Source organism: Neofelis nebulosa, chromosome 13 (assembly GCF_028018385.1).
Source record: "Neofelis nebulosa isolate mNeoNeb1 chromosome 13, mNeoNeb1.pri, whole genome shotgun sequence".
NCBI classification, from domain to species: Eukaryota; Metazoa; Chordata; class Mammalia; order Carnivora; family Felidae; genus Neofelis; species Neofelis nebulosa.
In genome coordinates this window covers 35,382,067-35,518,716 of record NC_080794.1, presented here as the reverse complement: position 1 = coordinate 35,518,716, position 136,650 = coordinate 35,382,067, and the positions used below count along the sequence as shown (strand labels likewise).

Below are 136,650 nucleotides of genomic sequence, written 5' to 3'. Positions count from 1 at the left end.
TCTTTTTGCGGTTCAACAGAAAATGATGCTTCGTCTGTAGTATATCCTCCCTGGGTTATCGGATTCTCCATCGGTCCATTGTCTTTGAAAGATACGTAAATTCTGTCGTGTCTGATGGTGATAGTCCACCGTAATTTGCAATTCATCGCCACTTTCTTTACTTCATATAAATTCGTGCTCTTTTGACTTTTCTGCTGGGCTGGTTAAAACACGGTTGGTTTCCTCATCGCATGAGTCAAAATCCTTAACATGCATTCATTTTTATATCTGTATGCGAATCATGATTTTACCTTTAAAAAAATTTTTTTATGTCTTTACTTATTTTTGAGACAGAGAGAGGCAGAGCATGCGCAGGGGAGGGGCAGAGAGAGAGGGAGACACAGACTCTGAAGCAGGCTCCAGGCTCTGAGCTGTCAGCACAGAGCCCGATGCGGGGCTCGAGCTAACAGACTGTGAGATCGTGACCTGAGCCGAAGTCGGACGCTTCACCGACTGAGCCACCCAGGCGCCCCGATTTTATCTTTTTCTGAGTATTATCTTTTAACACAAAATTCTTCTGCAGCCTGATGGCTTGTGAAGAAATTCAGCTACACTCCTCTTTCCCGTCTAAGAGTTGGTTATGCAGACCGGGTCTCTGGAGATTTTTTGACTGGAACTTTTAAACAGCAGTATTTTCAAACAAAACACAGCTGAAACTTTTTCTTTTCTTCATTTCTTTTTTTTTTTTTTTTAATTTTTTTTTTCAACGTTTTTTATTTATTTTTGGGACAGAGAGAGACAGAGCATGAACGGGGGAGGGGCAGAGAGAGAGGGAGACACAGAATCGGAAACAGGCTCCAGGCTCCGAGCCATCAGCCCAGATGCCTGACGCGGGGCTTGAACTCACGGACCGGGAGATCGTGACCTGGCTGAAGTCGGACGCTTAACCGACTGCGCCACCCAGGCGCCCCTCTTTTCTTCATTTCTGATGCACTGTTGGGTTTATTAATTTGACAGCACAGGACTATGTATCTAAAGTACTTCCCTGTTTTACCAGTTTTGCTGCAAGGAGTTAAGAGAAGTTGATGGGCGGCTGGGGAGGACAGTGAGAAAGAAAATGTCAAGGAACAGAAAACGGAAGTGATGTTTTTATATGCTTCATTGCAGTGCTACCATCATGGAGCAGGAAGGGCTCCTGGTTGCATCTAACAACAGACCCAGATCTGGAACCCGTATTTTGCAGGTCTGCGCTGCTCTTTGGAAAACATGGAAGAGAGGTAGAAGCTTGTATGTTTAGAAGCTCCCCACCCAGCCCCGCAAACTGTATAACGCAAGAACTGTATTTCTGACGCCCTAATCTGAAGACGGAGGCCCCTAGATTACTGAGAAGTGAATGCAGAAATTCCCCTCCACTTGCCCTCCATGTGGGTTTCCTTGAACAGCAGGGAGAGGGAGGGACCACAGCTCCGGAGAAGGGCCTCCGTGGTCCCCTTATCCTTAGCTGGTTTTCTCAAGAGCTGGTGGGACTACGGTGTCAGGTGACTTCAGGAGAGTCATAAACATTCTCAGCCTCTCTTGTAGAAGATGGGCAAGGTGCAGATGATCTCACAGGCTTGTTTCTATTCTGATATGCTAAGAAGGCAAGGTCAAGCCTTTTTGGTGTGTTGAAGAGGGAAGGAACCTGCTATCTATCAAGGCTTTTTTTTTTTTTTTTTTTATTCCTTAGCTTCATTTTGGTCTTTCAGAAAGGATAAGAAGGCACGTCTCAGCCCAATGGGGTGACTACAGGCGTTCCATGGCTCCACAGTGGAGGTTGCCTGAGCCATTCCTTGGGACTCCTGCCCACTTTGGTTGGCTTGTCAATTCCAGGCCATTTGATTATATTTCTGCCTTGGTCCAAATTTTCTTCGTGGGTTGTTAGACACGGGTGAAGAAATTCGGGGCAGATCAAGAAGATATTCAAAGCTTGAGTATTTCATTAAAAATTGTTGAAAATGATTTCTTCCCCAAATGCTCTTAAAGCTAATAAAATAATTATGGTTATTAATCATGGGTCTTTAGAAGTATCAACAGTAAAAGTTAACTTCACACTCCATTTCTTTTTGGTTTTGTCCCAAAATAGAATTCATGCAAAATAAAATATGAAACAGAAGTTTCCCTTATATGAAATGTTAAGCATCTGACTCTTGATTTCAGCTCAGGTCATGATCTCATGGCCGTGAGATCAAGCTCCGTGTTGGGCTCTGCACTGACAGGATTTAGCCTGCTTGGGATTCTCTGTCTCCCTTTCTCTCTGCCCCTCCTCCATTCATGCTCTCTCTCTCTCTCTCTCTCTCTCAAAAAAAAAAAAAATCTCTCTATATACATATATAAAAGAAATTTCCCTTATATAAAATGTTCATACTCCAACCAATTGACATAACGAAAATTAAGACTTCGTTATTTCCGCGTGCATCTTTTGAATTTTAAAACACCTGGGGCAGCTGCTTTTATTTGTAGTTGAATCTCCATTCTTTTTTAAAAAAAATTTTTTTTTAACGTTTATTTATTTTTGAGACAGAAAGAGAGCATGAACGGCGGAGGGTCAGAGAGAGGGAGACACAGAATCCGAAACAGGCTCCAGGCTCTGAGCTGTCAGCACAGAGCCCGACGCGGGGCTCGAACTCACAGATCGCGAGATCGTGACCCGAGCCGAAGTCGGCCACCCAACCGACTGAGCCACCCAGGTGCCCCTGAATCTCCATTCTTAAGTGATCTAGTCAGTCTCACATCTGTTAACAAGAGTCAGAACTAAAACCCACTCTCCTGACCTTTAATCTTTTCCTTTTTATACTGCACTATCTTACTTTCGTTAGTTAGGAATGAGGGCTCCCTTTAATCATGAAACCCCTTTTTCCTTCTGAAAGATATTAAAATAAAGGTATATCATTCCTAAAAAAAATAATAAAAAATAAAAAACCAAGATGTAGATGATTTGTAATTTATTACTTAGATCAACTTCCATTTTAGAAAAAAAAACAGAAATAAAATATATAATTTATATTTACATTTGTACAGTGGAAAGTATTTACACCATAGATATTAAGTACAAAATCGCATAGAAAATTCTAGGATGACACAGACAGAAAGGACCACAGTTTCCACAGGGAATTTTCTGGCTATGTTTTTCCTTAACAAATGGAAGCATTAGGCTAACAGTTGCCTAACCATTTTGCTAATTTAGCCAGTTACTGTCTCGCTTTTCTAGCTTGGTGGCCTCTCCTAAACAGGCTTTTTTTCAGTGTAATTAATAACTGAGTTTCCACACTGCTTTTTGGGGTTTCATCCTTAGGATACCTGTTCTGTCATCGTGGATCAAGACACTGGCCCTCGTGGGGTCCCCAGGGGGCAGAGCCTTCCCCTTAAAATGGCAGTTGTACTCATTTGCTAAAGTTCTCCCCATGTGGGAGTAGCAAAGCTACATTTCAAGGAATAGTCAGATTTTTTTCAGTTATGTCTTCTACAGGATATTTGCGTTGCAAAGAATACCCATCCTCGTATCGTATAGGGCCGAGGATTAGAAGGGGCTGTCATTTAGTGCGCTGGTGACAGAACTGAGGCTGGAACCGGGATCTTCTGACCCCCACGCAGCGCCCCTACTCTGGTCTCACTGCCTGGGATGGAGTTAGCTTAGCATCCCAGATTTTATTCTATCGAATGGGAGGCCAGAATTTTCAAAGAGATGTGGGTATGGGTTAGCTGGGGGCCCTGCCCTCTATTTCAAAGACACTTGAAAAGGCACTTGCCAAAAGCCATCTACTCATAGGTCCTTAGGCAAACCCCAACCGCCTGGGCTGTCCTCCCTCTGGTTCACTTTTAGCTTGGACATTGCTGAAATGGAGAAAAGAGCCCACCGGAGGGAGGCGGGAAGCTCTTTTTGACCTGGTATGTTCAGGCATTGGAAAACTGAATCGTGGCCAATTAAAAATCAAAGTCAGAGACTGGAAGGACAGAAAAATCCAGCAAAGAAACAAGTTTTGTTGAAATAGCACCTGCTAATGGGAAGAAAACCACATAGGTGGCATTTAAAAGGACCAATCTTTTAACGTCAGTATCTATCTACCAAAGGCTTGCTCACTGCTTAAGCAAAGTGCTTTCCTATGTCTACTTATACAAATAACTAACATGCTTCCAAACGATCAAAGGTGCCTGGAAAAATAAATTGAGTGCACCAGAAAATAGATCCAAATTTATGAATGATAATAGAATAATAGTGACACTGATCACAATAATAAGAGACAGTTCTTAAAACACCAAGATATGACATATAAGAAGTTAGCAACAGCACAACATATATAAAATGGGCATCGAAAAATGGAAACATTTCTGAAATTATCTGCAGGCTAGGAAAAGCAAGAAAAATTCTGTTCCATTATCGAGGTCATCATAGAAATAAAACAATGTGCATTTAAACATTGCACACCAAATGTACCAAATAACAAGAAAAAAAAAGCTTCAATAAAGTAAAAGTGGGGCACCTGGCCGGCTCAGTTGGAAGAGCTTGTGACTCTTGATTTGGGATCATGAGGTCGAGCCCACGTGGTTGTAGAGATTACTTTAATAAATGAAACTTAAAAAAAAAAAAAGTGAAAGTAACAAATGCATAAAGTCCAGTTGCTTCAATAAAACGATCTGCCTGGGATTACAGAGGAAGGTTGCAGTGTCCAGTTGGGTAAAAAGAGGTTGCTGGGAATAAAAGAATCGGGCACCTTTGCCCCTAATATGGTTTTGCAGGTAAATGGCATTTTTACTGAATCACTGAAATATATTATGAAAAATCTCATAATATATACTTTTCATTATAAGAAGCTCTCAGACTTATGGAGTGTTTAAAATTCTTTGGAACCCTTTTTTAGATCATTGATGGGAGAGGCCACAGTGCTCAGAGAGTGGAGTCTGGGATGACAGTCCAGTTGCTGGAGAAAAGCTGTGGTCTGAGGGGCAGGGGTTCTGTCCAGAAGGAGTCCCTTTGATCAGTAGGGAGAGGCCGAGGTTGCGGCCAAGGCTGTCACGCTCTTGGGTCACCGCCGTCCAGTGGAACGCCTTTCTGAGGCTCCTCGTAGGAGTCCAAGAATCCCCAGGTCTCCGGGCGCCCCAGAAAGGCTTCATCTTCCCACGGCCAGCAGCCTGGGGTGGACACGTGGAAAGCTGTGAGCGTGGCCCTTCAGAACCACAGTCATTGTGAGGGACGTGGTGTGACCACCTCAGGACTTGGTGAGGGGCACTCATACGAGTGGCTGTTTCACAAAAGAAAACCTTAACTGGAGAAACCACACTTCCTTCAGGGGCCCCTTCTGAGAGGGGCACCCTCCCCTTACGGTTAGTGTTTGGACGGGGGAACTGGAGTCTGCACCCCAACACAGAACTAGTCCACTCCTCTGAGTCTGTGTGTCAGGTTGATGGCATATTTCGTGGCCAGGCGGTAGAGTGGAACGTTACTCCGTCCTGCCTCTGTCCCTGCTGGTGAGCTTTGTATGGTTCTTGGTCTAGTAGCCCAACCATATTCCCAGGGCCACCTCTTTCTCCCTCATATACCTGCGGGGATGCCTTCCAGAAACACACACAACACGGGAGCTAATTTTCTCTTAAAGACAGGTATTATAAACCCTTTTGGCCACATGGCAGCTACAGAGCCCCTCAGAGATATATGCGGATCGTTCTAGAGCACACACGCGGAACTCTAGTGGCCACGGTGATGGGAACCCTGCAGACCTCTGCTCATTCATGGGAAATACTGAGGGTCTTTCACGGAGGTCTTGGATGGCCAGGGAACTGGCTGGCTTTTTTGGCTAAGTTATGGAACAGAGCTGGCTTTTAAGAAAAAGGTTAGTTCCTCTATTTTTGGCCACAAATACCTGGCACTGGGTTTCTCTGAACATCTCATCACGTATCAGAAACCTCATCCCGGATCCCCGCAATCCACGCATGGGAGCAATCCGAGTGAGTTCCCAAAGGCAAAGGAAGGAAACCAGCACAGGGAATTTTAGCCCCTCTTTGTTCAGGCAGCTTTGCATCCAGGTTTGCTGGAGAGGAAGCAGTTATCAGCTCAGACCGCAACCAGAACACCTCTTCAAATCAGAAGAAAATAGACACTGATGTGGTTAAAAAGCAAAGCAAACCAAGCAAATCCCTGACAGGTATAAAGACAAATGCATCTGACCTGTCGAAATCAAAAAAGCTATGGAACTATAGAATCACAACATATTACACCTAGCACCACCCGTTCGTTTTCAGGATAGGGAAGCTGAAACTCTTTGCTCTGTGGCCCGCTGCCTTCCCCTGGAGACACGGAACGCACAGGTCTGTACTAACAAGTTCACTGTGACGTATTGAACTTAAAACCAATAGGAAACCCTGGAGATTTGCTTATGACCCTGAAACAAAACAAAACAAAAAAACCCAAGAAATCAAAGCAGTTTTTCACCAGGAGGTCCTAATAACAATGTTTTTATGAGAATAAACACCAAAAATGAAAGAAATAGAAAGCGTGTATTTCCCTACTCATCAGGAACATAATAGGATAAACGGTACCCCTGTCAAAGGCTATCGCGATGAAAGGCACCAGGCGTGTTTGGTAGGCAAACAAAATTGTCACGTAAGTTGACTAGATGGCAAATCTTTCTCCCACTTCACACAGGACTTCCTTGTGTGAAGGTGAGCTAGAATGGCAGGGAGCTCTGGGGGACAGAGGATGGGAATGGAGACAGAAAGGGATGGGGACAGGGACACAGGAGGGAACCAAGTGGTCTGAGGGCGAGGGGCCCTTGGGGGAGGGTCAGAGATTAGTAAGGGGTTTGGTAACCATTTGGGAAAGTGCCACAAATGTCAAAAAGGTAGAAACCTCTCAGCTTCTCACCATCTGCTTTACATGGTGAGGAAGAGCCAGCCCCGGGCACTGTATGGAGGTAAAAACGGGGCCCCTCGGAAATCAGGGACTGACCTGCAGCCCAGGAAAGGTCCTGCATGTTGAAAAATGACCTCTTTTTGGTAAACGGCACTAAGGCGTGAAAGGGATTCCTGCAGGGGTCACAGGACAGCTGTGCACGTTGTTGGGGACACTCAGGATGAGGAGAGTGGGTGAGGGGTTGGCTCACTCCAGGAGGCTTAGCACCAAGGTGCCTTCACAGGAGGCGCTTTTGACCCAAAGGAGAGCTCAGGGGAAATAACTTTTTAAAAGTCATAGGAAAAATACCGTTAGTAAAAAAGAAGACATCTCGCTTTAACATCAAAACAGAAATGATAGAAAAACTTCAATCGTTAGCAAACTATATACAGGTAAATGTTTTCTTCCATATAAAAGACCCACTGCCTGCAGTATAGACAGGTCCTTACCAAAAATAATTACAAGAAAAAAAGTAATTAATTGGAGCTTTTATCATCTAGGGATTACTCTTGGAAACTCCACCCTCCCTCCCCACTGCCTAATGTATACAGTGGTCAGATAAGCTGTGACCTTCATTATGCAATTCTGAAACTTACATTCTGACCTGCTTTGAAAAAATGCATTAAAGCTCAATTAAACGCACTGAAGGTTCCTGCAACAGAGCTTTATCTAGTGAATTACTGAGGTAACGATTGTTAAACTTAAGACGACAGGTTGACAGCCTGGGGGAGCCTCGCCCACAGCGTCTAAGAGGGCACGGGTGGGATTCCAAGGAGGGTGGGAGCCTGCTGGGGGGTGGGAGCCAGCCCAGCACCAAGGAAACATCTTCTGCTGGGGTCAATAAAAAGGAGAATCCTCATTCCTCAACCAGGAATATGGGTAACTGGAATTTTAAAGCAAGATTTAAAAAAATGCTGATTTTTCCCTGCTAGGGAAAAGAAAAATAAAACGCTAGGAGTATTTATGGGATTTAGTTTTAAAAAGCAACTTCCCAGGGGGCAGTCCACAACCATCAGCCTGTCCCCCCACCACCGGCCACCCAACGTTTCTGCTTCTCTGTCATTCAGCACACTTAGCATTTGTCCTCCAGGCCCCCTGTGTGGGCGCAAGAGGGCCTGCTTTGAACTTGATTTGCCAGAAATTTTAATGCATCTTTTCCAAGCGACTCCATTTAGTTGAGGTTTGACAATGAAAAGCAAGGTTTTTTTTTTTTTGTTTGTTTGTTTTTTTGTTTTTTTCCTGGACGGTGAACACGAACCACTGCATTGTCTAACCTTACATAGCGCTTTTCTGTGTTCCAAGTCCTTTCCCTGGACGGTCCTCCGTTGCCGGTGAGGCGGGCGGAGCCCATCCCCGGTCAGGGATGAGGGAACGGGAGCGCGGCGGGCTTGCCCATGGTGGCCCCGGGGGGCAAGTGGCAGTCAGGGCCAGCATGCGCACCTCCCTCCCTGGGCCAGGGCGCTGTCCCACTGGCTGTGGGACTTGCAGGCCTGTTTATTTTGGCGGACGTTTGCAATAAAACATTTGGTCTTTGGAATGAGTGGAGTGCAAGAAAAATGTCTCTTGGCGGGCAGTTTCACTGTATTTCTTACAGAGAAGAGAGGCCGGGACTGGCAGTTTCCTCTCTTAAAAGGTGGCCGTGATGGATCTGTCTTCCTCCACCGTTTATTGGCTCAGAGTGGGAGGTGCGGAAGACCATTTGTCTGTATACAAATGTCCAGGATCCTGTGAGTCATCGAAAGTCCTCAAACCCATTCATTTGTGTGTCACGTCATATAGGGATGCTTTTTTATTTCTCCCATGCCCCCATGCGGAGGGCAGGGGGGTTGGGTGGCTGGTTCACCCGGCTGTAAAAACCCAGCAGATCTTACTGAGCCCCATGTCATGTGTGGATCACCATCTGGGTCTATTAGCTGTGACTTTTGCCATATTCAATTATACACATGGGTCCTTGACCCCCAAGGGGTCCGGGATGGACTCAAGCTGTCTGTCTGCAGCCCCTGGATGTTGGATGTGCTCGTCCGACTCAGGTAAAGAGGCCGCTGTTCCTACTTACGATAAGCATCCAAAAGGGGAGAACGTGGAGTTATCAGTTATCAGTGAGGGTCAGGACTGGATCGACACCTTTGTGGGTCAGGCACTGTGAGTGGGAAAAGTAATAAACTCGTTGTAATGCATTTGCTTTGGCTTGCAGGGCTGAGAAAAGATGTTATGGAGTTAAGGTCAGAATGTGTGCCCTGGGTGATCCAGTCTTTCCCTCCTGAAAGTGCCTTGGGGAGGAATTTCTCGGAGCTGTCGGTTTATTCAAGAAGGTCCTTGTTTGCCTTTGAATACCCACCGCCCTTTGTTTCTGCCTTTCTCTGGCCTACCTGCCTTTCAGATGTGGACCTCATTTCCGTTCTGATCTTATCTTCCACCAGAGGTGAGTGGAGGTGAGAACAGGGGCAGTATCTTTGTGCTGTACACAATGTCCACCTGGTCCCAACACTTTAGGCCTTGGTACAAGGTCGTGGCTCTAAGGAAAAAGGAGATGCTGAATCCTTGCCAGTGGTCGCCCTGGAGGGGCCGGGGGACGACTCATGAATTGGGTCCTAGTGTGACCCCACCTCCTGGTTGGCCAGGTTGACATCTGTCGTCACGGCACACGGTTATCAACGGTGCCTTCCTTTACTTGCAACAAGTCCTCGATGGGACAAGAGAATATCGCCATCCTATTCACAGAAGAAGCAGGTGGCAAAGTGGTCTGCATAGGGTGACCGAGGGAGAAGGAAGGCAGTGGGTGGGTAGTTACCAAGCTCTGTCCCTTCAACAAGTCCGCGAAAGGAAGAGGGCTTATTCCAGATCCTCTTGAAAATATGTCGATTGCTGCCTCTCTCCATCATTTCAGCTAGTGCCGGCTGGAGCCTCTCAGGACACCGGACTACATGTGCGAGGCCCTTGGCTCTGAGGGTCAGCCTAGGCGTCCAACCTCATTGCCCAGTCTTCTCTCCTCTATGACATCATCGCTCTTTCCTCTTGAAGACAAATGCTCTCTGGTTTTCCAGCTTGGTACACTCATCAGCCGATGACATTTGAGAGAACCCAGGAAGTAAAAGGGTTAACAGCGACGCACCAAAGGAAGTCAAAGGAAACATGTTGAGAAGGAGCTAGGAAGGTGACAGGTCTCCGGCCCCAGCTTCCCGGGGAGGTCTTCCGGAGGTGGGACAATGACAATGCTGGCGGGAGAGGCTGCTCAGAGAGCTTCAATTGTCCAATAGAAAGGGGCATCCAGGAGCCCTTAAAGGTATAGCAGCACAGCAGCAGATGGTCCCAGCTGTGGCTGTAGCTGAAATCCCGGCAGAGAGCTGGAGACACAGGCATGCCGAGCCTTCACTCTTCCGGTTGAGCTCTGGCCCTCAGGAAGGGCAGACGGCCCGTAGTCACCTGTGGTCACCCTCTGATCAACCCTCAAGCCAGGCCCCTGGGAAGGGTCTGGCCTGAGACTCTCCGTCTTCTCCCTCCTCCAGGGCAAGGTGCTTTCCCCAAGGCTCTGGGCTGGCTGGCTTCACTTCTTGGCCACCAACCATGGACTCTGGCCCTTGAGGAGGCATAGAGAAGGGGAAGGTTGAGGAGGAGCCCCACCAGTGGTCGGCACGTGGGGATACCTCTCCGGACCAGGGGAATCCCACAGACCTGGCCGACCCAGGCAGACTCACGGCGTGGGCCCCCCTTCCTACCTGCTTTCGTCTGTAGAAATCTCATTTGCCCTCCCTTGACTAGAGAAGCAAGTATGGCCCGGGATTATGCTCAATGGAAGATTGTGCCTGGGATGGCGGGCAAGGCAAGGGAAGGAGTGCTCGTCTGCGGGGCCAGCTCCTCCCTCTGTCCTCTGTCCTCCCTCCCTGGCAAACTCTGTCCTCCCTTCATTCTGGCCACACTGGCTGCCACAGGGTCCTCTGGCTGTGCCCTCATTTAGCACTTAGCACATACGTCTTTGCATTGCTGGGCACCCCTGTTAAATCCTGGAGGGCAGGCTGTGTCTCACAGTCCATAGGAGCCCTGGCCTTCCTGCCCCACTGCTTGCACATAGTAGGTGCTTCACCAAGTAGACTGTTAACTCGGCAGGTCATGGATGTTTATGAACCTTGGCCATGGGAGGGAGGCATTGAGCTAGGTCTCTAGGTGCCTAATGCATTAGACAGTCCCTCCCCTCTAAGAGTTCACTGTCTGGGTTGGAAGACTGACTTTTCCTCCTCCAATAGAAGGCGGAGGAAGAAAAAGACACAGAGTTCTGGGTTGTTCCAAGGAGGGAGACTCACCTAACTTAGGAACCCAGAAACGTCTTCCCAGGGCCCTGGTGGTGAGAGCTGAATTTTGAAAGGTGAGAAAGGACAGCGTTCCCGGCAGAGGACCCGGCGTGGGCAAGGGTGTGGAGAAGAAGCGGAGAATGTGTGTGGGCCGTGTAAGCAGACCCTTGCCGGGGAAGGCCCTGCAGTGCTGAGGCTTGTCCCCAGTCCTGCTCACCTCCGTCTATCCTGTTCTTGGACAGAGGCTTGGGTGTTGCTCAGGGGCAGGCTTTTCTAGGGACCAGGGGGTTATTCTGTGTGTGCAATCCCGCCTTAGCGAATGAAACCTGGCTCTCCTTCCCTGCGCGCCCCCCCCCCCCGCCAGCAGTGAGCAGCAGGCAGCCTCGAGGAAACACCACCTCAAAACTCTGCTCCTTGAAGAACCGAGCAGCCAGCCCCTGCCTGGTCCTGGTCCTTCCTTCTTTCCCTGCCTCCCTCTTTGTGTGCATCCTCTTTTCTGGCTCGCTCACTGGCAGCCCACCCTTCTCTTTTCAGTGGCGTGGAGCTTAGGTGCTCGACTCTCAGGGTGTCTTAAAGCGAGTCCAGGCACAGGGCCGGGGGCGGGGGGGCAGGGGTGGTGTAAGGTCAGGAGTGCAGAGAGCCAGATATGGGGAGAGGCAAGGCGAACCTTACCACGGCAGCACTGCGTCCTTGAGCCTTTGTGGGGCTTTGGGGATCCTCCCTGTGTGCCAGGTAGTTAAACCCCTATCGCTTTGTCTCTGATGAATTTAGCGGGATAGATACCGATGAGAGGAAGCGCCTCTGCGGCCATCCCTGCCCTCCGAGAGCCGACCCCGCTCACCTATCCCACCAGCACAGGGCTGCTTGGGGTCCTCTGCTTAGGGTTATGGAGCACACACATGCAGCACACAGTTTTGCAACGCCAACTCCATGCAAACTACTGTCACAGCCAGATGGCTCTAGGCGGAGGGGGCAGGGAATGCTCCAGTGTCCGGTCCACCCAGGAGCCGACCGGTCAGTGGAATCAGTGGGTTTCAGGGTTGTCAGAGGTCACCTAAGTCAACTCCCTTATTTGACACTCAGGGAAACAGAGAGCAGGAGTAACGTGCCCCACGCCACATAGTTGACAACGGAGAAAGGACCGGAAGCCGAGCCTTCTGACTTGCTGGCCAGCGACCTCCCTGGTCAGGGGCTAACCCCAACTCTCCCCGTGTCCTTGGCGCTCCATTCTGCCGGATGAGGTCAGGGGAAGGGAGGCCGGCCCTCGGCCTGGCAGGGTGGAAGCACAGGGGGAGGCTGAGAAGGGGTGAGGTGTGGAGGGAGTCGTTTCTTCCTTAGCGAGGTGGAGGGCTTCCTTTGGCCCACGTGACTGCAGAGGCACAAGTCACTGACCTTGGTGAGAGCGATTATGTGGGCCTAGACCACCCTGTTCCACTGTCAACCACGGGGGGCACCGGTTCAGCCTTCTGGTAAGCCTCCAGGTAGGCAGGGGCGTGAGCCCCAGAAGGCAACAGGTCTCAAGACCCAGCACTTAGTTCCTAGAAAACATTTGCCAGAAGGACTGTAATGGGCTCCGTGGGGCCGGGCTTGGGTGCGCCACTCACTTCCTGGGCAGGCACGTCTCAGCAGGAGGAGCTGCACGTCCCAGGGACGGAGTGAGTGTCTTTAACCTCTGTGAACCCTCTCTGGTCACCGGCCCCCGGCACTGCCCTCCCGCAATGCTCCCGCATCTCGTGAACCTGCTCTGCTGGTGTCGGTCCTGATCTATTCTGCAGACCGCTCGACCATCGGTTTCCCTGCTTCTGACGTCCCCGCACCCCGTGTGACACAGAGATGAGTTGAGTCAAGGTCCCAGGGGGCCCCAGGTGTGCAGCTCGAGGCCCTGCAGGGAGGAGGTCCTGGCTGAGGATACACGAGGCACCGAAGCACGTGAGGGTCAAACCTCAGTGGACGGCCACTCACCCGGGAGGGCAGGGTGGTCCCCGGCCGGTTGTTTCTTTTTGTCTCCGACCACCGGGCAGCTTGAAATGAAATGTGTGGAGGACCTTCCCCTGCCCATCCAGGGCTCTCTTGCCAACTTATTTCTCCTTGACGCTGACTTTTAAACTTGCCCTAACACATATTTCTAGGCTATTCTCTACGTTCTTGTGGAGGGGATCCCTGTGGTATTAACGGGGGGTGTAATAAGGAAGTGAACACCAGGACGGACATAAAGTTCGAGGGTTTTCTCTGGGGACAGTTACCCCGAGTACTCAGCTCACACAGAAGCTCAGGTTCTGGAGCCTTCCAGTTAATGTTTGACTCTAGCCTGAGGCCATCAGTGGGTTCGGACTGCTCCAACGAGAGCCTGAAAGGGAGTGGGTCTACAGGAACCAGGTTATACTGATTCCTCAGGACCTCAGTCCGGCCAGGGCGGGAGGAAGTAAAAGGAGCGGGTGAGGAGGCCACTCTCTCCGGGAGTGGAGGATGTGGGCAGGGCAGCGTTCTGACTTTCAGGGCCCGTAGTCCCTTTTATGGCCACAATTACATTTTATGACTGCTCTGGCAGAAAGATGAATATAACCCTGGCTGGATTCATTATTAGACATTCTTTTTCCCCCCCCTGAATTTAAAAGAAATGAAAAGGCAAATATTTTCTTAGCTCCTGAAAGTTCCGTGGGGCCGGGCTCGCGGCATTGTGCGTGAAGAAGGCGGCCCTGGCTGGGGCTGATAACATCCCGGACTCAGGATCACTCGGGAAGGGCCACATCCTGGAAGTCTCCCGCCACAGGAATAACGACAGTGCCAGCTGGCGGCGTGGGCCTGGGGCCCGCCTGCTTCTGCTCCGTGGGGAGGGGACAGGCGACCGGTCAGTGACCATGGAGGTCAGCTCCAGGCCTACTTTTCAGTAGCTTCGTTTGCTTTTCAAACGAAGAAGCTGAGATGCAGAGAAGGAAGCGGATTCCCAAAACACATGAGTGGCCGTCTAGAGTAAGAATGTTGACATGGTTGGTCCCCTGGGTTGGGGCAGCCGGTGGTCCCCTTACCACAATGTGGCAAGGGTCCCACGAACGTGAAGCCCCCTAGCGTAGTGTTCGTGTGACTGTGTCTAGAGCAGCGTGTTATTTTCAAGCCCCGAGGAAGCACCAATGTATGTTGTAAAACATCGAACAGTAAACCTGTGTGCCACACGTAGGGGGTACTTAAGGCAGGTTTCCTGAGACCTCTCCTAAGCCGTGTGCTGTGAACAGAACTCTGTAACCCTCTGTTTACTAACAAATAAAAACACAACTTCGGATTGCCAGTCTGGCCCAGATTTGTGAGTGTCTTCTGAATGTTCTTTGTCGGAGTGCAGTGGCCACGAGGCAAGCTTTCCAGCTGCTAGTGGTGCGTGGGCCTTGCAAATCTGTGTCAAACGAAAGGCCACCAACAGCAGTAGCTGTGACTAGTGACTGTCACTCAAAAGGAAGAAAAACACAAAATCATCAAAAATAAAAACAAAAAACAACAACAAAAAAACCCCACCAAGAAACCAAAAGCAGTAACAAATAGCCCTTTGGAGCCCTGGGGATCCTAGAGGGTTTCAGCACAAGTGAATCTGAGATGTTCACATGGCTCTAGAACGAACTTGGGATATCTTACAATAGACGTTGCTTCCGAGTCCCCTCCCTCCCTCTGTTGGACCTCACAGTTTCATACAGTTGCTGTCTACTTCTGAGGACCCCTGCTTCGGAACTTGCTGCTCTCACAAGAAAGAATGTATTTAATTTAATGATTGATCAGGATCAGGAATTGCCACGTTTAACTTTTTTTAATAATGAAAATCCGTAAGAGCTTAAAATATTCTTGGCAAAAACACCACCGATGTCCACATCCCCGTGAGTTCACACGTAAGCTAGCCAGCGCCTTAGTGTTGGCCGGCCCCCTTCGGCACCAGAACACAATAATTTATTAAGCTTCAATACTTAATAAGTGTGCACAAATATCATGCAAACATATGCCCGTACTCACAAACAAAAAGTGTATTAGAGTCATAGACGTATACAAAACATCTTGTAAACAAAAGGAAAGAGGTTGGCATTTTCTGTACAAAATATGCAAGGTTTTCCTTTTCTTTCTTTTTTTTTTAATAATAATCTGTAAGATGCATCATACTTCCGGCATTTTCAAAAAGTGAAAACTGTATAAAAATAAATACTCTATGTACAAACACACACACAGGCCAATCCCAGGTTAGAGGCATCACTGCAAAACAAAAACACACAAAACAACGTAGAGTTAGTGTCAGTGGGTCTGCGGGCATCTACTTCCCTGGTGGGGAAGGAGTGTGCACTCTGGAGGGCTGAGGGGGCAGCTCTGGAACAGGGCCCCGCGGCCCCCTGGGCGGAAGACCCCCGAGCTGTCTGCACCCCGAAGGAAGGCAGAGGCAGGGAACCACTTTCGCCTTCCTGTCACCCCCTTCCTGGCCACTAGAGGGCACCTGCTCTCTATGTGGCCTTTGGGGGCTTGGCAGTTGATGAATTACCGCATCGTCCGGGACTGAATTTCTGGTGTGGACCAACAGACGGGAGGCTTTCTAGTTACTTCCCCAAGACACTGTAGCTCTGGACAGTGGCTGTTCTCCCCCTGCCAACCTCAACCACTGCCATCTCCTAACCATCAGCGGCAACCTTGAAGAAGGAAATCTTGGAAACACGTCATTTGACACGTCTCTTCCCTCTGCCGGTGGAGTTTTAACTAGGTCTCAAGGGACACACCAAAGGGACGAGCCATGGCTAGAGAGACGGATTCTCGGGGGGGCATCTCCCTTGAAGCTGAGCTTTTCCCTTCTCTGCTCAGGGATGCTTTGGGTACGTGTACTTCACCTTGGGCCTGGCGTCTTGGTGGTTTCACTACCTTTAACTCAATCCCGTGAGCTAAGGAGATTCCGGGCATTTAGCACAGAGGAACCCTTCATCTCATTGTTAAGCGGGCCACTACTGTCCCTGAGACAGGGCTGGGTTAGCTACGCACAAACTCTTGGATAGGTTGGGTTCTCCAGCCCTTTTATTTTATTTTTAATTTATTAAAAAAAAAATTTTTTTTAACGTTTATTAATTTTTGAGACAGAGAGAGACAGAGCATGAACGGGGGAGGGGCAGAGAGAGAGGGAGACACAGAATTGGAAGCAGGCTCCAGGCTCTGAGCCATCAGCCCAGAGCCCGACGCGGGGCTCGAACTCATGGACCGCGAGATCGTGACCCGGGCTGAAGTCGGACGCTTAACCGACTGAGCCACCCAGGCGCCCCTCTCCAGCCCTCTTAGAAGGATAAACCAACACCTGGAGACCGCGTAGTGAGGGCTGTGAGAAGTCTCGGTGGGAGCCAGGTGGAGGGTGGCTGCGGAGGGAGGGTGGGCAGCATCGCGGCCGCCACCTCTGCCGAGGACCCGGGTGGGCTTCCGGATTAGTGACCTGATGGCTGTCATCAAGTCAGCACAGAGGAGCCCTGTGCTTTGGGGGCCCGGACTGAGCGGGGTGATTGGGTTCAGGAGCACAGCCCTGTGGTGTTAGACGGTGTTAATGATGCCAACGCCAAGGCTAGCGTGAGCAAATGAAAGCTCATTGCTGATGGGAATTCTGGGAGCTCAGGAGACGCTGGGCAGCAGGTCCCCCGTGTGCCAGCAGGAAGCTCTGGCAGCTTAAGTTCAAGGGGAAGGGTAGAGCCGGTCAGTCTCTATGAGGAGGTACAGAAGCTAAGTGAGTTTATAGTTTAAGCAACTTAGATTCCCGACATCTGTATAAATGTCATCACGTGACTTACCTGACCTCGCGTGAACGCTGCGAGAATAGCTGCCGATAACTAATTTTGAAACACGGTCTAGGGGCGCCTGGGTGGCTCAGTCGGTTAAGCATCCAACTTTTGATTTCAGCTCAGCTCACAAAGATCCCAGGGTTGTGGGATCACCCTGAGTGTGGAGACCCTCTCTCTGTCCCTTTCCCTGTTCATGCCCTCCCTTTCTCTTTGTCTCTCTCTCTAAAACAAAACAAAACAAAACAAAACAAAACAAAACAAAAACAAAAGCCCAAAACAAAAAACCCCAAGGTCTAGTAGTCCTTGGAGGAAAGGTGCTGTAGAAATTAACCACACGAAGCATGAAGAGATTGGCTGTGGGGCTACACGGACCCACCGTACGCTGGGGTCCTCGGATGCCGCAGAAAACATTTTTGAAGGTCCTCTAAGTGCGTGCAGTGAATGGGATGTTTAATGGGCACCCTGCCTTTGGGATCATTCCCTTCTCGACCCATGCCTTGTGGCCTCATCTGCAGGAATGCCCAGCGTGGAAAGTGTGCGTGCATGATGTCACTTGAGAATGGAGCCCCAAGGACCCCTGTGTCCCCCGAGGCACCGCAAACCACCGGGCGGCCTTACCTTGTTCCAACAGCCCTGGACTGGTAAGCCATCTTCGCCCTGCGGGGAGGAAGGAAGGCAGGTGGCTCAGACTCTGGGACAGCCCGGCGAGCAGGCAGGACAGGGGAGCAAGGGCCACAAACACTGTGGCAGCCCGCCTCTTGTCTATCCCTCTCCTCTGCTTCAGGGCAGAGCCTCCAAAATGGGTGGGAGGCAAGCCGGACTTCCCACTGACTAGGGTCACACGCAGTCACCATGCAAGGCCAAGGGGGAGGCTGCCCTAGCCTGTGGGGTCAGCGAGCAGCGGTGACCTGAGTGTCCTGTTAGGAACAGCCCTCGGCCACGCAGGTCTCTGCTCTGGCTGTACTGAATGCTAGGTGCTCACAGCTCAGTCATTCAGCGCCTGGAGGCCTGTTTCGTCCTCTGTGAAACCTGGGGAAGGTGCGGTTGTATGAGGTGATCACTAAGGTGTCCCCAGCTCTCCTATGATCTTAGTTTCCTCCCTTCCTGAGCAGCAGGAGGAAGAGATCTAGGCGGTTCCCATCCGATAATCAATAAGGAGGAGGGCAGGGTGCAAAGAGGCAAGCAACCTCATGGGAATCGCAGCATGGTCTCGAGGTGCCTTCAGCAGGGCGACGCTGTCCTCGGGCTCAGCCTCACCCATTACTGGGAATTTTGGGCCGGGGGCGGAGATGAAGTGGAGGATGGGGATCAACCGTGCCCCGTCTGTCCCCTTTGCCGGTGGCACCCACAGAGCACCTGTAGCCCCAGGACGTCCTGAGGCTTCTCCGGCCCTGATGTCCTGGCCCCCTCTGGCATACCCTGGGGGAATCTGGAAACTGTGAGACAAGGTGGGAGTGTGAGGCTGAACCGGGGCCTAGATCTGGTCTAGAATTGCAGCCCAGATCCTAGAATTCCACGCTCCAGGGCACAGAAGGATGGACACAGGGTTTCAGATGACTGGAGCAAGCGGTTAGCCCAGAGGTGGTTGAACGGGAGCCCTCTGTGCCGCAGATCGATTTCATCCACCACGACAGGTGCCTAAACCTCTGGCCTGGCAGGTAACAGGCAGCCGGCCCGCCGCGGAGGGCAGAAGAAGCCTAGTTATCTCAAACTGAGATAGCTCCCCCTGCCCCCATGTCCACAACGACACAGGGCAGGGGACGGGAAAAGAGCCACGACGAGAAACAAGAAAGGGAAGATATGTACACTTCCCCAGCGAGATTCATAGACAAAGGACACATGGGTATGGGATGTTATTGCAGAAAATGCCGGTTTGCATTAAGGACCAAATAAAGATGACTTTCATTGTTCCCTCTGGGTCAGGGAGGGTCTGCAGGGGGAGGTGGTGCATTCCAGGGCTTCATGGGACACCTGCCCCCTTCCCCAGCCCGCCGTGGTGCAACACTTCACATGGACCCTGGAAGGGAGAGGAGCCTCCGCGGGGCCACGGCGGCATTCCCATTGGCACGTGATGGTGGCAGGGCGACAGAGGAGAGTGGGGCAGGCGGAGGGAGTGTGTGAGAGAGGAGCAGGGTGGCGCGGGCCAGCGGAACTCAAGGTACTCAGGCCACGGAAGGCACGTGGCCGAGAGGAGACCTGGCCGGTGATTAGTGGAGGTGCTCTGGGGGGACCGGGGGTCCTATGGCTGCGTGCTCGGGGGTCATCAGGCCAGGCGGTGGGGAGGTGGGGGCAGTGAGCAGGGGCTTCAGCAGGGGGGTGGGGGGAACGGGGAGCATGCTACCCTGCAGTCTTCTTTTGTTGTCTACACTGGTCCTAAAAAGTCCCTTCACGGGGCTCCGTGGTCACCTCTCAGGGGCACACAGCGTATTTTCCTACAACTTTTTCTCTTCTCTTCAGAGATAATTCTCGTGTGACCCCGGGGTGAGACGTGGGACCTGGAGCCCTCATCTCTTACTTGTATGAAAATAGCTCCGCGCACTCTAGACCTCCTGGGGAAGTTTAGGAGAGCGGGAACCTCCTAAGCCAATTGCCTTGGAGTGAGGTGCCGTCCATTTCTCCCCTTGCAGTGCGGTGAGAGGGTGGCTATGGGGCTAGAACGTCCCTGCCCGAGAGACCCTGAGCCAGGTGTGAGCAGCACTGTGGCCACTCGGCCAGCACATGCGTGGGGAGGGTTCCTAAGATTCTCCCTGTCTCCCCTCTTCTCTTCCTCAACTACATTCTTGACCTTTCCATTCTCTTCCAGACTTGCCGGTGGTAGGTCATCTGCAGATGAAAGGGAGGGGAGCCAAGGGAGGGTTTTGTAGTGTTTCCCCAGGTTGAAGCAAAAAAGATGAATCGTTTAGTATCTAAAATCCTGACCTTGGACCATCCTTTAGTTCTGGTGGCAGCACCGGGGTAGCGACCCCAGAGCCAGCCTGGAAGAACGGGCAGAGTGGCCCCCTCTTCTAACTCAGTTCTAGAACTTCTCAGTCTACCCACGTTTATGAGCGTGCCCGTCTGTCCCCGGCCACATCACAACATGGCGGAGTGGGAAGGGGTGTGGGACTGGCTCAGGCATCTCATTCAAACGTTCCGCCTGGGGCTCAGCTGATGCTTGCTGAACCAACCGCAGTGTGTGAAGGAAGAGAAGTCACAGTTGCCAAGAACCTGTCCAGAGGATCTCACCTTCCTGACTTTCTGGGGGCAGGTTTGGCTAGAAGCCCCTAGGAAGGGAGGGTCAGATGCGGGATGGCTCACATTAAGGGGATGCGCTTTTGCAGCAGTGGGAGGAAGAAGCCAAGAAAACTTCTGGCAAGCTTTGCGTGCTCCAGGGGGCATGCTTGGAGGCCCTGAGGACCAGCCAGGGCAGGGTGACCCTTAGCGTCTACAGAGAGAAGGGGCAGGAAGTGGAGACTGAGTGGATGGGGCAGGAGGCGTGAGGAGGGCGGCTGGAGAGGCATGCGGGCAAGAACCACACACGTGGGGAAGCCTGAGTGGGCCATGCAGGCGAGGGAGGGTGATGCCATACCAATGGGCACGGGGCATCCAGTCCGTCCAGCCCTGGTAACCCCGGCTCCCCTTTCTCTCCTTTAAAACCTCGGTGTCCCTGTTCACAAAACCAACCACGATGATTATTTAGGTTGAGGCCGGCCAGCTCCGACTGTGGAGTGGAGAGGCCCAAGTCTTACCCCAGCCAGGATGCAGGGCCTTGAGGCATCTACGAGCAGGGCCCAAATCCCCGTTGATCCTCCTGTCCCAAATTCAACCTCTGCGCTCTCTTTGGCTGCCACGAGAGCTGAGCCGTGGCACATGTACAACCAGCCCCCTCCCCACTTAAAGACTCAATTGGAAACAGCGCAGATGAACTTCAAAGGTAGCGTAACATCGTTTTCAGAGCCTTCCAATGGATTGTGAAGGCACTTGAGAAGCCCGGCTGATGTGCCACAAATCGTTCCTCAGAAGCCTGTTTGGGGGTGCTTCCCTACTGGTTTTAGCTGGATGGCTAGTGGGCATCGGGAGGCTGTATATTAAGAGCCCCCTTTTTCCGGCCTTGTTCTACCCAGTCTGGGGTATAGATGGCCCCCGGGGGACATGAACCCGGGCGGTCTCCTGCATCCTGACAGAGGATCCCAAAACAGCTTGAACTGCTGGCCACAGAGGTGGCCGTGAAACGAAGAAGGCAAATGAGGGGCTCACAAATGCTACACCGGCTTCCAAAGCCATGCTGGAGCTCGCGGCCAAGGCCTGCTCCCCAAATCCCTTTCCTCCGGAGCGGGTTCTCATTTGCACACGTCCATTGTTCTACAGCTTTGAAGGAAAGGGATTCAGCCAGAATGACTGCAGCTGTGGTTTGAAGGCAAAGCCAACAGCAGGCAGAGTTTCCCCGGCCGAGTGAGCAGATATTTGCCTTCTTGGTTTCACACTTGGCAAACCTCAAGGAACACACCAGAACAATGCAAGTGATAAATGAAGACATACCAACGGGCAGGGGGCGTCTAATCCAGGCGCTCCTTGGTCTCCCTTATCCCCTTTAGGCCCTCTAGAGCCTTTCTTCCCCCTCTCCCCCTGTAAATAATGGTTTAGTCCGAGAGAAAAAAATAACATCAAAACTTTAGGATCATTCCCGTGTTAAGTTTAGAAACAGAAAAAGAAAAAAAGAAAAATCAAAGAGGGAAAATACCGTCTCTTAATTAGGATCTTCTTCCCAGTAGGATTTGAGGCCAGCGCCCATCCTCACTCCTCTAGAAACTGGAGACTTTGGTTCAGGCAGGTGGGCAGGGGGCAGGGGAGGAAACTGAGGCCCGGGGACAGGGAGCAGTGGGGCTCAAAGCTGGAAGTGGAGGGAAGTGTCGATGGAATCTATCTGTGGCCAGCGTTGCTAGCACCGAGCCCAGAGCGGTCTGTGATGAACAGAGGACCCACTTCCTTCTCTTCGAGGGTCCATTTTTAAAAGGCTTTGACATGGCAACTTTTGTCCCAGTTGGTTTTCATCCCTTTGATATTCTATTAGGAGGCAAGATGATTTTATCTAGAACCCTGGGATATGTGTGCGTGTTTGTGTGCGTGTGTGTGCACATGCGTGTGTGTGAGCGTGTGAAGATGTGCTTGGGCATGCATGTACAAGTGTGTGCGTGTACGATTGTGTGCTTGCACATGAGTGTACAAGCGTCCATGTGTACGTGTGTGTCCGGGGCTCATGGTGGCTCCTGGTTCTCAGTGAGGTCCTCTCATTGTACGTGCGTCTCTGGCCCGTCCTGGTCCGGATCATAGGCAGCTATTTGTATATTGACAGGTTGGTTCAAGGAGCTCATTTGTTTCTGCAAAACTTCCCTAAGCATCCTCTTTCTAAATCGAACCCCACTTTGTATGCGTCAGGATCACTCTCCATTTAAAAAGGGGCAATGGGGAGTTTTTTAATGAATTTGAGTTTGGATTTTCACATGTTGGGTTTCCTTACAAAGGGGCCGAGTGTGCCCGTGGGGAGCCTTCTTGGGAACCGGTCTCCTCAGCCGCAGAAGGCCGATGGCGAAATGCCTGGGGGCTTCCACTGTGCTCCCCGAGGTGGACAAGACCTCGAAGGCGGGCAGCGCGGGATCAGAGCAAAGGCTTGGAGCCAGAGCGCTTTCTGCCTATTACTAGCAACGTGTCTTGGGGAAGTTACTCAACCTCTCTGAGCCTGTAGAACGTGGATAATATGACCTGCTTCAAAACTTTGGTGTGATGACTTTGTGCACGGTAAGTGCTCAATACTGACACATGGCACGTGCTCAGCTGGTGAGAGTTGCCGCACAATGATGCCAATGATGATTGTTACTTCTTGTTGGCCAGTATTGGAGCCGAGGCTCCGGACACGATCCTGTCACGTCTACTGTGTTCCTGCAGTGGAAGGCTGCAAGGTTCCTCGGAGGGAGGCAAAGGACGAGAATAGTTTTTATGTTTCCCCGAATCTTTGGAAAGTCCGCCCATTTCTTGATTCCAGGGGTTCCCTGTGATGGCCAGTGCACTGGTCTGAGTGGGTTTTCTGAAGTGCAAATCCTCACTTGGAAAATGCTGTGTTTAGGAGGGAACGTGTATATGCGCGTTAGGTGTGACTGTGTTGGCCCTGAGCTCTGCCCACCAGTGAGAACGTGATGGCGTGAACTGTCCCCGAGCAGTGGACAAGCAAAACCACCGGCTGCTTGGATGGGAAGCCCACGGTCAACTTTCTCAGCAATGTGGTCCCTTATTCACCTTGGGTCCGGTCAGTGTAAAAGTAAACACAGCTTCCCATGTTCAGAGGGTGGGCAAAGCTCCTGAGGGGTTGGCGGGGGTGGGGTTCCAGGGCCCTGATGATTCGCCTCTGGGCAACAGAGGGTCGGCGGTGGTCCTGACTTTCCAGGTGGGCAGCTTGCACCACGGGGCGCCATGTTCTAAGGGCCCAGGAAATGGCTTTACAGCGGACGCCCTCTGGAGACAGTAGAGTACTAGCTTTACCTACATTTTCCCTGCCTCCCACCCCCAAAGAGTGACAAAAAGAGGCCCTGGCAAAGAGGGGGTTCTAGGTGGGGAAAGGGCAAGTTAAAGTCGAGGAGCAGAGGCTTCTGTAAAATATAGGGATGCATGAACTGACCTTAGAAGAAATAAATTGCAGCTGGGAGAGTGGAAAGAAAAGGATGAGGGGTATGGGGTTATGGTAATGGGGTGAACGTGTTGGGCAGGGGGAGAGATATCGAAGGAGTGAAGGAAGGAAGTGTCCAGCCCAGGCCAAAAGAGATAATGGAGGAAGGAGAGGGAAGGAGGCAAGGGGACCTGGGGGAGCAGGCCGCTCGCATGCACAAGCACATGCACACCCAGACGGCGTGTCTCGCAGTGACCGCAGCCTCCCCGCGTGCACGCAGACCTTCCGGCTGGCTGGCTGGCAGGCAGTCCCACCGCGGCACCCAATTTTCCTGACGCCAGATTGCCGAATTCGTGCCACCCTTTATCTTGTGACCGCCTTTTTCATCCTGAACGCGGCTCCTGGGCCCAATGCACGAGGCCGCTAAGGGCCGAGAAGAGTACCGTCTCTTGCGACAAGGACAGAACATTCTTTCCATTGCCCGGTGTGTCCCCCTTAGGAAAGTGCCTGTTTGGGGCCCTGGGCCTTGCCGGCTACCGCAAGGACCTTCTTCCTTCCACGAACAGGAAAGAGGCTCCAAGGCCGTTGCCTGGTGGGACACAGGCAAGCCTAGGTTTAAGATGGCGCCTTGGTTCACCGTAAGACAGAGCAACAGGCTTGCGCTGCAGCGACCGGGGGGCCTCTCGGAGGCCCAGGCATGACGTGTGGCGAAGTCTGAGAGCTACCTCAGGTAGCCACCCTCTCCTACCGGGTGGGGGCGGGGCTTGGACCACCTGCAGCTTCACCTTCATGAGCAACAGTGGGGCTTCTAACTAGAATGTCATCTAAGCCCCTCTGGGCTTTTCCCTTGACCAAAGTGTCAATACGCTGAGCTTCAAGCCTAAGGGAAAAAAACTGTCCATGGCAAAGCATTGACTGTGCTTGGAACTTCCTTTGTTTTGAAGGCTTTATCACCAAGCCCTTACATCTCTCCCCAGAGGTCCATTAGGGCCTGGGGTAGACAGAGGTCTGTCTGAGGAGGTGAGATGTAGGGGGAGCTCTTCCAGCACATTCTGGCATCCCGAGAGTCAGATCTCTTGAATAGAGGACACAAGCTGTTCCTTGATTCAGAGACCTGCTCTTCGGAATAAGTCAGTTGTCCCGTACGGTATGCTTGAAAGTGGGCTTGTGCAACTTGACCGTTTGCCGGACTTGACTTTTACTAAGTGGCATATTGCTAATTTATGGGTGGGGCAGGGGAAAGTGTGTAAAACTTTTAGCTAGGAAGGAGTCGTGGAGAAGAAATATTCTCCCGTGGATTCCTGGGACCTCACTGGCGCATTCAGCAACCCCAGTCCCTTACATCAGCACCTCCAGTCTCCTGCCACCCCTCCAGCTGGGCATCTTTCTGCCTGTCTCCACGTCTTCTAGGGCAACATGGTCACTGCCACCGGGGACTGGCTTTGCAGCCTCCAAATGGCTCACTGCCTCAAGCCAACTGGAAAAGTCTTAAGAAATAGTTCAAAAAGTATTAATTGAGTATGACAAAGACAACCAGAGCACTGTAGAAATAAATTAGAAAGGGAATTAGTGTGCCAGCTAAGAGGTGGAATGATCAATTTTTTTGGTGGTCACAGTCAGGAAGGTGGGCTTCCCAGCCTGCCTGAACAGCCAGCACATTTCTGGAAGTAGGTCTGTTTCTTCCGGTGGTTTCTAGACTTGGTTTTCCGTGGACAGTTTAGTAGGGGCCCCTCTGCCTGCTTCCTCTTACTTATAGAGGCCACAGAACAAATTGAGTTGCTTTTGACCTGCTGCCAGAAAGGACAATTTAGGGATAGAAGGAGTTCAGTAAATACACCTTAAGTTGAAATGACAGGATATAAGATATAAGCAAGATATAAGCATACAGATTCTGGCACTTTCTAGCCATGAACACGCTTATCAGTGCTCGAAGATCAGCCAGAAGACCAGGGGTTGAAAGCTATCTGCTGTGCCTCTGTCTGCGTGAGCTCAGTATATTTTGTCGTGATTCTGGCCTGTTCTCCATCTGTTCCCCCACTCATTCTTGTCTACCTCTAAGACCCTTGGATATTATGACCCACTAGAAGATGCACTTGGGCCTCTAAGAGCTGTGTGCCACACTCCGAGAACCACTGGGAGGAAGCAGCAGATGAGACGTTCTATGAAGGGACCCGGTGGTCATCTCTCGGTCGGGTGTAGTTGAATGGTCCCTGCTGGGCCCAGAGGCGTCTTGTGTCATCCACCGTGTACCACCATATGGCCATGGGTGCTGTGGACATTCAATAATTGTGTCCTGCTGATGACGGCAGAAACCAAAGGGACAGCAGAGGACCTCGGGAGGTGCAATTCATTTCATGGTCCTGCTGACTTTTTCCAAGAGAAATAATGGCCGTGATGATTTTTTAAAGGGTTGGCTGCTTACAACAGCTGTCTGCTTGCGCTTGGAACTGGAATTTATTTCTTTCTCACCAGTGGCCTGGGATGCCTGGCGAAACTAAGTTTCAGAAAATACCATTTAGGGGTCCATTATCAGGGCACCCTAGGGAGAGCTGGGCACGTGACTCCCGTTGCTGGATGGCAATGCTAATCTGATGGCCACCCTGGGATTCAGTCTCCCCTTGTCTTGTGGAAAAATCCATGCTTCTATTTCAGGATTAGGCCTCAGGCTGCCTGCGTGCTACACAGTGAGCCCCTCACTATAAAGCCTTTTAATTCAGGATGATTTGCCAGGAAAAACTGTATCTGCCAATGGTGGGTCAGGAATCCCCAATTGATCATTCCACCACATCATGAAGACATTAGTAAGCAGAGCCAGAGTGCAAAGGCTCAGACTCACCCGGTTTCCTTTGTCCCCGGGTGGTCCATGTAAACCCTGTAATAAATCGCACAAATGAAGACACGTTAATGAGAAAAGGCAGGATGGCCATCCCGTCCTTCCTTCCAGGATCATAAAGGTCTTCACTGATGTCTGATTCATCAGAGACAGGCTTAATTATCCCCATTTTACAGAAGGGGGACAAAGGGGCTTGACCTAGAGACAAATAATGAGTTATGGGCAAAGCCAAGAACAGGGTCCTGGTTTTCTCTCGCTGCAGCCGAGGCCCGGGCCGGTGGCTCTATTCTTCTAGCTCACTTGTGCTAATGAGTGCCAGGTGCTGAGGACACGGCCTGGACACAGAGAGCTCTCCTGGCAGAAGAGGTGTTTGCATGGCTCTCCCGCCAGGCTCTTGCTAGATAAATGACCCCAAAGCTGCTCATACCCTCTTTTCAAGGTACAGGCTGTTCTCCATTGTCTTTAGCTAGGGGAACGGCACAAGGCAAGGACCAGCCAGGGTTAGCCCGAGCAAAGCTGCCTGGGCATGGAACTGGTGAACAGATGTACCACCTCCCACCTTCCAGTGGGTGGGAAACAAAGGTCCTGGCTCTCTTGGGCGACCCACTTTTATAACAACCCAACGGGAAAATCTGCCGTAATTGGGAAGGCTGTCTCTTGGGAGAGCCGCCCCTCTCATGAAACCTCTCCCTCTGGCATTACTATGATGCGGATTTGATTCTGCCCCTCCTCGACGGCAGGGGCCGCTGACACATTCGTCTGTGAGGCCCCCACTGCACGGAACACAGAGGCTTGCAGCGGGAGGGGCTCGTACGTGTTTGCCTCATGCCTGAGGACCTGAGGCCCAACAGGGGCCACGCGTCCCAAGCACTGCCTCGAGCAGTGCCCAGCAGGGAAGTTCCACGGCCAGTTGGCTGTTGGCAGCCTCCTCTGTCACAGAAATCAGCGTTCTGGCTTAGCTCTGGATGTCTGCTCCGGACTCTGGGTTTTCTGTTGTGACGATGGCTCTGTTGTGGGTAGGGATAGGCGGAGAGAAACTTCCCGTCCCGCGACACTTACAGGAAGCCCAGCCGCTCCTGATGGTCCTGTCATCCCAAGGTCTCCTTTGCTGCCCTGAAACAGGAGAGAGAAACCCATGAGCCCTCCCTGACGGGGCAACAACCTTCCATCAACCGTTTTTTGTTTTTGTGTGAAACCCAGGAAACCTCTCCAGTCCCCTCAAAGAGCTGTCACTGCAAAGCAAGGGCTGAGCGGAGGGCTTGACTGGTGTGGACTGTGCCTCAGCACCTCCCTCCTTCCAGCAGAGCCCATCCCCCGAGGCCCTCTGGAAAAACCGGACACTGTCCTGAAGGTAGTTGCTGGCCCTCAAGCAGAAGCTGGGGAGGGGAACAAGGAGCAGGACATGAGCATGGAGAGCGAAGGTGGGGAAGAGGCAAAGAGCTTTGATTTCTTCTTTGAAGCCACAACTGTCCCCTCTGAGAGCAGCCATCCTGGTTCCCAAAGTGGCTGTGATCTCAGGGAAGCCTGTGACCTAGGGAGGAGGTCTAGTGTCCCAGCGGCTCTCCGGTGACCTGCCCCTCGCGGGCCTGGTTGGGGAAGAGCTGATGGACGGGACGGGCAGCCCTCCTCATCCCGAGCCGAGCCCCCCACCGGCACCGCACATGCCCACTCCCCGGGCTGCGGCTGGGAGACGTGACTGTGGGAGCTGGCCTAACGCCCGTCCTCCTGACTGCCAGGATTTTCTTATGCCACCTGGCACTCCGTTCTATGTTGTCTTCCTCAATCATACAGGGTTTAGGTGTGTCTGGTCCCAGCAGCACCGGGGACCTTGCCAGACTGAGCCTGTGACTAATGCCAGGTGACTAGGAGCCCAGCACGGGAAGCTGTCCGTCTGTCCACTCACAGCTATAAAGTGAGCAACCCAGGCCGGCCGGCTCCCCCACGGGCTGCTGTGAGGGTCACTGGGAGAGGACAAGGAGGTCCCTGCTGCTCCAGGAGGAATGGGTGGGGGCTAAGGACCCGCGGCTGAGCCCGGGCCCGGGGCGCTGGCCCCCTCCTGGTGTTCACACTCACTGCCCCTGGTGTGCAGACCACCCCCCTGTGTGTGTGCAGGGTTCCCGAGCACTCACCCTCTCGCCCTTTGGTCCCGCTGGGCCTGGAACTCCGACTGGTCCTGGAGTACCCTGGGGAGGCGAAAGAAGGCAGACGTGAGGGGGCCGGTGCCAGGGGGAGCCCCGGGAGCCCCGCCCGGCGCTGGAGATGAGCAAGGTCCAGAGGCCCATTTTCAGGGTTGGCGAGGCCAGGCTCGTTCAGGGCAGTCATTCGACTGGGGCGGGTTCCTGTTTGGGTGGGGGGCCTCGGGGAGAGAGGCGTCCCCCTGCCTCAGAGCCAGATTTGAGGGGGGAAACCCTTTCGCTTCACCACCAAGCTTGCCAAGGCTGAAAACGGTAGAACTGTTGCTTAGTTTGCTCCCTGAAGCGCTTGGGAGGGGTGGGTGCCATCCCCGGGGTGGGGGCGCGGGCTGGCACCTGCTTGCCGTCGCAGCTCCACATGCAGCGGGAGGTGCTTCATGCCACAGAGACCGATGCAGACGCACATACAGAGGCAGGCGCGGGAGGGTCGTTCAGCCACCGCTTAGCCCACCCGCCCCACCGCCCCGGCCTCCCGCCTCGGCCGGGCCTCTGCACCCGCTCCCAGGCCCCGCGGGGCAGGCTGCACCGGACAGTGAAGCAGTGTGCCTCGGACGGGTGCCAGCGCTGGCCTGGCCGGGAGATGTGTCCTGCTGGCTCCCGAATCGGGGCTGCCGGGGGGTGGGGGCGGGGCTGGCTGTGACACAATTATCTTCGCCAGTTTCCACCCGGACTGGACGAAGTGTGCATCTCAGAGCTTTCCTGTTGCTCGGCCTCGGTGTCTAGATTTCCTGCTCAGACAAGGACTTGAGGACGAGGGGCTGGCCTGTGGGGGGCTTTCTGGGGCACGAGCCAGTGGGGGAAACGCTGACTGACCTCACGCGGAAAAGAAAAAGAGCGCTAAGACGTTCTCCGTGCCCCCTTTGCAACTAGGGGGGGAGGACTGGACAGGTGGCACAAGAGCGCGTCAAAAATGAAGGAGGCCCGATCAGGCTCAGAACGGCACTCCGGAGTCCCTGGCCTGCTTCAAGTGAAGCCTCTCAGGCCTTTCAACTCTGCGATATCGGAGACGTTTCTTGGGCTCTCTGAGGGTCCATTTTCCTCCCTGTGAAATGGGGATGATGATACGAGTATCTGCTTTTGAGGCCCCTGCTCATTAAAACAGTTGAATGTATGTCACGCATTCGGCACCAATAAATGTCAGTATTGGCTGGGCAGGGTTATTTGCCCCATAAAACTTTTCCTTTAAGGTTGTGATATTGATTTAATGAGGTAAAATAAAACCTGGGGCCCAAAGGGGACAGCATCTCTGAATTTGCACTGCTCCCCCGTCCGTCCAGGAAGAACGGAGCGCGTTGTGAGGACAGTTTTGTTTTCTCTGATTCCAGCCACAGATCATCCCCCTCGCCTGACGGGCCACCTGGGGAAGGTGAGCTGGGCGTGAGGAGGATGAAAAGGGAGGGACTGGGGAGGAGCGAAGCCGGAATGATGCCTGGATAAGAGGTCTAGTCTCCGTATGGGAGCAGGTATAGTGTCGCCCCCATAACCGCATGGTGGAGAGGGGCTCTGGAAGGGCCGTGGTCTCGGCTGAGCCACGTCACCGCCTCTGCTTGGCGAGGACACGTGCACTAGGACGAGGCTCTGCGGCTCCTTCTCGAAGCTCTGGGCTCCCACTGCACCAGCTGTGAGGTCCACCTCCAGGGCCCCGAGAAGGCCCACTGTTGCCTTTGTGCTTTTGACATCGGCCTGTACCCCAAGTGGACATCCTGCACCTCCACAAATGAAAGCCTGCAAACCCGCTTTCCCCTGAGGGCCATTCCAGCCAGCTCATTAGAACCTCGACTTCTAGGCAGACCATGCAGCCGTGGCCTCACAAGTGTCCCGCAAAGGCAGGGCGGGGACTCCCTGGCTGGAAGGGGCCGGGCGTACCCACAGCTCTGGTGACGGCTCCCGGGCAGGGAAATTCAGCCTCCTGGCCCTCGGTGGTCAGTGATCCCTATACCCTGGGAAGGTGACAGGCTTCAGTGGGAAAGCCACTTCCCTAAAGACCTCCCGGGGTGCTCTGGGAGGGGCCTGGCAGGTGGAGAGGAGAGGAGAGACTCTTTTTCTGATGCTTCAGCTGTTGGTCACGAGAAGAAGGGCCAGGCGCTTTCTAGTCATGAGTAGTGATGCCTGTTTTCTGGAATCAGAAAAGAATGAAGAGGGGACCCGAATGTTCCTGACTTGCTCTGCATAAGGCCCCCGTTGAATCGCGGGGCCGCTGCGGCACCACAGGAAGTGGCTATAACATGCCTGCCGAACACTGAGCTGGGACCGTCCCATGTGATCCTAGATGCTACACCTGTCCTCACCCCAGTACACTCCGCAGGGGCTGCACAGGACTAGGAAGCCCTTGTGGGCAGAAAGGAGATGGACAGAGCTCACAGCATGAAGACAACACGGCATGACAGGCACATACAGACACTGTTGTGTTTGGTGGGCGTGAGTCAGGGTCCCGACCCCTGGGGCTGGGCTCCCAGGCCGTACTCGGCCCTCCGCGAGAAACAGAGTCTATGCCGCTGGAGCAGACTTCCACCCCGTGCCCGGCAGTCAGGAAATTCAGATTTGAGGACCCTGGGTTCACACGATGGCCGGGGGAATTCAGATGAAGGCCATCTGTCTTTGGCCAAGAGACCCGAATAAGCGTTTCTGAACTGAGTGCAGACGGTACCTTTCTGGTGTTGGTGGTGGGATGAGGCATGACTCACGGGGAAAACGAGGCCACAGCGGGACAGGGACAGACGAGAGGGGTCACAGGCCGGGGGTGGGGTGGGGTGGGATGACGGGTGACGGAGAAGCGACACTCACCGGTGGCCCAGGCCTGCCGTCCAAACCTGAAGCTCCCTGGACGAAGGGAACAGTTTGACCAAGAAAAGGGGAGGGGAGGAACGGGAGGGAGAAAAAGGGACCGGGGAGGGAAGAGGTGAGTGAAGCAGTGACTCTGGACAGACACAAATGCTGGCAATCAAACAAAACGGGAGAAATAGGCTTGGGAGGACAGGTAATGGTATTCACACGGAAACCAACGAAAACGGACACTGGGTGCAGTGGGGCCGACCGCTGAGCAGGCCGGTGGAGATCCGTGCAGATGGCCGTTCTGATCCTCAGTGCCCCCTGCTTCCCTCTCGCCTGTTATCCCCTCTCAGAAACCCCTCTCCCAGGGGCTTCCAGTGCCCGGAGAAAGGGACGCAGAAAGAGAATTCGTGGGAAGGTGTCTGGAACCAGAGGTAGTGCATCCCTTCCCCAGGACCAGTCTCACTGCAGAGGGACAAGCCTGTGTGGACGGTGGGTTGTCTTCCCAGCGTCTTTTGCACAGCAGCTGAGACCGGGCCATGCTGGGGAACCCTGAGGAAATCAGTACTGAGTTGGGAACCTGGGGGAGAAGCCAGCCTGCTTCTGTTCCAGCGTTGGGGCTTGGATGTCAGTGCTAACGATGCCTGATCTTTCTCTGGCTGGCACTGCAGTTTGCAAAACTCAGCACGAACTCGATCCTTTCGTGTTGTCCCAAACAAGGGCCCTTTTATAGAAGAAGGCTTTGGGGGCAGCTGACTGCGACAAAGGTCTAAGGCCACATACGCCCTGGAGTAAACTGGCTGGCGGGTGGGATGCTATTAAGACCACTTGCAATGCAGCATCCAGTGATATACGAGGGGGGAATAGGCTGGGAAGCTGCCCCTGAGACCCACCTAGAAAAACCAGGGGGGAATTTGTCTAATGACTCCAATGTGACAAACCACAGAGAAGGCAGTGGAGACACTCTGGCCCCGTAAGGACTGAGTTCTTAAAAACTGCTTCCAGCAGTTCAGAAATGAGCCTAGGCCAGGGTGCCTGGGTGGCTCAGTTGGTTAAGTGTCCGACTTCCGCTCAGGTCATGATCTCGTGGTCCATGAGTTCGAGCCCCGGGTAGAGCTCTGGGGTGACAGCTCAGAGCCTGGAGCCCGCTTCAGATTCTGTGTCTTCCTCTCTCTCTGCCCCTCCCCCCACTTGTGCCCTGGCTCTCTCTCTCCCTCAAAAATAAATAAACATTTAAAACATTAAAAAAAAAAAAAAAGAAAAAGAAATGCGCCTAGGCCTCAGGATTATACGGTGGGGCGATGCCCCCTGGCAAGGAAGGGCAGGGGAAAGGGCGCTGGGTAGTAGGGTCCTCCGGGGACTTCCTTCTCAGTATTAGAATCACAAAAGTTCCAGGATGATCTTGACTCACAGCCTAGAAAGCTGTGGTTCTCAACCCCACTGCCACATGAGAATTTCCTGGGGGAACATGTCAAATAATACAGATGCTTGGGTCCCACCCCACCCCAACTCAACCAGAGTCTCCAAGAATGAGGCTGGGAGTAATGGCATGTTTGGAAAGCTCCAGGCAACTCCAGTGTGTAGCCAGCCCTGAGAACCACTTCTGTAGGGCAAACAGGAGGAACTGAATAGGATGTCCTAGAGAAGCAGACTCCTACCATACAGCATACAATATTGCGGTGAAGCCAAAAATCAGAGCTTTCACTAAATATCCACACACTTTGTCTATGCAGCATTAATGCTGAGCTATCTTGAGAGATCTGGAGCAGTGGACACAGACCGGAGGTTTTCAGGGCATATGTGGGCCACTGACATATTTTGCACAATCTGCAGAGTTGCAAGGAATTTTGACTTCACGTTAGAAAATGGGGAGATGTCATGTAAAATGCCAGATGTCCAGCTTCCTTTGAAAAATGAGACTATCCAGAATACTGGACCCTCATTCCCCCAAGACAACAGTCAGCTGAACTGAGGAGGGACGGCTTTCCTTAAGAAGGGACCCATGGTCTCCAATGGGCCACAGTCCCCACGCCTCCCTATTGTCTCTCCGAAGTCCCCGTCTGTTGCCAGCTGTGAATATGCTTGCTCTGTTGTTTTCCTAAGCTAGCAAAAGTATTTCCCTGTGCCCGTTTCGCTATTGAAAGTTGACAGGTTGAAGGTAGACTGGCACTTTGTCTTTCCTCTGGCACTTTCTTTGTTTATGTGACCTGTTCAGTCTCTGTGCCGTTTGCATTTCAACCCCTGGCTCCAGTCCTCAGTGTTCACTAGGGTGTTGGGGCCATGAAGGCGGACAAGGAGAGATCTGTGGTTGAGCGGGGGCAGGAAGGCTCTTTAACAGTAAGGAGCATTTAACCATGCCGGACATAGCCTGAGACACAGGAAAATGTCTGTTCAAGTCATCAGTTTTCTTTCAGGTACATCAGCTCCTTAAATGGTCCTACATTTGATGTGCTAATGAGGGTGGAATCATACCTTTTGCTTTTGCTGTTTGGTTGCTGTGATTATATTAACCAGACCTTCGAGCCCTGCCAAGCTGGGGTAATTGGGTTTCTCTTTGTTGGAGAACAAAGCTGTTCTTTACGGCTTCCCAGGGTGGGAACTGGCCTTGTGCCTGGGACGGAGGAAGCCCCAGTGGCTGGAATGAGCCCCTTTTCGAGGCTGAGGCCTCAGTGAAGGAGCAGCCTCTGGCGTGGCCTGACCACTGACTTCACATATGCCATCAAGTGACCCTCTTTCTTCTCTGGGGCCATCAGTAAAATGAGGAGATGGACCTCGAATGACCATGCTAGCTCTAGAAAACCAAGCCACGAAGAGTGCCAGCCCCTCTGGGGTGTGAGGGAGGATGAAGCCCAGGGCTCCAGGGAGGGCGAGGCAGTGACAAGGCCATGAGCCCCCTGGAGTTTGGGACAAAAGATTCGCCCAGGCCGGGCCCCACGTCTGGAAACGTAGATGCCTCCCAAGCGACCCTTCGCCCTGACCTGGGATCTGATCTCAGGGCAGGCTGAGACAAGAGATCTGAAAGGCCTTAGCCTGCTGGGACCAGAGAATCTGCCTCTGTACAGGCTTTTCTGCCGTGGCCAGTGCTTAAGAGCAGAGAGCGGGGGCTCTGCTCGGGTCTCAGTAGGAAAATAAGAGAGAGACGAAGACGTTTCACTGTCTCCTTGCCCCCAGGTCCTTCACGCTGGGGTCCCAGGAAGGCAGAGCTTTACTGCCTCTGAATCAGGCACATGTAGGCCAGGGGCTGTTCTCAGGCCACTTGTGGCTCTCCAGCTGGGTGCTCCTTGGGGGGGGGGGGTGTGTGTCATATGTAGCTCTCTATTCCCCCCACACCCAGGCCAGGACCTGGCCCAGAGGGAGCCCTTGGTAAGGGAATTAGAGGCTATGACCTCGCCCGGGGTAGGAAAGCAAAACCACGCGGAGTTCGGGGATGCTCAGAGCTTGAGAACCTGCAGCAGTGTTCTCCTGGGGTCCCGTATACCACCCGGCCTCCTCAGGACCACCCAGCTGGGCTCTTCACGGTGCTGCTGGCTCTGAGATACTTACGGGTAATCCCAGCGGCCCTCGGTCTCCTTTCTCTCCCTGGACACCCTTCTCTCCTTTTGCTCCATCCAGTCCCGCTTCCCCCTGAAGGAAAGGGAGGGGGGTAAGATCACAGATGGGCACGTCTCAGCCACCTCAGTCTTGCGTTCTGGGATCCTGGAGGGTGGGGTCGGTTGGGGAGATGAGGGCAGGTAGAGGACGAAGGAGGGAGGCGGTGGAGGTGGCTGGCCCAGGGATGGCAGGCTGGAGACTCCAGGAGTCCTTGAATTCCTAGCCTGACTCTCCCTCAGTTCGAGTCCTCAGTATGCCTGTGGTGACTGGGAGGTCGCCCTAAGAAAAGGGGGTGGAATGGACACAAGCCCACAGGGCAATTCCAGGTGGGGCTTGGGCCTAAGTGACCACTTGTATAGCAGCAAAAGTGGGGCCCTCCAGACACTGGCAGGTGCCTGAAATGCCAGCATGGGAACCCCGAAGCTTGCAAACTAACTGGGACAAGAAATTGCCCAACAGTCCCCTGAAGTATACTGGGGCAGGAAGTAAGGGCCAGTAGGCCATCAGCGCCCAGCCCCTCTTACCCAGTTGGAATGCTTTTGAGTGGGGAGCCTGGGAGACCGCCAGGCTAGAGACCAGTGGGTTTGGACCCGGGGAGGGGGCCCACACTACACCCCTCTCTTTCTCCCACCCAAACTTCAGGGCGAGTGAAGGATCTGGGGTGGGTCACACGGAAAAGGATTTCATCGTCTGCTAAGAATCTAACCTGTCACTCACTGGGTGGATTAATGGATGGGAAAATTCTAAATCCAAAGCCTGCCCAGTGTCAATGATGGATGTGAAAAGGACTGTAGGACTTCATTCTGTCCGGATTGTAGCCACTGGCTAGAGGGTCACACGATTCCATTTAGGGAGGGGGTCAGCTGGGCCACCTGTCTCTGAAGGACTTTCTTTCTTTGCGGCCCTCACCCCTCGCCCCTTCCCCTGCTCCTGCACTTGTCACATGACCTCTTCTTACCTTTGGTCCAGGAACACCTTGGAGTCCCTGCATTTGGAAGCAAAACAGGGGTGTCTCAGAACTGCATTTCTGGTTAAGTCAAAAATACCTTGTCCACAAGTTGGACCACAAAAGAGCAAGGGCCTAGGGTCCCTGCCCAGGGGAAGCAGAGGGGATGCTAAGGGGGTTTGTGCTTGGGCCTCCCTGGGGCGGGGTCTGATCCAGGCTCCCCAGCCAGGGACTGACAGAGAGTCTCTCTGTAACCCCCACAGCTGACCTAGAGTCTCACGAAGGGAAGATTTGGAAGGAACACAGCAAAAGTGGAATAAATTAACATATGCAAAGTGTTTGGAGCAGTGTTTGGCACATAATAAGTCTCAAAAAATGTTGGCTACTCTCATCATTACTACTCCTACTTCTGCCAGTGACAATGGGTGACACAGTGCCCTGGGGACTGTGAACCCCACAGAGGAAGGACCAGCATCTGTTGGTTGAGGATGCTTGGGGACCTTATAAAGGTCTCATCTTATCACCTGTAACCATGGAAAGGCCGATCCACTGGGGCTGGTCTTAAATCACTGTCTCTATTAATCTAGTTCATTTTGCTGGCCAGATAGTAGAAAGAGGAAACAGGAGAGCAGACGCTTGATGGCCAAGGGCAGAGCTTAGTGACAGAGGGACTCCTGCAGGGCCGTGGGACCAGACCCCAGGGCTGCCCGGCCACTCAACTGTTTTTGGGAAACCCGGCAACACCCAGGTTCCTTGGTGTCACTGAGGTGGTGCCTGTTTAGCAAGGGAAGGAAAAGGAGTAGGGAGGGGTTTGTGGTTGAGAAAATCCCACCCTGGGAGGAGGCCGTGACAGTGACCTGAGGCCTCTGAGGTTGACCCCAGTGACTGCTGCGGCGAGGGGATGTCAGGGGCCCGGTAGAGTGGACTGAAACACTGACAAGCCCTCCAGACTTACCGGAGGTCCGGGAGGCCCCTCTGGCCCTGGGGGCCCAGGAACCTAGAATCCAAAGGGAGATGGTTAGCCCACCGCCTGTTACGCTCCAAGTGGCCTCTCCTTCTGACATGGCTCAGGGTCCAGCTGGGGACTGACTGCAAAGCCAGAGGAAGACAGAACTGCCCAGCATGTAGTCTCCCAAAAGAAGGCTTAGAACAGGGCAGAAACTCACAGCAATTGATTAACCTGTACAATATTAAAAAAAAAAAACCAACAAACAAAAACCCAAACATTGCCAGGAAATGCTGTCGAAACGTCTAGACTTCCAGATTTTCTTGAAAAAAAAAAAAAAAAGAGAGAAAGAAAGAAAAAAAAAAACACATCTGGCAGCACTAAGACTCTTGTTCATGCCTGGCAACAATTGCCTAGAGCTGAATAAGAGGTTTCCCCTCTGGGGCATGAGATCTTCCGACGACCCCAGTCCCCACCACCCCCTATTGTCTTTGACCTCGACCTTTACCTTCATTTGTTGCATGCCTGGTCCTTGCAGGCATTTGAATTTGAGATCTTCGGCTTCAAGGAGCAGAGACTGGTTATGTGGAATGGGGGGGGACGCTGAGCAGTTTTGGAAAAATGTCCCTCAAGTCTCCTCGGGTCTGTAACAGAGACCGCTGGTCTCTGCTTCCCTTGAAGACACAGTGAAGTAGAACAGATTCACACTGGGCAGGGAAGGGGGAGTGACCCAGGGGGTCTCTCTCTCTCTGTGGAGGATGCTGTTCATTGCAGATTCTGTTTCTGATCAGGATGGACATCCATTTGCCCACAGTCAGTCACCCAGGAGGCAAGGGGAAGTCCTGCCTGCTCCTTTCTGAGCTGCTCACCCCATTTCAACTTTGAAGCTCTTCTCGCCTTCCCAGGGTTAGAATCCCACGGAGTGTGGCCGGGGTGTGACCTCTCTGCCAGGCCATCAGAGAGGAGCTCCCTACACCGGGCAGAACTGGTACCTCTAATGTCTCTTGGATCTGTGGACTTCTCGGCTCAACCTCTGGAAACTTGATTTTCTTTTGTGAAAAAGTTTACTGCCTTTTTTCTTATTATAAATAAGTAGTTCATGTATCCTGATTGTGGTCGAAGCTACCCAAACCTATGTATTGAATAAAATTCACGAACTATACAGACGTCGATTTTACCGTATGATAATTTGGAAAATAAAATAATTAATAACAGACCCATTAAAATATTTTGTAAATTACAAGGGATTGAAAGAATGAAAAAGAATAAACATCTGAATACTAATATTTTGCTTTATTTCCTTCCATGCTTTTTTGATGTGGCGTAAAATGTATTTGAATACGTCCGTACTTGATGATTATCATTAATTATATATATATGATTATATATATATGATACATACACATGATATATATATATATTTATGATGATTATCATAAATATATATATATATATATAATTTGATTCTCTGCTGGTTTTTCATTTAAATAGAAAAAATTTTTCTATTTTTTGAGTACGGTTCCCCACAAGTGTCCTTTTCATGGCGACTGCACGGCACGGAATGAGTTCCTCCCCAGCTGGGGCTCGGAACAGTGCTTGGCACAAACATTCTCAAACATGGGGACCCTTATTACCAGTAGTATTATCAACCATAAGTTATTGAATCATTTCCTTCTTGTTAGAAATGTAGCCTGTTTCCAATTTGTACTTTAAATACTTCTGGAAGGAACATTTCTATGTGTGGTGCTTTTCCCGCATTTCGGAGCATTCCGTTAGGAGACCATGCATGTCCACCTCGGTAACCATATCATATCATCAGGTTTGTCTCCCTAAGTGAGGCTGGGCCTTGGTGACACTGAAGGTGACCAGGGGCAGGGGACCTCTCTGGGGGCTGGGAAGCCTTGGTGGTCTCTTCCTTGGCTCTGTCTGGGTGGCCTTGGCCCACCCACCAAACGTCCTCTCCCTCACATACCACTGAGCTCTGCTGCTTTCCTGGCTCTTTCCCTGAGCCTACAAATAGGCCGGAATCCCTCTCATCTTGTGAGAACCTGACTTCCATCCTGAGTTCCTCTCCACTGTTGTGTCCTCCTCCCTTCACCAGACATCTCTCAGAGAATAACGCGTCTCTCTGGAAAGCCCGGCTTCTGGAGCTTCGAGGCAAACTCCTACAAAGTCTTCAAGACCCTGCTCAAATGGCCCATCTTCTAGGATGCTCACCTAACTCCTTGAGCTGCTAACCATTGTATGCTTGCTGCTGGGACTGTTGGCTGCATAGAGACGGCTCTGTTTCTTTTCCTACCTCCAGACTCTAGCACCGGGAACGAAGCATGGCGGGTGCTCTGTGAACACCAAGGGGGAGACTGTGAACCGGGGCTCTGAGGCCGAGCCTCTATGTTCAGTGAATGTTCAGCTTCTTCCTCGGTCCCTGTGTCGGGCAGTTGTGGGTTTCTTTCTAGAGCACAGGAACCCTGGAGGGGCTGTGGTGTGATGAGACCCCTGTCACCCCCCCCACCCCCACCCCCGTGACACAGAAGGTAGGGCAGGTACAACCTACCTCCACTCCTGGGTCTCCCTTCTCCCCGGGCTCTCCTTTCTCCCCCTGTGGGCACAAAACACCACGGTGTGGATGCCGGCCCTCAGGGAAGGCTGGCACAGGAATACCCTCAAATGTGTGACAAACCAACCAGCACTAGACTAGGCCTAGGTGTGACCGGGGGACATCTTGGAGGCTGAGGAGGCAGTCAGCCTGATGGATGATGCCCCGGCAAGGGCCCTGAGATCGCGGTCTTCAAGACTCTGCGGTCCCATGGGGCGCCTGGGTGGCTCAGTCAGTCGAGCGTCGGACTTGGACTCAGGTCACAATCTCACGGTCTGTGGGTTCGAGCCCCACGTTGGGATTCTCTGCCCCTCCCCTGCTCATGCTCTGTCCCTCAAAAATAAACATCAAGAAAAAAAAAAAGACTCTGTGGTTCTATCCCATGGGAGGAGAGGCCAATACTGTGCGTGGATCCTGCCGTGCACAGACCCTACAGTGACCGGAAACCTGTTTCTAACCAACAGAATATGGCACCTGGCAAAGGTGATGGGATGTCCCTCCTGTGGTTATGTTACAAGTTCACGGTACAAACTATAACATACACATGTTAAGGTTATGTTAGAAATATGTTACACACACACACACACACACACAGCTCTGTTGGAAGCAGGCACTGAGAGACTCCTGCCGGCCCTGATCTTGAAGAAGCAAGCTGCTCTAATGTGAACTGTCTGTCACGGGGAACAGCCCGCACTGGCAGCCTGGAGTAGCTGAGGGACGCGGCCCTACTATGGCAAGGCACATGGTCCTACTATGGCATGGATCATGCCAACAGCAGCGAGCTTGGATGAGGACCTGGGTGAGAACAGAGACCAATAGCCTGACCGCAGCCTCGTGAGGCCCCGGGCAGAAGACCCGGTGGCCTAAACGCCTGACCCACAGACACTCTGAGGTCACAGGTGCGTGCTGTCTTAAGCGGCTGAACTTGTGATTTGCAAGGCAGCTGCAGAAATGAATACGGCTCTGGGAACAGAGCAAGGGCCCGTGGTGGGAGGGCGACGAGGAAGCTCCCACACCACATCCAGGAGCAGGTCCCCTGCTCCACACTGGAGGGGACATGTCAGGAGGCCGTGAGCTGTCCCCCTGTCCCATCTGGGTGGGGCAGCCCCAGTTAGTGGCTCCCGAGGGACTCCTGCGCTGGGTCAGAGGTGGGGCGGGTTGACCTCTGAGGTTCTTTATACTTCTAAGAGGAGAATTCTGAGTCTAAGATTCTAGCGCCTTTGAACCAGGCTGGTGCCTGAAGGCAGGGGCCGCCGTGCAGTGAGCGGAAGAAGTGGGAACCACTGTTCACCCTCCAGTCAGTACCCTGCACGGAGTAGCTGCTCATCAAGAGAACACGCCCGCCCCCCACTGAGGCCAGCCAGGCGGGCAGGGGTTAATGCAGCATCGTTATAGCGCCGGGCATCCGCTGGGCTGGTGACCACAGCGAGGGCACCCCTGCTCGCATGCCCTCGTCCACAGCCGCCTGCTGACAACCTTGATACCCTGCCCTCTCGCCTTACTGTAAATCCCGGGAGCCCGATCGGGCCAGGCAATCCTGTTGTTCCGGGTCTCCCTTGGCCACCTGGTTCTCCTTTCTCCCCAGTTGGGCCGTCTAGACCCTACAGATCGACAAAGATTTCTGTTAGTCAAGAGCAAGGTCATCAAGTGGGCCTCTGCGACCAACTGTGGCATGCACACATGGCTCCCTTGCTCCAAGGGCAGGTGTCTAGGATGGTGCCCATTTCACAGATAAAAACCACTGAGGCCCAGAGAAGACTCCCAGGTCAAGTCGGCAGCCTGGCTGGACTGGGTACGGTCCTTTCTTTGTACCTGCAGCCTCTCCGGGGTATCAGGCTTCCGCATACTTTCCAAAGAGGCACATTTACACCTACGACTTCATCGCCTTCCCAACAACCCAGTGAAGGGTCCAGGGGAAGCATTCTTATCCCCATTTTAGAGATGACAGAACAGGTTCTGCAAGGCTCAGCAACTTTCCCGAGGAGATGACAGAACAGGACCAGTTCTCCTGAGATAGGAAACTGGCCTTCATAAAAGAAAAGGGGGGGGGGGGGCTTGAAGGGAAACCCAGCTGAGTCTCCTGCCCCCACTTCCTGGCTGCAGGTCTCCGGCCCAGGCCGCGGTGGGGACCCTGAGAAAGCCATGCTGGGGTGGCACACTGTGCAGGCATACACGCGTCACAGGGTAGGGTCCCGGCCGGCCCAGCACTCACCGGTGGGCCTGCTTGCCCCGTCTCCCCTTTCTCCCCCTTTTCTCCCGGGCTCCCCACGTGTCCGTCTTCACCCTTCATTCCTGTGGGCCCAGCCTTTCCTGGGGGGCCTTGGGGACCGGGAGGGCCCATGTCGCCTGGTTTGCCTCGAGGTCCCTTTAGAAAATATCAGCAATACTTATTTATATACACTAATGGAGAAAAGAGAGAGAGAGAGAGAGAGAACAGGAAAGAACGGGAGGTCCAAAGGATGTGGCTCTTCAGTGCTTGACTGGCCCAGGCGAAGAGCCTGTCCACTTTCCCTGGGAATTCTAGAAACTTCCAGCCCAGCCCAGCCGGGTCTTCCTGGCTCCTCTGGGGCCGGCAGTGTGGGGCTCAGGCTTGCGTAGGGTTGGCCCCCACCTCCCCTACTCTCTTCCCCACAAGGCTCACACCTGGGCTTCTTCCAGAGCCTTCTGTCCCCCCTCCCGGTCCCCCTGCCAGCCCAGGTCAAGGTCCATCTTCGGAGGCTTGTCTGGGAGAGTCTGTTCTTACCTTTTCCCCATCGTGTCCTGGAGGGCCTGGAAGTCCAATCTCCCCCTGTGGCCAGGACAACTAAAGGTCACTCTCAGAGCAGAGATGAATGATAACTGTCATTTATGGGGCGCTTCTATGTGCCAGGGTCCCCCGGAGCTATGTACTTGCACTGCCTCCATTTCCAGGTGAGGACCCCAGGGCAGAGGTATGTGCCCAAGGCCTGCGGTCTGTGCAGAGTGGAGCTAGGTCCGAGTCCGGGCCTCCTGGCCCCACAGGCCACATTTTGGCCACAACCTTGCGTGCTGCCACTGAGGGCCCTGGGTACTCCCTGGGGGGCTGTTGTCTCCCAGTGCCCCCCAACCCAGCCCTCCTGTCCCGCCTGCCCCAGGGGGAGCTCCCTGTATCTTCACGTCAACCCAAGCCTCTTCTTTAGGTCAGGGAGGGAGATAAAGGAGGCCTGGTCTCTGTCTTTGAGGCCAGTAAACAACGAGCCACGTCTCCAAGGCAAAATGAGGCTATGAGGGGAGCAGAGAGGAAAGGGCAGTGAATTCTGCCTGGTAGATCAGGGGAGACTTCAAGGAGGAGGTGGCCTTTGAGTTGGGCTCACACTATGAGGAGTGGGAAAGGTAGGGGAAGAGGGGAAGGAGCTTCAGGGCAGGGGCCCTCATGAGCAGAGGACAGAGGGGCAAACGTGCAGGGTCTTCTGAGAAAATCACAGGGGTGAGGCAGAATATAAAAGAGCAAAGGCAGGGAGTGAGGGAGGTGGGAGATCGGGGAGGAGCTTAAGTGCCACGTCGCCTGATGGGTAGGTTGGGGGTCCCCACATGGTTTTGCCTGGAGCATGGCTTGTCTAGACCCAGGCTCCACCACACCAAAGGAGCCTGTGGATTACAGGAGCCCAAGTCAGGCAGCAGAGCCGAGGTGGCCGGTGTGGGGGTGGCTGCGATGTGGGCAAGGTAGGGCCTGGGGCGCCTGGGAGCAGTGGGAGGAGTCACAGGCCAAGTTGCCATGGTGGCTCTGCAGGGAACACTAGAGGGTCACCCATTGGCTTCCGCACTCAGGGACACATGCAGTACCTCTGCGGGGCCCGCCCCCCTCCCCCCCCTTGTCAAGACAAGTGTTACCTTCTGGCCTGGGATCCCCGGGGCTCCGGGTGGGCCAATTTGCCCGGGAAGACCAGGGGGCCCCTAGGAAAGAAAAGAAAGACCCGTGGAGGAACTTTCCAACCAAGGAGGGGTGGCCTGTTGCCAGAGGGGTGTGTGTGGTGGCTGGTTTCTGGAGATCAATCATTTTCAAACATTTCATCCTTTTTGCAAAGGAAACAGTATGGGGTTCCCACTGTGTAAGGCAGATGAGCCCTGAGTGCGTCTGGATTAGAGTGATGCTCCCCCTCCCCACCGACCTAGAGCCACGCCTAACAGCCTCTCCCTCTTCTCCCTCTGAACACCCCTGGGGGCTCCTGGGCTCCAAGAACATGATTCTGACCTCTCCTGACGGGGACTTAAAAATGCCTCCAGGAGGGGCGCCTGGGTGGCGCAGTCGGTTAAGCGTCCGACTTCAGCCAGGTCACGATCTCGCGGTCCGTGAGTTCGAGCCCCGCGTCAGGCTCTGGGCTGATGGCTCGGAGCCTGGAGCCTGTTTCCGATTCTGTGTCTCCCTCTCTCTCTGCCCCTCCCCCGTTCATGCTCTGTCTCTCTCTGTCCCAAAAATAAATAAAAAACGTTGAAAAAAAAAAAATTAAAAAAAAAAAAAAATGCCTCCAGGAAATAGTCCAAATAGCCATCAGCAGGTGAAGGTCTGCGAAGCCCATACAATGAAATATTACTTAGCAGTAAAAAATGAAGCAGGCCCTGGTTCCTGCCAGGCCACCGATGAAACCCAGACACATTATGCTGAGTAAAAGAAGCCAGACACAGACGAGAATACAGTGTGATTCCATTCAAATGACACTCCAAGAAAGGCAAGTGTAATCTACTGTGACAGAAAGCAGATCCGTGGTGCCCCGGGGCTGAGGGTCGGTGTGGGATTGACGCCTGAGGCACATAAAAGAACTTTCTGGAGTCACTGGGGTGGAGGATACGTGGGTATGTGCATTCGTCAAAGCTTATCCAACTTTACCCAAAAGTGGGTACGTTTTATTGTGTGTAACTTACACTTTGAGGTTGATTTTAAAAGAACCAAGAATTCCATGAAAGTTCAGCTCTGAATACTACTTCAAATAATATATTTTAATGTTCCCAAACGAAGCTCATCGATTCCAGAATCGTGTGATGTTAATACCCACCTCCGGGGTCAGGGGATGCTGTGCCTGGTGCTTGATTCTGGATCTGTACACCCCCTAAGCCTTCTGTGGCACGTGGCCGTGAAAAATAGTAAGTGAAATGAAATCCCAACAGTTTGAGAACTTTGTGATCTCCTTTCTTCTCTCCACATGGAACTTAAACCTCGGGGTGGTTGTGTTAACCATAAATATTCACCACAAAAATGCACAGGCCTGTCACTGGTAGGTGCACAAGTAAAACCTGGGCTTGGAATTCTCTGGCTTTCTGAGTGCAGAAAATGAAATTGATTCCTAGGGAAGGTGAAAATGCGGAGGTTGAGTTGCTACTGATTTTTTTAGGGTTATGGATTTTATTGGCTGAAGGTTGAGGAAAACGAGAAGCCTAAAAGCATCCTCCTTGGGGCACCTGGGTGGCTCAGTTGGTTAAGCGTCGGACTCTTGATCTCGGCTCAGGTCATGATCTCACGGTTCGTAAGATCGAGCCCCGAGTCGGGCTCTGCACTGACCGTGTGGAGCCTGCTTGGGATTCTCTCTCCCTCTCTCTCTGCCCCTCCCCTGCTCACACTCTCTCTCTCTCTCAAAATAAATAAATAAACTTAAAAAAGAGCAGCCTCTTCTCTACCTCCATCTCCTTGACACAGCTTTATGGAGAAGCATAGGAACACGCTGTCCAGAGGATAATCGGGACTCTGGGTGGGGGAGGCTCCTGAGACCCCCCTGCTCGGCCTCCCCTCACCCTCTGCCCCAGCACTTCATGGTCAGTCCAAACCCAGATGCCTAGAACCTACTTTCTGGAAGCTACACCTCAAGTCCTTGCCCTCCCCTGGCCCCCAGCCCCCAGCCCCCAGCCCTGCACCCAACAGAAAGGGGAAGACTTACCATCAAGGCCAGCGTTCGGATCTCCTGAAAACCAAAGCCACGCAGTCAGTTGAAGAACAAGTCCAGAGCCATCTGGAGGCACCCCTTGGCCCAGGCAACGTGGGAGCTGGGCCTCCCCTTAGGAGCACAGTAGGGGTAGGCCCTGCTGGTGGGCTCCGTGCTTCCCAACCCACACCACCCCACCTCTCGCACTGGGCAGACAAGTCCCTACGCCTCACCAAATGCTGCTCTGAGGCTCTCCCACAACAAACTCAGTCAAGTCCCGAAATGGACCGCAGACTTCCCTTCACTTTGCCAAAGCAGGAGGGCACAACACATCTCTTATTCTCTCTAATCACCGACTGGGACTCTCCCTTGTTCTTTCCTCTTCCCCCAGAGCCCAGATTTCCAGCCTCCGACGTACTTCCTCATAAACAAGGGAGCCGCTCAAGATACGGAACCGTATAGGAAGATATGGAGCCACTCAAGAAATCAGAGGGACAGCGTTGGCATGAAATCAGGATTATACACCTTCCAGATGGATTCACAGAGGTACTTTCTTTTGAGCGGTGGTTCTCAACCCCGGGGGTGAGGTTTGGCCCCCAGGGGACTTTTGGGAATGTCTGGAGACATATTTTGGTTGTCACAACTGGGGGAGGGGTGCTAGCGGCATCTAGTGGTTAATCACCCTACAACATGCAGGGCACCCCTCCCCCATAACTCCCAACGAGCATGCTCTAGCCATTCATGGCAATACCCTGCTTCAAAGGGTGGGTACCATATGAACTTGAAACGTGATTAAATAGGCACGCAAAGGAGATATGTTTCAGAAAGACAGATTCTACCATGTGAAAGGGCTATTGAAGAAACGGGGCTCCAGAACCCTGGATAGGTCAACATCCCACAGGGTGCCAGGATGCTCCAGTTACGGCTCTCAGTTCCCCAGAGCCAGGATAACCCGCCAGCCGGGCCACACCAAGGGCTGGGCCTCCCGGCTGCCAAACGAGGGAGGTGCATTTTCCTGGAGGCTGCAGGCAGAGGCCAAGGGAGACAGAGCAAGGGGGCCTCTCTTCTGGAAGCTCTGCCCATTAGCCTGGCCTCAAGGCCACTAACTGGGGTGCTGGAGCGCTCCCTCATCAAGGCCGTGGTGCAGAGCCTTGGAGGCCCCCGGGCATCTCCAGATCTCTAGAGTCTGGGTTAGCCCCCACTCACCTGGAGAGCCTCGTTGATGTTCCCATTATAGTCCACCATTTCTTTGCCTGGTTCCCCCTTGCTGCCCTGCAAGACAAACGTGGTCTCACCCCCGGCCCGGGGCCCAGCAACCGCTGCCCGCTGTTAGATGGGATTGTCCCCAACACGGGTGATGCCTGGCTGCACCCGGGTGGACCTAGAGCAGCAGGATGGGGAGCCTGTCAGCGGGTTCCCAACACTGAGGCAGGGTGCCCAGAGGTTCCACGACGAACACAGAAGACTCCGTGCGACAGCTGGGGACTAGCCAGGCCTGGAGAAGACCGAGTCCAGTCACGGCTGCGGTCGCGAACCTCCTGCCACAATCTTTCCCTCCCTCTCCGTCAAGACCCAGAGTCCAGCCACCTCATGCCGTGAGCCCAGGGAAGTGAGATGTCGCACTGGGACTCTGGGCGAGAGACGCACGTACCTTGGGGCCAGCCGGTCCCTGTTCTCCGGCTGCTCCGGGCTCACCCTGTCGTACGACAAAGTTGGAGTGAGACGCAGTCAGGGCTGGGTACGAGAGAACCTGATGTCCCCAGAGGGGCCATCGTAAGGGTCCGTGGAGGGGCCGGGAGGCTCATCTCAGCTCAGGCCAAGAGGCTGCAAACGTCCCTGTGCATTAAAGTGCCGGCTCTACCCCTCCAGGAAGCGTCTCCACCCGAAGGCCTTCTTCTGTGCCTCCCAGCGCCTCTGGGCTCCGCTGCTTTTCACTGGAAGGACATTCTTTCTGTCCTGTGTTAGTTGTTAGGGACTCCACCTGTCTGCCTGGCCACCTCTCCCCAGCCCCTAAGTCAGCCACCTCCTTGGGTGCAGGGACCAGGCCCTTTGCTCCGCTGTATTTCCAGTCAGCTCAAGGAGCAAGAGCTCAGTAACTTTTTGTCAATGGCCTGGGCGGTCGTAATTGCCACGGAAGGACCGTGGGTTCTTCCAGAGGCCTGAGTGTGAAAGCCCCAAACTGCAGGATGGAAAAAGGGAGTTCAGCGTAAGGGGAACACTCAACCTCCCTGGTGGGTGGGGTGGGGGTTGCTCCTGCTGGAAAGAGGACAGAGCTATGGGGGAAGAAATGAAAACAAACCACACTTCCAACTGTTCTGGGACAATGTTAACATTCAAGACAAATTTCAAAAGTCAAGATAGAAAGTAAAGATAAAGGGACAACAGGCCCTTTAATAGAACTCAGCTCCTCGTGACCTTGCAGTGGGCCAGCTCATGGAGCGTTGAGTCACTGCCACCTGCAGGTAACCTGACCCTTACCCCCCTGTCCCCACAGCATTTCAGTTGCTGAGCATCTGTGAGGGATGGGGCAGCACCGACCTGACCCTCCCACAGGAAGGAGCCAGAGAGGAGTGGGAGCCCCACCTTTACCAGTGGCGTGGAAGCTCACAGAAGCAGAGGCTCTGGGAGGCTCCCTGGCCCAAGCGTGCACCCCCGAGCCAGCCTTTGCATGACTGCTGACTTGGGGGAAGGCTCTCCCCAGCCTACAGGAGTGATGGCCCCAGGAGTCACGGCCCATCAGCCTTGTGCCCTGGGGGTCCAGCTGTGGGAATGGCCGCCATGATTCTTTCTCTCTCTGAGCTGGGGCCTGAGCTCCCAAGCTGCCCCTTGTCTCGGAACTGGGGGCCTCTGTACCTTGTCTCCTTGCTGTCCTGGGGGGCCGGCCTGGCCATCAACACCAGCTTCTCCCTGGGGAAGAGGAGAGACACAGGCTGAGGGTGTGCAGGGCAGTTCGGCCGGCTGCCTAAGGGGCCACACGAGGGCCTTGCTGTTGATGTTCTGGGTGTTGAGTGTCTTCGGATCTCTGTCAGTGTCTGCACTGGCTTCTGCTAACTCACCTCCTTCTACTTATCTGACTCCCACCCAGCCAGCCTGGGTCTCACCTCCTCCTGGCAGCCTTCCCTGCCTACTCCCTTCCTCCTCTGAGTCCAGCACGGCTTTCTGGGGTCCATACCGCCCTGCCGGGCCCTCCTCATTTCTTGATTAACACACACAGGCCAGTTCTGTGGCAGCCCCCATGTGTGGACTGCTGGCCGCCCCTGGCTGCAGGGGACCAGGTCACTTTGGAACCCGGGACACTTGGAAAGGCACAACTCCTCAGGTCCTGCCTGGGAGACAGAGGGGACCGAGAAGGCCCAGGGCATGTAGGGAGGGGCACCAGGAGGTCTAGGAGGGGAGGTGCAGAGAGAGATGGGAGGAGGCCCACTGCACATACTTCCCCTAGTCAACATTTTGCCTGGACTTGGAAGGAGGACATAGGTTTGGGAGCATCCTTCTATCTTTCCTCCTTTTTGTCCCAGGATGCAGGGATAGTCCCCAGCCATCCTTAACCCCAGGTCAAGACCCAAGACATGCCAGGTATCCACTCCTTGAGGGGTCGGTGGGACAGATTGGGACAGACTCCAGCCCCGGGGATCCCAGAGCCCAGGTGGCAGGGCCACCTTTGGCAAAGCTGGTGATCATGACAGGGCACGAGCCACAGTCAGGTGGGCATGTGGGGGTGGGCCCGAGACCCTTTCTGCCACTTCATCTCACCTGTCTATGGGCTTCCTTCTGCCCCCAACCCCCCTACACTATATCCGTGTGAATTGTGGGTTTGTTTCTCCTGCTAGACTGTGAGCAAGTGGAGGGCAGATTCTCTGCAGCCTTGCAGCCCAGGAGGGGCCCTGCTCACAGCCACCCCTTGACAAACGTTGGTGGGATGAATGTGTGTGTTGTCTGAAATCGTGTCATGAGTCCTTTCCTTACAGGCCAAGAGAAAGAACGTCCCATGCTCCTATGCTACTGGCATGAACCAAGTAGCACAAAAGGCACCTGCTTTGGGAAACCCAAATCTTACCGTTGCATTTCCACCCAGTGCCAGGAAGGTGAGGGCTGTCCCATTTGCAGATGACCCCACTGCTGCTCCCCAGCCCCTTCCCCCCACCCCGTGTGCCAGCACCCGGTGGTGGAGCCTGGCTGATTCCTGATCTTGACTTATTCTGAGCCTGGGTGAGGGGCCTTTCTGTCTGTCCTAAGGTTCTGTAGCCATCGGTTCCTGACTCAGTTATATCATAGCCATTTGGATCAAGGGGACCATCTATCCGCCCTCTTGACTGTTTCCCTTGCATGGTCAAACAGTCACCACTTAGAATCAGGCCCTCGGTCCAAATTGCCTTTGTAGAATCCACTGGAAAACCAACACATCTGGAGCATGAGAGAGGGCAAGGTGTTCAGGACAGAGTCCCCAGGAATGGGCTGAAGATAAAGGCCACAGACAGCATCCCCCTTGAGTGCTGATCCCACAGGGAAACTCACCTTTGGGCCTGGGGGCCCAGGTAGCCCTGGGGGGCCGGGCTCCCCTCTGCCCCCTCCAAAGGAGTTGCCAGCATCGCCTTTTTCTCCCTGGGGGTGGAAGGGTGGGAGGATGGGAGGTAAGTTAAACATCACTGGGTCCGTCTAGCTCTGGAAGGAGGTGGCTGATCCCTGTCTTTCCCCCCTTCGTGGTTCCACGGGGTGGAGATAGCAGACCACCCCTCGGTCCAGGCCGGGCCCAGAGGCCCTCAGAAGCCTGGCCTTGTCTTATGGGCCGTGGGATGTGAGCAGACAATGGAGCCAGCTACAGAAGGGGAACAGGTAGGGAGCTAAAACAGGAGACCCATTGTAACTTGGGTCTAGACTCTCAGAGTGTGTCCATGGACACTTCCTTCAGCGGGTGGGCAATATTTGGCATGTGAAAAAGGAGTCTGGTGGCCAAAGGATGTCAGGAAAGGCAGAGTGAAATGGAGCAGGGCAGGCTCCTTCCCTGCAGGGTGCTCTGAGGCCCTGACGGGCTAGGGTGCCTTGTGCCATCCCAAGGGGCCTATCTTATGCAGCTCTCCCCAAACGTATTTGGCCTCTAGTCTTTTGTTTTGTTTCAAATGGACCGTCTGATGGATCTCATGTACTAGGGGGCGCATTTTCAGAGCTGGTGCAAAGAGATCTGACAAGGTCATAGCTACTGGTCTTTGCATATGGGCGGTTTTTTGTTTTGTTTTGTTTTGTTTTGTTTTTTACCAATCAGGGGCTCCCACGTGGTACCCCACACAATAATCTAGCTGCGTTGCAGCTGCTTTCCCCCAATCTGGGAGGGACACCCGGGGCCCGTGTGAATGGTCAGGTGCGGATGAACACCAAGGCCTTTACACGGAGCCCACCATTCAGAGCTTGCCAACACCCACCTTCTGCCCCAGGAGGCCGAGCAGCCCGGGGGAGCCTGCAGCCCCCTTTTCACCCTGTGGAGGAAATGCAGACAATGCAGGGTTAGGAACGGCTTCTCCAGGACAACCGGGAAGGCACCGGCCCCACCAGCATGGAGCTGAGGCTTTCTCTGTCCTGCTTCCCTCCCGCTCTGGGGGCCATTTCCTGAAAGACTCCATTTCCTGCCAGACCCCCATCTGCACCTGACTCCTCCCTTGGGCCACTTCATACTGGTGACGGCCTGCCTCCCTGGTCTCCTGTTCCCATACGGGCTGGGCCCTCATCATTCACGAAGCGACAGGGACCAAGAGCACTTAGCCCCTTTTGGGGTCTCCTGGGGACAGGTGAACAGTTTAGAAGGCCGGGAGTCGGGGAAGCTCTTTAAAGTACTCTGCTCTTTTCATTTTTTAAAACGTCCAGCATTCAGAGCTCCCTGGTCTCTGCCTCCCTCCTCCCTGCCTCCAGGGAAGACAAAAACCATCTAACCATATTTTGAGAAGTTTGCTTCCTGTTATGGGTTGACTCGCGTCCTCCCCCAATTCGTATGTTGACGTTCCAACTGCCAGTATCTCAGAACGTGACCCTCTTGGGAAATAGTGCCATCAGAGATGCAATTAGCCAAGCTAGGAGAGTCATACTGGAGTGAGGTGGGGCCCCTAATCCATACGACTGGTGTCCTTGCAAGAGGGGAAGTTTGGACACGGACATGCATACAGGAAGAACACCATGTCAGGATAAGGCAGAGACCGGGGTGATAATTCTCCACACCAGGGAACACCAAGGCTGCCGGCAAACCAACAGAAAGGAGGGGACAGAGCAGACCCTCCTTCACGACCTGCAGAAGCAGTGAGCCCTGCTGACTCCTCGATCTCAGACTTCCGGGCTGCAGCACTGCGGGACCGTAACTTTCTGTGGTTTGAGCCACATAGTCTGTGGTCCTTTGTCAGGGCGGCTCTAGCAGACTAACACCCCTCGCTAAGCATCTTCTTCCGCCACGAAGAGCTCTTCCCATGACACGCGTCACAGGGCCCTGCTCTCGCTGCGCAGGTGAAGCGGCACCGTGGCTATGCGGGACCCCTCGCGGCCTCATTGACAGAGCCAGATCGGGCCCCCCGGCGTCCGCCGAAGCTCCGCCTTCTACACCATGGAGACGGCACTTTGCGCCCACAGAGTGTCTCCTACGGGGAGAGCACCCCCAAAAGAACCCCTGCAGGCCAGCGCTAGAGGGCTCGTTCTCCACAGCCCGGTGGCTGCTGGTTCTCCTAGGTAATAATACACACTGAGGGCCCCGGGGGTCATAATTAGCCAGATGTCTCGATGATTTTTGCCGCTGGAGCCACAGAAGATACTGCACCAAGTCTTCAGGTGGCCTCCCCTTGCCACCTGACCGTGCATAGAAGCTGAGTGACAAAATAGCCTGAAGCTGCTCCAGGGAGGAGAGGAATGCCGGGTAAGGGCCCACGTGCTGGGAGGGAAGGGAGTCCTGGGGCCCCAGCAGGCCCTGCTTTGCCTGGGCCGTGCCTGGGATGTGCCTTAACTGGGGTCTGCCCTGCCACAGGCCGAGTCTGAAGGGAAATGATACAGATGCTGCCCCACGAGGTCCTGGGGGATGGAAGGGGGGGAAGGCCTTCCTTCTGCTGGTCTTTCCTCCTGGGTCACCAACACTTTCAAGGAGGGAGGGTGTGTTCCCGAGTGCAGGATTTCTGAAGCTTTGCCAGGCCATCCCGGCACTCCCTCTTTCTGGGGACACATGCACCCCCCCAGCACACCGCAGGCAGCACACCAGCCGTGGGGGTGGGGCAGGGAGTGGGAGACCAGCAGAGGCCAGGATGAAGGGGACACACACTCAAAGACACAATATCCTACCCTCTGCCCCCTCTTCCCCGGCAAACCTGGGGGCCCTGGCTTCCCTGCTGCTCCTGGGTCTCCCTTTGGGGTAAGAAGAGAAAGTCACTGATAAGAGGATGGGGGTGGTGAGGGGTATGGTGGACAGTGATCATAAACCAGTGTTTCCAGAATACTAGTCCCATAAGATGTTCCTCTTAAAAAAAAGGATGATCTAGTCAAAAGAAAGTTTGGAAAATGCTGCACCGGAAATTACAGTTTTAGAGCTTCCCAACACATATACGGCATCTTAAAGGTTCTGAGAAGGCCTGCAGTAAAGCAACCTGTGAAATAGTTTTTACGTCTGTATTTCCCAAACATATTTGACCATGGAAGCTTTTTTCATGTTACGTCTCTTACAGTCCCAGACAAGAGAGACAGAGCCCTGTAGGCACAGGGGACAATAGTTACTGCCTGCTGGATCTGGTGTGTAGACAAGCTATCCGAGCTTCCCAGACCAGAATGCAGGGAGTGGGAGGCAATCCTGACCAGCAGGCCCCTCCTGGGTGGGCCGTCCTCCACTCAGCCAGGTCCCCAGCTCCGGGTCAGCCTCAGGGGGACCAGGAGCATAACAACAGCAGCCACTGTCACCTCCACCCCATGCTTGATGCTCCGTGCAGCCCAGAACATTCCCTCTGTATCAGTACCTTGGCTCCTGGGGTCCCCGGCTCACCCTGTGTGGAAAAAAAAAAGAAGACTCAGGTAAAGAGATTAGGGAGAGAGAGAGAGAGAGAGAGAGAGAGAGTGAGCAAGCTAGTGTAGGAGCCATTAAGCAAAGGTACTCATGGGGTAGGTGAAGCATCTGGCCAGCCCACGGCTTTCCTCTGCCTAGGCCTCAGGTCCCAGGCCAAAGGAGGCCTCCCGGACGATTCCGTATCCTTCCCCTCGGTGGGGATGTGGCAATGTGAATGCCAGCGAGGCACCCCAGGTGGAGGGAGGGGAAGGAACGGGCGTTGGCTTTGGACAAGGTGCCCCCTGTGAGTGGACCTGCCGGGAGATCCACACTTGTGCTTCGGGGGTCTGCAACCATCTGCCTACCAACCCAACGGGCGGCTCGGGTGGGGTTCGGGAGAAGGTCTCCTGTTCCCTGCTCTGAAGCTTGGCAAGCACACAGCTGCTGAATTCTGAGGGACGAAGGAAAGCGCCGGGTTCCCTTGCACGCCGGCAGGGGGGTGAGACCTTTAGTTGGGGCTGGTAAACCTTCGCTACTTACTTTGCAAGGCTTAGTTAAGCCTCTCTTGCTCAAGTTGTGCATAAGGGCCTAAATGTGGCCTTAAGAGAAGTGTTTCTGAATCCTGTCTGCCCCCTCCTTGGTCCGGCGGCCACCCCACTGAGTCCCTGAAGGCCCGATTCTGTCTTCCTCTCTCCTTTCCCCCCATCCTGCCCCTTGTGTGTTGAGCGACAACGTTCCACCCACCTTCATCCCCGCCACGGTGATTCCGGGAGCCCCCTGGCAGAGAGAAGAGAAGGCGTGGTGACTTTCCGCAGCTGGGACAGGCACGGAGGGAGCGGCCCGCCTCCCGGCCTCCCCTTGAGGGGGATGTGGAGCCAGACCACTGGCTTCTGCCCGCTGTCCAGACCCTCAGCAGGGGTGGGTGGCTGAGTGTGGCACGGGGAGAGCAGGCCCCGAGGAAGGAGGAGGCTCTGTGCCGGTGAGCTCCCCAGGCTTCCCAGCCGCCTGCTCAGGGGGCCCAGGGGGGCCCAGACGGGGGTCTCTCTGGGATGCAATGTGGGGAGGGCTTCCGTGGGACAGGAAAGGAGGAGGCAGAGGAGATGGGAAGGAAGGAGGGTGGAAGGGAGAGCCGCACGGCAGGGGAGAATGGGACGTGGCTGATTTGACCCCTGAGCCTGCAAGTGGGGATCTTCTCACAGAGAGCTCTCTGGGCCTGTGCCCTCATGGACTGGGGAGCAACTGGGAGCGAACCCCATTTCCACATCAGCCCAGGACCAACCACTTGGAGGTAAACAGGCTGCCAAAGGCACCCCTCAGTAAATCCCAAGTGGAGGTGATTTTTAGGGAGTCCCTACCCCCCGCGTGGGACTGCAGCCAGGGCTGGGGTGACCCGGGAAGCTTTGTAACGACCCAGAGATGCCCAGGAGGCGGCCTGGCCACGTCAAGGCACTGGTGAGTGTCGGCTCACGGGAAGAACAGGCTGGCACAGCAAGGGGAGAGGGCTGGGGAGGAGATGTGTACCCGCCTTCATGTCTTCACAGCGGCACATGGGCAGGAGGAGTGGGGCCTCCGAGGTGTCCCAGGGCTTGAGAGAGAGAGCTGGGGCTCAGGCAGGGGTTGCCTGGGATGGGGTGAGGGGCACGTACCTTGGCTCCGTGTTTGCCCGGCATCCCCGGCATGCCTCGTTCTCCCTGAAGGAAGAAACAGAAGAAATGCTGAGGAGAGGGCCTGACTCGCCTGAGGCCCTCGGCCCTTGAAGCATGGCCTGCAAGGATGTCAACGAGGCGTCCATCCTGGTTGGTCTGGAAGCCCGGGACGGCCGTGCAGCTCACGCTGAGCTTGGAGGACCTGCCACCACCGGCGGCCACCACAGGCCACGTGAACTCACGGAAGGGCCCAAGTCCCAGAGCGCAGATCACGGTGCAGGAAAGGCGCCCAGCAAGAAGGGCCCACCAGCCGAGTCTGAGTCCTGAGGGGGCTGCGGGGGGAGCTATTCCAGATCTGCCACCAGCCAGGGGCCCCGCTGGCTCGGAGCTCAGTGCAGCAGGGCCACGGGTGGAAGGGGCTGCTTGGCCATCACCGGTGTCCCCTCCCTCCAGGTCCCCCCTGGCCCTTCTGGCCTTATTTTCTGGTGACTGCTGGCTGGGCCACTTCCTCCCGGCCTCCTTGGGTCTAACTCCTCCAGAGGGCGTGGCGGAGGGTGGGCCTTGGTTTGGGGGGCGGGGACTGTGGGTGGAGGCAGGGCTGCGCCTGGAGCCCATCCAGAGGCCCCGAGGGGGCTGCGGCTTCAGGACATTGTGGGGTTTGCTCTACTATCTCAGCAGCGTCCCGTCTTTCTCCTCAGGTTCTTTTGCCTTCCCCGTGAAAATGCCACACCTGTGGGGCCGGGCTGTGAGCTCAGGAAGGACAGGAGGTAGATGGGGCTGGAGATGACAGCCAGCGACAAATGGAGGTCAAGCGGAGACGGTGAGTCAAGACTCACCTACTGGGTCAGTGAAGCCGGGGGTGGGGGTGCTCGGGAGAGGAAGGAAGGCAGCTCCTGTCGCCACGAGCTGAACCCGAGATGAAGCCCCGGCCAGGGCTCTGAATGCCGAGCAGTGACAGGTGACAGCCACGAGCCTGCGGCAGCTGCTCGCCTCTGAGCACATCTGAAAGCTTTGGAGGGCAACGCGGGGCCCTGACAGACGCTGTCCCGGCCCAGCCTCCCCACTCGGGTCTCAAGAGCTGTGGCCTTCGGGCCAGGCTGCAGTTCCCATACAGGCTTCCGGGCAAGGGGTGACCTGACCCCACCTGGCTCCTGTCTTTTCCGCTGCCCTCACCCCGTCTCTGCTATCTTCTGGGAAGTCCTGCCCACCCTTCTGCTCGCCAGAGCTAGAACGTCTTCCAACCTCTGGCCTGCATGACCGGGCCTCCACGCGGGCCTCCGGCTAAGCTCCCCAGTGCACAGGCTGGACAATAACTCTCCCCACTTCAAAACAGCCGGCGGGGGTGTGTGTGTGGGGGGGAGCTGGTCACATACCACGTCCTCTGTGAAGGCTTTTGCTATGTGCCATAACCCAGTGCTGGCTCTTCAGCGTGGTAGGGACCACTGTGCATCTGTAACTTGCACGCACGGCCAGTGTCTGCCTGGGATGGTTCACCTCCATCTTCTTTGGCCTAAGTCTCTGTATTCTGCAACAGGCCCGGAATCTTTAGCTCTAAACGCGGGAGCCCTTCCTCACTCTGGTCCACCAGGACCCCTGAACCACAGGCAAGGTCAGCGGAGCTGTACTCGGGAAGTGAACACAGCAGACGGGTCAGCGCCCCAGGTCTGCCCCAGCCACCGAGTTCCGGGAAATCCCTCTTCCGGGCCATTTACTGTGCCTGCCTTGTGTCTGGCATGGGGCTAAGTGCTTTCCAGCTTCCCTGTATTCAATCTCCAAGACTCTTCTCCGACGTGGGAATTGATGCTATTCCTGTTTCCCAGGTGAACAAACTGACTCAGAGAGAGAGGCCAGGTATGATCGCCAAGGTCGTGCAGAGCAGGGATTAGAACACAGGTCTTTTGTCTGCCAAAGCCCAGGTACCCATTTCTCTAAGCCGACCCCAAGCATCAGATGGGCTGATTCTAAAGTCCCTCTCTGCTGGAGGCCCCTCAGGTCTGTGCCTCATAGGGGTGAGCGGGTCAACTCATTGGGGGGCTCATTGGGTAGCTCACTGGGGGGCTGGGTCTTTGACCACAGGCATGGCCCAGAGGGAAGAGCTGGGTAGGGCCCCACCTGCCAGCACAGGTCTGCTCTGTGACCAGCAGAGGGTGCCACAGGACCTCGTCAGAAAACTGGCGCTTGTGACCGATGGTGTCAGCGCCCGTTCCCAGCAGTAGCGCCAGCTGAGGGCCCCTGTCATCCTTTCCTTCAAAGAACCAGGATCTCCTGCTAACATTCCAACTGGCCCTAAGACACCAGGTGCGGGGAGGCACAGGTGGGAGATCGGCTTGGGTGTCCCTGACTATTCAGCCCTTCTTCCCTTGTCCTTCCCTCAGCCTTTCCTTAATGCCCCCACCAGCCTCTTCCCACCCTGATCTGGGGAAACCGGCTGGGAGTCAGGAAAGGCTGTGTGACCCTGGGTAAGCCACCTTCCCTCTCTGGGTCCAGGATCCTCACCTGCAACGTGAGTTAGACTGGAGATCTCCCACCCACCCCTGCCCCACCCGCTTTCTCCAATCACCCCCAGCCCTGCCTAGGTGAGGCCTTGAGTGGGGCGAGAGGTCAGAGCTGGGGAGGGGCCCCTGGGTCTGTTGGCATCTCCAGAACGAGGCTGTGGAGGTGGGAGTTTAGCTTTGGGGGGAAAATGCTGGTCTAGGAGGGGTCTCAGTGGGTCTCTGCTTTCCTTCCCTCCTACCCGGGGGTGGGGGGACACCTGCTGATGCTTCAAGAAGGGGGGTGGCGGGTCTGCCCAAACCCCGCCTCTGGGCTTCTGTCTCCAACCTCAGCAGAAGCAGTGACACCAGCGAGTGAAGGTTTCTGGCTAATTGGGGTTGTCTTCAGCCCGTGCCAGCTCGTATGAAAGGACAAAACCATCCACTCCAGGGAAATCTGGGCCCCTTGGAGCCTAAGGAGGCAGCCCTCCTCGTTAGCATGGCTGACCTTTGCCCCTTCCCTCCCCTCTGGGTCAAGTCTTTTAATTCTGCAGGCGACCCAGGCTCCCTTGATCCCATTCTCAGGCCTCCCTCACTCCCACCCCTCTGCTGGGCAGGAAGCAGGGGAACCCCCGCTGACCCCACCCTGCAGGCTCGTTCCACTCTCACCAGGCCGGGTCTACCCCAGCCTGACCTCTGCCCTGGGGACTGGCCTGGCCCTACTCTAGGAAGCACTGATTCCTGGATCTGTGAGGTGAGACAGGGGTGAGTCATTGTCAAGGACTTCAGGGTGGCTGTGGGCAAGGGCACCTGTTTGCAGGGAGTGAGAAGCGAGCTTCTGGGGGCTATCGCTAAAAGGGGGACCATGACACCTTTGTTCCCACAGTTTTTCCCCTCCGTGTGTCTTTGTGGGGGCAGATTTACAAGCTCCTTCTTTCCAATGAAAAGCATTCCCTTCAAAAGGTTTAAGTTTGGAACTGTGCTAAATTTCGATTCACTAACTTACTAGTGTCTTCATCTCGGGTGCGGAGGGAGTCCTCAAAGTGTGTCCAAGTCCAAGATCCCCAATTTAACTCCTCCATATTTGCCTTCTCTTGTCTTCCCAGGGGGCCCCAGGAGCTCCCCCAGCGGGCTCCTGGAGACCCCTGCTGGGCCACCCTGCAGCTGTGGAGGCGGGCACCCCAAGTCTTGCCCCAGGTGCACAAAGCATGGATGGCACAGGCTGCAGTGGGAGCAGGCCAGCGACCCCCAGGCGGGGACATCCCACCACTTGGGAGGCTGGCTCTTGACCCAAGAGGCTGTCAAGAACCAATGCCCGATTGCTGGCCGGGAAGGGGTAGATTCCAGTCATTGTGGCTTAGAAAGCTCTGGGTGAGCACAGGTGGGTAGAGCAGGGGCTGCCTGCAATGACCTTGAAGGCCTGCCCTAGCCCTGACTTTTATGAGGCCACTGACTCTCCAGCTGGGCCTTGTACAGGAGCGCCTTGTAGCATCAGTAGGGTTTCTTTTCTGGTCCCCACTTCCAGGTGGAGGGACCCATCATTTACTGAGACGACAGGATAAAAGCCGGCTCCTTGGAGCACAAAATGGCCACGCTCCTGTCCCGTGGGAGCGGCCTCTTAATTGGTGATTTACTGCTTGTTGAACAAGCGGGGCAGGGACTTGGCAAGAAGACATAAGCTGGAGGGAGGTGGGGGGCTTCAAGGTCAGCTCCCAGCCAAGCGCAGGTCAGGCCAGAGGAGTGTGGGGTGATGCAGGGACCTCCCTAGCGTGAAGCTCCCTCTGCAGCCGGAGGGCGGGAGGGGCCAGGCAGAGCAGCTCCACACACAGACTCTTTGTTCTCTGCAGGGAGGAGGAAGGCCTGTCTGAGTGTGGGGAGTAGAAGGCTGCAGGGAAGGGAGGAGGTGGGGGTGTGTGGGGGGAGGCCAGCAGGCGGCTCAGGCCTCGGGCCTGGCCCAGGGCCCTTTCCCGGGCTGGGAAAGCTGGGTGAGGAGGGCTAATGTCTCTCTTTCCGCTAAAGGGTTTCTAGGACTCCCTTCCAGGAAAAGGCAGCTCATTTCCTTCTTCGCTGCCCTAGCCAGCTCCAGACAGGAGAGGCCTGGAACCAGGGGGATGCCAGGCCCTCCGGTAATTAGGACCGGCAGGAAGTGATCTTGGGAATTACCGGGGTCAGGCGCCCCATTGAAGGCCAGGGTTTTGGAAGGGCGGCTGGCTTGTAATCTCGATTTGAGATCGGTTGATTTTGTAGTTAGCTCCAAAAAGAAAAGTCAGCTCTAATTAATCTGTGGGCTTTGGAGTGTGGGAGAAACAGGGCCCAGAGAGCACAGGCTAGGGGCTGGAGGCCGGCGGGGTGACTCCCGGTCCCCGCGAGGCCTCAGATCTGAGGCCTATGTCGGGGATCCCTGATCTGCTTTAACTGAAATAGTCTGGATGTTCCCACTGGGATTTCATGGTTGTGAAAGAAAGTGCTGTCCCCACCCCAGAAGGCTCCTGCAGCCACGGCTGCCCTCGGCATGGAGCCCGGGGCTGCACGTGAGTGCCCTGTGGAGCCTGGGGTTGCTCAGGCCCTCTGAGAGCCACAGGGGTGCGGAGGGGGGGGTCTCAGGCATAGCTGTGGTGGGGCCCTGAGACAAGCTGCCTTCTCCTGGTTTTACTGAAGGCCTGGTACCATGCTAACTCCTTGGGGCAATCATTCGGTGGGGGGGGGGAGGGAGGAGGAATCAAGGCCAATGGACAAAGCGCTCCACTTCCTGGGCTCTTTGACCGAAATGCACCAAGGCCCCCCGAGTTCTGCTCGCAGAGAGCCTGGGAAGCTCAGAGAAAGGCCTGAATCCAGCCACAGCCTTTTCTCATGGGAAGGAGATCAGCCCACCCCCACCTGTCTTCCTTCTGGGGGAGGAGGGCCTACCGGAAATCATGGCCACCCCCCACCCCTGCCCCCCACCGCCCTGCCATAAGGCCCAGGTAGTAAAGTCATTCAGAGCAAAGTAAAGTCCTTCATGGCAAAGATGCGGGGGTCAGACAGAACTGGGTTGCTACTTCCTGCCTGTGGACCTTCTGGAACTCACCTCTTTGGGCCTCAGTTTGCTCATCTGTAAGTTAGGGTTAAGAATAAAACCTTCCTCACAGGGTTGCTATAGGGATCCAGGAACATGATGTATGCAAAGTGCCACGTACGCAGCCTGGCGTGTTGAAAAGACCCGGTAAGGCAGCTTAATGATACTAGCGGTCCTTCTACAGAAATGTGTCCACCCACACGGCCCCCCGCTGTGACTGGCAGATCGGGATGATCACACCCTGTTGGAGAAGGATTGAAGGAGTGTGGGAAGGGCTGGCGTGGCCATATGGCGGGGGCCCAACTTGGACCGGGTAGGAGAGCGTCTGCTCCTCTCGCCCTCACCCCAGCGCCCTAGACATCCCACCTTAGGGCCCAGCTGATGTCCCTTGGGAGCCCCACAGCCTCCGCAAGGAGTGACCGCAGTTGGAAGCTGCTCTAGCAGGGGGCCGTCCCAGCCTGCCTCCCCTGGTCTGAAAACGTACAGCCCCTAGCCTGCGGGGAGGGAGTGTGTGCCTCAGTCCTGGTCCTTCATGCAGACCCCAAGGCTTACCGATGACCGCCCCGCGCCAGTGCACCCCCTGCTGCCGGGTCAGATGGACCAGCTCCGACACGCTTAGAGAGGGGCTCTCACCAGGTTTTGTGATCTACATACCGTCTGACAATACCCGTCGATCCCCTCGAGAGAGAGCCAAGGTTGCAATGTTTTAAACACACGTTGGATCGTACGACACATTTAAAGTAGATCGGTGGTCGTAAATTTGGATCAAATCGGTACCACATGGGTACACGATAACACTCACAGTGTCTAGGCAGCATGGCTGGTCCCGAGCGGGGTGGGGGCAGCATGGGGCCTGCTGGCACCCTGGGCTTTGATCCTAAGGAGCTAGGGAAGGAGACTGCCTGCTGGCCTGGCTGGTCACTGAGAGGGATGCCAGGCCTGGTCCAGCCTCCCAGGGGTGGCGGTGGTGGACAGAACCGATCATTAGCAAACTCTGCAGGCCACGAAACATCTTTGCTAAGAGTTCAGTTCCACCCATGCTGAAAGAAAGGCTCCCTGCCTGTGTATCAGGTCGCCAGGACGGAGAATTGAAGCAGACGTGGGTCTGTCGGTTACCCCATGGGTTCCCCTTGCACCCGAAACACAGGGGCCGTCCTATGGCCTCTGCCCCGGTATGGTGCTCCCACCGCCAGCGCTCACTCCTCCCTGGGTGCTGGGGTGGGTGCCTGTTGCCAGCACCCAGCTGTCTCCTCTGCACGCCCCTTCCAAGTACAGAGGGGAGGAGAGAGGAAAAGAGAGAATAGATAGATAGACAAAGAAGGAGTTCGGGGGATAAGCCTCCACATTCCAGGGAAGGCACAGGGAGGACAGTCCGTGCACAGCTAGCTTAGCCTAGGCTGACACCCTCTGAGTAGACACTCACTTCTGTGTCTGGGCCAGAAGACTGGCCCCTGGGCTTGGACTCATGAGACCTGGCCTCCGATTCCAGCATGATCTTTCAGCAGCCGTGCAACCTTGGGCAAAGGACTGACTTCTCTGAACTTCTCATCTGTACGCGGGGGGATACAGAGCTCTAACGGGCCATGGTCAGGACCGGTGGGATAGGGAGCACGTGAACTTTGGCTAAACCCGAGATGGGAAGTCCCTGGGCACCTGTCCCTGGGCACCAGCATCCTTGTCTCGGCACTCCGATGGGAAGCAAACTTTTGCCTGAATATGGTGGTCACTGGCTCGAGACACCCACAGCCCCAGTGGGTCTGGGGCAGTGGGACAGGCACTTGTAGCCTCTTGAGAGTCCCTTGACACCCCGGCCCTGAGCTGAGGCTGCTCCCACCTCAGGAAAATAGACCCCCAAGCTCCTTTCTGGATGAGCCAGATTTCCAGTGGGCCCGCGGATGCAGATACCTGCCGTGGCACACGGTTTCCCCGCTGCTGGCATCGCGGTGACTCTGGGGGAACTTCTGGCTGCCTGCACGGAACCAGGAGGCAGCAAATTTTGTAAGCCTGTGTGTGTGGATGGAAGCAACCGCAGAGGCTATAATTTCCACTTCCTGACACAACACAAATTTCTCAGTTTGTGCAGAACTAATTAAAGGTCTCTCAGGTCTTGCCATTTTGGCCCCCTGCCCCCCCGCCAAGCTCCCATAAAACAGTGCGGTGATGGCAGCCGCCCGATTATAGAGTGTGAGGAATGTGCTTCTCCAGAGCAATCTTGCCCGTTCCCAAGTCCCTCCCCCTTCTCGTTCTCCCTCTCCTTCCTGCGTCCTTCCTTCTCCTGGTGCTGGGTCTAGAGGGCTGCATGAGGCTCCTTGTGGCAGGTGGTACCACGGGAAGGACCCAGGCCTGGGCTGGAGTTCCTGCTCTGTCCCTGAGGAGCCATGACACTTTGGACAAGCCTCAGTGTCATTTGTTAAACAGGAGAGTAGCACCGGCCTCAGGGTGCCTGGGCGGCTCAGCCGGTTAAGTGTCCGACTTCGGCTCAGGTCACGATCTCACGGTTCATGAGTTCGAGCCCCGAGTCAGGCTCGCTGCTGTCAGCCCAGAGCCCGTTTCAGATCCTGTCTCCCTCTCTCTCTGCCCCTCCCCTGCTCTCTCTCTCTTTCTCAAAAATAAATAAGCATTTAAAAAAAAGAAAAAAAGAATAGTACCAGCCTCGCAGCGTGGTCTTAGGATTAGAAATAACGCAGGTCACATTGAAGGACAGCCTGGGCACATGGTAGGCATTCAGTAAGTGGTGACTATTATTAACATCATTTGTAAGTTATTATCGTTATTGTAATGACTGCCCCTGGGCCTTTGCTCAACTTGTTTCCCTGTCTAAAGTGCCATGTCCCTTCAGATCTGCTGGTTGAAGGATCACCGTGGTGGATTAAAAACGGCCATGGGTGCTTTGCTATTCCTTCCACAAGAAGTGGAGGCGGCGTCTCCTCCAGCACCCCACTGACGCGCGTGACTTAGCCACGTGACTTCCTCTGACCAATAGGATAGCAGAAAGTGTGCTGCCTTGACCGCTTTGGAAAAGCTCTTGTGCTCTCAATATTTGCGGGTTTGAACACTTCCCTGGGCCTGCCATGCTGTAAGAAAACCTGTGTCGCCTGCCGATGGCTGAAACGCCACACGGGGGAGAACAGAGACACCCAGACCACGGCCAGCACCAACCCCCAAACGTGTGGATGAGACCGTCTTGGACTCTCCGGCCTTTCCACCCATCATCTAACGCGACGGCCCGAGCGAGCCCAGAGGAGACCAGCAGAACTCCCAGATGGCTAATCCACAGAACCAGAGTGAAAAATAAATTACCACTTGAAGCCAGGAAGTTTGGGACGGTTTGCTACACAGCTACGGATAACCGATACGCCCACCCATTCACCAAGATTGAGCTCACAGGCTGTTTTCTCCCCGAAGGCTTCCCAAACCCCTCCCAGCCTGGGATGAATCTCTCTACCCCACTACCCATATTCACACAGTGCTTTGTGATGGTAGCTTAGCACAACCTGCCTTCAGCAGGATTATTTGTACAGGAATCTCTGTCTCTCTGGACTGCAAGTTGCCAGAGAGCGGGGTTGGGACCCCACCTCCATATTCCCCACCATGCTCAGCATGGAGCTCTGCCCAAGGTGGGCCCTAGTAATCTGTTCCCATTTACCAGGCCCTCAGGGGGCCAGTGAGAACCTGACTGCCTTGGTACAGATACAGGGCCCCAGTTGGTGATAGGGGACCCACCTGAGTCTGAGGTCTGGCTGGGCCACTCATCACCTAAGGTCTTGCCCCTCTGAGCCTCCTCCTCCCCCCAGTGGAGACGCAAACTCCTGTCCAGCCAACCTCACGAGTGTGAGGCTCACACTGGGCAAGCGTGTGTGCAAACACGCACGGGCACAAGTCCTGACCCCGCATGCGTCATGGTGAAGTCCCACTTGGGTTACTAGGGGGGGGCGGGAGGTAAGATCCTTCCTTCCCCCTCCTGCTCCTCCTTACCTTTCGGCCATGGTAGCCCTGGATTCCTGGGTCTCCCTGGGGGAACGAAGAGAAGACCGTTAGTGGGACTTTCCCAAATTCTGGCTCGCACTGTCGCCCTCACATTGCCCTTCCTCGCCTCAACGACTGCGAATCCTCCCGACTTCCAGCCAACCCTGGATCAATAGCTCTGCTTCCTCTGAAACACACGTGCCACGTGGTTGGGCACGGTCAGTGCTTTGCGACTTCTTGTCCCCAGAGCCCCGGGGTCCCCAGCTTCAGAGGGAGAGTCTGACACTTTGGGCCTCCACACAAGGTCTCACTAGAAACCCGATGACCCTGCAGGCCCCTTCCGGTTCTGACTCCAGGTGAATCGCTCTTTTATTGGGATGTTGTTGTGCCAGTGCCCCGGGCATCAACCTGGAGTTTCCAGCCAGACTCTAAGCTCCTCGGAGGGTGGGGCCGCGGCTCCCACACTCGTCATCGTGCCTGCACACAAAAGTGTGCAATGCCTAGGGGACCCAGGCAATTCCCAAGAGGGGAGTGGCGCTTTGGGAGCGGGCCAGGCGTGATCCGTCCCTCACTGAGGTCCCTCTCAGCTCCTTACTCGGCAGCTTTAGGTGCTGAGTCTCCCCCTGCAGACAGCGCTCCCACCCATTCAGTGTGTCACCCCAAAGGGCCCTCACCTTTGGTCCTGGAGGCCCAGGTAAGCCCTGTGGAAGCAAGAGCAAGGTGAGTAGAGATGGGCTCTGCAGGGAGACAGTGCAGGTTAGGTGTGTGCGCGGTGGAGGCCGGGCCAGAGGAGGGCCCGAGCAGCGATAATGAGTTCTGGATGTGCTAGGGAGCGGGTCTAGAAGATCCTGGACCGGTATCTGAAACCTGCCGAGGGCACACGGGGACGACAGGCTCGAGGGCCTCTTTGGTGCCATGTGGGCACCGTGGGCATCTCTGCTGTGCCCGCCCACTGGAAAATAGGCATCCTGCTAATTTGACAGTGTGGTTTGGTCCAGGTCCCCGCCCACCCGCCTCCTAATTGGGACCCCTCCCTGGGAAGCCGACCTTGCCCAACAGAGCCTGGGTTTTGCCTTTCTTTGGCCCTGTCAGCCTCCTGAAGAGCCTTCTGTCTCCTTCTGCCCCAGGGCGCTGTGACCACGGCAGTTAGCCGTGGGGAGGTGGTGTGGGCCCAGGGCCTGCAGGAGCCCAAGGGAGAGGCGAAGGAAGGCTGTGGTTCCTCTGTGGTCTGGGGCGTAGGTGTGGGCAGCAAACGTGGGCTGAAGGAAACCAAAATGCCCAAATCTGGTCTGTTTCAATTGGTTTCAAAACATGCTTCCTGGTTTTTCTTCTTTATAAACAACCTAACAAAGAAAACCATCTGGCTTGGGTCCAGTGAGTAGGAACCCAATACGTTTGGGGGGGCGGGGGGTAGGGGTCCTCAAAGAAGTGGATTTTGAGTACGTTGTTGGTTTTCTTGGCTGGGTTGGGTTCAGGTCCCTAAATTTCACTTCCTTTCAGGCTTTCCATTTTCCCATCTCCAAACCCATAGAAGTGAGACTAATATTTCTCCCCGGGGTCCAAAACAGAAATATTTAAAATCTATTGTGGAGGTCAAGCTGGGCGGGAGAGCTGGCAAGCTAGGTTTTCACACTGCTGAGGTGCCAAGCTGGGTGCCCTGGGCGGCCAGGGCTGTTGCCCGGCATTGGTAGCAACCTCAGCTACACCGGGACCTCAGCATCGGTGGCAAGAGCAGCTGAGGGGCCCAGGTATGTGGCCGAGTGACCTGGAAAGTAGCTGTTGTCATCGAGGACTATTTGGCAGGGACATCGCTGACCTAGCAATTCCCCACCTCTGGGAATCTGTTGCAGCGAAAGAATCAGAGATGCACACACACATTTATGGTCAAGGCTATATATTACAGAAGGAACTCATTAACTATTTGTAAATAGGCCCAGCAGCAGCCCTAAGATCCACATCACGGGGGACTTCGGCCGTAGGAAAGGGAGTGGTTTATGATATTAAGTAAAAAACATAAGAGGACACAAACCGTTATATTATTCAGCACGCTTGCGGACCTGGAAAATGCGTGAGTGCTGCTACGTCTAAGGAGAAAAATGGAAGGTGCCCTCCGAAATGTTAATAACGGGGAACTCTATGCATAGGGCAAAATAGACCCTTTAAAACACTTTGTCCATCTTCGAAATTTTTCTCAATGAATGTATGATGCTTTTGTCATAAGAAGGATAAAGGTTTCTTTCAATCATGTGAATAAACCATGTTGAACAGATGTTGCCTTTAACCCTGTCCCTTCAGAAACATATGGCCTTAGTCTTACCTCGAAGACTGAGAGGACCCATTTTCTGCAAAGAAATCCAGGTTATTCTGCCCTGGTTCTCTGTTGCATTAAATAGGCCAGGAGAGCGGGGTCTTGACCAAGGCTTGGAAATCTTGGTGGCTTGACCTACTGCCTGAGTGTGGTCTGGTCTGGAGGAGGCACCTGTTGACCTCCCTTGGCTACAGCATTGATCCAATCCTCAGGCTTGATTCAGGGTCCCCCTGGCTTACCAGACATCCAGATTGGCTGGAAGGCGGCCCAGGGGTGCAAAACCCACATACAGCAGCAAAGGCATATTCATTAGGGTGCCGGGTGGTCAGATGGCCCTTAGCTACCTTCTTCAGAACCCACTGCCCCCAACTCAGGTTTTTCTAAGCCCAGGGGTCAGGGGACAGCCTTCAAAGGTGGCCCTGGGAACTTTCTCTCCAAGCTCTTCTCTGCCGAGGCTGGGAAAAGGGCAGCCTCTTAGTGATTTCCTGCCCGGAAGGCAAAGACTGGAATTGAGGCCTGGCCCCAGGAGCTGGGTTTTGAGAACCAGAATGCAACAGTTGAGTTGGGCAGGGATGGGTAGCTTCTTGCGTGACCCGCCTACGTCCAATGGCCTTGCCAAGGTGTTTCTGCCTGTTAGGTGGGGACCCAGATTCTTGTCAGTTATGCAAAGTTGGGATGCTTCCAGAGAATTCTTGGGACAAACCTTGGGAGAGGAGGTGGTAGAGAGAGGAAGGAGATACTTACGGGTGGCCCCATGGGCCCTGGCAGTCCCGGGGGCCCCAGAGGTCCGCTCGGTCCAGGGGGGCCTGGTGGCCCCGGTGGTCCTTGGATACCAGCCTGGCCCTGTTCACCCTGAGATTGGTGGAAATGAGAGTTAGAGGGAGACCCTCAGGGCTGGGGAACAGCTCCCGCCCCAGTGCCATGCACCCGGTGAGGGCCCTATCGTGGGCTCTGGTGGGAAGGCGGTGGGGCGTGACAGTGATGATGCCGTGGTGGTGACTGCATGCAGGGACCAGTGGCAGCAAGGAGATGGCCAAGACACTCGGCTCCCAAGAGGAGGGGTCCAGAGAGGGTCTGCCACACGAGCAGCTGGCCCCTGCCGGGACCAGAGGCAGAGGAGTGAGCGAGAAGACCCCACCTGACCTCGAGCATATTTCCGGCCTGGTCAGATGGCCGGGGTCCAGCCCAGGTGGTCCTCAGCCTGGCCTGCCTCGGCTCCTCCCTCCGTGTGAACGGTCACATCCTCTCTCTACACCCACCCGCCGGGCATCGAAGGAGAGCAGTACATTCCTGCTTCCGTTTCCTGCCGCAGGATTTTGCTGTCTGATTGTCTGACTCGGACGGTCAAAGGAGGGCCTTAGGTCACACGCCGCAGAAGTTGGTGTGGCTCACTAAACAACTGGGTGAGTGATTTTATGTAAAACATTTGGGCTGGGGGCTTCTGATGGCACAGGGAGAGCCCTGTCCCTCGAGGCCCACATTCCTGCGGGTGATCACGGACGGAGCCCGGGGTCCAGGTGGCCTGGGTTTCCCATCCCCCATCCTTTCTGTGTGAGGCCTGCTTCTGTCACCTACATGATCTGTGCCTGGTTTCACAGGACAATTGAGTTGGCAACCCTGAACTTGGTTGAGTTTTGAAACCGTAAAGTGCTTTATGCCTGTATGGGTCTCAGTTAGTGTTCTTTTGCCCCACCCCTACTCCTCAGTCAGCTGCTCTGAGCCCAGCCTTTGTCACCCACCGTCCCTGTGCCCAGGGTGGACCGAGGGCCCAGGGAGCTAGGGGTGGCATCGGGTCCCCCTCAGGAGGAGGAGAGAGCCTGGCCATGTGACCCAGATCATGGGACTGGGGGCCAAGCCGAATCATCCTGGATCTAGACCGATGCTGTCATATTATTTTCTAAGCGACCTCCCCACAGACCATCTGGGCTCGGCTCCTGGGAGAGGGAGCCCATCCCTGCGGATGGCCGGGCAGGTGTGCGAGAGCTCCAGGCTGGGATGCAGGGGGACACAGGCGGCCGGAGGTGTGGCTTCAGTGTGCTCTCGGCAATTCCCACAGGAGGAAATGATGAGTACGGGTGGGGACGCCCAGCTTCAGAAAGAGGACTGTGGGATCCTAGCTGTGTGAGGCCTCAGCTTCAACCTCCCTTGGCCGGGACGTGCTGGCGCAGATGACCCGGGGTTTTGTCCTGCTGCCCGCTCTGAGAAGCCGCTGGAGGGCGCGGAGTGTCCATGGTGGAGGAGGCAGGGGCAGCGATGGGTCACAAGTCGCGTTTTGCAGAAGAGAAAACGGGCTCGGAGAAGTGGACCTCCCTGACGGAGGCCACGTGGAGAATTCAGTGGGGAGCCGGGACCCAAACTTGGAACTCCGGACTATTCTTATTCATTCCAAATAAGCCCCCTCCCCCAGAAAAAACGACTCACTGTCCAACTTTCTGCGCTTTGGAAGTGACCTCCAAAGCCATCTGCTAAGTACATCGTATTTCATACAGTGTCCTCTGTCAGCAGATGTTAGATCCAACGTTTAAGCCTCTTTACAGAGCCTGTAAAATCAATACTGGTTTATCGATAGGAAATGGACAAGCCTTTCTATGTCCCATGAGGGCCGACAGCATAAAAATCTTATTCTCTGGGCAAAACCTGCGGCAGGCAGAGGAGAGGCCCCCGTCCTTCCCTCCGTACTCCGGAAACCAGGTCAGGGCAGCACAGAAAGTTCTGGCTCACCCGCGCCCTGCTCTTGAAAAGGGAGGCAGTAACACGCAGTGGCCTGGATCGAAGCCTGGGCCCCTCTCAATTTCTTCATCTGTAAGATGGGGATGACGATGACGGCACCCGCCCTGGCGGGTGACTGGTGTGACATTACAAGAGCTAATCCGTGTGGCATTCTTACAGCAGTGCCTGGGGCCCGGCGAGGGCTCAGCCTACAGCAGCTAAAGCAACAGAGGCCAGGAGGTGGCTCTCGGGGGTTGAGGCGAATGGCCATTCTGACAGCAAGACAGCTCTTCTGGAACGGGGTCTGACATTGGGGTGCGGGAGGGGGGTGGTGACAGAGGGGTGGGCCTGGTGCCTCTCTGAGCGGCCGGGGGGGGGGGCCCCCCCGAAGAGTCACGCTTGGAGTAAGCCTTGGGAGCACATGGAGACTCTCGAGGATTTGGCCGCTGTAATGGGATATGTGGGCTCGGGTGGCACATGCATCACGTGTCCCTCTGTATTTTTAGTTGTTAATTGGAGAGAGTTTTCAGCCTCGTGCAGCCAGGTGCCTCAACACGCTGGCCTCTGGGCTCGTGACTCCTGAGTATGGCCAGATGGTGGCTCCAGGCCCTGCCGTCAGGCTTTCAGGGAGCATCTCAGAGCCCTGCCACGTCCAGCATGCCCACGGCCTTGGGGGTAGCTCCTGCCCAGCGTGAGGAAGGCCAGGGGCATCAGCGGCAGCCGCGGGCTGCCTGGCCTGGAATCAAGCTGCAATGCTTCTGCCTGGATCCCTGGCTCTGTGGTCTCTTGTTTTCTGTTCTTGGTCACCTGGTCCTCTCCCAGCCGCCTGGGGTTCATAAGGCAGGAAGAAGGAAGCAGTTGCTCATAGCCATTACACCTGTTGGTCGTGGGCCACATTCCCCCTCCAAATTCCCTCACTCCTCAGACTCAGGTTACAAGCGATCAGGTGCTAAGTGATCCATTTCTAAATATAAAGGGTGCGGGTCCAACTGAGCGAGCCGGGAGGGTGGGGTGGGGTCTGAAGACCCGGTTGCTGGGCTCCCATTCTGCCACTTGCTGTTTGCGTGACCTTGGGCACAAATTTACTTCTCAGAGCCTCGATTTAATCATAGCACTGAAACAATGCGAGGAGCAATGCCAAGTGCTTTGCACACACAATACCCCCGTGCGGTAGGAACTGCTATTATCCTCGTTTTACAAATGAACACCTGAGGCACAGAAAGGTTAAGCAATTTGCCCCAAAGCCCACAGCTAATAAGAGTCCGAGAAGCTGGGTGCTCTGTAAGTTACTGGGTGCTTGACCTTGGGCAACTGACTTACTATCTCCGAAACTTGACTTCCTCATAATAATAATAATACTAGTAATAAATAGGGATGATCATGCCTAAGTCATAAAACTGCTGAAAGAACTAAATGAGGTCACATCTGTACAACGCACAGGCCCAGTGGTGGCTGTCGCTGGTGACTGTTATGAGGAACAGAGGTGTGTGACAGTTGTGGATCTCCTGGGCTTGGGTGTTGTGTATTTCCACATCCATGACATTTGTGGGTCCGTCTTCGTCTAATTGAATGTAACTGAAGGAGAGTGAGGTTCTGGCTTTGTCTATCGTCCCCGCTGGCCCGTCGGGGCCGGGAGACCCGCCAAGCCCCTGGGGAAGCCACTCGTGGTCTCGACAAAGGGAAGGTGTCTACCTGGAAGGTCCGCCTTTTTATGACTGGGGGTGGAGCCAGTCGCACTGAATTGAGGAGAGGCAGCAGCTGAGGAGAAAGATGAGTTGGAAGGCCAGAGGGCAAAGGCCAAAGATCGCAGATGTTCAGAAGGATGCCGAATGTCGCCAGGAAGGCAGGGTGGCCAAGTGGGAGGGGAGGAGAGGAAGAGAGAAGAGTGATTAGTGAGCATGAGGCACAGTGAGGGAAGGTGTGGACGGGGCCCTCTCGTGGCTCGTGGGGTGCAGCACTGAGCTTGCCCTTGGATGGCACAGCATCCCTGAAGGGCAGCGGCCCTCGGGGGTTTGGCCAGCAGCAGCACCCCCGGCCCGGGAGAGTGGGCCTCTTCGGCTGGGCCATAGAGGCCTCGTGACACACAGCCCACCATTGCACTGCTGTCCCTTCCTGTCCCTGGGGGTGGATGGGGGCTGTCTGGCCAAGGGTGGAGCACAGAGAGGCTCTGGTGGGGAGCCACGGGACTGGCTACATTGGTACTCGAAGCCAAGCTGGTCTGTGGCAACCTCTGGGTCGAACGAGAAGGGCTGGTGTCAGCAAATCTGGGGAGGACGGTCAGGGGCCGTGCCAAGTTGGGCTCCCAGGGGCTGAGCCGGCCGAGGGTGTGGCTGGTGTGGGCGCAGGCTAAGTGCTACTGAGGTCTCCCCCCCGCTCCGGGGGCCGGTGGGTTTGGAAAATAAAGGCTGGGCAAAGATGTCTCCAGCCTGTTCAACCACTTTTGGGGGGAGGCAACTCTCCATCACATTATCTGATGTGATTTTCATTTCTGGAAATTCTCGTTGCATTCAGTCTCCCTACCAATCAAAACTGAGCACCCCATGGCTTTAGGAAGTGGTCAGAACCCGTGTGACAGCAAAGATGCACACAATTGACCTCTCATTTCTGAAGGCATTTTAACTCACACGAAGCCCCCGGGATGAGTGTTAAGAAGTGGGGGCTCCCTGGGCTGAGAAGGGGAGCCCAGCTGTGGCCCTTCTAGGTCACTGCTGCCTGTAGGGACTGCGGCCGCCCCGAGAGCCCAGCCATCTCCCACTGTGGGGTCTGGGGACGTGCAATGTTGGGCTCTGTGTCCAGGGAGCCTCTCAGCAGAGAGGGGCCCAGAGTCCTTCCAGAATCCACAAACCTTCAGGGTAATGATCTGACTGGAGCGCAGAGACGAAAAAGTGCCGCTCGGGTGCTCCTGGTATGGGAGGGGACCGAGGTGGCAGAGACAGGGCGATGGGGGCGTGAGGGCTGAAGCCCACACACACCAGGGGCCCTGCTCCCCGCCCCAGGGCACTCCACCCCTCCCCTCCCTACCCCTCCCTTCCCTCCCTCCCTGGGATGCTGCAGGCTGGAACCGGGGCAGGGACCAGCCTAGGTCCCCCATTATCTTGTGGGCCTGGAGGCCTGCCACCCCACCATGCCTGCAAACCCCTCGGAGAACCACCAGAGCACTCTCCCTAGATGCCCCCTGCTTTCCTGCCCACGTCCAGATAAACTTCCAGCTGCCTCTCCCTGTCCGTCAGCTGAGCCCCCAACCAAATCCACTCTCCTCCCGGCCTGACTTGTGCCCTACACTGCCATCGTCATTGGTTTGCTGCACTCCGTGGCCAAGGTGCTTCTGGAGCCTTCTATTACTGCTCTCTCCCTCTTCTTGTCTTCGGTTGAGGGGCAGAGAGCCCTCCCCCACCTCCACCCCCACACGTTCACTAAGGAAACACTGCCAAAGCGTCTGCTGCCCTGTTGTCTTTGGTGCTGGGGGATGCTGTCTTTCTTTCGGGTAACATAACAATCCTGTGAGCCCATCGTTTCAAATAAACACAGCTGACCTTCTATTATTGTATCAGGATCAGGCTGGCCGGAACACCAGGGCCCCCACGTCCCTGGAGATCATGCCACTGACGGGCTAGTTCTGTCTGTGCTGCTACCGGCCTGTGCCCCCTGCCCGGGCCCGGCCCAGCTGCCCATGTTGTGGACCCCCTGCATCCTCTCCCAGGCCCAGGAACCCAGGGGTCAGAGTCCGGGTGGCTGACCACTGCTAGCGAGCAAGGCCCTTCCAGTGGCCTTCTGGAGCCAGACGGACTCCGAGCCTGACTTGTGCTTGTCTGCAGTCCCTCAGTCCCCTTGCCCCGTGGGGCTGGGCAGCCAGGGAAGCCACACTGTGTGTGTGTGTGTGTGTGTGTGTGTGTGTGTGTGTGTGTTTCTGGGCACAATAAGGCCCAGGGCACAGGGATGGGCACCTAAAGATGCTAGCCCTCCCTACTCCTACCGCCGGGATCCGAGAGTGGCGTTTTTCTGGTCCCAGCTCACCGGGGCCCTCGATGGAGGGCACACGTCTCTGCCCTCCCTGTCCCAAGAATGACCCCCTGCCATCAGTGCACCCATTTGAAACTTCCTAATGGGCTGCAGCAGGCTTTGGGCTCTGTATTCAGGGGCAGAGCAAGGAAAAGGAAGGAGCTGGGGCGTGGGGGGCGATTGGGAGACCCTCCCAGCTCAGAAATCCCCACCCTGCTCGGAGAGGGCCTCCTCTGTTCCTAAGGAGGCACAGTGGAGATTTTATCCTTGAATCGATGCGGCCAGCTCCCAGTTGTCTCCCACCACTGAGGTTGGGGTCATCTGAAACAATGACTAACCCAAAAGTCCCTCTGATTCAGCCCGGGCGGGCCGCCAGACACACGCACTCAGCCACACACACACGCACACTTGCACAAGCCACACAGCCTCACGGAGGAGGTGATGCGCGGAGGAGACGTAGGGCTGGACGCCCGGAGTTCCAGACACAAACATGCCGGAAGGCTGGCAGGCCCTCCAGCACAGGGACAAACATACAAAGACACACCCCGGGGGTAGGGGGGGGAGAACATGGGCGCTGGAGACCAGCTCTGCACAAACACACCGCTGACCCCCGGGCGCCCTCCTGGGGGCCAGCCATCCCCACGGCCACCGCGCGGGCTGCTGAGTGTTCCCCAACCTTTGTAGGTGCTGGGGGCCCAGGGAGGTGAGGCTGAGCAGGGGGCTGTGCCCCAGGGAGGCTCAGTTTTAGGGGTTCACTTACCCGATGTGGGTACTCTCCACACTGACCCTGGGGAAGGGAGAGGAGAGGCTGGCGTTAGGCACTTTTAGGGGCAATCGTGCCCTCAGGCCCCCCCCCCCCCCCCCACATGCTCATCGCCCACCGGCCCTGCTCTGGTCCTGGACCAACTCCCTCCCTCGCCCCTGGCTGGCAGCAGAGAAGAAGCCCCAAGGGCCTGCCTGGCTCTGGCCCCACGGACCCCAGGCAGGATTCCGCTGCCATACCCCCACGTGCCAAGACCGCACTCAGGAGTTATGCTCCTTGCCTGGCTGCAGGTATCTTCCAGAAAGGTCGATGCTCTGGGTGCGTCCCCCCAGTGGCCCTGAGCAAGAGCCCGTGGATGGGAACTCCGGACACTAAGAGGGCTGGGGGCCACGGGGCTCTCGGAGACACCTTCTCTGAGGTGGGGGTGCCAGGCTCCTGTGCCGTTTGCCTGTGGCAAGTCCAGCAGAGCCTCCGTCAGAAACATAAGGAGGTGGAGAATGTAGGCAGCCAGGAAGGGAGCCAAACCAGTTTGCAAACTGACACCTCAAAATCCTAGAGCTCACGGCGGCGCATCAGGAAGCACTTGGGGGTGGCGGGCGGGCAGGGGAGTCTGAGAAAGGCCGGGCTCCGGGCCACCCCTCCCGCCGAGGGAACACCTCCCAAAGGCAGCTTCTCTCTTCTCTCTCACACACCGCAGCACCGCCGGGGATGCCCCGGTTCTGCTAACATTTGAAAATAGCCACTCTGGACTGCTTTCTAACGTGGGGGGCGGGGGCGCTGTTTCCTGAGATGAAAGTTCTGGAAAATTTCCATCAGGCTTACCTTTTCTCCTTTTTGTCCTTGAGGTCCCTAGGAAGAGACGGAAACGACAGAGTTAGAAAGTGAAGCTGAGGCCACAGGGGCCCGAAGCCTCCCCTCTGGGGGCCCTTAGGGTCAGGTACTAACCGGCTGTCCTCGGGGACCCATCAGGCCCTGCGGGGAGGAAACACACACAGGTCAGTGGGCACTGGTACTGGGTACGTGGGGGGGGCAGGGCAGCGCTGTGGACACTGGGGGCTTTGGAGAAACGTTTGGTGAGAGACAGGAAGCAGGATGTTGGCGACTTAAGCCACGTTCCGGGCCCCTCAGAGGAATGTAAGGGGCCTTGGGGCTCCTCCTGGGGTGTCTTGTCAAGTTTGCACGGCTGAAAAAGAAGCCTGGGTTCAGGGTGGACCCTTGGTCCTTGAGGAGGACACAGGGTTCAGCTGGTTGTCTCAGGAGCTGGCCTGAGGCTGGTGTTGGAGAGCCCGCACGACCGGCGTGGAGGTTAGAGGGGAGGACCGGTGCATCAGGCTTTGAGGACCCGCTCTGAGGCAGGCTTTCAGCATGCCGCACACACGCTGGCCCACGAAGAAGGTGCTCATGTCAGCTCCGCCTCCCAGATGAGGTGACGGAGACAAGGTCCTGCGGCTCAGTGAGTGGGGGCACTGGGACAAGAGCCGGGTATGCTGACGGCAAAGGTCCAGCTGTTTCCACTCTGCCACACTCTTTGAATTGGGCTGAGGCTCAGAAGGCAGGGCTTCTAGACTTGGCTAGAGCCACAGCAGTGCCCCAGGCCCTGGGGCCCTGAGGTCGCTTCCAGCCACCATCCTGAGGGCCTGTGAGGATCCACCTCCTGGACCGGTCTCTTTGGGGCTTAAAGAACTCAGGGCCCCCTGGGTTGGGTCCACGTTGGGGAGAGGAGCGTCTCTGGCCCCTGACTTGTCGACTGGACCAACCACCAAACTGGGAAATTGCCAGGAGGTTCATGGGAGGGGACAAGTGGCCTCGGGACAATCCATGTGGCATCCAGCCCATGCGGTTGACCAAGTGTTCAGAATAAGGCCAGCAAAATGCGACGCATCCGGCAGGGAAGCAGACTGCAGGTGGCCGGGCCACTCCCTCTCACGACAAAGACAGGCATATGACGAAGGGGAGGGCCGGGGGCCGAGGAAAGTAACACCAAGGTTGGGGACCGCAGAGACTTGGAGCATCCGGTCCAGATATCCCAGACGGTGGCCCGTGGGACAACAGTGGTCCCGGAGGTATCGTGTTGATGTTTTATTTCAATTAGCTGCTAACAGTTAAGAGCAAGGAGAATACAACACAAACCTGGATTTCAAGTCTCTCTAAATATTTCAAGGTCCAACAACAGATGGCACCGATGAAATCTAGCTGGACAGCGGCTGCCCCTTTAAGAAAGGTCGTGGATGATGTGCTAAAGGCTCTTGTCACACCTCCCCTGTGCCAGGCACTGTTCTGAGCTCTGGGTGTGAATGAGCTCCTCCCACCCTGATGGGCGGCCCTGAGCCGTGGGATAAGACGTGAATTCAGAGTCCTGGCTCTCCTTTTTTTATTTTTTTTTTATTTTTTTTTAAATATTTTTTTTTCAACGTTTTTTATTTATTTTTGGGACAGAGAGAGACAGAGCATGAACGGGGGAGGGTCAGAGAGAGAGGGAGACACAGAATCGGAAACAGGCTCCAGGCTCCGAGCCATCAGCCCAGAGCCTGACGCGGGGCTCGAACTCATGGACCGCGAGATCGTGACCTGGCTGAAGTCGGACGCTTAACCGACTGCGCCACCCAGGCGCCCCAGAGTCCTGGCTCTCCTTAATGGCACGTGTGGGATCCCTGATCCTGTCTACACCTTACATTAGGTTCTCGGAGCTACTGTGGGGTGGCCGGGGCAGGGGTGATCCCCTTTTGAGGGGGGGACACAGGCTAAGCACATGAGAGTGAGCCCCCCCCCCCCCCCATATGGGATACCTAGCCGAGGGGAAACCATCTGGGGATGGAGGTGAGCGGGAGACAGACAGATGATAAGCAGGCCAAGATAATTACACTAGACAGTGTGTTGAATTAGTAGCTGGGGATCCCTGGGCCAAGCCAAACAGAAGCTTAATGGCTCTGTGGTCTGACCGATTTTGATGGATGACCAAGACGCAGGCAGGGGGTCTATCACATCGATGTGGCTCATGGGTGATGGGACCACCTCACCTTTCCGCCTCCCCCCAAGTTACTTCTGACCCTCAAACAGACAAGGGAGACTCATGGTGGTTAAGGGGGAGGCAGAGGGATGGCAGAGGAAGAGCCCCATAGAAGGGTTCCTGTCCTTCAAGACCGAAGGCCCTGGCAGCAGAAAGGAGGTGTGGTGGACAGGTACGATCTCACCCCATGGGTCTCAATCCTAGCCCTCTTATTTAGAAGCTAGGTGGCCTTAGGCAATATGCTCAACCACTCTGTGCCTCGATCTCCCCTTCTGTAGAGTGGGGATAATAAGCTTTTATGAGGATTACAAAACAGTGCCTAGCTGACCATCATTATCACTTCTGGGTTGCCACGGACTATGTTATGGTAGCATCCAGGCCAGTAGGAAGGGGAAGAAGGTGGCAGGGAGAGGGTTGAGGGAATAAGCACCCCGAACTCCTGGCATCTAAGCCCCTGTGCCTCTAGAACAATGGCAGCATGGAAGTGTATTCCTGCCATGGTCTCCATTGCTTCATGCATGTGCACAGCATGCTTGGAACGGGGAGGCGGAGGGGGTGGGGGTGGGGGGACAACAAGAAATGCACCTGAAGGGGAGGTGGCTGTGACGGACAGGAAAGCTGGTTGGGCCCCTGGATTTCAATGCCAGCCCTTCCACCCACAGCCTCCAGGGCCTCACTGTTCTATTTCCAGTTCTGTGGCTATTTTAAGGACTTGCCTCCCTCAGGGCCTTTGCACATGCTGTTCTCCCATGTCCAGGGTGCTCCTTCCCATTCCTTTTTCTCTTAGTTAAACCGTCATCCCTCAGGCCCTGGTTCAAGTCTTTCTCGGAAGGTCTCAATGATCCTCAGCCTGGGTGAGATGTTGTTACACCAAGGTTTCTCAGAGTCACTGGCACTGCCTTTTTGCAGCACCGATTGCCAAGGCAATTTGTTAATGACTCGAGTGATTATTTAAGCGTATGCTCCCCCGCTAGACTGTGAGCTACAGCATGGCAACTACTGTGTCTTTCTTACTCCTGTCTATATCCCCGGCAGCTGGCGCCGTGCCCAGCATAGTGCAGATACTCGACAAGAATGTGTTAAAGGAAGGTAGGAGGCAGGGAGATAGGGAAGGAGAGAGGAAACTAAGGAGGGAGAGAGGCAATGAAATGTGGAGGGAAGGAATTAGAGAATTGGGTTTGGACCCTCTTTTGGATCCTCCCTGGCTGTGTGACTTGAGGCCAGTCACTTAGGCTATCTGAGCTTCCGTTTCTACAGCCGTCACGGAGCTCCTAGTAGGATCTGGAGCACAGGGTTATAGTGACGATAAATGAGATAACACACGCATTGCGCTTAGCCCTGTGCCCACCACGTAGAAAACCGTCAATTAACGTTAGCTGGGTCTGAGGGAGCTGAGTTTTCAAGGGTCCTGTGCGATGTAGGAGAGGCTGGGGCAAAGGCCAGGTCTCCCTACCCACCCCCGAAGCTATCCACCTCTTCCGGCGGGCAGGGTTCTGGCCTCCCGTGCCCTGGGCGCACCCCAGTTGTGAGTGGAGAGTGTTTTCACGTCTGCGCTTGGAGCAAGACACGCACCAGAGCCGGGCTGGACGGGGAGGCGGGGAGCCTGCACGTTCCGGCCGGTGGCAGGAGTGTTGCTCCCAAAGTAAAGGTGACCACCCCGCGAGGCTGGAACGGATCCCAGCCCCGGGCTGGCCCATCTGCTCTTAATGGCCCAGCAGTTCCGCTGCAAAGTGGCTCCCTCCCCTGGAGTGGGCGGCCCCTGACAAGAAGAGGCCTTTCCCTTCTGGAAGGAGTGGCCTGAGGGAGACTGTAGAGACGGGAAATTCCTTTAAAAGGCTCTGTAGAAGGTGGAAGGGACCCGGAAGCAGGTGCGGGTAACAGTCTGCTTCTCCGAGTCTGCTCTGTGCCCAACAGGGGCAGGAGCGCCCAGACTCCAGAGCCGGTTGCAGAGAAAGTGCCAGATGGGCTCCCCGCCCGTGTGAGTGAATGCAAACTGAGCCCCAAGGCCAAGACCAGTGGCAGCTGGGGAGTTTGGGAGCACCAGCCTCTGCCCCTGTGGGACACTGGCGACCTCAGACTCTCTCTGGACCTCCCTTTCCTCATTTATCAGGTGGAGAAGCCCCCTGCCCAGCTCTCCCTGCTGCGTTGATGTCAAGACCTAGGGGATTCGTTGTGTACAGCTGGGGAGCCACCTGCCTGTCCCTGTGGGCCCCCTCTGCCGGGCGGTGCTTGGCTGGGGCCCATGAGGCCTGGGCTGATCCCCCCACCCCTCAAGGGAAGGCAGGAAAGCTGGGGGTCTTACCATCTCTCCTTTGGGTCCGGGGTGGCCCTGGAAGGAGAAGAGTGTGAGTGCCAGGTACACAGCACCCCAGAAGCCCCCAGCCTGCCCCGCGTGGCTGCTCCCTCCATCACCCACTGTTCATTTTGCACGTCCTTCCTCCTCACCTGTGTTCTCGCTCCCTTAAGCTAGCACCCTGTCCTGGACCCACTGGCTCAGACATGGCCATTTGCCTGCCGCCTTTGCTGGGTCTTTACTTAGCAGAGGCCAGCCTCTCAAGAGCCCTGCCCCAGGCACATAGCCGGGGAAGCTTTGGGGGACGCCAGTTCTGGGAGAGGAGACAGATGGCCACTAGACCCTTCGCTGTACTCAGCTCTGGCCTGCAGTGGGGGACTGACCAGGTGGGCGGCCAGGCCCTCATGTGGAGGATGCCAGCCGTTCGGGGGCGAGGGAGCGTGTGGGGGCACTGGCTGCCTTCCCTTGTCATCTCTGAGGGCATCAAAGGTGCTGAGCTCACTCCCCCAGCCCCCAGCTCACTCTTTCCCAGGAGTGGGAAGGGGTCTCTTTCCCCCCCACAAACATTTGGGTCTCGGGCCCACGTTGAAAGGATTGAAATGGACAGAGAGAGGAGCCGTGGATGGGGGTAAGGAAACTTGGGTGTGTGGGGGGCTCAACCGGGATGGGAGACCCGAGGAGAAGGGGAGGGGCCTTGGGGAGCAGGTGCCCAGGCTCCATTTAGAGTCAGTGCCTTGAGCTCTCCACCCCTCTTCTCTCCCTGCCACCTCCTTGCCTCACTCCCTACCGCAGCCCCTTCCAAGGGCACCCCAGAATCACCAAATTCTAGGAGTGGCTCTTGCTCTGGATCTGAGAGCTCAGCTCGGTGGCTGTGCATGGGCTTCTGCCCAGGGGAGGCCCTCTGGGGCCAGGGGCACTTCATTCTAATGGCCCCTCCCCACCTCCCATTGGCAACAATTTCCGGCCCCAGGAACTTTCATTCTATCTGGAGCTCCTCCCATGGAGTTAGGGTCTTGCAGAAGGACTAAGGACCCCGAGAGGGTGCACTCACCGGTTTTCCATCTAGCCCGATGGGACCCTGAAAGAGGAAAGAGGCCAAATGTGAGGATAGCATCACAAGTCTTCTGCCAAAGAGGCAGCTCGGGGCAGTGGTTAAGGGCACAGGTTCTGGACTCCAAGTTAGAGCTCAAGAGTAGGCTCGACGACTTACTGGTTTGGTGACCATGGGTAAGCTGAAGCCTCAGTTTCTTATCCTAAAATGGGGATGAGACTAATAGAGTCTTCCACGAGGGGTCTTTTTGAGGAGTGAATGAAATGCCCCCTGTCCAGTGCATGAAGGACAACCTGATGGGTGACAGTCGCCATTGCGATCACAGACCTCCTCTTTGCTCCGAGTGGAAAGTGAAATGTATGTTCCTAGAACGCCTGGGGCTGGCCAGCACTGGGGCCTGGGGAAAAGGAGAGCCAGGTCCCTCTTAGAGCCTATGGTAGACCCCTCGGGCAGGGGTCACAGGACATCCCGATGGCCACCACACAGCCTCCTGCAGGCGGATCTGCTCTCCACGCCAGGTCGGAGGTTGCTTCCCTGAGGCGCATCGTCTGTTCCACATTCCAGTGTCCTGCTGGGGCTCACCCGGCCTGCGACTTCACTCGCCTGTCCCTGTCCTGCTGTGTCTTCCTCTCTTCCTCTCCCTGCGATTTTCCCTGCACTCGGGGCCAAGTGCTAAGCTGCTCTCCTCGGCTGCTCTCCGTGAGAGGCTGCAGGAGAGGGTCCTTACTGACCAGGGTTGGAAGGTCAAGAGCAGCTTGAGGGCTGGCCCCACAAGAAGTTGAACCCAGCCAGGCCCAAGGGTCACCGGGGACACAGCCAATCTCAGCCCTCCCTACTTACCGGAAATCCAGGAAAACCTCGAGTGCCCGGCTGACCCTGGAAAGAGCAGGAGAGGAGAGAAGATGGGAGCTAAACCAAGTCCCCTGGTTCACTTTCGCTCCCAGGGGGTCTGTGGTTTCCCTCCCACTGCTCTGGGGTCATCTGTGGGAGATGGACAAAGATGGAAATGAACACCAGAGAAGCCTCCTTCAGGGACGGGGGAAGGGGAGCAGCAGGGAAAAGGAGATGCCAGCACCCCTCGGGGGTTCCCGGGGTGGGGCTTCACTGCCTCCATGCTCTGGAACCCCGACATGGGAACAGGTGGCTGGAGAGCAAGAATGGCGGGGACCAGCCTGCAGCACCCCAAACTCCTGCTCTGCGATCTCCTGCGTCCTTTTTATCGACACAGTCATCACCCGTGGCCCCTTATGTGAGGTTGGTTTGGATATCAGCAGATATCAGAACCTAACCTTAGGAATGTGTATTTCCTGACCCACATGGGTCAGATTGCTGGCTTTTTTTTATCCACCCTGGCCGGCAGGGCTCCCTGGTTGGGTAACCTCTGGGTCCCCCAATCTTTGTGCCCATTCACGCCCACTTTCCTGGAGGTGTAGGTGTTTGGGCTGGAGACTAGAACCGGCTGGTCACAGCCCGGTGGCTTGTGGCCAAGGCTCAGGACAGCGTGAGGCCACGTGGACCCAGGGGCTGAGGAGGGCTAAGCAGGAGGTCAAGGCTGGCGGTCTCTTCTCCTCACGTATCGTTCACAGCCGACCTCAGTCTCACCACTGGCCCCACTTTCCCTACTCTTTGCTCAGGCACACGCTCACCTGCTTTCCCCGGACACACCGCACCTTTCACACGGTTAGCCCTCAGCCTGGCATCCCCCTTTGACTGAGATGGCTACAACGTCCTCTCAAGCTCGGGCTTTTGAGCCTGGCAGACTGAGTTCTAGTCCTGCCTCCACCCGCGGCGGCTGTGTGACTAACCTCCTTGGACTTCCCTTTCCTCATTTGGGGGTGGGGATCGCAGGATAACCTCACAGCGTCATTGAACTACATTCGATGACACTGGGAAAGCCGGGTGAAATGGTAGCTGTTCCTTGGACTGAATGGAACCTAGGAGCACCAGAATGAAGCAAGGTTGCTTTGACCCGGTACGCCTTCGGGTCAATGGAGGATGGTCCCTGCCGAGGGGTGGTTTCAAAATCAGACCCCATTCGGAGGCAGATTTCTCTGCATCCATCTGCTGTGAACCTAGAATATCTCCAGGCTGCTTGGAGAATTAATCTATGCATAAATTTATAATCCATAATTATAATATGATCCCAATCCCAGTGAACTGGGTTGTTGCTGGAGGCTGCTTCCTCGAAGCCACGGACAGGAGTGCCTGGAGGCCTCTGCTCAGGGGACACAGCTGAGTGGGATGGGGACCCTGCCATCAGGGTGGGAGCACCAGTCAAGTCGGGAGGGAGCCGCAGCATACGACAGGGTGGGACGGGCTTGTGGCAGGCAGCCAAAGGGCCGGAGCGACGAGATGCCACTCATATATCAGAGGGACCTGGGCTTCTCTCGTCTCAAGGATAAGTGATGCTAAGAATAGGCCTGAGGAGAAAACCCGGAAACTGTGTGGTGTGGCCTCTGGAACCTCCCAGCATAAACTTTCAACTACTCTGAATGCTGAGAGGCCTGAGGACAAAGGTCAGGAGGACAGGATTCCAAGAAACATCTTCAAGTCCCACTGGGGATAATGTTTACATGGTAGGGATAATCACATGGTTTGCTAATTGCAGAGCCGGTCCCGGGAGCAGGATGCCTCCCCGCGCCGCAGAGCCAAATCGGGGCTCACCAAGGCTTTTTCAAGGATCTCGGGAAGAATGTTGTCACTGACCAAATGGAAACTGGGACTCTATCTACTTCCTGGAGATGCTGGGCTGGCTAAGGCGCTCAGGGAGGCCTGGAACTGGATTTTAATCTACGTCTCTTCAGTTTCAGGCTGGAGTCGGACGTCTCTTCCAGTGTTTAATGGCCGGTCATTTACTCGTGAATTGCCTGTTTGTATTCCTTACCAGCAAGCTCCCCTAGCTGGTTTGTTTCCCATTGACCTGAGTACAGCTCTTTGTCAAGGACAGTAACTCTCTGAGAGTCATGTGTGCTACAGATATTCCTTCCAACTTGGCATTTGTCTTTTTTACGCTGTGTTTCCTGCCAGATGGAGGTTTTACGTGTGTGTTGACAAACTTATCAATCTTTTCCTATGGCTTCTGGGGTTTCGTGTCATGTGTCCAAGGGCTTTCCTCAGTGCGGATGTAATAAATGTTGGCTCACGCTTTGTCCTTGTATTTTATGGTTTCATGTTTTATATCTAAGTATTTTATCCATTTGGTATTTATTCTGATCTAACAAGTGAGGTGGACATATGCAGCTCTTTCTTTTTTTCTTTTTTTCTTTTTTTGGCTTTACCTTTTGGTGAATGGCTTGTCAGCTCTCCCCGCCTCATCTCCTGGACCATCTATTTTTCTCTTCCCATTGTGAAATGAAACCTTTACCACGGACTAAATTCCCAGATGCGTTTAGCTTTATTTCTGGCCTCCCCATTCTGTTCTATTTAACTGTTCTGTTTTTACAATACATTTGATATGTAGTAAAACAGCCAGTCCCTTCCACCCCTGTCTCCTGCACTCAAGTTTTTCAGTATTTTCCTGACATCCTTATGAAAGCTTATTTTTTTGTTGTTGTTGAAAGCTTATTTTTTTATGAATGTTATTCTGTTGGACTCCCAACCCCATCAAAAGTTCACTGGGATTGGGATCATATTATAATTATGGATTATAAATTTATCCATAGATTAATTATGGATTAATACTATGTCCTTCCATATAAGAACAAGGGAAGTAAGTTTTATTTGCATTGTTCTCCAACATCTCTTCCCTTAATTCAGGGCCGGGGTAGAGAAGGAGCCAGGAGGATCCCGCTTTTTGGAAGTGGACCCCTGCTACCTGCAATTCATGCGGGGTAGACATACATAGACAGACAGAGGTTCTCTTTCCCTTCCCTTCTGTCTGACCCCTGAAAATGGATCAGTCCTGTATCTGCCCAGAGCCAGTCTCCTCCTCCAAGCATGTGCTGACTATCTTTCAAACAAGATCCTGCGTGGTCAATGTTTAATCGCTGGCTGAGATGACAGAGAGTGGGAGAGGAGAGTCCTGCTTGGCTCAGTATTCACCAATCTCTGTGGTGTAAATATACCTCCCACCACAGCTGATTTTAAGCTACCAACATGATGCCACTGAACAGAGGGATCGGAGGGGGGGTACATGACCTGCTCTTGTGAGCCAGTCGATGAGGCAGGCAAACATCTCCCCTTGGACGTTACAAGAACATCTCAAATTCATCCTGTTCCAATTAGACTCCTCTTCCCCGGCACAATGTGCTCCCCTCTCTGAAGAAAGGCACCATCACCCACTTGGTGACTCGGGGGGGGGGGGAGGGTCAGGGGAGCTTTTCAAACCGCAAATCTGATCAAGTTCATCCTCCGCTGAACGCAAACCAAGGGCTCTCCACTGCCCTCAGGACAAAGTCCTGACTCCCGAACACCCTATCCAGGTCCTTCACAACTGGGATCCTGCTCCCCTTGCTAGCCTGACCCCTGCTTTGCTATGCAAAGAACTTTCCTGCTATCCCTCACCCGGTGGTTTATAAGAACCTCTCTTGCCTCAGCGGCTCCTCCCCAGCCTCATTACCTGGGAACCTCTCCTCAACCTTGATCACAGCTTGGTCATCCCCGCTTCTCGGTCTGCCCCCACCCCAAGGCAGGTGCCCCCCACTGTCTGTATTATAATCACCATGGGGTTGCTGGTCTCTCTGCCAAGGGGCGAACAGGCTGTGGTCAGACTGTCATTGTCTACCCAGCACCTAGCCCCCAGTCAGTGCCTAACAACTATTAATGGAATGAATAAACAAAGAAACACAACAGGTGTATCGACCCAGCATGGCGGGTCTCCTTGCGCCTGAGGGCTGGGCGTTCAAATGGCTCCTCTTGGACCCTGAAGGAAAGCTGGGGGCCTCGGGGAGGAGAGAGTTCCCCTTGAGATGGGGTGTGTTTCCTGGCCTGGCAGATGACCTGACCAGGGTCTGCCGGGCCAGCCAATGTCCCGGCCTCCCCCTCAGTTTAATGGGGCGGCCACTCCAGCATCTTGCCTCACTGGAATGTGAACCATCCCTTTCCCAAGTGTCTGGATGGTTCCCCCTTTGCTCGGACTATTTAGGAAGAGATCAAAAGAGGCAGGTGGTCCCTGAGAGTGGCAAGGTTGGTTCTTGTTAGGAGCATTTATTCTGAGTCCTTTCTGGCTGTGCGGAAAGCCACATGTGCCCCATAATCCTTGGCCACAGAGAGTTTACCCGCCTAACCTCCACCCCTGAATGACAAACATCCCTTTTGTCTTCCTCTGTCCCCTGCTCTCACCAGACCTGGGTGGCTTCCGGGTGGCGCTGAGGTGGTTTCCCCGGTCTCTAGTGAGGGCCCATCTGGGGAGACCACCGTCATCTGGGTGATGGTCACCCCCACAGACCAAAGTAGAAGGAGGCCGGGCTTGGTCAAGCCTCCAGGTACCATAAAACCTCTCCCACCACCAGCGCTGCACCCACAGGGAGAACTTTTTCTTCTCCTTAAGGAAAATCTCCCTTTTAAACATTTTAAAATTTCCCTGGCCCAGGCCACGCTCTAGCACCGACCAGCCGAAGGGATCTCAGGTGGGTTATGAAACCCTCAGTTTCCTTCTCTGTGAAACGGGCGGACGGGCCTGCCTCCCGGCTTTGTTGGGGAGGACTGGTAGAGGCCTGGGCAGAGGGGGGCTTTCAGCATAGGAGCTAGGATAAGACAGGTGCCTAGGACAGGTGCCCAGGAGACAGAAGTCATCACTGCTACCTGAACAGAGGGTCCTTTTCACCACTCGAGTCAAATGCAGTGCAGGGGGTGTGGTTCCTGACGAGGCCTAGGCACGGCTGGGCCAGAAGCCAGGGGAGCTGGGGCAGACTACCACCCCCGGGGCCTGTTCTCCAAAGTAGGGCCTCGTCAATGACTTCTAGAGAGCTCGTTGGCATGGTATCGCCAGAGAGGTGTTGGAGGGCCAGCATGACAGACACGACGGAATCTGTGGTCAGACTACGAGGCAGGCAGAGATTTCTCTGTGAGCTTCTCATCTTCTAGTGGCCCCCTGGCTGAGCACCACCTTCGCCAGGAGCAAGTGGGCTCAGGGCATCCCTGCAGGGGCTTCTCTGAGACACACAGAAGCTCGTAGCCCAACGGTGCCGCGGCCACATGAGCCCAGAAGCCCAGATGTCGGTGACCCCGCGGCCTGGGGGTCTGCTATGGCAGCGGGAGTGCAGAGTACGGACTCGAAGCCGCACGGCCCGGCCTGAGTGACCGAGCGTTCCTAGCGAACGGTCCTGGACAAGTCACACTGCCTCTCCGTGCCAGCCTGGCTTTTCTCACCTTTGAGATGGAGGTGTTAATAGCCCCTACCTGTGAGGTTCTCATGAGGATTCGACGAGTCACTGTGCAGAAAGGTCTTAGAATACCGCCTGCCACAAGTTAAGGTCCAAGTGTGAGCCCTTAACACCATCGCTGTGGTCTGAGCCAGAAAAAGTCTTGCCTGTGAGGCCATGTCTGTGCAGCCCAAGACCCCTCCGACTCTGTCTCCAGCGTAGACCCCCGAGTACCTGACCCCCGATCGCCAGCTCCGTCCTCTGGGGTCCCTCTGACTTGCTCCCGCTTCCAAGCGGCCCTGAATGGCCCCCCCTCTCAGCTCCCAGCTCTCAACACAGCCCTCCCCTTGGACATAACTTAGCAATGTGTTCTCTGACCCTTCTCCCTAGACTGTGGGTAGGAGAGACTCCTAGTTGCCACTGGCTCCCTCCGGCGAGGGCAGGGGCATAGGCAGGCTTGACCCCACCCATCCATGGGGCTAGCCTCAGACTCCCCGAGGCTAGCCTTCTGCTCCCCTCGGCTCTCACTGTGCAGGGCGGGGCAGGAAAAGTGCACGGCAGGGCGTGGGGATGGTGGCCTGGTCTATGGTGAAAACCCTGGGTGCCAAGGGTCTTGGGTTCTAATCCTGCCCCAGCCTCTGGGCCTCCCTAATCCTGGTCCCTCTCTGGGCCTCAGTTTCCCCTTCTGAGGAGGCTGTGTTAGACCTTCGCTGAGGTCCATTCTACCCTGACATTTGGTGATTGTGCTGAGGCTCTGTGGTTTGGGCCCTCCTTCCCGCAGTCCTAATATCTTCCCACATCATCACCCATGTCCACTTTTGGTCCCTGAGGAAGCATCTGAGGGGAAGCCTCTGATTTTCCCAAGCCCCTGCGAAGGGGCAGAGGCTACCAAGAAGCAGGACCCGGCAGTCTGCCCGGCAGGGAGCCTTTGAGGACGAGTGGTAAGTTGAGCCTCTGTCAAGACCAGGAGCGGGTGCTTGGGGCAGTGAATCCGGATGCTAGGGATCTGCTCCAGAAGCTGCCAGAAACAAGGTCTGTCCCCTGGAAAGCTGGAGCGCCCCATCTGAGGAGGAGCGAGTACTTTCTCCCCCTTGCCTGTAAACAGCAGGGCCGCCTCACAGCTGCTGGTTTCCTGGCCAAAGGGTGGCCCTTGTGAAGCCTCCTGAGGGGCTGTAATTTAGGGATATTTAGTCAGGCCTGGCTGGGTTGATCGCATTATGGGCGGTGGCCGCCAGGCCCGGAGGCACAGCCAGGATTTGCTCTCCCTCCAGAGCCCTTGTTATTAACTCGCCCTTCCCCCCACCCTGAAGAAGAGTAAAAACCACTTACAGGGGGGCCGCGGGGACCAATGATGGACATGCCGGCATCTCCTGGGGCCCCCTGTGGGAGAGAGAGAGAGAGGAGAGGGAGAGGGACAGGGGCAGAGGCAGGAGGAGGGGAGAGGTGGGCAACGGAGGAGGGAAAGAAAGGAGCTGGCAGGTGGGGAAGGGGAGCAGGGTGGGTGGGGGTGCCCAGGCAGGGGCCAGGAGGACAGAGGGTGTGGAGGGAGGCGGGGGATCAGAAGAGAGGAGACACAGGGTGCGTGGAGCATCCAGGAGGGAGTGAGAAGCAGGAGGAATAAAGAGGGAAGACAGGTTAGTGGTAGCATGTGGGACCAGGGACAGAGAGCGGTGGGACCCCAGGCAGAAGAGAGAAGAAGGGATTCAGTGCAGGGATGAGCCACAGGTGACATGGGGACGGGGAGGGCACACGGCTCAGCCACACCGCTCAGGCCCCAGAGGCCTCCCGCGTGCCCTGCTTGGCGCCCTCCAATCTGCCCAGCCCCACCCGAGTCTCAGAGCCCCCGTGGCCTTTTAAGCCCAGCGCAGCCCCCAAACGCCCATGTGGCACACACACCCCGCAACTGGTGAACCCGGCGGCCCCGTGGACGGGGCAGCTAAGGACAGAGGTGGGGACGAGACACACACTTGCTGTGTGGGTCCCGTGGCCCTGAGCCTGCAGGTGGGAGCTGCCTCGGGCCTCCTAGTCCTGCTGTGAGAGTCACACAAAAGGGATGGTGGCCGCTGCTGGGCGGGGAGCGCAGGTGCCATCCGAGGGTGACTGGGCTACCAGATGTCTACGCCTGTGTGTGTGCGCACGTGTGTGTGGTGGGGGCAGGGACGGGAGACAGAAAGGTGAAGGTGCGTGGGACACAGATGGGGATGAGAGGTGATGCCCTGCTGGGAGGAGGGCGGCTGCTGCTTCCCACCAGGAACCACCCCTTCCGGTGGAAGAGATGCCCAGGGCCCCCCTTCTGGGTCTTTGCTCTGCCAGAAAGGCAGAGGACAGCACAGCACAATAGTTAGGAAGCCCAGCATTGGAGTCAGACATGCCGGCACTCCTCTCCAGCCCTGTCACTTTCTGCTGTGTGACCTTGGGCAAGCCCTAGCCCTTCTCTGGGCCTCAGTTTCCTTCTCTGTAAAGCGAACTGGTTGGATGTGCTGCTCTCAGAATCCACCAGGGCTAATGCTCCAGGACGGTCTCTTGGGCTCCTGGCTTCCGAGGGGGCTCTACTCTACCACCCCGGGGGGTCTCCCTCTGGGGCAGCACAAAGCATTTCTACGTGTGAGGGCACTAGGAGTGGGCTGGGGAGGGACTAGAACGAGCTGTGCCAAACAGCGATCGATCGGTGCTCCCCTCCCTCTGGGAAGGGTGAGTACGAGGCCACAGGCAGCCTCGGTGGCTAGGGAGACTGGCTCAGCCCGGAAGCTGAGGCCTGAGCCGGGAGTCAGTGGCCTGGAAGCTGGGCCGGGAGAGTCTGTGAGAGCAGAGTGCTGCGGCCTGCATGCTGGGGGACGGGAAGGGCTGAGATGGGGGCCTCGGAAAGCACCCCCGAAAGTCCAAGGGGAAGAGACTGGGGCGGAAGGATGGAGGGGAAAGCGAGGACTCACCTTCTCGCCTGGTTGGCCCTTTACTCCCTGGGGCAGCCACATGCAACACAGGGTGTAGGGAAGAGAGAGGTGGGGAGAGAAAAAAGAAAGGATAAGAGAGAGGCACACACACAAGAAGCTGTGTTAACGGCACAACGACCGAACAAAAGAAATCACTGTGAAATAAGAAACAAAACAAAACACAGATGCTGACACGTGACAGGTTCCGCGTCCAACAGGCACAGCACCTGGACGGCTACCGCCTCACCCCCGGGCCCGGCCCCAGCCAGCCCTTCCGGATGGATAACCAAGAGAAACAGTGGCCGGGGCCTTAAAATTAAGGCCCTCTCAGAGTGTGTGTGTGTGTGTGTGTGTGTGTGTGTGTGAGAGAGAGAGAGAGAGAGAGAGAGAGAGAGAGAGAGAGAGAACCCACCTAGGTCAGAAAATCTGTCTGAGAAGCCATGTCCCCAGGGCCTGGGTCACTTGAGGTGGGGGAGGGGGGGTGGATAGGCAGGAGGCAGACTGCTGTGAGCTGGAGTTTAGTTGGTTTGAAGGTCCAACTGAGTACCAAGCACAAAGTTTTGCCAAGCTTAGACACACTGAGAGTCCTCAGGGCCGGCCAGGTAAGACGGTGGGAGGAGGAGGACGGACAGTAGGACATAAACATCAGGGTGGATGGGGGATGGGTCCGGGAGGTAGAGGAAACTGGGGAATCACCACGGGTCCCTGTAACCACAGTGACTGGCAGGTAGGCAGCTCCAATCCACTGAAGCCAGTGACGCCAGCTCTGTGGAACCCTGGGAGCAGCTCAAGCATTTCACACCCACTGGCCGAGGCCCCCCCCCCCCCCACCGTCCTTATCAGGTGGCTCAGGTTAGGACGCCTGCTGGGCAGCCAAATGGGTCCGCTGTCACATTTAAGTTAGCCCAAGTGGCACGAAAGCCCCCAACTGGCTTGGAAAATAGCCTTGTGTAGAAAGAAATGGGGAGACCTCCTGGGGCCTGCCCTTCTGCCCCCACCACGGAGGATCAGAACTAGGCTCGGATGGACACTTCCTGGGGGCACGTGTCCACAAGGGCCCTAGGAGGAGGGCAGAAGCAGGGCAGGACTTTGCGTTTTGCAGTCGCCCCCTGCAGGCTGGCAGGGGCACTCGGCGTAGAGACCCCTGAAACCTGCCTGTTAGGAGCGAGGATTGTGGCATCTGACAGTCAGCTTGGGTACAAACCCCAGCTCCTCCCCGATCCTGGGCAAACCGAGACTCAACATGCTTATCAATAGAACGGGTTCTTGCAGGGCTATGGTGGAGAACGTGCCGGCCCAGGCCCACGCACGGTGAGCTCTGGAGAAAGGCTGGCTGGCTCTTCCTTCCCTGCCTCGGTGACAGCTCGGAGGGGGGCGGGGGGCAGGGTTTGGAGGTAGAGAACTGAAGCAGAGGGACAGGGCCGGGCGGGAGCTTGCGAAAGACACAACATCTGAGCCTGGATATTCTCATCTGAAAAATGGGGGTGGAAATCGCGCCTGCCTCAGGCAGCGCCTGTGGGGCCCGCTAATGCGGTGAGGCTCTCAGCACATCAACGCCCAGCACGCAGTGAGCGCTCTCGGGTGTTAGCTGTGATGTGCCTGCCTTTTCTCTGAGCTCACGCCAGGCACAAGTAGGCCACACCAAGGCCTAAGGCCAAGCCAGTGAGGAGTGAGGTTACGAGGCAAGGCATGTGAGTGGCGGCAGGATGGCGTGGGGGTAGTCAGGGGGCACGGGGGAGCCAGGGTGGACGTCGGGGCTGATGGCCGGTGGGGGAGTCGGGGGTAGACCGGGAGAGTAGCTTGGGCAGGTATGTTCTAGACTCGTTGGGTGGCGGTGAGGCCAGCATGGGGCCATCACTACATTGGGCCGCCCGCGGTGCCTCAGCTGCCCTTCCTGGCCCCTAGAAGCCAGCAGGGACGGCCCTGGTGCTGGGACCCGCGGCCTAGTGCCGGCCTTCCCATTCCTCAGCTCCATACCTTCCCTGCCGGACATTCTTGTTTCCCTTTCTTCACCTAAGGGTTCAGCAGGAAACATTCAGCGTTTTAACTCCCAGCTTCCCTGTGAGGATTTGGAGACACTGTCCCCGCCAGCTTCTAGTCTCTGTCTAGGGAAGGTGCCTCGGGAAGCCAGTTCCACAGCGGCTTCCGTGGGGCATCTTGGGCCGCGTTTCTCACCATTTTCTGCTGCTCTTGCTGGGGGGTGTGGAGCCTCTGGGGAGCCTCGGGGGTGGGGGTTGGCGTAGGTGGGAGTCCTCCTGATGTCAAGAGGGGCTTGGGCCTCATCCTGTCACCCAGGAGGTGATGGTCCAAGAACTTGATCGGTGCAATTTCTTGGGTTTTTCCTTTGCCCTGGGAGCCCTCAGGAGAGTCAGACTGCAAGGTCTGAAGGACTGGAATAAAACTCCTTCCCTTCTTCCCTGCTGTCCCTCTCTGAAGCAGACCTGGGTAGGGGGAGACAGAGGCCTGACCCCCTCCTTGGGGCTGGGGACACTGCCATGGTTTGGAGGACAGGCCAGCATGAAGAAGCAAGCAATGGCCACCCAAGCAGGTACGAATGCGCCAACTCACCACACGTCCAGGAATCCCAATGGCACCTTTGTCCCCCTGACAAAGGAGGCAGAAACGATTAGATGTGGCTGGAGCCGGGCCAGCATATAAAGGACCCCGTGGGCCAGCTGTGCACCCCAGACCTGCTTTACATAGGCAACTGGGATGATGGCCAGGGGTCACGTGGGTGAAGTTGCCCATTCAGCCCCCAAGGACTGTTGGGCAAGCAGCCACCCCATCGGGCACGGTGCTGTGGAAAGTGCACTAATGCAGGAGTCTGGTCCCTGGCCTGAGCCTCCGTTTCCCTATGTGTTTCATAAGGGGTCTAAGGCCCTTCCTCTCTTAGACTTCTGCTGTCACAATCTCTTCCAGCTATGGCCAGGATGGGCCATATCCTTGACCAGTTCAACTCCAAGGCCCAGAGTAGGGTAAGTGGTGGCCCCACGTGACAGGTGAGTGGTTTATCTGTGCTAGAGCTGGGGCGCAGTGCCCATGTCCCCCGGCTCCTCCCCAGGCGCTCTGTCTGAGAAGGTTACGAAGGAGCCCTTCTCCATGCCCTTCCCGCACCCCCAACAGGGACGGGAAGGACGGTGAGCCATGGGGATGTGCCTGCATCACAGATGTGAGCTGCTCAGAGGGAACCACTGCGTTTTGGAGCCAGGGGTTACATCTTCTCACTCTGGAAATCTGCTTAGTAAGTTTTGTTCCTCTCCTTCTTGCTAGAAAATATTTTTTTGCAATCGCATGTGTGAAGACATCATGAAATCTGGGGCGGGGCCTGGGGTTTGCTACGAGTCCGGAAGGACGGAAAACAACGGGGGCCAACAATTAGATGGTGTCTGCCCCGGCTTCCTAGGCAGGAGACAGCTGGGCTTGCGGCTTCCTTGAAGGGGGTGGGCATTTCTGGGGTGATTCTGCATCTGCTGACCCCACCGAGGCAAAATGCCTTGAGGGACAGCTAGCATCTCAAGATGTGTGTGGACGCACAGAGAACAGCATGCGGCTCTGAAGTCAGGTCCTTGTCACACACACAGGCCAACGGGGTCTCCAGGAAAACTTTCACCCTTTGCAAGAGTGGTGGGGCAGCAGTGTTGGTTATAAGCCTGGATCTGTTTTTGTAGCCTCCTTGAGCACCCGTGTCTCTCTCTCACGGGGCTGCTGGGAGGACGCCATGAAATGGGGTCCCGGGAAAGCCTTCTCCCAGGACGTGGCACCTGGTGAGTGTCGCATAAACGGAGTCTACAGCTAGTGAGCCCAGCATGGCCGCGGGCAAGGGAATTTTATAAGCGTGTCGGTACATCACACTGTTTGCATTTGACAAGGGGCTGGGAGCAGCAAATCTTTTTGTGGGTCGTTCCCAGGTTCCCTCCGTGGACGAGTGGCCCGCCCTTCCTATTGAGGACACCAGGGCCTGCTGGACACTGGCTGTGCCACCCCCCACGGCCCACTCACTCTTGGGCTTTTGAATGATATTGCAGGACGTGTATACTGGTTTCTTTTTGTTTCTTTTTTAAAACTAATGTTCTTTGCAGTCCTGGCCATAAAATGCTCGGGTTAGGGACAGGCATGGAAGGGCCAGAGACTGGGAACTCTGTGAAGCAGTCCCTGCTCTGTGAACTGCCCCAAATGCTTTTTAAAGGTGGAAGTTGTCAGAAAAAACAAAGTCTGCCCACGTTCTCCCCAGTCATCTGATTTTTCCCCTCCTTGGGTTTCATGGGACCGACTGACCCGTCCTTCTTTGCTCCGGGGCTCACACTTAACTGGGAGAGTTTCCATTTTCAAGGCCGAACACTCTCCCACATGCATTTCATTAAGAAAGTCACTGCTGGGGCGCCTGGGTGGCTCAGTCGGTTAAGCGGCCTACTTCGGCTCAGGTCACGATCTCACAGTCCGTGAGTTCGAGCCCCGCGTCGGGCTCTGTGCTGCCGGCTCAGAGCCTGGAGCCTGTTTCCGATTCTGTGTCTCCCTCTCTCTGACCCTCCCCTGTTCATGCTCTGTCTCTCCCTGTCTCAAAAATAAATAAAGTGTTAAAAAAAAAAAAAAAAAAAAAAAAAAAAAAAAGAAAGTCACTGCTGGACATGAATCCTAGAAGCTGCTGGATTAGTCAAGAGGCTACAGCATAATTCATGTCTAAAAGAGGAGAAACTGGGATGCACAGGAGGGTCTGGGCTCCAACGGATGCGGCCCCTGGCGCAAGGGAGAGAGGGCAGCCCGGTGCCAGCCCTCGCTCACCCTCCATACCCCACCTTGGCCCTCTGCCTGGCTCCAGCATCTTGCCTGACTCACCAGACATCTGAGGCCCCATGATATCTAGTACTCAATGCATCTTTGCCCCAGGCTACATCGCGCAGAGCAACGTCTGTGAAGACTTCAAAGATTGTTCTCAAACGTCAAGCAGAGACTACAGGAAACAGGTATGAAATGGTGTGTGATAACGTGGGCCCCCCCACAGTTCTCCACTGAAGCTTGGACAACTGGACAAGGTATTTTACCTCTCTGGGTCTCAGTTTCCTCAGCTATAAAATGGGTATACTAATAGCCATTTCACTGAGTCGTTGACCGAATCAAATATATGAAGAGTGATTAGCACAGTGCCTGGCATGTATTAGGAGCTCAGTAAGAGAGGGCTATTAGTATTTCTTCCCCTTTTATTCCAAAGTCCCCAGGGTTCCTTGGCACAACCTCTCTAGCATTCAGAAATGGTAACTGGCGGGGAGGGGAAACAAAGTTTTTGAGTCTACTCTTATCAGAGGTCATAGGACAAACCAGAGACAGTGGTCTTAAGCTAAGCTGGTATGCAGGATACCCAGGAAGGCCAGTGAGCTGCCTCCCCTTCCAGCACCCCCTTAGCGGGCCTTCAGTCTAGAGGTCAGGTCCAGCCTTAGAAGGGCCTTCATGCTGTCATCTGCCTGCTTGGGGCCCCAGGAGAAGTTTTCGAGGTTAGAGGTACTGGACGGAGGCCTCTCACCCAGATACGCCTGGAGGAAAGCAGCCACCCAACCCAGCCAGCCCTTAGTGGAGGAGAGCAGGCGAGAGAGACACAAAGGAAGGAAGAAATGCAAACTACTTACTGGGAGGCCGGGTCTTCCAGCGGGACCCTGAAATAAAGCGGGAAAGAGTGAGGTTTACAAAGGTCAAGGGATAGTAATACCTAAGCATTCCACCCTGCCCAGCCAGCTGTGTGACCTTGACGTCACTCGTGCTCTAGGAACCTCTGTTATTTTATGAACAAAATGAAGGTAGGGCCTTGATTACTAAGCTTCCTTTCAGTTCTAGTATTCATTCATTCATTCATTCATTCACTCATTCATAGAGGTCTCCTCCAGGCCCAGGGTAGGTGCAAGGAAAAGAAAGACACGAGTGTCACCTCCCGTGTCTCTGCCTCTCATCACTCAAGGATCATTAGGGCTGTGGGCCTCACCACCACATCCCCTTCCTTTGAGCCTTTTGGTCTCAGTCAGTGCAATATGCTGTCGGCCAGGCCTGCGTGCCGGCTCTGGCCTGGGAAAGGGCCCGAGGGGGTCGGGGCTCGTTCTTCCCCATTCTACCACAAAGAAGAAGTCAGATGCCTGCTCTGACGAAGCAGGTCCACCAGGAGATGCATCTTCTGGCTCCAGGGAGCATGACCAGGGAGCGAGGGGGTGGGAGAGGGGGCGGCACCCCGGGGGGCCTCTTTCCCTCTGTTGGGATGGCGGAGGAGGCAGGACTTCCTTCCTCTGACGCCTCCAACCAGCATCAGACCTCTCCATGATGAGCCGGGGCAGGGCATGAGGCAGGAACCTGGTCCCCCTCATACATGAGACCCCGTGTGGCTCCAGGAGCCTGTCCTCACGGACCACATCAGTGTCCTTCTCAAGCCCTTTATTCTTATTTTCCTAGTGCTCCTGTCAAGCACAATTCGGGGCATAGACTAAAGGCTCCATGTAATAGATCTGAAATCCCACTGAAAAGCGGGAGACATTCGACAACATGTATATTAGTGCTAATAATTGCCATAGTAGCAATATGCAGAGCTCAGGAACGAAGCAAATTCCAAGAAAATCATGTCTTTTTTGTTCTGGCACTCAGCTTCCAGATGGGTCTGCTACAAGAGGGTGGCAGAGAAACTGCTCAAGGAGCGGTCTCGGGGCATCACGTAGCACCTTGTAAAGGGAAGGAAACACCTGGAGAGGGCTTCTGGAACTGAAAGGCGGCCCTGGCATGGCTGGGACACGGAGTCCAGGAGAGACGGTAACAGAGACACTAGGACTGAGTCACAAACATGGGTTCCGGAGTCAGCCTGTCTGTGCTCAAATCCCGGTTCTGCCACGTCGCGGTCGGTGCCATAAGCGAGCTGCCGGGCCTCCCTGGATCTCAGTTTCCTCATCTTGTAAATGGGAGAACAATCATAGCTACTTCTTAGGATTAAATGAGATAATGTATGTATAGCACAGGGGCTGGCACACAACAGTGCTAAATAAATGCTGGCGATTACGACAATTAGAGAAGAGCACGGGCAGGAGGTACGTGGAGCTGGCTTCGGTTTCTCCCTGCCGAGACTTAGCTACCAGATGTGGGTTCTCTCCTTCTAGACATCCTGCTCTTCGCGCAAAACCCAAAGCATGACCAGGGGTGGGTCTCAGGGTGCTCACTGGAAGACGAATCCTTCTGCTGCAGGGCTCGGACAAACCCAGGCAGCACTGGGAGTAAGTCACCTGCTCCGGCCCTTGCTCCTGAGGACATCCCGGAGGCGGTGGGGCAGTGACTCCCTCCTAAAGAACCAAGGTAGGGCCCAGTCAGGGAGTCCCTGGGGAATGCTAGGTAACGGCACGCACGGGCGCAGGGCCTGTCCCCATGTGTTCACTGCGCTTGATTTTGCCCCCACGGCACTAAAACATAAGCTCCCGAGGCTGGGATTTTTCTGTTTTGTTCACGGATGTGTCTCTAGTGCCTCGAGGAGTGCCGAGTTCTTGGTGGATGAATGAACCTGCGGGCGATGCTCCAAACCTGGGAACTCAGCCTCCTTCTTTCCCGGGCCCCCCACAAACACAGCTCAGCCGCCAAATGTCCTCCTCACCCCAGGGCTTTTAGCCCTGAGCCCATACCCTCTTCCTGTCACTTCTGCACTGCCTGGGCCTGATGTCACAAGAAGCCGGGCAGTCGCCGCCTCACACCCCAGGGGAGGGACTGGGCCGACGGTTTCCAACCTCGCGATCTACCCCAAACAGGGACAGAAGGGACCTACCACTTTTACCTACGGCTCCTGTGTCCCAACTACCTACTCCTCCTACCTCGTTTGCACACGGAAGGGACTTCTCTTGGGTCTCAGTACCAGGAAAAGCTGTGTTTCATTCGTGTGCCTTCAACAACCCTGCTTTCCTCTTTGTTCTGAGCACCAGGAAGCCCGAAGCCAAGTCAGCGGCTCGTCCTGCCCAGGGTATTGTGGTGGCATCAGCTCTGGATCCTTTTGCTTTCCTGCCTCTGCTTTCCACCCTCCTCCACTATTTCCGTGTCTAGTTTCTAAATCACCCTGAAATAGTTTTCAGAATAAGGTGGGTGGAGATGTACGAAATAGTAAATAAATTAATGAAAGCTCACAGAATAATCATTTCCCCCTTAAAATTAACAGCTTATTGGAATCTTTGTGGATCACCAAGGATTTAGATGCGTTAATATATTCTAACTGGAAGAAAATACACACACACACACACACACACACACACACACACACGTACAATTACATATATATTCCTCACAATTCCTAGAAGAGTCACATACTATTACTATCCCCATTTTACAGATGGGGAAAGCAATGTACAGAGAGGTAAAGCAGCTTGCCCGAGGTTACACAATTAGAAGAGCCACGATTTGGACCCAGGCAGTCTGGTGCCACAGTCCATGCTTGTAATCACTATATTAGGCTGCCTCCTTACAAACGTGTACTAAGTGTTAGCTAGTATTTCAGCAAGGATCACCTTCAGTCAGGGTAGCAGCTGGCCATCACATATTTCCCTGTATTTCTCTGGAGGAAAGACACCTCCCTACTTCCCTCTGTCATCTGTTTTGATCTCACAGAATCCATTAAGAAGTTCTCTCTGAAATCCACAGCAGGCATGGCCAGCAGGTGTCAGCTTGAGTGCAGACTCCAGTGGATTGGTAGTGACCGAGTCAAGCATTACGCTAAGAAGCCTCCTGATTGATTAGCAATGTCTGCCATGGACACAAGGAGTGGAGTAGCGGTAACTACAAGGTTTCTACCAATTAAGTGACTCCTGCTGCTACTTAAATCCATCCTCCGTGGTTGTGTTCTCCGGGCACTGGCCATCCCGTGCCCGCAGGAGCCTGGGTCTTCCAACTGGAGTCCAGAGCGACCCAGGAGGGGTTCCAAAGAGACACTCAGAGGGTGGGGACAGGTTTGTGACCAGCTGCCATCTATTTCCCTATCTCTTGACTTCCTCAACAGGATTCTTCCTCTGCAGGAAGCAGATAGAACAGGGCTAGGAGGCGATTCCCACTCTGGCCAGCTTCCCATTTCCTCCTTGTGGTTTCAACCAGAGTTGAGTGAAGGTGTAAGACACACACAGACGCTGTGCAGACCCCCCGGGGGTGGGAGCACCTGCTCTGGCTGGGAACGGTCTGGGGGCGAGGCCGGCAGGGGCTCTCAGAAAGCGGCATTTCTGGTGAGGGCAGGGACCCAGAGCTGCCGCTGGCAGGTCAGCCCAGCCGTGGGGCCGGGTGTGGGGGGGAGGCCCGAGGAGTGGGGGAAGTGAGGACTCTTTTTGGCTTCGGCAAAAAGAAGAGGGGGGAAAGCAGCCCATTTCCAGCAGGTGGTCTGTTGAAGTTTCCTACGGTGGAGTTTATTTTGGAAGATTGATGACAGGAATTGAGATCTGACATCTAAAACATGCCACGATAAATCATCCCCCTGCTTTCAGAGACTGACACGATTTTCCTCCCTCTGTAACCCGGCAGTCAGAGAGCTGGGCAGGGCCGTCAGCGCGGGTTCAATGTGCCTTTCGGGACCCGACGGAATAGCAAATAATGGTCTTACGGCAAATCGGGCCGGCCGCTCTCGCAGGACAGACCGAGAGGGAAACTGGTGTGGCAGTGGCTGCTCTGAGGAAGGGTGAGCATAGAGCAGCTTTCGGGAACCTTGACAAAGATCTGATGTGAGGGCTCCGCCCTTTCCACTCCAATCCCCAGCTCCCCCGGCAACCTCTGGGCCTTTTGTCCAGGTATCAGATGCTGCCCTCAAAGCAGACGTGCTCCTATTCTCTGGATCCATTACTTCGGGGAGCCAGTCTCTCTGGGCTCTTCTCAGGTTCTCTGGAAATGACTGGGCTCCCTTGCCCCGCCCTGGGCCTTAGGGCGACGCCAGGGGAAGAAGCCTGACAAGCTGGAACTGGTATTGTCTCCCAACCCAGCCCACTGAAATTGATCCCCTACATCAAAACACCACCACCAACAGCCACGACCACCTGCCCAAGGTAAGTGGGCCAGAATGGAGCTGCCACACAGCAGCGTGGACAGCATGTCCTCAGGAGAAGTCCACGCTCAGAGCCACGCACTGGCCTGTTTACCGCAAGGCCAGGAGACCTTTCAAGGACCAGAACTGAGAAGAGATTATCTCTTTCTTCTTGCTAATACCCGGAGCTTCTTTGAGTCCAGTTGCTTCTTCTGGGGACAAAGGAGCTGGGCTGACAATGGGGCAAGCCAGCCTTTCAGATTGAAATTGGGACCTACTTTGCCCCCGGAGCCGCCATTGTCTCGCCCTGAGAGGTGCAGAAGTGGTTGGAAAGCAAAATGGCGGCCTCCTTCCCTGTGTCAACATTCTGGAGGGACCCCGCAGGCTTCTGCAGAGGAAGGCCCAGGGGCGCCCCTGGAAGAGAGTGGGGCCGGCTGTCAGTTCCCCCACCCGGGGCCCGGTTACCAGCAGGGAGCAGGGCCTTTCAGATGTGCAAGACCGGGCCGCGGCTGGAGTTACTTACAGGAGGTCCTGAAAGAGACAGAGAAAAGGCCAGGGTCAGTGTCACTGCTGGAAGGACAGGCAGAGCTGCCTTAGAAGCAGCATCCAAAAATTCTTCGGCCGAGGGGATTCCATCTGGTCTTTGGAGTTTGTATTTTCCTGGCCCACTTTCACCGATATAATCTCTTCCCCCTTTATTTCATCTCCATATTTGCATTATTGGATGAGAAATCCAGAGGTCTGGGCCCCAGGCGCAGCCCGGCTGGGGCCCTAACTTCCCGAGAATAGTCCCCTCTCGCTTCCCGCCCCAACCTGGGTACGCGGCTGCTTTCCAGGACACAGGGCCGTGGGCACCAAGGCAACACGGCCAAAGGCCAGCTGTGCGACAGAACCTCAGGAGATGATGGTTATTAGCAGGCTCCTTGTCCTCTCCATGCTCCCATGAAATGCAAGGGAAAACAAGCAGGAAGCAGCAGGGGCGAACGACATTTCTCGCTAGGTTCCTTGCCTGATGTCCCTCTGGCCTGGTTTCTGTTAAGCGGGTGAGTCAGGCATTTCTACCCTCCTGGGTCTGCTGCCCGTTCCCTCCTCCTCCCCGCCCTCCTGTGCCCAGGGGTCTCCCTCCCTCTGCACTTATCTCTTGTCTCCTTCTCCTGTCCGCCCCCCTCCCCCCGCCTCAGCAATAGCCCATGCCAGCCAAGAATTGCAAATTCACAGAGGGGGCAGGATGGGTGCGGAGGAAAGGTGGGGAAGAGGCAGCAGCAAGTTAGGGAGCTAAAATCATGTCTGCCGAACATGAGTCATGAGACCCCCAGGGCCAGTGGGATCTGCAGCTGGGCCTGGTGTGTCCGCCGGGCCCCTAGCGACCTGGCCACGTTAACACAGCTGCTACTCTGTTGCGTCTTTTATGCTCGGCCAAGAAAGACTCCTTAAGTTTCCCCTTGCTCCTCACATTCCCAAAGCCGGCTTCCTTCTCTCTGCCTTCATCTGCCTGCCTCTCCGTCCGGCCAGGAGAAAACAGCCTCTTTCATGCTGGCCCCTGTCAAGCCATCCCGTTAAGGGGGAACAAAATGTTTTAAATTAGGAAAATAATAAGTCAAGAGGAGTAGTGACTGGGCGGAGAGGCCCGAGGCAGGCCGGGGTGGTTGAGAACAGCAAAAGGGAGGGAGGTTGAGGGAGGAGGGGAGCGTCTGGGACCTATTAGGCAGAGGGGCAGGGGAATGTCACCCAGAATCTGAAAATATCCCCTGAGTGCAGTTTGCCAGAGGGGCCAGCCCAGCTGGAAAGTCCGTGCCTCCTGGCTGGGGGAAGCATTCTCATGAGAAGCAGGCTGGTGACAAAGTTCAGTACACGGCAATTTGGGGACGGTTTAGCCACATGGAGGGCAGATGCCCCGCATCCTCCGGGCCTGACAGGGCCCCAGCTCCCAGCGCTGCAGGCTCCGGCGAAGGCCCAGCCCGCTGCTAGCAGGCTTTCTGCTGCATGTGTATGCCCCATGAGGCGGGCCCGATGAGGCTGGCACTCAGCCAGCTCCCGGGAGAGCCATTTGTTGGGTCCACCCCGGAGCGATAGAAATTCTATTAAAGATTCCGCGAGTTTTGGGGGCGCCTGGGTGGCTCAGTCAGTTAAGTGTCTGACTTCGGCTCAGGTCATGATCTCATGGTTCGTGAGTCTGAGCCCCGCGTCGGGCCCTGTGCTGACAGCTCAGCACGTGGAGCCTGCTTTGGATTCTGTGTCTCCCTCTCTCTGCCCCTCCCCTGCTCAGACTCTATGTGTGTGTGTGTCTCTCTCTCCCCCAAATAAGCAAACATTAAAAAAAAATTAAGAAAGAAAAGATTTCAGGAGTTTATTTATTTATTTATTTATTTTTATTTTTTTAGTGTTTTTATTTATTTTTGAAGGAGAGAGAGAGACAGAGCACGAGCGGGGAGGAGCAGAGAGAGAGGGAGACACAGAATCCGAAGCAGGCTCCAGGCTCCAAGCGGTCAGCACTGAGCCCGACGCGGGGCTCGAACTCACAAACCGTGAGATCGTGACCTGAGCAGAAGCCGGACGCTCAACCGACTGAGCCACCCAGGTGCCCCAGGAGTTTTTATATCATCCTCACCGCCATCATCACGGCACACGCCTCCATGGTCCTCCCTCGGTGACAGGCACAATTCTAAGTGTTCCCCATTATGGTGAAGGTTCTTTTTTTTTTTTTTTTTTTTAAATTTTTTTTTTTCAACGTTTTTTATTTATTTTTGGGACAGAGAGAGACAAAGCATGAACGGGGCAGGGGCAGAGAGAGAGGGAGACACAGAATCGGAAACAGGCTCCAGGCTCCGAGCCATCAGCCCAGAGCCTGACGCGGGGCTCGAACTCACGGACCGCGAGATCGTGACCTGGCTGAAGTCGGACGCTTAACCGACTGCGCCACCCAGGCGCCCCTATGGTGAAGGTTCTATTACCCCCACTTGGCAGATAAAGAAACTGAGTCACTGCAAGTCAGAGCTACTCCACCCAGGCCCTTCACTACAGTGCCCCTCTCCATACCTCTCCCTCAGCCGCATGCCCAGCTTTTCAGCCTCTGGCTCCCCTCTTTAGATCCTCCTATCTCTCTGTTTTGGGCTCCTTTTTCTTATGCAAGGGAAGCTGGCTGGGTCAATCTCTTCCAGGCCACCACTCCCCCACCCGAGGCTTCAGGAATGGGAAGAACCCAGGTTTGTCACTCGATTCTGTACCTTAGGAAGGGAAAGAGGTTAGGGGAGTTATATAAAAATGACATGTTTCTCCGGTCAGTGACGATCCTTAAGTGTTTCCCCTGAACTCTTCAGGCCCTTGGAAAACCTCACTGCGGCCCTGCCCCTGCCAGCACTGGATTTCAGAGCGCTCCATTCGGTGCCCAGCAGTCAGAAGGTGGCTTGGGAGCCTACGGCTTTGCGAGATCCAGCAGTGCCTTGCGGTTATAGATGGGCCTCCCAGGTGGCCCCTTGGCCATTCCTCAGTAACACCGATGCCGACTGACCTGTTCCACGACCCAGGCACCAGAGGACAGGGTCAACCCCAAGGCAACCCCAAGTCCTCATTGTACAGATGGGAAAACAGAGGCCCAGGGAGGGTAGTGACCATGCAGTCACTGTGTGGGTAAATGATTGGGATGGGGCCAGAACCCAGGTCTCCTGACTCCCCAGCCAGGGGTCTTCCTAATAAATCCCACGCTCACACTACCACAGCCGGAGGGAGGGGGAAATCACCTGACTCCATCCCTGGGCCTTTTGCAGCAGGGAGGATTATGAAGATTGTGCCAAGGTCCTGGGATGAGCCCAGCAGCCTGTGGTGAGGTTCCCAGGGTAGGTCCACGGCAGAGGTTCTGCCTGAGACCCTCCTCCCCCCGCCTGATTTCTGTCACCCACCACCTCTCTGAGGACACTGCTGTCCTCTCCAGGGTATGGCTGACCTACTTCAAGTAAACAGCAATGCTCCTCTTGAATGGACCTGTAGCAATGAACTTCTAAGAAGAATCCTGGGGTAGTGTTCTAGATCATGCCTTTCTTCAACCATTTTTTGTATATTCATTCATTCATTCATTCAACAAACATTTGACAGTTGCCTGCCATGTGTCATTTACTGTGTCAGGATGTGGCTCTGTCCAGAAAGAGAAGGCATAGTCATCACTCTTTGAGGAAGGAAAACTTCATTAGCTAAGCACCTAATATCCACCAGGCCCCAGGCTAAGCTCTAGTGATACGGAGATGAATCACTCATTTCCTCCCCTTGAGAAGTCAACAGTTTCCTGTGTTAGAAAGCTGGCAAAATTCCAGACAAGAGAAAATGAACACAAGGATTTCAGGACAGAGGTTTGCCACAGGATCCATTCATTGAATCAGTCGACAACATTTACTGAGTGCCTGCTGTGGTGCTTAAGGTGGTCTCCTTGCGGTGTCTGGGGTGTGTGTGTGTGTGTGTGTGTGTGTGTGTGTGTTAGGTTTAATTTCTGTCCAGCAGAGCCTAGATTTGAACCAGGTCTCTCTTACCCAGAAGCCTGTGCTCTCCAGCCAGTGGTCACGAAAGTCATCAGGGGTAGCACAGCCCGGCCCTCAGCCCCACACCTTTCTCATGTGGGCGGGTAAGCCCCCTCCCCCTTTCCGGAGGGTTTGGCCCTGCCCAGACCCTGGGTCCAGTCCTGGTCCTGGATGGGGAAGCCAAGAGCCACAGGGTGAGCTCATAAGCCCACGTCTTATGAGCCGTGATCTGATCCTGCGGGATTGCTGTGCTCCCAGCAGCTGAAGTCCTGGCCCTGACCCTTGCTGGTCATGCCGTGCCAGCTGGAGCAGGGTTTCTTGAGCGGGGGTAGTTTTGCACCCCAGGGGGTTGGACGTATCTGGAGACATTTGTGATTGTTACAACAATCTGCTTCTGGTCTCCTGCAGCTTCCTACAGCAAAGAATGTCAATTCCGCTGCGGGTGAGAAACCTTGTCCCAGACTAAAGGGACCAGTCCTGCCTTGGGGCTCCCAGTGTGCCTACAGTCCCGCCTGCGGCCCTATGTTGAGGCTGCAGCCTTCCCTCAACCTGGCGCTCTGCCAGCTTTGGGGATCCCGTTCTTCTGAAGGCTGGCCTGTTCTACCTCCACTCAAGACCTTGTTAGGACAAATAATTCATTTATTGAGCATTTACTCTGTTCCTGGCACTATGCAAAGAACTTTACGTATTTTATTGCACTCAGTCCGCCCAACAACCCAGTGAAATAGATTCTATTCTTCTTCTTCCCATTCTACAGATGAGAAAGCTGTGGCCCAGGAAGAGCTTAAGAGCTATGCTCACGGTCCAGAGCTAACGCATGCCTGAGCTGGCCCTCGCACACAGATCTTCCCGGCACCACCGCGGCACGAGCACAACTTGGTGCAGCCTTACAGGACCGGGGGGGTCCCTGAAGCTTGCGGAAGGTACACGCGTGGGAAATAAATGGAGCCCCTTCTGTCTTAAGGAGTGGCCAAGGAGGGAAACACGAGTAGCTTCCAAAACCATTACAAGAAATTCATCAGTGACGGGCGTGATGGCCGGTTAAGGGAAACTGAAGGAGCCTCCAGGCAGCCTCTGTCCTTTGAGTCTGACATCAAAATGAACAACAAGGCTGTCTCCTTTTACAGCCCCGCGGCAGGAACACGGACTTTACAGAGAGGGCCAAGGCAGATTTCTGGGCAGACGCTCCGGGTGCCGTGCTCTGAGAGGGTGTCTGACAAGTCAAACTTTATGACTGGGAGCATGCTCACTGAGCTCTACCACAACCCAGCTCCCATTTTACAGATGAGGACGCTGAGGCTCAGATGGGACATAACTTGACTGTGGGTGGTGGCAGGTAAGTGATCCCGACTCCTACTCCAGTGCTATTCCCACAGCAGCCTACTACTGGCAGAGCTTTGAGGGGGAGGAAGGAGGCTTTCCGTCTCTTCGAAAAAGTACACAACCACTCAGACGGGGTTGTGCTGAAGCCAGCTCATCCTACGGCCTTGTGAGAGCCAGCCGTGTGCATCTCTTTCCAACTCCGTTCAGGGACTTCACATTGGCAGCTGGAAATTGGCCATTATGGGAGTATTCACACCACAGAAATTGGCAAAAGCTACAAAGCAGCCCCACCCCCCCGCCCCCGCCCCAAGAGCCATCTGTTAATCATTTCCCAGCACGGTGCAGCTCAGATCTGTCCCATGATATCTCTTGGCCACAAAACATCTACAGACCTTTCCAGTTGGGGCTGGTGGAGAGTAACAGGTCCTGGGAAGAGTGGGCAGCAGTTAAAATCACACACGCCACATGCTTTACTTCTGCACTCACTGCAGACATTGCTAATCAATCACAGCTAGTCTTTCCCCAATGAGCCTTGACAAGGCTTCGGAATTCTTTCCAACACAACCACTATAAATCAGCAGGAACTGGCATGGGAGATGGAACCTATTAGTCATCTTGGAACTAGAGCCACCTGGGGGCTGAGACACAGGGAGGCAAGTAGGAGAAGCCTGAGGGTCCTTTTCTGCCTTTTCAGGTGAGCTGGGTCTAGCCTTGGGGCATAGCAGAGATGGAGGAGGAGAGGCTGGGTTTCCAGGACCCCTACACACGCCGCACACTTGGGGTAGAGAGTAGCATTAACGGCAGCCCTCTTCCCCACCCCCATCCAGCTGTCTAGAATGGCATTGGGAGTGGGGAGCCCGAGCAGGGAAAGGAGCAGCCAGTGAGATCCCCCCCACCCCCAGTTCACTTCATGCTCTGGCCCCAGGATGTCCCCGGGCCCCGGGACCTAATGCTGCCCCATCTGGAGCTATCAGAGGGCAATTCAAGTGGCCACCTTCCTGCAGACACAGTGGAAGTGGCCTTTGTCCCTGGCGGGGCCTCAGGCCAACTCCAGGGGTTTCTGGAACACTCTGCCCTTGGCAAACCCTTCCTTTCGATCTGGAGGCTGTGCTCTCTCGTGTCCTTCCTTCCCATCTTCTTTGGTGAGTGCGTGGGGACAGGCAGAGGGTGGTGGGACGAGGGGGGGCTCGGCGCCTCGCCTGGCACTTCTGGACACCGGGTGTACACCTGGGTAGCAGGCTCTCTCGGTTGTGTGCCCCACATTTGTTCTCCCTTCCTCCTTCCCAACGTGATCCCTGTTTTCCTCAGGTCTCTGACATCCTCCACACGGCCCCATGTCTGCAGGGAAGCCAACCCCAGGCCAAGCACTAGGAACGGGCGAGGGGCCCCTGTCCCTGGGGCCAGGACCCTTGTGAAGATGGCTCTGGTGGGGTCAGTATGAACAGGCCAAGGGGGAAAGCCACGGCCGAGGACACCAAGGGACAGGGGATCTGTTCCCCTGTCACCGGGGAAGCAGCCCCAAGGCCCTGGGGGGTGGCTGAGAGGGTGGCCACAGGCTGCAGCAGGGAGGAGAAGAAGGGAGGACCTGGCCGTGGGGGTCCTGCCCAGGGGCAGAGGGCAGTGCTCAGTCTCAGGCAGGAGGGACAACAGTTCAGACCACAGCTGGCCCCCGGCCACACCTGTGTCCCCGTCCACAACAGTGCAACCACAGCTGCGACGCTGGGAGCCTGAGAGAGCAGGGCGCCGGGAAGGCTTGGCAAGGGCAGGAAGGGGCTGAGTTAGGCCCGGTTGGTCTTCCCGCCCTCCGCGGAGGCAGAGGCTTGAGGGCAGCCCGAGCGCAGTATGAGGAGGGTGAAGGGAAAGTATGCCCTGGCTCACCGGAGCCGCGTCCCCACCGTGCTCGCTGCACAAATGTTTGTTATCGCAGACAGCTGCTCAACGCCAGCCCCGTGGCCAGCTGTGCCGGGGGTGCTAAGAGTCAGACACTGTCGCTGTTCTTGGGGGACTTCCTCTCTAGTTCAGGAGATGCCTCCCCACCCCAAGTGACTCCCCCCCCACCCCCACCCCCGACACTCTGTCTCCGGGCTTGAGCTTCCGGCCAGCTTCTCCCTCCGGCGCAGGCCGCCTGCCGGTCACCCTACCTACTGCCTCCCGCAGACCTCCGAGACCGAGCCCAGAAACCCAAGTCAGACCGGGGCCCCCGCGCTGTCCCCCCGCTTCAGCCCTAAGCCCTGAGTGCCATCCAGATTAGGCCTAGATGTGCTGTGGGTCTGGGTTGCCCACTCCCTGGGGAGCTCCTGCCCGTCGTGCTATGTGGCTGGATTTTGCCTTCTCCAGGCTCTTGTTTCACCTTTCCTCCTTTGATACACACACACACACACACACACACACACACACCCCTGAGAGGTGGGAGAAGGTAAAAGCAGCCCCTTTCTGGGTGGTGAACCAAGGTACAGGCAGGGGACGTGCTGCCCACGGCCTCATGAGGATCGGCCTGCACCGCAGGGCCAGGGTCCTCACCAGACCCTCCACCTCCACTCCCAGCCCCGAGCCAGGGCTTACTTTCTTCCCTGGGGTGTCACGTGGGTCCCCGCAGGAGGATAAGCCTCCGAGGCACCACACCTCTGACCCTGGTCCTTCTTCCTGACACCGGATCTTGCCACTGTATCCGATGTTCCCGTGGAAGGCCCTGCTTGGGGCAGCTCAAACGTCACCGCTCCCCTGGCAGGGCCCCACCAGGCCACTGCTGGAAGGAGAGGAGCGGGGGGGGGGCCAGCCAGGGGCCGCGGTCCTGGTCAGACCCCCCATGGGGGGGCCAGGACCCTTGTGAAGGACTCCCCCTCCTGCCCCCACATAGGACAGGAGCTTCCCTCAGAGGCCCAGGACAGGCCACAGGCTCCGTGGGGCTTATCTTAACCTCCTGGGGAAAGGGCTTTATCCTTTTCTTTTCTTTTTTTTAAATATTTTTTTAAATGGTTATTTATTTTTGAGAGACAGACCGTGAGCGGGGGAGGGGCACAGAGAGAGGGAGACACAGAATCTGAAGCAGGCTCCAGGCTCTGAGCTGGACAGAGCCCGACTCGGGGCTCGAACCCACGAACCGCGAGATCATGACCTGAGCCGAAGTCGGATGCTTAACTGACTGAGCCACCCAGGCACCCCTAATGCTTTTCTTTTTAACTTCCGCATTTATTGCTTCAACTGTAGAAGCAAGTAAGAGTCAGCAGAACGTAGATGATAGGTCCAGAAGGGCAGACGGTAGAGAAAGATAATCGGCAGTAGGTCGTTTCTAGTTCCTTTGAGAACTTCGCGACCTCACCCACGGGCTTATGTCAGACCACTGTCATCTCTCAAGTCCAGCTCCCTGAGCGCTCCCACTGAGGACTGATTGCCAGCACCACCCAGACGCTGCGCTCTGAGGGGGAACTAGGCCCAGCCACACTCACACATCGTCTCATGGTTTCACTGTTCCTTCTTTTGCTTAGAAGTAATGGAACAGAAGCCTGACTTGACACCTTGGGTCTTTTGCTTATCAAACTGGTCTCCCTCCCAGAACGGTGGGTAAGAGCGTCGGTTTTGGAGACAAACGGCCACTGGCTCAAATCCCAAGTGTGCTCTTTGTGAGCTGGGTGACCTTGAGCAAGTTGCTTAACTTCTCTGAGGTCCAGTGTCCTTTTCTGTAAAACGGGTAACAGTAGGGCCAACCTCATTGGATTTCAAGGAGTAAATGAGAGACTTCTGGTAAAGGGTTTAGCAGTGTTCCTGGCTTGGAGTAAGCACTCAGTAGATGAGAGCTCTGGCAATTATTATAGTTCTGAAATCCGGGCATCCCATCCCAGAAGGGCCTGCTACCTTCCTCTCGTTCCAGCCTGAAGAATGGCTACCACTTAGCTCTTTCCATGTGCCAAGCATTGTTCTTAACGGGTTAGGGCTATTAACTAAGCCTTATCAGATGGACACCTTCATCACTCTCATTTTACAGACGAGAACACTGAGGCACAGTATCTCCTGCTTGGGGTCACAGGCTGCAGCACGCTGACTCCAGGGCCCACGCTGTTAGTCTCTTGGTCGCACTCACTGCCTCGCAGACGAGCCCCCGAAACCCCGGAAACCACGGAGAACAAACAGGCAGGGGTCAGAGGGTGTGGAGATAAGCAGAGCAGGATGGAGTCGGGTGACCATTTGACCAAAATAGTACCGGTTAAAGTCACCAGCTCTGAACTAGTGGGACGAATTACGTACGCATTTTCTTGCTTCCTTGGGCCCCTGACACTTCCAAGTTGGGGTCAGAATCAGAAGTCCTGAGTAAGGAAATCTGGAGGATAGGTCTTGGGGGTGGAGATTACAGGACCAATTCTGCAGATTCAGGCAGGCATTGTTTTCTGGCTGGTTTCCCGGAACAGCCTCAGGCTCAGGGCAGAGGGGTCCAGCTGCCTGAGCGCAGATGAGGGCAGTGGGCAGGGGGTTGGGGAGAGGCTCTCCATCAAATCACCCCTGGGGTAGTCAGAGTGGAGATCAATCAAGAAATCAAGGATGAGGCTCCCATCAAGATCTGGTGGCTCTGACCACCCCCCCCCCCCCCGCCCCGACTCTATTTTGATAAGGATCTGGAGTCTCACTTGAACTTGTCACCTTTGACGGAATCTCCAAGAAGCAGTGACGTCGGCCTGAGTGACCTGGAGATATCTCTCAAGGAGAGTCACTTCCTGCCCCACCCCCACCCCTCACCTCAGGTCCTTCCCGGGAAGTGAGAAGCTGAGGAAGTCAGCCATTGAACAAATAAATGGTGCTCCCCTGGCAGGAACAGTTCTCCAGCAAAAGTGGCAGCAGAAATAGGGCAGGGGCACATCACCTCTTCCAAGCAGTCGGCTTTGATTGACCACAATGCCGTGGTGCCACACTCGGATCTCTCCCAAGCCCTCAAAATATTCAGTTAGTTGTCGTTCTCATTTTTATGTACAGATGTTAATTCCCTATCTTTCCTTTCGGGTCTTTTCTGCTAGAACGTACGATTTCTGATGGGTGTGGTCATTTATCTTTTAGCCACTACTCTAAGAGGAGTTGAGGGAGATTAGATGCTGCAAACCCCAGTGCCTGCAAAGAGCCAAGGAAGTACCAATGAATGAAGCAGGCGATAGGGCAGGATAGAGACTGTGGCAAAGTGCTGAGGGCTAGCCTGCGTGCCTAAAATGGAGTTACCACTCGTCAGCTCCAACCAAATACCGCCAGGTTGGGATGCAGACTCATTATTATTGGATCTTGAAAATATTCAAGAAAGATTGCAGATTTTATTCAAAATCCTCTGGTTTCTATATGTCCCTATTCGCTTCAGAAAATAGAGAAACTAGTCTGCAAGCCAAAAAGGAAGCTGCATTTGGTCCTCAAGTTGCCAACTCACAACACACAGCCTCTGGGGGGCCCTCCAGGCCTGATGCGTTCCAACTCCACAGCCCAGAAGTGCTGGCCCAGAAAGTGGGCTCGGTAAATCCTTGCCAAATTCACGAATGAGTACACGTAGGTCCGCTGGCTAGCACTTGAGCTAGGGAGCTGTGAAGACACGATGTCGTAACGGAGTCTGGAAACTGAACTTGTGTTTGAGCATGAGTTTTAACCCAGTGTGGAATGGCTCGGCTGTGCCACCTTCGAGCGTGCTTACATCCCTCGCCCTCCGTCTACCACGCATGGAAGCCCAGAGCCGAAGACCAGCATGACCAAGGCCCCAGTCTCCGGATGTCAGGTGAGTTAGAAGGCTGAACCTTACTCGGGCCTGGAGGGAAAGCAGGGTTATGTTGAGCAGTGACTGGGATAAATTAACAATCAGTTAGGTACTTAACTGCCCTGGGTATCCATTTTTCTTAAACCTTACTTTACTTTGTACACATTTAAAAATATATAGCGTAGGAGTGCCTGGGTGGCTCAGTCGGTTGAGCATCTTGACTCTTGGTGTCGGGTCAGGTCATGATCTCACAGTCTGTGCGTTCGAGCCCCACGTCGGGCTCCGTGCTGACGGTGCAGAGCCTGCTTGGGATTCTCTCTTTCTCCTTCTCTCTCTGCCCCTCCCCCACTCACTCTCTCCATCTCTCTCTCAAAAAAAAACAAAATTAAAAAAATTTTTAAAAAATGTATACCATAATTAGTAATTAATAAATGATAACGTTTGGTCATAATACAGAGTGCTTTAATTTATAGGGGCATAATCAAGTGAAAAATTTGCCTGTCTCTGTCTCTCCATCAATTATGCGTTAAGCAGCTAGCTGTGTTATTTGCCAATAAGACCATGGTTAAGGCATGTGTGTGCAGGTATGGGCCAGGGAGCCATAAAGAAATACATGGGCTCATGGGCAGCAGCCTGGAGACCCTGGATGCATCATCTGCCATACCACCTGCCTGAACAGCACCCCCACAGCCCAGCCCTTGAACCTCATGGTGGTCATGAAAACACCCACTACGTGCCAGGCAGCAGACTGGGTACTTTTCATTCCCAATTTTTAATTTTCATAACACAACTTTTCTGCAAATATGTTCACTTACAGATGGAAGTTCAAGGGCTCGATAAAGTTAAAGGGATGGTCCAAGATCAAACAGCTACTAAATGGTGGAGCTGGGATTCTCACCTGGGTCTATCAGACTGTAAAGCCTATCCTCTTTCCACACCAGTGCACTGCCTGGGGAACGGGGTGTTTCCACTCTTCCTTACAGCATCCGCCATTCTCCAGGGAACCACTGGCAGGGTTGAGACGAAACCCAGATGTCGGAGCCCTATTTTTAGTACCCAGACTGCCAATACCTGAGACACATACCACGGACTTCTATCCGTGGCCCATGGCAGACATAACTAGTCGATTTCAGCACTGCCCCTTGTAATTTTGGCAGCCATAACCAATCAATTAGAGCTGGCACCTGTGACGAAATATATTTGCCTTCCATGGCCAGGGTCTCAGCAGCACAGCAAGTAAAAGAATTTCCGTAACGTAGGATGTAGAAACTCTAGCCAGAGTCCAGTGGCAAGCAGAGATAGACGGAAACTGCTATCTTAGACATGCGACAGGAAAAGGGGCAGAAGGAAAAGGAGAGGGTGAAGTGAGGCCCCGTAGCATATACGCCAGGCTGGACAGGCTGGGGGGGCAGGGCTGGCATGGGACCCCGCCCGTACGTGTTGGGGCTGTGGGGTGCTGGGGCGAACGAGGAGCCAAGGAACTGGATACATCTGAGCCGCGAAAAGTGAGAACGCTTTGGGTCTCACATTTGGCTTAGCTTTCTAAAAAATAGTTTGGTTTGTTTTTCTGACGTTTATTTATTGTTAAAACAGCTCTTTAAGAACATTAAAGGACATTTTTGTGAAAGAAAAGCATCGTCCCTAACCCCGCAGCGCCCTGCTCTCCCACAACTGTTTCCATTTTCTTTTCTTGCCTCTGGCCCTCCTCCGCGTGCATACATACATTTGCAGGGTGGAAATTAGCACGCACGCAATAGGGCGCACTGCCTCTTTCGCTTAAACGTGACAAGGTAAACACATCCCCACACGGTGCGGCCCTTCCAGATGACAGTTTTCAAATGGCTGCACAATACATCATGATTTACCTAGATCTGTTGGCTGCTAGTTCTGGAAGTTTCTGTGCTTTTTATGTTTTATGCTACAACGAATACCTCTGTGCACGGAGCACTTTTCTTTTGATAGATTATTTTTATTTTAAGCAAAGGAAGTGGAGCTGTGGGGTCAGCGCGAAAACTCCGTAGGAGCATCGCTATGACTTTTTGCACTGGCTTTTGACCTCACGTGTGCAAACTCTTGAGAGTTTTCAGAGCGGGAGAGGGGCAGCGAGAGGGGGAGACACAGAATCCAAAGCAGGCTCCTAGCTGTCAGCGCAGAGCACGATGCGGGGCTCGAACTCATGAACCGGGAGATCATGACCTGAGCTGAAGTCGGACACCCAGCCGACTGAGCCACCCAGGTGCCACCCCCCGTACGACTTTTTAATGAAGAGAAAACGCTTTTGGGGGGGGCGGGGTCACCCTGGCACACCAGGTTGTGTTATCAGGTGTTGATTCGCATGAAGGAGCTCACAGCAGAGAAGGCTCTACTCACTGCATCTCTGCACAGAGCCCCTCCACCCCACCTTCCTGCAGCTGGACAGCCCCCAGGCTCGGGCTTTGGTGGGGAGGGCAGGCGAGTGTGAGAACAGAGGAAAAGGCTGGGTGGTCTCCCAAGTTCTGGTCCTTTTCTGCCCGAGGCACCAGGAAAGTACAATAAACACAGACCGAGCAACCCCTGCCCCAGCCCCGGCCTCGGCCCCAGACCAGCCCCTGCCTCTGCCCCAGCACTGCCTCTGCCGCAGCCCTGCCCCTCTGTCCCAGTCCCAGCCCCTGCCCCAGCCTTACCTCTGCCTCTGCCCCAGACCCAGCCCAGCCCCTGCCTCTGCCCCAGTCCCAGACCCAGCCCAGCCTTAGCCATTGAGGGTCCCCCTTGACTGAGAGCACACTTCACTGCCCAGGAGAAAGGTCTGTCAGTTTAGCCCTCCAGGCCCCACTCCTCTCCCCACTCCGCCCGCTGGGGTCTCCTAGGATTGAATGAGTGTCACTCTAGGTCATACTCAGCGCCACCCCGGACCTTGTCCCCAGCTCCTTGTTCCAGCTTGGCGTTCCGCAGAGCTGCAGGGCCTTCCTGGGCCCACGTGGGCCCAGCCTCCTCACCTAGCAGAGTTCTAGCCAGCCCATAGTCACAGATGCTTATGGAACCCTTGCTTTGGGTGCCTGGCACTGTCTTAAGCTGCTGCTGGAGCTGCAGTGGCGAAAAAGATAGAGTGAGTCCTGGCGTGTGACCTCGGGCAAGTCAGCCTCTGAGCTTTGGCGTCCCCATCGGTAAAAGGGGGAAGAAGCCGCAAGCATCTGCCGCCGAGAGGTGTGGTGGGAACCACGTGAGGTGACGTATGTGAAGCTCGAGCCCGTGCCTGGCACACAGTAAGTCCGTGTGAATTACTGCATTCTACATTGATCGTTATTACTCTTTCTGGTTGCAAGCAACACACATCAAAAAGAAACAATTAACTGAGAACATTCAGGCATTGATAACTGCCATGAAGAAGTCCGTGGTGTACCCCCCTGGAGGGGGCCTGGAGCTGGAGAAGATGCTTTAGCCTAGGTGGTAGGCAAAAGCCTTTCTGAGGAAGGGATTGGAGTTGAAACTTACAAAATGAGAAGGAGCTGGTTTGAGAGGATCCAAGGGCTGATCATGCCACACAAGCCACAGCAAGTGCAAAGGCCCTGAGGCAAGTACAAGCTTAGGTCCCCGGAGAGTAGACAAAGGCCTAGGTGGCAGGAACTGTGATGTCTAATATGGTAGCCGGTAGCTACCTGAGGCCATTTATATTAAAATGAAATAAAATAAAAATTTAGTTCCTCGATCTCACTAGCCCCATTTCAAGCATTAATAGCCACATGTGATTAATGGCTCCTATATTCGGCAGCACAGGTGTAAAACATTTTCATCACTGTAGAAAGTTCTATTAAGCGGCTCTGCCTTAGAGCTTTGGGAGAAGAGGAAAGATTGACACAAGATTTGGCAGGAAGGCCAGGCAGGGGCCAGACCTCAAAGGATCCGGGAGGCCAGAGCAAGGAGCCTCGGATCGTCCCAAGCGCACTGGGAAACCTTTGGGGGTGCAGACTTCGGCTTAGGGATAGAGAAGGAGCACCCGCTGACTCTCCCACGTGTCCGAGCCTGCGGAATCCTTCCACGTCAGAGCTGAAGGGGAACAGATGTGTTCACCGAGTATGAGAAACCTCCCAGTTCTGAAGAGTAAACGGGAATGCCACAGAAACTTCCAGGCGGCTGGCATTTTCCCAAGGGGTGAGTGACTCCCCTTCGCGGAGGCAGAGGTGGAGCTCCTGGTCCTGGCTATGTCCTGGCACCTTACAAAGGCCCCAGTGGTGGAAGCTGTGCTGTGCCCCCCAGACGCCCCTTCGGAGGGTGAAAGACAGTACCCTGGACCCTGAAAGTGCTGTCGGCACAGAGCCTTTATCGGCAGTTCCCTTCAGGAACGGCCTTGGCTGAAGAGAGCCACCTTGTCTCAGGGCCCCCTCAGTGGCCCGGACCCCGTGCCCGACTTGGGACAGTCCCCGCTCAGGAGCTACCTGGGGTGGCCGGAGGCCTTCCTCGAGGCTCCATCACAGCTCAGCCGCTCCTACTCCCTCCTTCCGCCTCCCACATTTGACCTGAGCTTCCCAGGGCACCCAGTCCGCCTCAGCCCCTCAGCTGAGGGAAAACAACTGAAAAACAGACAGAAAAACAGCCTGTCTTTTAGCACACGGGCGGGACACAGTTGAGGAGTCAGACCACAAAGTCGTCGCCACGAGGGCAGCAGGAAGTCCAGTCCAGCCCTGACCAGAGGGGGCGTCCTCCTCTGAGAAATCCTATGTTCCGAGTCCCCCCCTGCCACACAGTTTACACGTGCGGGTCCAGGTCCCCTCCCCGGGGCCTCCAGGAGCAGTGTTGCAATCGACCCCCTGCCGGAAGCGAGGCCCAGGCTTTGAGAGAGTCCGTGACGAGCCCAATTTCCCACAGCTCCCAGAGGCCAGGGCTGGGATTTGAACTCAGACCTTACTGATTCCAGAATCCACTCTTTTCGCCTGCACTGCGCCATGCAGCCCAGACTCGCAGAGTTTCAAACCCCAGGTTTCATGCGTTGAAGGACGAATTTGCGTCAAAGAACACGGACATTCGGATCTCCTCTCGCCTTTGCCGCAGTCAAGGACCAAAGCGACACTCTCTTCCCTTCACCCCTGCTCACCGAGTGGGCTTGATGGGGTGGCTACAGCTACCAGCTACCGTCTGTCATCTGTCATAGTCACTACTTTTCCAGGCTCTATAAATACTGCTTTGATGTGCCAACAGCCCCTAATGGAGACAGAGGCCAATAAATCATTCAATGGAAACCAAGATGGTCCACCCAAGCTACTCTCATGACCTCTGACCTCACTCAGGAGCTGGCTCCGGGACCATCGTCTATCCCAGGTACTGGGGCAGGACAATTCAGGGAAGCTGCGATCCGTCAGGCCGCCCACAGTGGGCAAGGCCTGGAAAGGGGCCAGGAACATTTGTGACTTCAGCAAATGGGAAAAAACATCCATAAAAAAGTCACTTGGGGATGACAGTGGTGGCCTGCCCTGGGGACAGTTGAGGCAGCCTGGGGAGATGTCAAGAGACACTGCCCTTGTTGCCCTGAACACGACGCAAGACTATGCAAAAGCTACACAAGGCTTCTGAGGAAACAGTTCCTCCCATCGACTAGGGTCATAAAGTTCTCAGAATTGGGGCCCGGTGATGGGGAGGGCTGGGGCCAGGATCAAAAGGAGATGAGAAAAAAAGAGAAACAACATTCTTTCCTCTTATTAAAAAGAAATAAGAATAGAAACCTGCCATCATGAGGGAATCATCCCACAGCCCTTCCCAAAGACAGGCAGAGGACTGACCTGGCTGCTGAGCCTCGTCCCAACCGTGGGCCTCCATGGTGGGGTAGAGGGAAAGGCCGAGGTCGACGTTGCCCACTGAGTCCCCCTCGAGGGTCTGGGTAGGCCACCAGGGCGTCAACGCCAGCCTCCAGCCACCCTCTTAGAAGAAGTGGGAAAGGGATTCCAGGGGAGGGAAACTCTGTCTTGTCTCTGCTGGGACCAGAGAATGGGGCTGAGGCCTGGAAATGACCTTCCTTTGGTTTAGAGCCAGAAACTATTGCTTGAGTCTATGGCCATATTATCCTGAACATGGGATCTTGGAAGCTAGGCAGGGCCGGGCCTGGTTAGTACTTGGATGGGAGAAACCCACTGTTTGTAAGCACTGTGATTTCAAAACCCTTTGGGGGGGGCGCCTGGGTGGCTCAGTCGGGTAAGCGTCCAACTTTGGCTCAGGTCATGATCTCACAGGTCACGAGTCCGAGTTCGAGCCCCGCATCAGGCTCTGTGCCGAGAGCTCAGAGCCTGGGGCCTGCTTTGCATTCTGTATCTCCCTCTCTTTCTCTGCCTCTCCCCCACTCACGCTCTGTCTCTCTCTCTCTTTCTCTCCGCCCCCCTCAAAAATGAATAAACGTTAAAAAGAACTGTTGGAATGCTGAGACGTTTTAAAAAATGGTTTTGATATTTCTCTTTATTTTGGTAAAACCATTACGGCAATTCCAGTCCATCTGAGCTGGAGAGAATGTGGAGGCGATAGCTGTCATGGCCCAGGCAGAGAAAGGGGTCAAGGAACCTGGGGCTGCTGGGCCTGGTGGCAACGGTGGGAAATCCCCTGGGGACAGTGTTGCAGGAGTAAATGTTGGCTGGTTGTGGCAGCCCTTGGCCGGACAAATGTCCAGCCTGCCTATGGCACGCCAGGAGAAGTGAGCTGTCAGAGAGGGGATATCAGGGGTGACGGCACAGCTTTGCTCGTCCTTAAGCTTCCTGATAGTGCCAGCTGTTTTCTCAGTGGGAGGTGATTTGTTCTATTCTCTTTTCTTTCTTTCTTTTTTTTAAAATTTTTAACATTTATTCATTTTTGAGAGACAGAGGGAGACAGAGCACGAACAAGAGAGGGGCAGATGGAGGGAGGCACAGAATCCGAAGCGGGTTCCAGGCTCCGGGCCATCAGCCCAGAGCCCGAGGCGGGGCTCGAACCCACGGACCGTGAGATCGTGACCTGAGCCGAAGTCAGACGCTTAACCGACTGAGCCACCTGGGTGCCCCTCGTTCTATTTTCATAAGGAGATGGGGGTCCCTTTTTGGTCCAAGGAATCATCCTTGTCCATATGTCTCCCAAAAGAGACACCACAGGAGTCCGGGGCAGGGAAGCAGGAGGAGTCTCTCAGATGCCATCCGAGAGACACAGAAAGTCAGTGCTCGCCTGCCGGCTGACCTCCCTTTCAGAGTGCGGTTTTGTTTACACTCCCAGCAGTCCTGACAATACCAGAACAGACGTTTCCTCAGAGGCACCTAAGCTTTGGAACCAAACAGACTCTGGTTCAAATCCCAGCGACTCAGGAGCTATGGAGCCCCCCCCCCCCCAAGTTCCTTTTAATTTCGCTGAGCCTCAGTCTCCTTATTTATGAAACAGAACCGACCAACAGCACCGGCTTGCAAAACTATCGGGAGGGCAGGACATATGGACGTAAAAGGTCTCGCACTTCATAAGGACTCAAAATAAACTCCAGCTTCGCTTCTTGTTAGCAAGCCATCATGTGAGTTGAGGATGTTTGCCACAGGGTGATTTTCATTTCTTTCAGGCACAGTTCACTGGCAGTTTGTCAGTGGCCTCAGCCTATGGCTTCGTGGTACTCACGCAGCCAGCTGATCCCATCTGCTTGGCCACCTCTCCCCCGGAGCCCCTCATCTCAGCTGGTTCCCGTGGCTCCCCCACCTAGAGTCCCAGGGACCCAGACAACCCACTAAAGGACACAGACAGGCGGGTAGAGGAAGCCAGCTGGAGCCAGGGGGCAAGAAGGGGGCTGTGCTTCCTGACTCTGTTCCTCCCCTGGTGCGGGGAGAGGTCCCCTCCCCCACTCCCTCTCTCCCGGTGGGCCAGCCCCACGCCCGCAGAGGACCTTGCTGGGAAGAAGCTATTGAACGTTCTCTAAGTTTCTTGGCTGATTTTGCGGGGCCTGCCTCATTGCTTTTGGGGGTCGCAGATGGGGAAGGCGAAGGGGGAATAGGAGCCCCTCCCCCACCTTGGCCAAAGGCCCCTGTCCCTCCTTCCCAGGGCTCCTAATCCCTCCCTGCATAACGCCTGTCCTCCCAAGCTGAGATGCTGCAGAGCCAGAAGTTTATACACAGACCGGTTATTTATTGAGAGGCTTAGGGCCAGGATGAGATTGTGGCCACATTCTCTTCTGCCCTGGCTCTTCTCACCTGGGTTGTAAGCAGAGAGGGAAGGAGAAGGGGCAGAGAGAGAGATAAGGGGATGGGATGGGGGAGAGGGCACTCACGTATCGAGGGCCTACTCTGTGCCTGGCCTTGGATGAGGTGCTCACAGGCGTTTACTGGAACAGATTACAATAGGTCGCTCATTCGCATGCACACGTGAGCAGCGCAACGGTGGCTGTCGTGAGGAGGAGAAGCTAGGGCAGACGGGGGTGACAGACAAGGTGAACAAAGAGCAGAGGGTGAGGTGGAGCGTCTGAGCTCGAGAGCTCATCGCTCGCCTCCACCTGGGATTTGGCCCGCTTCCGCTTTCTAGCAGCATCCCGGGGATGGGCCGCTAAGGAAAGGTGGATGGCAGATGGTATATCCCGCTGGGAAGGCCCCAGCTAAGAATGATGGAGGGGGGACCAGAGGGCTCCAAGCAGCAGAGCTGTCACCGCTGCCCCCTCCTCAAATTCCTTGATCACTGCAGAGGGACCTCAGGGGGTGGGAATTTGGTTCCCCGCCCCGGGGTGGGGGGGGGGGCTCCTTGCTGAGAACCAAAAAGGCACCCTGTGTCTTTAAGGAGGCGCCTGTTGGGAGCGCGGGAGGGAGGAAGGTTAAGATGATTAGCTGGTGCTAACAAATTTAGGATGTGGAAGAAGTCTTTTCTTGGCTGTCCATCAAAGGAAGGATTGAATGTCCCTGAGCTTGGAGAGAGCAGAGGAGGGGAGAAAAGCACTGGGGGAGGGGAAGAGGAGGGCGGTAAGTGTTTACCAGCTGAGACTTCTCCCTGGACAGGCCTTCCCCGGGCACTGGGGGTGTGTGGGAGCCGGGCAGGCGTGTGGGGCGGTTGGCCGTGGGTCCAGACGCTGGCCTTCCCATCAGCCTGTCTGTCTGTCGTCGCCCCTCCCCCACTGCCCCAACCCCAGCTCAGGTTATGTCCAAGCAGCTGGGCTGAAAAGTGATCCTGGAGGAAGAAGGCCCTTCCTGTTGATTAGGAACCAGGACGCTCTCCCCCAGCACCCCTCCAGCCTGACCAGACCCCCTCCTCATTCAGGCTCCCTGTTCTGGGGCCACCCTCCGGCCCCTTGTCACTAAGGGCTGGGCCACTCTTCATCCAGGTTCCCCTGTAACCAAGGGAAACGTGCCCGGCCTCCCAGAGAGATGGAAAACCACTCAGGAAGGCCTTCATAAAAGGTTATTTCCGGCACAGGCTGGAAGAGGGGGGCATGGAACCGTGCCCTGTGCAGGAATGGTTCATTCCGAACAGCGTGGGCACGGCTCTGTGCCAGGGCTTGTGCTGGGCACTGGGAAACAGATAGCAAGGCACTGTTCCTGTCCCTGCCTTAGGTCCTGCCCCCGGGAACTCGCCATCCAGGGGTGGGGGTGGGGTAGGAAGAGAGAAGAACAAAAAGAATGCGCTAAAAGGAAAGGTATATATAACAGTGGCTTTCAGAAAGCAACAGGAAAAAGATGGCCTGGAAGGATTATCCAAATGCAGCTTTCTAGGCCACACCCTCGGAGATTCTGATGCTGGAGGTCTGGTGTGGGACCTGGGCATCTGCGTTTTTAAGCAGAGTGGGTGATACTGATGCAGGTGGATGTCAGCGTTGATCTGGAGGAAGGCTGAAATGCAGGGGATGGGCGCGGGGGGGGGGGGGGTAGTGCCGAGAAGAGGTGTAGGGATGGGTGCCGGAGACAGGAGAGGCTTTCTAGATCTGGTGACCTGAGCTGATTCCTGCTGGGGAGGAAGGGGAGGCTGAGGCAGAGGAGGGGTGCAGCAGGCTGGTGGGTCGCAGAATGCCTAGGTTGGTGCGGCTGGAACACAGGAGAAGCCCAGCCTGAGCGAGAAGTGAAATCGTGGAAGTCCCCCCGGGGGAGTTTGATGTCTTCGGCAAGGGAGGTCTTGCTTGAGGTTGCAGTTTAGAGAACGTTCTAGCTGCAAAGTCGCATGGGTGGAGAGGGCCAGAACGGGGGAGGGGGCAGTTATTAGGAGGCCAGGGCAGGAGTCTCAATGAGGGCCAAGAGTGGGGTGCGGAAGAGGGTGGCAGGAGGTCGGGGGGGAGCGGACAGTCACGAGGAATGCCAAGGAGGCTGAGTCCACAGGACACGGTGCCTAGTGGACTGAGGGGGAGGGCCATGGAGGAAACTGCAGTGATTCTCAAGTTTCTAGTCTCAGAGGTGGGTGGAGAGCGCTGCTTCCCCCTGAGGCTGAGGACACGAGAGGATGGGCCGGTTCAAGGGGAAGTTGGGACATTTGGTTCTGGACCCGGAAACCGGGAGCTCTCTGTGGGCCCTCCTCGGAGAGACGGGCCCTGGACGGGCAAGTAAGGGGACATTACAGATCCAGGGGAAAGACAAACAAATAAAGGTGTGGATTTGGAGATCGCAGGGCCCAAGTCGTTGTGGCTTTCGAATTTTCAACCGACCTAGTATAAGAAGGTCAGTCCCCCGCAGAAGCAAAAAGTTTTGTGAATCAGTAGTTCCCTTCCCAGGTGCAATGCACTCGATACTTTCGACTTCATTTTTCTTTATTTGATTTCATTACATCAGAAAAAAATGCCGGTCACAGCCCCCTAAATTGATTGTACGCTGACAGGCTATGACTGCGATTTGGGAAACACTGATCTCCGTGGAAAGGGGAGTCACTGCAGTGAATGAGGCCACGAGGGGGAGGGTTTGGGGGGCCAGGGTGGGTTCAAGGAACCCCAACACCACAGGGAGATGAGGCAGCAAAGTGGACTGAGGAGGGAGGCACGAGCAAACCCAGGAGAAACAGGGTCCTGGAAGAGAGGAGAAAGGAGGTGACAGAGAGATGTCACCGAGCATGAAGTGTGAAGAGGGGACCCAGCAGGGCATGGCCAAGGAGCGCCCAGAGCCTGGCCTCTGGTCCAGACTCAGGGAAGGGGAGCACAGGACGAGGTCTCAGAGGCACTCTGGGCATGCTACAGGTGGGGAAACTGAGGCCTATGGAGGTGCAGGGCCTCGCCTAAGGAGACCTAGGACTCTCCCTCCTCCCTATCTCCGCTCCTCACCCCGTGGCCTGTGAGGGGCTGCCAGCCCACCCCTCTGTTACCCCATCTCTATAGCGTGCACGTGGCCTCTCTAGGCGTAAGGGGAGCCGTGTGGAGATATGCACTCGCATCCCTGTTCACGCCGAGACCTGCTTGCAGCTGAGTGGGAATGTGTGCTGAGGACCAAGGGCCTTGGTCCCCCATCAGCTGCGGCACTTATCATATGCTGATGGCCTACTATGTGCCAGACATCGTGCTAGGCCCAGAATGTAGGGGACCTAAGCTAATCTGGGTGAGGGTTCAAGGCAGCTCCCCTTGCATGGAAACTCTCATCTAAGGCCTGAGGAGTGAGTAGGCGTGAGCTCGGCCATGGACAGGACAGACTGTTATCAGGGGCATGGAGTGGTCTCCCATCCACTTCCCACGGATCCTCCGGGACCGAGTGGTTCTTGGGTACAGAAATCAGGGACTTTGTCCTGGGCTCTGAATGTTGGAAAGGTATCGGGAGCTGGAGACTGGAGGTGATCTCTCTCTCTCTCTCTCTCTGTCTCCCTCTCCCTCTCACTCTCCCTCTCTCTCTCTTCCTCTCGAGAGAGGCCAGTGGCCCCTTCGGCATCACCTACTTCCTTTCCAACACAGGCCCACACTGTTCCACCTTTGACTTCTCCATCCTCCCTGATGCCCGTGCACCACTGGATGCAGAAGTTATGGGAGGGGGAAAGTGCCTGTGGCCTGCCCCAGGCTGGCCCCTTCTGGGAGAGGAACCTCCAGAGAAGTCCTAAGCCTTCCATGGAACAAAACAGAAGATACTACTCAGAAAGGATCTTAGGCACCATCCAAACATCTTCTTCTGCAAATCAAGAAACTGGGGGACAGAGAATCACATGACTAATGAGGTGACTAGGTGACATGGTTCTCTTGCAGTCCTCTCCAGTAAACTCCCACTCATCTCTCAAAACCCAGATGAAGTCACTTCCCTTGGGATTCCCAAAACGAAACCCAGGCGCTCCAGAACAAAACCAGTATGTCAACTCAGGAACCGAGACTTAATCCCATCCGTTTCCCCAGCACGCTGTAATCGACAGTCTGGGGGACTCCTCTCTGAGGGGGCGATCACCTGGCTTCCGTACTTAGGGTTTCAAACACCCTTAAGGCAGGTAAGGCATGGCTGCCATGATTTTAGGAACCTAAAGGATTTAAGTCCTTCTCAGATGAATCAGACAGGTCAGCCGACGCTTCCCTTCTCCAAGACAAAAGTGGCCATCTTTGCTCTCATCCTGCCGACGTTGACAGCTGACCCTTTTATATAAAGTGTTCGCTTCGTGTCTGCTATCGTGCTGGGCATGCCACATGCATTGACCTGCTCAATCCTGATGACGACCCGATGGAGTGACTATTATTTCCCGATATTTTGAAGTTTACTTATTTATTTTGAGAGAGACAGGGACAGCGCGAGTAGGGGAGGGGCAGACAGAGAGGGAGAGAGAGAGAATCCCAAGCAGGCTTCACGCGCTGCCCGCGCGGAGCCTGATGCGGGGCTTGAACTCACAAGACCGCGAGATCACGACCTGAGCCAAAGCCGAGAGTCGGACGCCTGACCGACTGAGCCACCCAGGCGCCCTTGTTATTTCCCAGTTTTTCAGATGAGAACTGAGCACAAAGTTCAGACCGCCTTGTACTTGTGAAGGGACTGCTCTCGACGGCAGGATGTTCTCACCTCACTTGTGTGTCTGTGGGCATCTCCCCTGGAGGAGGGGGACCGCGTCTCGTCTAGGTCTGTGATCGGTCACAATCCGGCCACAGTGCCTGGCCCAGAGCACATGCTCGGCACCTTTGACGCACAAATCCGGGTTTGTTGATGTGCTGGTTGACCGCAGCCTTCGTGGTGGACGCAGCAGGACACAGGTGGAAGTGACCGCACCGTCATCAACCTCGTCACCGCCTTCGCCGTCCCGGTAAACGTTAGTCGCGTACCTACTATACGCTCGGCCCCACGCAGCCTGCTGTGCATTCATCATCTCACTCCCATCACGATCCACACCGGAAGCCCTGCCCTGGTCTTCGCTTTCCAGATCCGAGCTGTCCGGTGGCACATTTCGCAGTCACGGAATGTCCTACGTCTGTGCTGTGCAGTACAATTTCCCCTCGCCAGTCAAGTACCTGAAATACGCCTGCTGTGACCCGGGAACTAAATTCTAAATTTTATCTCATTTTAATTGATTTAAATATAGAGCCACAGGTCACAAAGGGTGGTCATAACAGACATGGTGGTTATGTCATAGATGAAGGGAGACCCGAGAGGCTAGGTAATTTGTCCAAGAGCCTGCGCCTGATGAATGACAAAGGTAGGACTCGCGCCCAGGGGTGTTGGACCCCCGACGCCCGGACTTGGACCTCCCCATGCCGTACCTCCATCTTCCTTGCCTCACCCCTCGATGGTGGGTGCAGTGGGGAGGAGCTAGACCTCCACGACCTCCGCGGCCTCCCGTTGAGCCCTCGGACGCTTTGTGGACTGGGGTGGACCTGTGGGAGACCCTGGACCCCCCCTGGGTCCCCTTTCTTGCGGTGACAGTGGGCCCCGGAGGAGATGACCCCACATCCTCCCTCGCTGACATCCCACAAGCCACAGTCTTTTTGCAAGAGGCCTTTGGCCACCAGGGCTGGGATCCCTGGTCGTCACAGGAGCAAACGAGAGTGAAGCAGTCCTCGCCCGGCGGGTGCCGTTGCTGACACTGCCTCGCACCCCTGGGGCAGCACGTGGGGGTCAGCATCTGGGAGCCCACAGCCTGTCCTGGCTGCTAGAGACGAGGGTGTAGAGAAGACTATGGCATCATTGGAAGCCAGTGTTTGGGGTGGGGATGACGTTAGTGTCGGCAAGAGCCCGGACAGATGAATGCCGCAGGGGTGGGGGGGAGTGGGATGCCGTCCTTAGAGAGGCAGTGGCCTGGGGTGAGGGGGAGGGCTACGGATATGAGCATCACATGGGGCCTGGGTGCAAGGACACCCGGTTCTGATCCCTGCTCTGCACAGAAGCCAGGGAGCTTCTCGTGACCCCAATCCGAACGGGTTCTTCTCACTATACTTCACTGGCTCCCTGTTGCTCTTAAGATAAAGACGAAAACCTTAACACGGCCTGCAAAGCCCGTGCTTTCCAGCTAAGCTGACCTTCGGCACCTGTCTCCTACCACCCTCTCCCAAGCTCTCGGCTCTGGCCACCCTGCTCTTCCTTCTGTGCCTCATTCTTGCTACACTCCTTCTCACCCCAGGGCCCTTGCACAAGCTGATCCTCTTTGCCTGGTTAATTTCTCCTCCTCAAGGATCACCTCTTCGAGGGAGCCTTCCCAGAGACCTTAAGGACTTTTTCTAGTTTTTCACGAAGCCCCGTATTTCCCTTCGGTAGGGCTGGTCACCATTGCAATTGCGCATTTGATGGTGCAAGTCGATGCAGGTTGCCTCCCCTACGCAACCTTAAGGGCCATAGGGTCAGGTGTCATGGTCTGCTCACCGTGGGGTCCCTGGCACCTCACAAAGCCTGGCATGGAGTAAGTGCTCAGTAACATGAATTGCACGAATGCATGAAAGGATGCTGCTGTCATTTTGTGCCAGGCAATTGTGCTCTCTGAGACCGATACGTTAAATTACGACTTGTTGAGAATCTACTCTATGCCAGGTGCTGGGAAGGGCACAGAACTGACTATCTAGAGGGAAGACGGACAAGTAAACAGGCCATGATGACACAGCAGGATAAGGTTTTGCTCAAGACCTACAAGCGTTTAACAGAGGCATTTGGAGGGGTGAGGCTGGGAATCAGGGAGGACTTCCCTGATTCAAGATTATGCTGGAGGGCCCGCTGGCCGAGGGCAGAGCATGGGCAAAGGTCCGGCAGGGGGAGAGCCCAAGGAAGGCTGTGCAGCAGTGAGGCCACAAGGCAGACAGGGAGCAGTGGGGAGAGAAGGGGCCAGACGGCCGAGTCAGACTTTGTTGTGAAGGCACTGGCGCCACTGTGGGGCTTCAGGCAGAGGGGCGACAGAGGAGTGTCTTGCGTAAAAGGAGAGGACTGAGTTTGGGGGCCCTTCAGCTCTGGCGTCCGGGGGTATGAGGCCCATGGGGCTAGGCTGGGAAGGTTCCGGATTTCACTGCCAGCAGAAGCCTCAGGGGACTGGTTGCCTCGCTGACGTCAACTCAAAGGTCGCACAGATCCCAGGTTTCCTCTCAGGAGCAGTTAGGGCTCCAATCTGTCCTTTTACCCAGATCCCTTTGGGATCCCGTGACGTCCCCAGCCTGGACCACCTCGCGGGGTAACTGGTCCCCTGAGCTCCCGAGTCACTGTGAGAAGCGGGACTTCCTTTAATTTGTCCTAAACTTACCTCGCTCAAGTTTCAAAGTGGGGCCCATGATCCTAGTATTTCGGGAGTGGGAAGAGAAGGAAACGCACATGAGCTGCCACGGTGGGAAGGGGAACTCAGGACATCTTTCACTCCGGGGCCCTTTGCATCTCATCAGCCAACACGCTGTACTCCCACAACCCTAAGGACAGGCTCCCCGTCTCTCCCTGCCCCTGACCCAGGCCCTCTATGTGGGGTCTAAGCAGGGCAAGCCTGATGAACCAGAGGTGAAACGAGGCCATTCAAATGCTTTCTCACATTTGTCGCAAACGGATGCCACAGCTGGAGCCAGGGGTGTCAGGTACAGGACCTCCAAGCAACCAGACTTCTTCCAGTCTGTTCCAGCCCATTCTTCTGTGCCATCCTTCCAGGACACCGGCCTCCTCCCCCAGCACCTTGGGCCACAGCCATTCTCCAGTTCACAGCCCAGCCGCCAGGCCCCCCTTGGTCTCGCACCCCCACAAGCAGCCCGGACAGTTGTTTCAACATCAACGCCAAAACCTCTCCCGCATCTGTCCGCTTTCCCCATCCCCCCTGTCAACGTCATCTCTCACCTGCACACCCACAACAGGCTCTCCTCTCCCTGCCTCTCCACCTCTGCAATCCATTCTTTATCAGGGCCAAGAGGAATGTGAAATCTAAACCTGAGGGTGTGGCTCCCTCTCTTAGACCCTCTAGTGGCTTCCTGGTTCACTGAGGGCAAATTTTACAAACCCACCGGCCAGAGGCGTGCAAGGCGCCCCCAGGCTGGCCCCATGACCACTCTGAGCTGTCTTCTCTCTCCATTTCTTTCATCCCATCAGGCCACTTTGACCTTTTTCTTCTTTAGACACAACAAGCTGATTTCCACCTCGGGGCCTTTGCACACGCTGTTCCTGCTGGTCAGAACACTCACTCCCCATCCTCTGATTTAATTACTTCATTAATTTATTCAATGGGCACTTTTATTGTGCTTTATCTTATGCCAGACTCACTCTATGCACTTTTCAAGTTCTGAATCATTTGTCAACTCTTTGCATGGCTGGTTCCCTATCGTCAATTCAAATGTCCCCTTCTCGTGGACGCCTTCCCTGACCACCATTAAACACAGAAGCACTGCTCCCCACTGACCAGACCCTGTAGAAAATATGTCTTGATTTCATTTTTGTCATAACCATCAATGGTATTTTCTCGTTTATTTCCTTACGTGCTTACTGGCTAATTCTTTTACTGGACTAGAAGCTTCAGGAGGGCAGGCCTGTCAGTGACGTTGATCCTTATATCCCCAGAGCCTAGCTTGGTGTCTGCCCATGAGAATGAATGAATGAAGGGGTTATCTCTCCCCAAAAGGCTTCTGAGACCACCATGCTTTCTAAATGCAGGGTCTAAGCGGGAAATGCTTCCTGTGGACACTGCTTGAAGATCCAGTGAGGGGATGGGTTTCTGGAAGGAGAGGGTCAGGTCTTGCCCACCTTCATGTAAATACGAAAATAACAACCAGCAGGTTCATGGCAAATGGCAACATCCACGGTAGAGCTTTCAAAGAACCTTCCCAGAGATGAACCCCCGGGCCTCTCCCAGCTACTCAGTGATGTTGTCATAGCCCCATTTCACAGATGCAGGAGCTGAGGCCCAGAGAGTCAGGGCCACGCAATGTGCACCAATGCCAAGACTCGCCCTCATCTCCCAGTGCAGATACCAAGCCTTTACAAAGGGCTGTGCCCACCTGACCGCTGGGGCCCTGTATACAGCAAGGGGGCTCAGTGGAGACACCCACATTTGCTGCGGCCACCAGACAGCCTAGAGGGGCTCCTGTTGACAGCCCTCAGGAAGGGCTGGTCCCCAGGGCAACTGGGAAGAGAGGCAATGCGAACAGTCCAAAGGGTGCAGGGCTGGGGTTCAGGACAGCGGGGTGACGGCAGCTCAACACCACTTATCAGGCACCCCCTCCCCCGCCACGTGCCAGGCACTGTCCCAAGTGCTTTATACACATTTCCTTAAGGCCCACGACATGTAAGTGCTTTATACACAATTCCTTAATGCCCGCGATGTAAATGTCATCGCCCCCCATTTTACAGAAGAGAAAGCTGAGGCCCTGTGAGGGTAAGCCACTTTCCCATTGTAACAGTCGGATCCCGGAACTCAGCCAGCTGACAGTCCTGTCACTGGTTAGTGGAGGTACTTCTAGAAACGGTTGGGTAACCCCGGAAGAATCTCTTGTCTTCTCTGGCTTTTCGAGCCTAGCTGCAAAGCCTGGGCTCACACGAGATCTTGTCTAGGCCTGTCTGACTCTAACATGAGTCAGGGAGGGACGAGACAAGATATGTGGCCACTGCTGTCTCATGTGGCCCCCTGCAAGGCGAGGAAGGGCTTGCTTGTTGCCTTGGCTCAGGGGCAGACTGTGCCCTGCCCACGGCACCACGGATGGAGGGTCCAGGGACAATCTGTCCACAGGGCCCAAGCCTCCTGTGCCAGCCGGATGACAAAGACCAGGGTACACAGGAATGGAGAAGGGCTGGCAGACCTCGGAGCTTCTCAAGACCAAGAAGGTGGCTCACCGTATCCGCGGGGGGCTTGGTGTCTAAGGTGGGCAGATGTTATGAAGAACATGCACCCCACTGGACAGCTATGGCAATGGACATCAGGATTGGGCCCCCAGCCGGGGCTTCCTTCGGATAATTAAATCTGGTTCCTTCTCTGTATGCCTCTCTCTCCTTTTCTCTCTCTCTCTCTTTGTGCCTCTCTTCCTCCCTCTCTCCCTCCCTCCTTCCTTCCTCCCTCCTTCCCTCCTTTCCTTCCTCCTTCCCTCCCTCCTTCCTTCCCTTCCTCCCTTCCTTCCTTCCTTCCTTTCCTTCCTCCCTCCCTCCCTTCCTCCTTCCCTCCTTCCTCCCTCCCTCTTCCCTCTTTTCCTCTTCCTTCCCTTCCTTCCTTCCTTCCTTCCTTCCTTCCTCCATCCCTCCCTTCCTTCCTCCCTCCTTCTTCCCTCCCTCCTTCTTCCCTCCTTCCCTCCTCCTTCCTTTCCTTCCTTCCTTCCCTCCTTCCTTCCTTCTTCCTTCCTTCCTTCCTTCCTTCCTTCCTTCCTTCCTTCCTTCCTTCTTTTCTCCTTCTTTCCTTCCTTCCTTCCTTCCTTCCTTCCTTCCTTCCTTCCTCCCTCCCTTCCTTCCTCCTTCCCTCCCTTCCCCCCTCACTCCCTCTCTCCCTCTCTTCCTCCCTTGCTCCCTCCCTCCCTTTATTCTTTCTTTCCTTCCCACAATTTTGGAACCTGTTATTCTATGGACACGTGATCCTATTGCCTCAGGGACCCCCACAAGGGGCATGAGCATAGACGATGCAGAAGTGAGAGCCAAGGCCAATTCCTGACTCGCAGGGGATCTGTTACCCTCCCCAGGGGCAAGGAGAAGCATGAGCGAGGAAGTGCCCCGGGGAGAGCAGGGAAGGCTGGATCTGACTTCATTCCTAGAAATAGTTGTGCGGTGGGTGGTGGCCTCAGGGGCCAGTCGGTCGTAGGGACGTGGCAGCATGTTTTGTTCTGTCAGGAAGAACAGGCTGTCTGCCGGCTTCCGGAACCACACACCCAGCTTGGCTACAGCTCTTGGCCTCGGGAGGCAGCCAGGACCTGTGCCGCTGGTGGACCCTGGCCAACGGGCTGTTTTATGTCCCTCAGCCTTGCCTTCGTGTCCATGAAACCCCTGCCTCCCGGTGACCCCAGCGGTGGCCCCGGGGACCATGTGGGGGACAAACGGAGAGTGCCTCCATTCCCCACCTGGCTGTGCAGGTGAGGGCACGTTCCTTGTGTCCCCTCAGGGCCTCATTTTCCTCCAACTACAAAATGGGGACACCAGTGGACTTTCCATCCTGCTCCTAGAGCTCTGAGGTGGCCAGAGGGGGCTCCAGGGGGACCCACGCTGGGCACCCAAGTCCCCCTCCCCACCCCACCTGTGGGGCTCTCCGCTCTCACACTTACATGACGTGTATGTCTGACTCTGTAAGGTTCTCTTCCACAAAAGGGTTTGTCACTGACCCGCTCTGCCTGAGGTGACCCCTGACCTCCCTCTGGTGTGGACTGGGCAGCCAGACGGAGGAGGCACCCGGCCTCGGTCCCTGCAGGGCTGGACAGGCAGAGACTCCCCCTCCATATCTGCTCATGGGGTGGCTCTTTGGATGTGGAATTAGGCTAAGCCCACCCCCAGAGTAGAGGCTCCTTGCCCTTCCTCCCCTAATGCGTGGCTTACTCCTCCTGCTTCTCCCTCAACCACGCTGGGGAGCACAATGAGAGTGCCATCGTAAGGGTTGGGAGCTATACTCTTCTAGAGTCGAACAGACTTTCCAAAGTCAAGTTCCCTCTCACGGTTGGCGGAGAAGAAGCAAAGTGCTGAGGCGGGGACGGAAAGTGAGCGGTCTGCAGCTACAAGACGTTAGGCGCCGCGGGCATCGCAGACACGCACAGCCCCGAGTGAGCAGAACAGAAGCTCGGTTATCCAGAGCACGGCCTTTTAGGAGAAAGGGGCGCAGAACTTCAGGATGACGGAACGGCGTTGAGAAAGAAAATCTCTGGGGACTTCCAGGGCTGTGTCTCAGACCCAGTGCCCTTTTCGGTCCCATGAGTCGTCTACCCCTTTCTCATACCCATTCCTTGAGGTAAAAACAGAGCACCGAGTGCTGGCCGTTGCTCCCGAGGGTGCCGATCAGGAAGACTAACAGAGCAGGGATGACCCTGTCAAGGATCTGGGACTGTAAGAACGCGGGACCCATCCATCAGGACCAACACCTCCGTACAGTCGTGATTAATGGGCAAGGCCACCACGCCCAGACTCATGAGCACCATGAGGGAACGGAAACTCCTTATTTGAGAAGGACTGGCAGCAGATTCCAGGCCTAAAGGGCGATGAAGGGGACAGTTAGGCTGCCAAAGCCCTAGAGCCCTGGGCGTCCCGGAGCCTGGGGACACAGACCGGTCGGCCATCCATTCCCACAGCAGGCAGGTCCGGGAACACGTGGCCTCTCTGCTCCGTACATGCTGCCCCCAGGAGGTCTGGGGCCTGCCCCGCCCTCCTGCCAGCTTGTCGTGGTGCGCCAGGCCATGCCGTGATCGCTTGCATAGCTATGAGGAGAGCCAGCATCCACTTATATACCCGTCGCCCGCTGGGCATTTTCCTATGGCTCCACGCCAGGCCGGCTCATCGCATTCCCTCCCGACTTAGGCGGGCTGGGGCGCCAGGCAGGCTCTGCTGGAGCCCTGCTCCCAGGCCCGACCGCCATCCCAGCCTCCGAGAGCCTCCCCGGGGTCTTCCCCGGGTGGGGGGTTGGCCGGCCAAAGGAGGTAGCCCTGCGTGCCCCAGCCCAGCCACCTCCCACCTCCAGCTCCTTCGGCTGCACCCCCGTCCCACTGGGGACGCTCCCAAGGTGCCTGGCCCGCCGTGCCCGCCACACACAGACAGATGGCAAAGGCCAGAGGGGATGGGAAGAAGTCTGGAAACAAGTTTGTGAAGTGAGCTGGAAAGAATGACATCCCAGGCCAGCCCCGCTGCCACTCAGCTTCCGGAGGGTCTGACCCTTTCGTAATCCTCTCCTCCTTTCCTTGTCTGCCCTGCCCCCGGCAGCCTCTGCCGTGCCCCCACAGGCCCAGCCATCTCCCCGCTGTGCTGGGGGCCCCTCCTGCTTCTCACCCAGAAGCTGAGCCCCGGGGCTGCTGGTGCCTTAAGTAAAAACAGGCCACCATCAACAGTGTGGTTCTCCACGGGGTCCCTGCCTTGTGACTCACCTCTTAGGGGCTGGGATCCCGGGGCCGGGCCCGGGACACAAAGCACGCACGCACGGGGTCACCACCTGCGGGCCGGCCCCACCTGAGCCCTTGGCCTCTGCAGCAGCCGCGGCTCGCCCCTTGCATCCTTCCCCGGACTGTGAGTTCCTCTTACTCTCCTGAGGACGAGGCAGGGCACCGAGCCAGGGCTCCAGAGTGAATGAAAGACACAGAGACACAGAGACAGAGAGAGGGAAAGCAAGTCTGCCTTCTGACTGTCCCGGTTCCCTTTGAACAAGAAAATTCCGGCTCCAGCACAGACCAGCTCCGTGACCTTGGCCGCATCGCGCAGTGCTTTAGGCCTCAGTCTTCCCGTATGCAAACTGGAGACAATGACAGCATCGGCCATATGAAGCGAATATGAGGTCTGCACGAGCTAATGCGATCAAGTACTCATGACAGTGCCTGGCACAGATACACGCCGCGGTCACTGCGAGCGAATGTCCTCCGGCCTCATCTGGCCTCACTGCCTCCCTGGATGAGCAGTCTGGCCGTTGCTCAGCCCGGGTTCCCTTGTCGTGCTGCGGGGAAGCGGGCGGCTCGCCGGAGGAGGTGCCCCGAAGCCCTGCTGCTTCCGGAGCCCATCTCCCTGATGGAAGTGCCCGGCACTTTGGGGTCCTCATCTGGAAAACGCTGGTCATGTGAGGCATCGCCTCGGAGAGACACGGGGAGGGTGAAGTGAGGTGTGCCAGGCGAGACCGTCCAGGCCGCCCTGATGGTGGAGCAGGAGCCCGCCGGGGAGTCACCAGTGTGAGAGGCTGACGGGGCTGTGACAAGCACGGGGGCAGCCGGTGACGGAGCGGGCGGCCGGGGAGGCTCCAGGAGGAGAACCTGAGGTCTGCATCCGCGTATCCAGCATATCCCACTTTCTAGTCCCTTATAGGGGACTTACTGTCCCTTTACTGTAAAGCAGCACTGGCGTGCCTTTAGTGTCACCATGGTGGGGCCTCCCTTGGGACCCTATGGGGCACAGGGGGCAGAGGCCGGACCCGGGGCCCTCCGCTGCGTCTGCGCAGGGACCCCTCTGCCCTGGGCAGCCTGGGACAAGCCCCTAGCTCCACAACACACGTGGGGCCGGCGACAGCACGGGAGGTGACTGTCCAGCAAAACGTGCCCCTGGCCTCTCTGCCCTGAGCAGTGACCTCAGCAGCCGGCCAGATGAAGGCCTCTCCTCTCTGAGGCCAAAGGTCGGCGCTTTCCTCAACCCACCTTTGCTGAGACGCGCCCTCCCGGGGCCCTCAGCTCTTCCATGGGGACACCCTGCCTCCCCACCCACCCCACCCCCAGATTGTCCCCAGGAGACCTCTGCCTCCTTCGTCTCCACCCGACTCCCTTCTGTTCTGTCCCTGTGGGCAAAGGCGCTGGCATTCGAAGACTTGGGCTCAAGTCCTGACTGTCTCCCAGCCGCCGACCCAGGGCGCTCTCCAGACGTCAGGGCCTCAGCGGCCTCGTCTTCGAACTGGGCAGAACCGCAGCCCCACATCGCAGGCTGCGTGATGGGACTATAAGCTGTCCTGTGTTTAAGGCGTGAGCATGATGCTCTCTCTTAATGTAAACGCAGGCGGGATCGTTACTGGTCCCCGGGGCCCACAGGCTCACCTCTGCCGCGAGCTGTCCCTGGGCCACTTGCCCAATGGCCAACGCTTGCCACTTTACTTCTGTACCTTCCCTTTTACCACTCCCCTTGCCCCCTCCACATGCCACCCCACATCTTCTCTTAGTGGGGCCACTGAGGCCTCTTCCTGGCTCCTTGGTTGGCTCTGATTTGTCCTCAAGCGTGGCTTCGCACAGCGGGATCGTGTCGCACCCTTTCGGAGAAACCCTCCTGGCATCTTCAGGGTGACGTCCAACGCCCTCCGTGCCTACCTCCCGCACCCCGACTTTTTCCCAGCCTTATCTCTTTCTCTATCCCTCCATGGGAGCTCGCTACTGTCATTCTAGATGATTCCTCCGTTCCCAGAGTGGGGAAGGGGAGAAAAAGCACATTCCTTAGGTCTCTACGCTTTTACTACACCGTTTCCTTAGCTCACAATGTCTTCATGTGTGTTTTTACTTACTGACAACTTCCTTGTCTTTCACAGCTTGCTTCAAATGCTCCCCCTTCCACGAACCCTTTCTTGATTCCTCCTTTTAAAAGTAAGCACTCCAGTCATGATCTCACAGCTCGTGAGTTCGGGCCCCGCGTCGGGCTCTGTGCTGACAGCTCAGAGCCCGGAGCGTGCTTCGGGTTCTGTGTCTCCCTCTCTCTCTACCCCTCCCATGCTGTCTCTCTCTCAAAAATAAATAAACATTAAAAAAAATTAAAAAAAAAAAAAAAAAAAGTAAGCACTCCTAAGGGGCGCCTGGGCGGCTCTGTCGGTTAAGCGTCTGACTTTGGCTCGGGTCATGATTTCATGGTTTGTGAATTCGAGCCCTTCATCGGGTTCTCTGCTGACAGCTCAGAGCCTGGAGCCTGCTTCAGATTCTATGTCTCCCTCGCTCTCTGCCCCTCCCCGCTCCCTCTCTCTCTCTCTCTCTCTCTCTCTCAAAAATAAACATTTAAAAAATAATAAAAGTAATCACTCCTTCTCTTGCATTTTCCAACCTTGTTTAGCATTTACCTCACCCTGGATAGGAAGGAGTATGATTCACCTTGTATCCCCAGGGCACTGAACAGCTTATAACCCTCCGTGGGCTGAGGTCGCTCGCCGTGCAGCCCCCAGGCAGCCTACAACCCTAAAGGGTACACAGCCAGCCCAGAAGTCAGGCCACTGGTGCACAGCCTGCCTCTGCGGGGCTGGGGTGAGGAGGTGGAAAGCGGGGGTTTGCTGAACTCGCCTGGCCACGGTTTCTGCCCTCACAGGGCAGGTTCTCAGGGAAAGACTCTGACGGGTGAACGTGGGATACGAACACGTGAAACCATAGCAGGAGTGGATGGCCCCCTGGGACCTCGGGGAGCATGGTTTCTTCTTTCTCCTGGTCTCCTCTGCGGGCCTCTCTGAGACAGGGAGGTGGACAGACGGGGAGAAGTTGACACGCAGCAGGTGCCACTGTCTACCTGTGAGTCCCCCCTGCCGCACAGCTGGCCATGATTCTTTGGAGTTCCTGCAGATTTCCAGAATCACCCACGCCCCAACCAACAGCTGCTACAAAGGTGGCTTGTTCCTCTCTCGGGACACAGCGAAGCCGACAGCCTGCCTCCATATGGGTAACGAACTTCCAGAAAAGCCCCCGCCGCCCAGTGGTTCCGGGCTGCGGCTGGACACAGCGGCACGCAGGGAGGGTGAGTCCCTCCGTAAACCGCAGTTGTAAGGTCCTCTGACCGTCACCCCACTTGTGACCGCCCCTCCCTCTGCCGCCCCCATGGCTCTTCACAGCCCCCAGCACGCACACAGCCTGCGTCCCGCGACGTGACTGCATGGCGGGCGAGCCTAGCTGCTTTTCCCCTAAATGTGTTTCACGGTGTGGGACTCCACAGTTGACCAGGTGCTTTAGCAGTAACCCTGTGAGATCATTATTTATATGTAAGAGATGAGCTCATGGAAACTCAGAGAGGTTAGTGGCTCTTCCAATGCCAAAGAGCGAGGCCTGGAGCGCTGGGCTCCACACCGGGGGCTCCTGCCCTGCAGAAACGGCCACCGTGGCCTCTCTGAGGGCTGGCCCGTGTCTCACCCATCTTGTGTCTCTTGTAGCGCATTGCACGGTGTCCTGTGGATAGAGGCATCCAGAATTTTTCGGTGTTGGAATGACTTTGTCTTCAACAGGGCAGAGAGGGAAGTAGGAGCGAGTCGACATCTTCCACAGCCTGAGCCACGTTTCCCCTCCACCCCCCCCCCCCCCCCCACTGAATTCAGCGGCAAGACGGGGCATCCTCTTCCAGAACCTCACGTGGCTGGGTACCGCGGCTCCTGCCGCCGGACAGTCGCTCCTCCCTACAGACAGCACAGCCCCGACCGGCCCATCTTCCTGTCACGCGGGAGTCA

At 55.4% G+C, this 136,650-nt stretch overlaps 1 protein-coding gene across 16 annotated transcripts; it reads right to left on the bottom strand.

The window, feature by feature from the left end:
- Positions 1–14,964: 14,964 nt before the first annotated feature.
- Positions 14,965–90,145, bottom strand: LOC131492778 (collagen alpha-1(XIII) chain). Of its 16 annotated transcripts, XR_009252284.1 has the most exons (37): positions 89,832–90,143; positions 88,231–88,281; positions 81,440–81,475; positions 80,600–80,626; positions 79,558–79,584; positions 75,194–75,220; positions 75,071–75,097; positions 74,246–74,272; positions 71,179–71,244; positions 67,522–67,629; positions 65,144–65,170; positions 64,479–64,514; positions 54,978–55,022; positions 54,076–54,108; positions 53,306–53,332; positions 50,756–50,809; positions 49,854–49,940; positions 48,192–48,245; positions 46,990–47,034; positions 46,545–46,610; positions 45,354–45,377; positions 43,318–43,380; positions 42,212–42,256; positions 41,681–41,833; positions 40,971–41,069; positions 39,427–39,471; positions 39,172–39,211; positions 36,882–36,923; positions 35,939–35,965; positions 34,933–35,013; positions 31,405–31,440; positions 28,558–28,611; positions 27,488–27,541; positions 26,432–26,467; positions 21,477–21,563; positions 17,577–17,615; positions 14,965–15,411 (listed from the first exon to the last, which is right to left on the bottom strand). XR_009252284.1 is itself a non-coding variant. In XM_058696562.1 (36 exons), the coding sequence occupies exons 1-36, from the start codon at positions 89,871–89,873 to the stop codon at positions 15,409–15,411; spliced, it is 1,791 nt and encodes a 596-aa protein (XP_058552545.1). In that variant the 5' UTR covers positions 89,874–90,140; the 3' UTR covers positions 14,965–15,408. The 16 variants fall into 16 exon arrangements, 12 of the variants coding, with proteins under 12 accessions (XP_058552545.1, XP_058552543.1, XP_058552538.1 ...); XM_058696562.1 differs by lacking the exons at positions 21,477–21,563; positions 39,172–39,211 and adding an exon at positions 20,527–20,604 and having other exon boundaries at positions 89,832–90,140; XM_058696560.1 differs by lacking the exon at positions 39,172–39,211 and having other exon boundaries at positions 89,832–90,138.
- Between the last annotated feature and the right edge of the window lie 46,505 nt (positions 90,146–136,650).

What these genes read in the sequence shown, in the direction of transcription:
- LOC131492778 (XM_058696555.1), bottom strand. Translation starts at nt 89,873, where the DNA reads ATGTGGCTGCCCCAGGGAGTAAAGGGCCAACCAGGCGAGAAG. An exon ending in CGGGGACCCCAGGAGCCAAG is followed by an intron (nt 50,810 to 53,305) that starts GTACTGATACAG and finishes TTTCCTCCACAG; the next exon opens with GGTGAAAAGGGGGCTGCAGG. An exon ending in CAGGACACGATGGGGAAAAG is followed by an intron (nt 41,834 to 42,211) that starts GTAAGAACAGAC and finishes TATTTTCTAAAG; the next exon opens with GGACCTCGAGGCAAACCAGG.